At 41.7% G+C, this 114,501-nt stretch overlaps 1 long non-coding RNA gene, 18 other non-coding genes and 4 pseudogenes across 19 annotated transcripts; 10 read left to right on the forward strand and 13 right to left on the reverse strand.

Annotated features, from left to right (window-relative positions):
- Window positions 1-36,416: 36,416 nt before the first annotated feature.
- Window positions 36,417-36,505, reverse strand: trnay-gua (transfer RNA tyrosine (anticodon GUA)). The gene is given in 2 exon segments: window positions 36,417-36,453; window positions 36,469-36,505. It is a non-coding gene; the product is annotated as a tRNA-Tyr (tRNA).
- Window positions 36,506-36,855: 350 nt separating this feature from the next.
- Window positions 36,856-46,212, reverse strand: LOC148671024 (uncharacterized). The gene is made up of 4 exons (XR_015936651.1): window positions 46,146-46,212; window positions 43,509-43,544; window positions 38,808-41,362; window positions 36,856-38,115 (listed from the first exon to the last, which is right to left on the reverse strand). It is a non-coding gene; the product is annotated as an uncharacterized LOC148671024 (long non-coding RNA).
- trnay-gua (transfer RNA tyrosine (anticodon GUA)) lies at window positions 44,975-45,063 on the reverse strand. Its single transcript is given in 2 exon segments — window positions 44,975-45,010; window positions 45,027-45,063. It is a non-coding gene; the product is annotated as a tRNA-Tyr (tRNA).
- Window positions 46,213-47,709: 1,497 nt separating the features above from the next.
- trnat-cgu (transfer RNA threonine (anticodon CGU)) lies at window positions 47,710-47,781 on the reverse strand. Its single transcript has one exon. It is a non-coding gene; the product is annotated as a tRNA-Thr (tRNA).
- Window positions 47,782-50,656: 2,875 nt separating this feature from the next.
- Window positions 50,657-50,728, reverse strand: trnaa-ugc (transfer RNA alanine (anticodon UGC)). The gene has a single exon. It is a non-coding gene; the product is annotated as a tRNA-Ala (tRNA).
- Window positions 50,729-58,765: 8,037 nt separating this feature from the next.
- LOC148671028 (U1 spliceosomal RNA) lies at window positions 58,766-58,936 on the forward strand. The gene has a single exon (XR_015937409.1). It is a non-coding gene; the product is annotated as a U1 spliceosomal RNA (small nuclear RNA).
- A 2,334-nt stretch (window positions 58,937-61,270) lies between these two features.
- On the forward strand, window positions 61,271-61,389 carry LOC148671029 (5S ribosomal RNA; annotated as a pseudogene).
- A 617-nt stretch (window positions 61,390-62,006) lies between these two features.
- On the reverse strand, window positions 62,007-62,171 carry LOC148671030 (U1 spliceosomal RNA). The gene has a single exon (XR_015938300.1). It is a non-coding gene; the product is annotated as a U1 spliceosomal RNA (small nuclear RNA).
- Window positions 62,172-63,679: 1,508 nt separating this feature from the next.
- LOC148671031 (5S ribosomal RNA) lies at window positions 63,680-63,798 on the forward strand (annotated as a pseudogene).
- Window positions 63,799-64,335: 537 nt separating this feature from the next.
- Window positions 64,336-64,454, forward strand: LOC148671032 (5S ribosomal RNA; annotated as a pseudogene).
- A 537-nt stretch (window positions 64,455-64,991) lies between these two features.
- Window positions 64,992-65,110, forward strand: LOC148671033 (5S ribosomal RNA). The gene has a single exon (XR_015937892.1). It is a non-coding gene; the product is annotated as a 5S ribosomal RNA (ribosomal RNA).
- Window positions 65,111-65,647: 537 nt separating this feature from the next.
- On the forward strand, window positions 65,648-65,766 carry LOC148671034 (5S ribosomal RNA). Its single transcript, XR_015937893.1, has one exon. It is a non-coding gene; the product is annotated as a 5S ribosomal RNA (ribosomal RNA).
- A 535-nt stretch (window positions 65,767-66,301) lies between these two features.
- Window positions 66,302-66,420, forward strand: LOC148671035 (5S ribosomal RNA). Its single transcript, XR_015937190.1, has one exon. It is a non-coding gene; the product is annotated as a 5S ribosomal RNA (ribosomal RNA).
- Window positions 66,421-66,957: 537 nt separating this feature from the next.
- Window positions 66,958-67,076, forward strand: LOC148671036 (5S ribosomal RNA; annotated as a pseudogene).
- Window positions 67,077-77,092: 10,016 nt separating this feature from the next.
- On the reverse strand, window positions 77,093-77,165 carry trnaa-cgc (transfer RNA alanine (anticodon CGC)). The gene has a single exon. It is a non-coding gene; the product is annotated as a tRNA-Ala (tRNA).
- Window positions 77,166-80,570: 3,405 nt separating this feature from the next.
- On the reverse strand, window positions 80,571-80,652 carry trnal-uag (transfer RNA leucine (anticodon UAG)). Its single transcript has one exon. It is a non-coding gene; the product is annotated as a tRNA-Leu (tRNA).
- Window positions 80,653-84,140: 3,488 nt separating this feature from the next.
- Window positions 84,141-84,228, reverse strand: trnay-gua (transfer RNA tyrosine (anticodon GUA)). Its single transcript is given in 2 exon segments — window positions 84,141-84,176; window positions 84,192-84,228. It is a non-coding gene; the product is annotated as a tRNA-Tyr (tRNA).
- Window positions 84,229-85,604: 1,376 nt separating this feature from the next.
- Window positions 85,605-85,676, forward strand: trnam-cau (transfer RNA methionine (anticodon CAU)). Its single transcript has one exon. It is a non-coding gene; the product is annotated as a tRNA-Met (tRNA).
- Window positions 85,677-89,244: 3,568 nt separating this feature from the next.
- trnar-ucu (transfer RNA arginine (anticodon UCU)) lies at window positions 89,245-89,337 on the reverse strand. The gene is made up of 2 exons: window positions 89,301-89,337; window positions 89,245-89,280 (listed from the first exon to the last, which is right to left on the reverse strand). It is a non-coding gene; the product is annotated as a tRNA-Arg (tRNA).
- Window positions 89,338-99,437: 10,100 nt separating this feature from the next.
- On the reverse strand, window positions 99,438-99,531 carry trnai-uau (transfer RNA isoleucine (anticodon UAU)). The gene is made up of 2 exons: window positions 99,494-99,531; window positions 99,438-99,473 (listed from the first exon to the last, which is right to left on the reverse strand). It is a non-coding gene; the product is annotated as a tRNA-Ile (tRNA).
- An 8,101-nt stretch (window positions 99,532-107,632) lies between these two features.
- Window positions 107,633-107,705, reverse strand: trnak-uuu (transfer RNA lysine (anticodon UUU)). The gene has a single exon. It is a non-coding gene; the product is annotated as a tRNA-Lys (tRNA).
- Window positions 107,706-108,950: 1,245 nt separating this feature from the next.
- trnaa-ugc (transfer RNA alanine (anticodon UGC)) lies at window positions 108,951-109,022 on the reverse strand. Its single transcript has one exon. It is a non-coding gene; the product is annotated as a tRNA-Ala (tRNA).
- Window positions 109,023-110,674: 1,652 nt separating this feature from the next.
- trnat-cgu (transfer RNA threonine (anticodon CGU)) lies at window positions 110,675-110,746 on the forward strand. Its single transcript has one exon. It is a non-coding gene; the product is annotated as a tRNA-Thr (tRNA).
- Window positions 110,747-114,501: the final 3,755 nt, after the last annotated feature.

The following is a 114,501-nucleotide window of genomic DNA, read 5'->3' on the forward strand; positions in this document are numbered from 1 at the left end:
CGGCATGACTCCACTGATGATGTCATTTTACATGGCCTGAACCAGGAAAGAGTTTGGAAGTCAAGAAGTTATGGTGTTGTTTTAATACTTGCCTACTCATTTAATTTTTCGGTCAAATCTTTTATTTGCGAGTTCTTTCAATTGATGTTAATCCTTGTCCCGATGCACGATTCTGGGCCATGGTGCATCTTGAATAATGTTCTTATAGGCTTCAGTTTGGAAAAGTGCGCTCTTCAGAAGCTACCGAAACCGGTAATTGTTATGTAACACTTAATGCAAAAGCAACGTTCGGGTTTGAAAAAGAATATTACTTGCTATGAATACAAACACTGTTACAGGAGGCGTGATATGGCTATTTTAACTTAGATCATCAATTCATCTTACATTTCTTCTCCATCTATATCAACAGTGTAATCGCTACTGAGCGCTAAAGGCAGGTCCTGGCAATACAATCTTCTTTAGAAAACATTTTAAAAACTATTTCCACTACCATCTGTAAAGTAAAAGATACCGATTGCACACAACTAATAAAATATTTTTTCCAGGGACGTTGTAGCTAGATGCAAATTACAATCGAAAATGCATCAGCTTTAAAATTTTCTTTTGGATCCAGAGGACGATCAGCATGAGCCATCAAAGAGCCTGTAGCTACAAGAAGGTTAAAAGCACACAAGTGATCTGTCTTTGGTCAAAGGAATTGCTGGAGCAGTAGGACGCAGAGCAATATCTAGCAGCTGTAGACGATGTTCGGAGAAGAGATAATTCTGTTTTCATCACAGGGAGTGAGAATGAGCTCAGTCCGGCCTCCAGCAGAATCCATTCTGGTTTGGTTTCTGTCAGACTGTGTGTCTGAGGCTCTTTGGATCGCAACGTGAAAAAAAAAGAACAAAAAACATTTGCTCACATCTTGTGATTTCCAAGAGAGGAAGAGAAGATATCACTTTAAAAAAAATCAGAACTGAAGATTTGGATCCTGGACCTCATACTTGTCAAATGATTAAAATAATAATTATGAAAATATCAGGTTGTGTTTCTGCAACATATCGTGCACAGTACGCCATTTTTTTCTAAAAATACAGTAGATTGTACTTAATAAAAATGTACAATTCACCGCTGGTATAAACAGATGTGTGCTGTGTTTGCCTTTGTAAGCATTTGTTTAAAAAAGTAGTTCACAATACGATGGAAAACACAGAAAGCACAAACTTAATAATATAACGATTATGTTAATCATATAGATGAAGCGTTTAATATATTCAAGTGGGTAGCTACGTCAGCATTCGTATCTGCAAAGGAACAAGTAATACTGTAGGTTTATTCCACGCTGAAAAGAGAAGAGAGAAAACAAACCTGAAGAAGGTTTCACAGCTATGTTTTCTCTCTTCTCTTTTCAGCATGGAATAAACCTATTCCCAGTGGGCAGTGATTCGTCGAATATACGTACATATATATATCGTCGAATATACGTATATTAATGGCGAAATACGGCTATACGTACATATACGTCGCCGCGACGTATAATCAATGTCGAATTGCAACTGTAAAATCGACGACATTAATAAACGCATATATAATGTTGAAAACACAATTAACACAGTGCCTGAGGCTTTTTACTGTATATATCGTGTGTGCCGAAACTAGGAGTATACGGCACTCTGCACAGTGTACGAAGTAAATTATTTTCGCAGTAATTAATTAATTTATTATATTTATTACTATATTTAGTATACACGTGTAAATAAATTAATTACTGCGAAAATAATTTACTTCGTACACTGTGCAGAGTGCCGTATACTCCTAGTTTTAAAACTGACAAAAATGTAAAAAACACGTTTCTCACTTAGAAATTTAAGATGGGGGTGGGGTATTACTAGTAGCGGCACTGAACTCACCATGGTGCAATTCATTTACGTGACGGGCTAGTGGTTTAATGGATAACGCGTCTTATTTCGGTTTACAAGATTATCGATTCGACTTCTTCCGGGGTTGTGTGATTTAAATCAGGCTCCTCAGAAATAGATGTCTGGTATGTAAATGAACTGCACCTGAAAGCAAACGTTGGGTCTGGGTTCCTTTCTTTCCTGCATGAAATAGCAAATCATTACAAAAAAAGACACCAACTAATGTCCAATAGCGTTAGTCATTTAAGTAAACATGAATATACTGTAAGGTCTTGGTACATAGGAGTGGATTTCAACCACAATTAAAAAAGGGCGAATTATAATTACAGGCTTCAGACACGTTTTCATACAAAAGTGACCAAACACTCCCTAACTTTCAGGTTTGCTTGAACCTGTAACAAAAACATGGTCTGAAACTTCCATTCTCTGATGTTACTGTCTCTAAAGTCGGACATGATGTTACGCAGATGGGCAGTTTTCTCTCGTCGTGTTCAAGATTATTCGCTGCATAAGCTCCTTATTGCGTGTTCTGTACTGCTCTGTTATTTTGTTCAGATTACCTAAGTGGTGTACAGATAAAACCCAACCGCGTGGTGTAATTTCCGGGTTCGGCACCAGCAGCACCTGCAAACACATCAGCTGACCTCAACATGACTTGAACTCACAACTTTCTGATCTGAAGTTAGACATGCTACCATTGCGCCACGAGGTCACACATTAATTCCCCCAAAGAGAAAAATCAGCGTCCCTGAAAAATATTTTTTTCATTCTCTTCCGTGAGGAGCGCCGCTCTTCAAAAGAGGGTCTCTTCTTCCCAGACCACAGATTATTCTTTCCGCCCGTCTCTCTCACAGAGAGCAGACACACCGTCTCCACTGATGTGTTTACTACATCTATAGATCTGACCCCCTACAGCCCCTTTATACAGCCCCGATATTCGATATTCCCCGATAAAGAACAAAAAATATTCCTGGATAGGATATTTACCACCAGCCTCGTGAACATCTCATCTTGACCTCTTCCAGGAGGAGCACAATTAACACAGAATCCTCTCTCCATTTAGCAAATAACACAAAACACTGTTTACCTGTCAAGACAGAAAACCAGGCTGCTCCAGGTGAGGCTTAAACTCACAACCTCGGCATGACTCCACTGATGATGTCATTTTACATGGCCTGAACCAGGAAAGAGTTTGGAAGTCAAGAAGTTATGGTGTTGTTTTAATACTTGCCTACTCATTTAATTTTTCGGTCAAATCTTTTATTTGCGAGTTCTTTCAATTGATGTTAATCCTTGTCCCGATGCACGATTCTGGGCCATGGTGCATCTTGAATAATGTTCTTATAGGCTTCAGTTTGGAAAAGTGCGCTCTTCAGAAGCTACCGAAACCGGTAATTGTTATGTAACACTTAATGCAAAAGCAACGTTCGGGTTTGAAAAAGAATATTACTTGCTATGAATACAAACACTGTTACAGGAGGCGTGATATGGCTATTTTAACTTAGATCATCAATTCATCTTACATTTCTTCTCCATCTATATCAACAGTGTAATCGCTACTGAGCGCTAAAGGCAGGTCCTGGCAATACAATCTTCTTTAGAAAACATTTTAAAAACTATTTCCACTACCATCTGTAAAGTAAAAGATACCGATTGCACACAACTAATAAAATATTTTTTCCAGGGACGTTGTAGCTAGATGCAAATTACAATCGAAAATGCATCAGCTTTAAAATTTTCTTTTGGATCCAGAGGACGATCAGCATGAGCCATCAAAGAGCCTGTAGCTACAAGAAGGTTAAAAGCACACAAGTGATCTGTCTTTGGTCAAAGGAATTGCTGGAGCAGTAGGACGCAGAGCAATATCTAGCAGCTGTAGACGATGTTCGGAGAAGAGATAATTCTGTTTTCATCACAGGGAGTGAGAATGAGCTCAGTCCGGCCTCCAGCAGAATCCATTCTGGTTTGGTTTCTGTCAGACTGTGTGTCTGAGGCTCTTTGGATCGCAACGTGAAAAAAAAAGAACAAAAAACATTTGCTCACATCTTGTGATTTCCAAGAGAGGAAGAGAAGATATCACTTTAAAAAAAATCAGAACTGAAGATTTGGATCCTGGACCTCATACTTGTCAAATGATTAAAATAATAATTATGAAAATATCAGGTTGTGTTTCTGCAACATATCGTGCACAGTACGCCATTTTTTTCTAAAAATACAGTAGATTGTACTTAATAAAAATGTACAATTCACCGCTGGTATAAACAGATGTGTGCTGTGTTTGCCTTTGTAAGCATTTGTTTAAAAAAGTAGTTCACAATACGATGGAAAACACAGAAAGCACAAACTTAATAATATAACGATTATGTTAATCATATAGATGAAGCGTTTAATATATTCAAGTGGGTAGCTACGTCAGCATTCGTATCTGCAAAGGAACAAGTAATACTGTAGGTTTATTCCACGCTGAAAAGAGAAGAGAGAAAACAAACCTGAAGAAGGTTTCACAGCTATGTTTTCTCTCTTCTCTTTTCAGCATGGAATAAACCTATTCCCAGTGGGCAGTGATTCGTCGAATATACGTACATATATATATCGTCGAATATACGTATATTAATGGCGAAATACGGCTATACGTACATATACGTCGCCGCGACGTATAATCAATGTCGAATTGCAACTGTAAAATCGACGACATTAATAAACGCATATATAATGTTGAAAACACAATTAACACAGTGCCTGAGGCTTTTTACTGTATATATCGTGTGTGCCGAAACTAGGAGTATACGGCACTCTGCACAGTGTACGAAGTAAATTATTTTCGCAGTAATTAATTAATTTATTATATTTATTACTATATTTAGTATACACGTGTAAATAAATTAATTACTGCGAAAATAATTTACTTCGTACACTGTGCAGAGTGCCGTATACTCCTAGTTTTAAAACTGACAAAAATGTAAAAAACACGTTTCTCACTTAGAAATTTAAGATGGGGGTGGGGTATTACTAGTAGCGGCACTGAACTCACCATGGTGCAATTCATTTACGTGACGGGCTAGTGGTTTAATGGATAACGCGTCTTATTTCGGTTTACAAGATTATCGATTCGACTTCTTCCGGGGTTGTGTGATTTAAATCAGGCTCCTCAGAAATAGATGTCTGGTATGTAAATGAACTGCACCTGAAAGCAAACGTTGGGTCTGGGTTCCTTTCTTTCCTGCATGAAATAGCAAATCATTACAAAAAAAGACACCAACTAATGTCCAATAGCGTTAGTCATTTAAGTAAACATGAATATACTGTAAGGTCTTGGTACATAGGAGTGGATTTCAACCACAATTAAAAAAGGGCGAATTATAATTACAGGCTTCAGACACGTTTTCATACAAAAGTGACCAAACACTCCCTAACTTTCAGGTTTGCTTGAACCTGTAACAAAAACATGGTCTGAAACTTCCATTCTCTGATGTTACTGTCTCTAAAGTCGGACATGATGTTACGCAGATGGGCAGTTTTCTCTCGTCGTGTTCAAGATTATTCGCTGCATAAGCTCCTTATTGCGTGTTCTGTACTGCTCTGTTATTTTGTTCAGATTACCTAAGTGGTGTACAGATAAAACCCAACCGCGTGGTGTAATTTCCGGGTTCGGCACCAGCAGCACCTGCAAACACATCAGCTGACCTCAACATGACTTGAACTCACAACTTTCTGATCTGAAGTTAGACATGCTACCATTGCGCCACGAGGTCACACATTAATTCCCCCAAAGAGAAAAATCAGCGTCCCTGAAAAATATTTTTTTCATTCTCTTCCGTGAGGAGCGCCGCTCTTCAAAAGAGGGTCTCTTCTTCCCAGACCACAGATTATTCTTTCCGCCCGTCTCTCTCACAGAGAGCAGACACACCGTCTCCACTGATGTGTTTACTACATCTATAGATCTGACCCCCTACAGCCCCTTTATACAGCCCCGATATTCGATATTCCCCGATAAAGAACAAAAAATATTCCTGGATAGGATATTTACCACCAGCCTCGTGAACATCTCATCTTGACCTCTTCCAGGAGGAGCACAATTAACACAGAATCCTCTCTCCATTTAGCAAATAACACAAAACACTGTTTACCTGTCAAGACAGAAAACCAGGCTGCTCCAGGTGAGGCTTAAACTCACAACCTCGGCATGACTCCACTGATGATGTCATTTTACATGGCCTGAACCAGGAAAGAGTTTGGAAGTCAAGAAGTTATGGTGTTGTTTTAATACTTGCCTACTCATTTAATTTTTCGGTCAAATCTTTTATTTGCGAGTTCTTTCAATTGATGTTAATCCTTGTCCCGATGCACGATTCTGGGCCATGGTGCATCTTGAATAATGTTCTTATAGGCTTCAGTTTGGAAAAGTGCGCTCTTCAGAAGCTACCGAAACCGGTAATTGTTATGTAACACTTAATGCAAAAGCAACGTTCGGGTTTGAAAAAGAATATTACTTGCTATGAATACAAACACTGTTACAGGAGGCGTGATATGGCTATTTTAACTTAGATCATCAATTCATCTTACATTTCTTCTCCATCTATATCAACAGTGTAATCGCTACTGAGCGCTAAAGGCAGGTCCTGGCAATACAATCTTCTTTAGAAAACATTTTAAAAACTATTTCCACTACCATCTGTAAAGTAAAAGATACCGATTGCACACAACTAATAAAATATTTTTTCCAGGGACGTTGTAGCTAGATGCAAATTACAATCGAAAATGCATCAGCTTTAAAATTTTCTTTTGGATCCAGAGGACGATCAGCATGAGCCATCAAAGAGCCTGTAGCTACAAGAAGGTTAAAAGCACACAAGTGATCTGTCTTTGGTCAAAGGAATTGCTGGAGCAGTAGGACGCAGAGCAATATCTAGCAGCTGTAGACGATGTTCGGAGAAGAGATAATTCTGTTTTCATCACAGGGAGTGAGAATGAGCTCAGTCCGGCCTCCAGCAGAATCCATTCTGGTTTGGTTTCTGTCAGACTGTGTGTCTGAGGCTCTTTGGATCGCAACGTGAAAAAAAAAGAACAAAAAACATTTGCTCACATCTTGTGATTTCCAAGAGAGGAAGAGAAGATATCACTTTAAAAAAAATCAGAACTGAAGATTTGGATCCTGGACCTCATACTTGTCAAATGATTAAAATAATAATTATGAAAATATCAGGTTGTGTTTCTGCAACATATCGTGCACAGTACGCCATTTTTTTCTAAAAATACAGTAGATTGTACTTAATAAAAATGTACAATTCACCGCTGGTATAAACAGATGTGTGCTGTGTTTGCCTTTGTAAGCATTTGTTTAAAAAAGTAGTTCACAATACGATGGAAAACACAGAAAGCACAAACTTAATAATATAACGATTATGTTAATCATATAGATGAAGCGTTTAATATATTCAAGTGGGTAGCTACGTCAGCATTCGTATCTGCAAAGGAACAAGTAATACTGTAGGTTTATTCCACGCTGAAAAGAGAAGAGAGAAAACAAACCTGAAGAAGGTTTCACAGCTATGTTTTCTCTCTTCTCTTTTCAGCATGGAATAAACCTATTCCCAGTGGGCAGTGATTCGTCGAATATACGTACATATATATATCGTCGAATATACGTATATTAATGGCGAAATACGGCTATACGTACATATACGTCGCCGCGACGTATAATCAATGTCGAATTGCAACTGTAAAATCGACGACATTAATAAACGCATATATAATGTTGAAAACACAATTAACACAGTGCCTGAGGCTTTTTACTGTATATATCGTGTGTGCCGAAACTAGGAGTATACGGCACTCTGCACAGTGTACGAAGTAAATTATTTTCGCAGTAATTAATTAATTTATTATATTTATTACTATATTTAGTATACACGTGTAAATAAATTAATTACTGCGAAAATAATTTACTTCGTACACTGTGCAGAGTGCCGTATACTCCTAGTTTTAAAACTGACAAAAATGTAAAAAACACGTTTCTCACTTAGAAATTTAAGATGGGGGTGGGGTATTACTAGTAGCGGCACTGAACTCACCATGGTGCAATTCATTTACGTGACGGGCTAGTGGTTTAATGGATAACGCGTCTTATTTCGGTTTACAAGATTATCGATTCGACTTCTTCCGGGGTTGTGTGATTTAAATCAGGCTCCTCAGAAATAGATGTCTGGTATGTAAATGAACTGCACCTGAAAGCAAACGTTGGGTCTGGGTTCCTTTCTTTCCTGCATGAAATAGCAAATCATTACAAAAAAAGACACCAACTAATGTCCAATAGCGTTAGTCATTTAAGTAAACATGAATATACTGTAAGGTCTTGGTACATAGGAGTGGATTTCAACCACAATTAAAAAAGGGCGAATTATAATTACAGGCTTCAGACACGTTTTCATACAAAAGTGACCAAACACTCCCTAACTTTCAGGTTTGCTTGAACCTGTAACAAAAACATGGTCTGAAACTTCCATTCTCTGATGTTACTGTCTCTAAAGTCGGACATGATGTTACGCAGATGGGCAGTTTTCTCTCGTCGTGTTCAAGATTATTCGCTGCATAAGCTCCTTATTGCGTGTTCTGTACTGCTCTGTTATTTTGTTCAGATTACCTAAGTGGTGTACAGATAAAACCCAACCGCGTGGTGTAATTTCCGGGTTCGGCACCAGCAGCACCTGCAAACACATCAGCTGACCTCAACATGACTTGAACTCACAACTTTCTGATCTGAAGTTAGACATGCTACCATTGCGCCACGAGGTCACACATTAATTCCCCCAAAGAGAAAAATCAGCGTCCCTGAAAAATATTTTTTTCATTCTCTTCCGTGAGGAGCGCCGCTCTTCAAAAGAGGGTCTCTTCTTCCCAGACCACAGATTATTCTTTCCGCCCGTCTCTCTCACAGAGAGCAGACACACCGTCTCCACTGATGTGTTTACTACATCTATAGATCTGACCCCCTACAGCCCCTTTATACAGCCCCGATATTCGATATTCCCCGATAAAGAACAAAAAATATTCCTGGATAGGATATTTACCACCAGCCTCGTGAACATCTCATCTTGACCTCTTCCAGGAGGAGCACAATTAACACAGAATCCTCTCTCCATTTAGCAAATAACACAAAACACTGTTTACCTGTCAAGACAGAAAACCAGGCTGCTCCAGGTGAGGCTTAAACTCACAACCTCGGCATGACTCCACTGATGATGTCATTTTACATGGCCTGAACCAGGAAAGAGTTTGGAAGTCAAGAAGTTATGGTGTTGTTTTAATACTTGCCTACTCATTTAATTTTTCGGTCAAATCTTTTATTTGCGAGTTCTTTCAATTGATGTTAATCCTTGTCCCGATGCACGATTCTGGGCCATGGTGCATCTTGAATAATGTTCTTATAGGCTTCAGTTTGGAAAAGTGCGCTCTTCAGAAGCTACCGAAACCGGTAATTGTTATGTAACACTTAATGCAAAAGCAACGTTCGGGTTTGAAAAAGAATATTACTTGCTATGAATACAAACACTGTTACAGGAGGCGTGATAGGGCTATTTTAACTTAGATCATCAATTCATCTTACATTTCTTCTCCATCTATATCAACAGTGTAATCGCTACTGAGCGCTAAAGGCAGGTCCTGGCAATACAATCTTCTTTAGAAAACATTTTAAAAACTATTTCCACTACCATCTGTAAAGTAAAAGATACCGATTGCACACAACTAATAAAATATTTTTTCCAGGGACGTTGTAGCTAGATGCAAATTACAATCGAAAATGCATCAGCTTTAAAATTTTCTTTTGGATCCAGAGGACGATCAGCATGAGCCATCAAAGAGCCTGTAGCTACAAGAAGGTTAAAAGCACACAAGTGATCTGTCTTTGGTCAAAGGAATTGCTGGAGCAGTAGGACGCAGAGCAATATCTAGCAGCTGTAGACGATGTTCGGAGAAGAGATAATTCTGTTTTCATCACAGGGAGTGAGAATGAGCTCAGTCCGGCCTCCAGCAGAATCCATTCTGGTTTGGTTTCTGTCAGACTGTGTGTCTGAGGCTCTTTGGATCGCAACGTGAAAAAAAAAGAACAAAAAACATTTGCTCACATCTTGTGATTTCCAAGAGAGGAAGAGAAGATATCACTTTAAAAAAAATCAGAACTGAAGATTTGGATCCTGGACCTCATACTTGTCAAATGATTAAAATAATAATTATGAAAATATCAGGTTGTGTTTCTGCAACATATCGTGCACAGTACGCCATTTTTTTCTAAAAATACAGTAGATTGTACTTAATAAAAATGTACAATTCACCGCTGGTATAAACAGATGTGTGCTGTGTTTGCCTTTGTAAGCATTTGTTTAAAAAAGTAGTTCACAATACGATGGAAAACACAGAAAGCACAAACTTAATAATATAACGATTATGTTAATCATATAGATGAAGCGTTTAATATATTCAAGTGGGTAGCTACGTCAGCATTCGTATCTGCAAAGGAACAAGTAATACTGTAGGTTTATTCCACGCTGAAAAGAGAAGAGAGAAAACAAACCTGAAGAAGGTTTCACAGCTATGTTTTCTCTCTTCTCTTTTCAGCATGGAATAAACCTATTCCCAGTGGGCAGTGATTCGTCGAATATACGTACATATATATATCGTCGAATATACGTATATTAATGGCGAAATACGGCTATACGTACATATACGTCGCCGCGACGTATAATCAATGTCGAATTGCAACTGTAAAATCGACGACATTAATAAACGCATATATAATGTTGAAAACACAATTAACACAGTGCCTGAGGCTTTTTACTGTATATATCGTGTGTGCCGAAACTAGGAGTATACGGCACTCTGCACAGTGTACGAAGTAAATTATTTTCGCAGTAATTAATTAATTTATTATATTTATTACTATATTTAGTATACACGTGTAAATAAATTAATTACTGCGAAAATAATTTACTTCGTACACTGTGCAGAGTGCCGTATACTCCTAGTTTTAAAACTGACAAAAATGTAAAAAACACGTTTCTCACTTAGAAATTTAAGATGGGGGTGGGGTATTACTAGTAGCGGCACTGAACTCACCATGGTGCAATTCATTTACGTGACGGGCTAGTGGTTTAATGGATAACGCGTCTTATTTCGGTTTACAAGATTATCGATTCGACTTCTTCCGGGGTTGTGTGATTTAAATCAGGCTCCTCAGAAATAGATGTCTGGTATGTAAATGAACTGCACCTGAAAGCAAACGTTGGGTCTGGGTTCCTTTCTTTCCTGCATGAAATAGCAAATCATTACAAAAAAAGACACCAACTAATGTCCAATAGCGTTAGTCATTTAAGTAAACATGAATATACTGTAAGGTCTTGGTACATAGGAGTGGATTTCAACCACAATTAAAAAAGGGCGAATTATAATTACAGGCTTCAGACACGTTTTCATACAAAAGTGACCAAACACTCCCTAACTTTCAGGTTTGCTTGAACCTGTAACAAAAACATGGTCTGAAACTTCCATTCTCTGATGTTACTGTCTCTAAAGTCGGACATGATGTTACGCAGATGGGCAGTTTTCTCTCGTCGTGTTCAAGATTATTCGCTGCATAAGCTCCTTATTGCGTGTTCTGTACTGCTCTGTTATTTTGTTCAGATTACCTAAGTGGTGTACAGATAAAACCCAACCGCGTGGTGTAATTTCCGGGTTCGGCACCAGCAGCACCTGCAAACACATCAGCTGACCTCAACATGACTTGAACTCACAACTTTCTGATCTGAAGTTAGACATGCTACCATTGCGCCACGAGGTCACACATTAATTCCCCCAAAGAGAAAAATCAGCGTCCCTGAAAAATATTTTTTTCATTCTCTTCCGTGAGGAGCGCCGCTCTTCAAAAGAGGGTCTCTTCTTCCCAGACCACAGATTATTCTTTCCGCCCGTCTCTCTCACAGAGAGCAGACACACCGTCTCCACTGATGTGTTTACTACATCTATAGATCTGACCCCCTACAGCCCCTTTATACAGCCCCGATATTCGATATTCCCCGATAAAGAACAAAAAATATTCCTGGATAGGATATTTACCACCAGCCTCGTGAACATCTCATCTTGACCTCTTCCAGGAGGAGCACAATTAACACAGAATCCTCTCTCCATTTAGCAAATAACACAAAACACTGTTTACCTGTCAAGACAGAAAACCAGGCTGCTCCAGGTGAGGCTTAAACTCACAACCTCGGCATGACTCCACTGATGATGTCATTTTACATGGCCTGAACCAGGAAAGAGTTTGGAAGTCAAGAAGTTATGGTGTTGTTTTAATACTTGCCTACTCATTTAATTTTTCGGTCAAATCTTTTATTTGCGAGTTCTTTCAATTGATGTTAATCCTTGTCCCGATGCACGATTCTGGGCCATGGTGCATCTTGAATAATGTTCTTATAGGCTTCAGTTTGGAAAAGTGCGCTCTTCAGAAGCTACCGAAACCGGTAATTGTTATGTAACACTTAATGCAAAAGCAACGTTCGGGTTTGAAAAAGAATATTACTTGCTATGAATACAAACACTGTTACAGGAGGCGTGATAGGGCTATTTTAACTTAGATCATCAATTCATCTTACATTTCTTCTCCATCTATATCAACAGTGTAATCGCTACTGAGCGCTAAAGGCAGGTCCTGGCAATACAATCTTCTTTAGAAAACATTTTAAAAACTATTTCCACTACCATCTGTAAAGTAAAAGATACCGATTGCACACAACTAATAAAATATTTTTTCCAGGGACGTTGTAGCTAGATGCAAATTACAATCGAAAATGCATCAGCTTTAAAATTTTCTTTTGGATCCAGAGGACGATCAGCATGAGCCATCAAAGAGCCTGTAGCTACAAGAAGGTTAAAAGCACACAAGTGATCTGTCTTTGGTCAAAGGAATTGCTGGAGCAGTAGGACGCAGAGCAATATCTAGCAGCTGTAGACGATGTTCGGAGAAGAGATAATTCTGTTTTCATCACAGGGAGTGAGAATGAGCTCAGTCCGGCCTCCAGCAGAATCCATTCTGGTTTGGTTTCTGTCAGACTGTGTGTCTGAGGCTCTTTGGATCGCAACGTGAAAAAAAAAGAACAAAAAACATTTGCTCACATCTTGTGATTTCCAAGAGAGGAAGAGAAGATATCACTTTAAAAAAAATCAGAACTGAAGATTTGGATCCTGGACCTCATACTTGTCAAATGATTAAATTAATAATTATGAAAATATCAGGTTGTGTTTCTGCAACATATCGTGCACAGTACGCCATTTTTTTCTAAAAATACAGTAGATTGTACTTAATAAAAATGTACAATTCACCGCTGGTATAAACAGATGTGTGCTGTGTTTGCCTTTGTAAGCATTTGTTTAAAAAAGTAGTTCACAATACGATGGAAAACACAGAAAGCACAAACTTAATAATATAACGATACAAAATCAATACCAAATCATAAAGCCAATTAAGTACCTATCCTTTGAAAACAGTGACATTTGTATCTACTTTTGAATTACAAATCAGACAGAGTAGTCCCTTAATTCAAAGATCAGATCTTGGCCTAAACAAGACAATCAGATGTTAGCTGAATTCGGAACAAGAGCCTCTGCTTCATCGTTTATTGAGCTTTTGATCAACGTCTGAGTGAAAAAGATTCGCTATTTTAACTCTTTGATTAAAGTTCACAAAAAGCACCTTCCTTCCAGGTTGAGTCAAAACAGCGACTTAAGGATTCCTTACTGTTCCCACTACAGTTTTCCACTCTACCAACTGAGCTGTCAAACGGATCTAAAGAACTCCACTCTGGCACATACTACCCAAAGTAGTGAAATATTCTGGGTGATTAAATTCCAGTTCGACATCAAGTTTCCAACTTGTTTCCTTAGTCTTGGTTACCTTGAATTTAAGCCACAAACCAGGATTCTACTTTATAAACTTCCGGGGATGTTACAAAATGTTTGATGGGGCATCAATCATTACAGGCGGAAATTCACTCCTTTTTTTTTCTTGAGGCATCATATTAAACATTTCATTTGGATCGAGAAGAGGATCACCATGAGAAACGGAACAAACTGTTTGATTCCGTCTTTATTGGGGAGCTGTATCACAGCTAATGCATGTAAAGCCTTCAGTATGCGATAGTGAGAGTTCAGTTATGCCAGGGAGTGGGAGTGAAGAGAACTGAACTGAAATTTAGTAAATTCATATTTAAATAGAGTGCAAATCATCAAAGTGTTCTGTCACTTAAAACTTATTACAACACTACCAAGAGTGGGGATTGAACCCACGTGGACACTGTGCCCTGTCACAGAAACATACCCTGGTCTCCCGCGCAACAAGCAGGGGTACTCAGCACTATACTAACGAGGAGCGCTTGTCCGGTGCTCTGTTTACGGTCAGCAGTCATTTCCTCTTTTCCAAAGACATTTTCGCCTGCTCTCAGTAATTAATGTCGGTTTGAAGTCTGTTCCTTTTGTCTCCGCTCTTGACGAAGAGCAGCCTTACGTAGGAGACTCCCTTTCTCAAGAAGTTTGCCATCACCCTGCAAGAGAGAAGAGCCATCAACCACCGAGGCAACCACTAAGACACTTAACATTAAACACATGAAATGTGAGATGTTTTCTACTTAGGGATGTTATCGTTTCTACTCTAACTTCTTTGTCAGAAGTGGGATTTGAACAAACATCTCTAGGGGAAACTACAACCTGAACGCAACGCCTTGGACCACCAGCCATCCTGCATGTGGCTCTTAAATGGAACGATATGTTTTATTTATTTCTACTTGATGATAAGGGAAAAAAAAGTTAAATGTAATTAAGGAAATGTCTTTTTTCATGGGGAAAACAAGCCTGAGCAAATGTAAAGTTTAGAGCAGCGCTCAATAAAAACTATCTGAAACAGGTAGCGCTTCTTATGCGGATCAGTATATTCCGATACCAGTGGTTCTGCAGAAGAAATAAGAAAAGCTGAACTCCAAGCCCTGTGTTGCCATTACTGCTACTCTGGCTGAAGCTGCTTTAAGATCTACTCAGCGGGCACAGAATGTTGTATGAGGTCAGACTGGTTTGCAATGTCTAAATAACAGTATGCGAATTTAAGCTTATTTAAATAAGAGTATTTAGAATATAATACATGCTCCAAAAGCGTTAATCCTTCACTGGCTGCTATTTGAAACACCTTCATAAATGACACGTAATAGAGATTTATGCAGCTAGATTTTATGCTTCACCATACATTGCAGTCAGGAAAATAAATCAATTTTCTTTAACACCTCTGGATAAAGTTCTTCTGTGGAGCAGGTTTCAGACCTCTGCATACAGCGCCCTTGATGTCATTTTATTTTTACAGCAGCAACCATCCTGAAAGTTTTTTTAAAATATTTCTTATTTGAACAACAAAAATACATATAATACAAAAAAGAGCACATATGACGTATCAACAACATCGTCAGGGGCACGTGCTATAATCCAATTACACTTTCTGAAAAATCTACTGTCCATGCAAATGTACATGCTAATCTACAGGGTTCTTTTCTGCACTGAGCTGCTCATTTGAAATCCAGAAGGCAACACAGACGCGCTCCTATACCAAGAGTCTTATCTGGACCACCTGGATAAAAAAACAGGAAACCTAAGCACTAATCTATACTGACAGCTTTTGAAAAGGAGCTCTGTAATATGCACAAATACAAAGACAAGGTATAAATACTCCATAGGTTTAAAATTCAGGAATATGAATGGTCAATTGTTTACAATTGGAGTTTTTATGTTTCGTATGATTTAGCGACTTTTTTACAACATGTAAAAAAAACAGCACACCTAAATGACAAAGCCTTAGAGCTACAGAGAAAAACAAATTGCATTTAAAGTAATTTTAAAGGCTCGAGATAACATTGCACTATAAACGCAAATGTTTGTCTTCTTTGTCGCACTTACGTTTTGTTGCTTTAGCAAATTTCATGCAGTTTATTTCTGACACAAGACATAACAAGCTTGTGTATTTATGACAAAAAAGCAGGGAAACAATTTTCATTGACCTTGAAACTAAAATTGTTAAAAAGTAAGTTAAATGCACAAATAGTAAATATATTTTCTCATATAACGGTGTGTTTTTTTGTCTAAGAATCCTTCATGAATGGTTTAACAGACACTTTGCATGATTAAAACAAATATTTACGAATTTTTACGTTTTATACAATAAAGTTTTATTGTGAACATGAGCCCTGTTTATCGATATCACCAATACAGTTCTGGATTTTATTCTGCCTTCCTACGCACATATGAATTTTCTTTCACACAACAGCTCGCATGTGTGGTAGCGTATTTGCGCCAGTGAGAAAAAGAATGATGTTGGCTTTTAAATGATGAACCGTTTGCGTTTATACAAAATGACAAAACGTTGTCGCAGACATTGGGACATACTCTGTTTAAACACCTGTCGTTTTCTCTAATATTGGCTCCTGTGCTTCGGTCCATTTGAGAGAGGAGAAGACACTGAAAAAGTCCTGTGAAAGTCGATTTTGCACCTGCGCTAGTGCTGTAGTGGTATCATACAGACGCCCATCCAAATCCATCACACGCTGGAAGCTCTGGAAGGCAACGTAAAATATTGCTCTGTCCGTTGGTGGATTAGGTATTCACGTTTTTTTTTTTCAATGTAAAATGCAATGTAAAAAGATCAAATTACATTCAAAATCGATTAATGTAAAAACCGATAAAGCTAATGTTTTTATCTAGTTATATATTTCTATATCTAGTTCTTCAAAGGTCTTTTTTTAAAAAAAAATGTTTATCGCGATTGTGAAAGTTAGAGAAGGTGTACCAGCGGTTGCCTTCATATCGCCAGCTTCGGTATCGTCTGTAGCTGCGAGAAAGTTAAAAGCGCACAAGTGATCTGTCTTTCGTCAAAATATTTGCTGGAGCAGCAGGACGCAGAGTACCATCCAGCAGCTGTAGATGGTGCTCGGGGAAGAGCCGATTCTCTTTTCAGCACAGGGAATGAGAATGAGCTCAGTCCGACTCCCAACAGAATCCATTCTGGTTCGGTTACTGTCAGACTGTGCGTCTCAGGCTCTTTGGATCACAACGTGAAAAAAAAAAACAAAAAAATTGCTCACATCGTGTGATTTCCACTAGAGGAAGAGAAGATATCACCTTTAAAAAAATTAGAACTTTTTCTAATTTTTTGGAATATTTGGATCCGAGAGCACTTGGTGGTGGTAGAGGGGAGACCCCATTACCTGTAAAGCGCTTTGAGTGGAGTGTCCAGAAAAGCGCTATATAAGTGTAAGAAATTATTATTATTATTATAAATTATTAAAATATCAGATTGTGTTTCTGTAACATTTCGTGCACAGTACGCCATATTTAACAAGAGAACAACAGTCTCAACGAGGCCTTTACACACAGTCTGGGGTATTTTCCCCCTTTATATTTTTGCCACTTTATATCGAACCTACAGTATTATACTCCCAAAAGTGCACAGTAGATTTTACTTAAAAAAATGCACAATCCAGCGCTGGTATAAACAGATGTGTGCCATGTTTGCCTTTGTCAGCATTTGTTTCAAAAATAAGTTCACGATACGTTAAAAACACAAAAAGCACAAACTTAATAACACAACGATACAAAATCAAAACCAAATCATAAAGCCAATTAAGTACCTATCCTTTGAAAACAGAGAACACCTTTATATCTACAAAAAAACCGTGACATTTGTATCTACATTTGAATTACAAAGCAGACCAAGTAGTCGCTGAATTCAAAGTTCAGATCTTGGCCAAAACAAGAAAATCAGATGTGAGCCGTTTACTGAGCTTTTGATCAACGTCTGAGTGAAAAAGCCACTCTCTGGCACATACTGCCCAATGTAGCGTAATGTTTCGGGTGATCTAAATCCCAGTTCGACATCAAGTTTCCAACTCGTTTCCTTAGTCTTGTTTACCCACGAACCAGGATTCTACTGTATGAACTTCCGGGGATATTACAAAATGTTTGATGGGGCATCAATCATTCCAGGCGGAAATTGACTCTTTTTTTTTTCTCGAGGGATCATATTAAACATTTCATTCATATCGAGAGGAGGATCACCATGAGACACAAAACAAACAGTTTAATTCTGTCTTTTTTAGAAAGTAGCGTTTGTGATACATTAATAATATTTTCGTGGAAATATAGAAGTTGTAAATTTTTAAATTTATATTTGAATCGAAATGTGGTTTGGGTTTAATAGTCATATATTCTACATCTTTTGCCCACTGGGATGTGCCAGTTTTATTTGAACAAAGCTAGATACACATTTTCTAATGCAGCCTTCATTACAAGACAGTTTATTTCTCGAAAGCGTGATATGTAAAAAAGAGAAAAACGAAAATATATGGATGACAATATTTCAAAGATGAAGATATTACTTTTGAGAAATTGTCATTTTATGTATCAAGACGCTTTTCAACCACTGGTTTTAGACCTTTGCTATGCTTCCTGAATCATTTTCAGTGTTATAAACTGGGTGTGGAGGTAGCGATCACTTTGAAGAGCAGTTGACAGGCTGGAGCTGTTCAGACTACTCGTTATTTCTCAAATGCTTCCATCTTTTTTCTTTCACGCTAGGACGCGAGTGTGTACATGTGTTTGGTTTTCATTTCACTGATTCTCATTGAAGATTTGGGAATTAACGACGAAAGAATCAGTTGCCTTGGAAAGCAGAAGCTTTGGTTCACAACGATCTTGAAGACACGCCCATGTAGTGCAGCGTGTGATATTTGTACTATAAAAGACCAAGTGCTCAAAGTGACGTCTGCGTTTACCGTTTAGACTTTTCATCTCGGGCGCACTTTTAGAAAGCAAAGATAGAGCAGTTGTGTTGAATCACGCTACAGCAGCTGTCAGCAGAGTGGCGCAGCGGAAGCGTGCTGGGCCCACAACCCAGAGGTCGATGGATCGAAACCATCCTCTGCTATACACACCGTCAGTTTAATGAAGTGAATTAAAACTGATTTTTTTCTCTCGTGTGTGTGCAAACTTCACACTTACTGTATTCGTTAATCTTTACCAATAGCAGATGCCCAAATGTATCTTTGGTTGTTCTGAGATCCTTGATAGTTTCCTCAAATCCTTCCAATGAACATCCATATCAAAGCACAGTGTACGAAGTTAATTTATTATATTTATTACTATATTTATTATACACGTGTAAATTAATTACTTTTTCGCAGTAATTAATTTATTATATTTATTACTATATGTATTATACACGTGTAAATTAATTACTGCGAAAATAATTTACTTCGTACACTGTGCAGAGTGCCGTATACTCCTAGTTGCGGCACACACGATACATACTGTAAAAAGCCTCAGGCACTGTGTTAGATGTGTTTTCGACGTTATATATGCGTTTATTAATGTCGTCGATTTTACAGTTGCAATTCGACGTTGATTATACGTCGAGGCGACGTATATATACGTATAGCCGTATTTTCGCCGTGAATATACGTATATTCGACGAATCAATGCCCACAGCTTGGCATACAAGGGTTTTGCTGAGGGGGTCTTGCCACCTGCCTGAAAAAAACAGTAAAATGTTTGAGTGCCTATAGAGTTTCTATTTTTATTTTCTTGACAAAAGGTGATACCATTTCCTGGACACCCCGTCCCCCATCAGTGCGCGGTGCCCGGGGAAAAATCTTTAGGGGGGCGTCTGAAATTCTGAGGGGGGGTGATATTTCGGTTGAAACGGAGCTGTATGGTGCAGCTACCCAAATGAAATCTCGCAGCTATGCCATGATAGAAGATTACGACTAGCAATCTGGTATTTGCGATGAAGTTCAGTTTCACATTTTTCGTCACTCTCACGGTTTGTATTGCCTGGAGCGAAAAGTACCATAAGCGTTCATTTTTGCAGCTACATGGACGTTCTGAATCGTTAAGAAAAAAATGTTGTAAAACCAACAGAAAGCACAGACTGCTATAACTAGTCCTAGTTATATAACGATTTTAAGTATAATGATAAACTACTGCAAGGAATCGGTCCACCTGAGCAAACAGGATCGTAATGTTGACACTCAATAACGACACTGATATGTGCAGTTCCTGGACGGATAGCCCTCCTGCCCATCAAACAGACTGAGTGACTGTTCGTGTCATTTAGTGTTGTCTGACCATTGACAAAGTACAACTATTTTTTTAGGGTGCAAATTAAGTTAGGTAAATCTTTTTGCCCAAAACTGAAGGGGCGACATTTCTCCCTCCCCCCGTGATGCCAGGCCTGTCCCCATCCTATTCCATAATGTCATTATATATAATACCATACAACAGTGACCGATCCTTACTAACTGTATGCGTTATAATTGCACATAAGCTCATAGCAGGGGGCACATAGCTGCGATGTATTATCAATGTTAAATTCCAACCATAATATCGACAGCATTAATAAACGCATACGTTGAGAAAATATCGAACCCAGCATATTTTCCGGTTATATACCACAATGCATTGCTAGTATTCGTTGGTCACCATTTTGGACACGTTTTTCAAACGTAGAAGTATATCCGCAAATATCTCAGCAATCCTCTTTTGACGAGTAAGTATGAACAATAATAATACTATCTGAATACATACAGATCTTTCTTAATATTATTTTGATTAAAATAGTACGTGAATAAGCAGAAAATGGCACATAAAAATAGTGTGAATGGGGAAGATGACACAAAATCGTTTTGCCGTTTCTCTATTCTTATTCTATGTTGTACTTTCAAACTTTGGGTACTCTTTGATTAGGACAGACTTTATTGCTCAACTGCTATGATGCAAGCCAAATTTTATACATTTATTTCAGCTTTGAGCTTAGTAAACCGTTCATTTTTTAGATTATACTAAAGAAGATATTAATCATCATTTATTTGGGAAGTAATATTATATAATTTTCTCCTAGCTGCGGTGCTGAAGTCCCACCCTACATCAACGGAAAAAGAAATAAAGGAGCACGCAATGTGTTACGTGAAGAATGTATATGCAAGGCAGGGGGCCAGGAGATCTGGACACTGAAAATAATAGGTTTTTGGTTCTAACTGTTAGGACAATTAGACAGGGTTTGCAAATAGTGGACAAAAATCGTCTTAACTTCCATTGTAATATTTTTTTTTCTTGGAAATATAGAAGTTGTACATTTTAAAATGTATATTTGAATCAAAATGTGGTTTTGAGTTAGTGTGTTAATGTAATTAGTTTTGTGTTTGTCATTACTATACTGTATATTGCCATGTTGCCAGAATTTGTAGCTGAAGTTTAAGACTAGTTGTGTTTTTTATGATTATTGCCCATATGTTGATTGTTGATTGATTGTATACAATGTATAATTTGAAATACATATGTTTCAGGTGTGAATGTGTATTTTCAGAATAAATTTCTAAACCTAATCATTGGCTTGGTTTACTTGTTTCTACACCTATAAAACCTATCTTTGATGTATAATAGACCTCTACCCATATACGTATAATAGACCTCTAATGTTATCCGTATAATAGACCTCTAACCATATACATATAATAGACCTCTAACCATATACGTATAATAGACGTCTAAAGTTATCCGTATAATAGACCTCTAAAGTTATACGTATAATAGACCTCTAACCATATACATATAATAGTCCTCTAAAGTTATCCGGAACTCCAACCATATATGTACAGTATAATAGTCCTCTAAATTTATCCGTATAATAGAACTCCAACCATTTATGTATAATGAACGTCTAAACATAGACGTATAATTGACGTATAACTTTAGACGTATATTAGAATTTCATTCTAGACGAATTGTAGACCACATTTAGACGTCTAAGGTATGCGTTTAATAGACGTATATTATACGTCTTTTGCCCACTGTGTTGGTTCACAACGATCTTGAAGACACGGCCATGTAGAGCACAGTGTGATATTTGTACTATAAAAGACCAAGTGCTCAAAGTGACGTCTGCGTTTACCTTTGAAACTTGCTTCAAAGTAAATCAAGACGTATGTCTGTCTCGCTGTGTGTGCTCTTATCTGTCCATCTCTCTCTCCTCTTCTCTCACTCTGTGCAGTCTGTGCAGAGTATCTGAAGGGGATGCAACACCACTTGGCAAAGAAGAAAAATTCTCAGAGGCAGAATAAAAAATCATTATTCTCTTCTCAGTCAGATTCACAGCTCAGACTCACACTCAGACAGAAGCTCAATGCTGTACTGCTCTCTATCCTCACAATCCAGAACCAGAAGATATTCAGACAATCAGTGCTGCTACATGAACAATATCAGACAGAACAGCCTGGACTCAAGTCACATTTCCCCCTTTTCCCCTTGCTCCCAGCCCTCTTAGAGACATAAAAGAGCTCCTGATTCTCCTCTCTGTGAACTGGGCTCAGGGGTCACTGATCTGGCAGCTGTGGGCTCTGTTCCAGGGCAGAAGCAAGAAACTTCAATAAACCCTTTCCAGGACTTCCAGCCCTTCAGTATTACTTTCTTTAATGTATATCAGCCTCCAAACATGTTTTTTAAGTGTTTTATAACACAAGTGAGTGTGGAATTATTTTTGTATTTATGTAATAAACACCAGTATTGACACTCTGATCAGTATATTGATTATTAGTAGCCAAAGGCCGATGGTCGTGACTAAAATAGTGACCAGTTGACCAGTCTGTAGCTCTGAGCAGTGGGACTCAGATCACACAGAAGAAGATCTGTCTGTGTGTGATTCCACACCAGCCCTGGGATTCAGCTGCTCTCACAAGTGTCTCACAGACAGTCTTATAAATGTACAATTAGGTGAAGTCTAGTTACAATTATAAAGTTAAGTGAAATTATCAGACTACCTATAGAAGTGAGAGCTTGGTGGAAATAAAACCAGTATACACCTCCAGGATCAGGAGTCTGATCCTCCTGGCTCTTTTACTCTGAAGATTCGTGTAAAACCCTTAAAAGCGCTTATTTCAGGGACTCGTGCTCGTTCTCTACTGCTCCACACGGGTAATCTTTGTAACGCATTAATCTGTGAAGTAAACTATTTTTTTTCTGTTTAATGATTTTCATTCCTCGGTTTGTCGCTCTCCTTCTCCAACTGTTATAAATCGCCTCTCTTCACAGCCCGGTTTAGTTTTTTGGAGATGTTATATTTGTATGAAAACCAGGAGTCTCCTCCAGCAGAGATGCACTACTTTTTAAAACTTTTTTTATTAAACGTATAGAATTTACAAATTTAACTACAACCAGAAGATTAAGAAACATGTACAAGAGAAAAAAACACAACAGAAAAAAAACATATAACCACCAGAGGTAATGAAGTAAATTATGTGATCAAATTGTATTTTTACATATATCATGTTTTCCTTGCTTTATTATTTCTCAGTTATTTATAGAATTTAAATAGTGTTTCAACATGCATGCGTTTCCTGTATAAAATAAAAATCAGCACTCACTTTTTTACAAAACAAAAAAAAAACGCTTTTCTTTTTGCAACATTTCGAGTACCTCTGGCATTCATGAAAAAGACACACAAAAGCAGCAGAGACGCGCTCTGCTCTGTCAGAATAAGCGCTGTGATGTCACAGACACCAGCCAGAGCACCGGGATCAGAGAGAGAAAGAGCGTGGGAGGCGCACGGAGCGCACGGAGAAGAACCGTAGAAAAATCGATTAACTTCACCGATTGGTGAGTACTGATTCTTTTCTTGACCCTGTTTAAGTATCTAGAGAACAGTTAATAAAGACTGTATCGACCAATTACCATAGTGCGTTTAGGGTTAATAATGTTCAATCCGAAATTAAACAATGATTATTCATATTATTATTTAGGTAACTGTATCCTAGAGCTAGAAAATGATATTTCAAGTTCATAAATGTATGTAACAGTTTAAATGCATTTTTCCAGTGTTTATAAATCATAAGAATGGTAACCACGGCGACAGGCGCCTCGTCACTGCACGCGTCTAAGTGTCTCGCATTTGTCACAGAGAGCGGTGTGACGTCACGAGCAACGAGCAGCAACTAATACTAATATCAGTGTCTTCATGTTAATATTACTGAGATTACAACTGGTAGTTTTAATGCTAGTGTTCATGTGAGTATTAATGACAGTGGCACTACTGATTGTTTTAGTTTTAATGTTCATATTCATGTTAATATTAATTATAATTATAGTGTTACTGTTGTAGTATTAGTAGTATTTATATTTGTGTTATAGTGTATCTGTAGGTAAGTGAGTTTGTAGTATCTGTGCGTGTGTGGGTGCGTGTCTGGAAGTGTGTGGTGTCTGTGTGTGTGGGCTGTGTGTCTGTGAGTGTGTAGGTATGTGTCTGTGAGCTTGTTGTGTCTGTTAGTGTGTGAGCGTGTGGGGTCTCTGAGTGTTTGGTGTCTATAAGTGTGTGTCTATGAGTATGCATAGTGTCTATTTGTTTCTGTGAATGCATGCCTGAGAATGTGTGTGTATGGTTTGTGTCCGTGAGTGTGTGGTGTTTGTCAGTGTGTAGTTTTATATTTGTAAGTGTATGTGTGGGCATGTCTGTCAGTGTGTGTAGTGTCTATGTGAGTATTAATGATGATAGCATTACTGATAGTTTTAGTTTTAATGCTAGTATTTATGTAATATTAGTGATACTTATAGTGTTAGTGTCAGAGTATTAACACTCATCATCATCATGTTAGTTTTCATGAGAGTATTACTGTTATTATAAGTATTATTAGTCTAGTAGTAGTTTTTGTCAGTGTTAGTAACAATGATAGTGTAAGTTTTGGTGATTGTGTTACTGTTGTAATATTAGCAGTATCTGCATTAGTGTTAGTTATAGTGTGTCTGTACCTAAGAGTGTATGTAGGTGTCTTTGTGCGTATATAGTGTCTATTTGTGTATCTGTGAGTCTGTGAGTGTATATATGTGAGTGTGTGAGTGTCTTATTGTGTGTATAAATGTGTGATGTGTCTGTGAGTGTAAATGTGTGTGAGAGTGTAGGTGTACAGTATATCTGTTAGTGTGTGTGAATGTGTGTGTAGGTGGGCTTGGGTTCCACTGATGTGTCTGACAGAAGTGACCCATCAACAGGTGTTGAGTTCCAGAGCCGCTTGCAAATAAAAACACTTTCTAGAGTCCAGGCCAACTTCCAGAGAGCTGTGAGTTTTCTGTTTTTATCAGTATTAGTAATAATGACAGAAGTAATTCCCACGCAAATGATTATTAACCAAGACAGACATCAGAAAATATCGCCTTTGCAATGATGTCACTCCTCTTCTTCATGAATTTTCTTTAATGACAGGACATTTCTCTGTCTGAGTGCCTGCTGCAAATAGTGTGACTAGCCATTTCTCTCCAATATTTTCTAGTTCAGTTATTTATCGCATATGAAATATTATTCTCATTAAGAATATTTTACCTGCAAAGTCACAGTGAAACTACTACAGCGAATGAACGTTTTTTGGGTGGAAAACGTTCAAAAGACTTAATGCTCCAGGGAAGGCTTGAACACACAACCTCATTATAACTCCACTGTGCACAGCTACATGCATACCACACACTGACCAACTGTGCTACTGGACTTCTGTAAGGCAGGCTTCTACACCGATTGTAAAACTGGCACAAACGTAGGGCGAAACACGGGGTTTTCGCTGTGGATACATCTCCACATGGGTGAAAGGGACAGTAAAATAGTAAGGTAAATAAAAGATACTGAAATATACAGTATGTGCTCACTGTAATGTAGGAAGAGGTGGTCAGACAAGCAAAACAGCTTTGTGGATAAGGTGAAGTGACATTGTTTTGTGTCAATTAGCCCACGAATTGTGCTTCATGTGCCTTAAGCTGTGCAATTTGTATGGTTGTTGAATGAGATTGGTTTCTTCACAAGCCCGGTCAATTGCCAGAGGAGAGCTTGCCGACACACTCCTTCATGAAGACTCTCTTTAAGATGATTACACCTTTCATTGTCAAGTCGCCTCCTTTGCATACAGTAGTAGCACCAACACTAAGAGAAAGGATGAGAAATGGCATTTATCAAATGATTGCAGTGTTTGTTTGAATGAGGATCCTTGTGTGCTGAACTGGCCTCTGGAGAAGTGTAGTGCAGTAAAGGAGAAGATTTGTGTCACTCAAGGCTGTAACGGAACAGAACAATACAATTACAATACTTTTATGAGAGTAAATAATACTGGTGCATCACAGTTCTTATAATGGTGAAAACAGGAGCAACTTCTCTACAGTTTTGACTGAAGTATTTAAACGGCAAGAAATAATATCACTATGCAATTAATTAATGCAATTGAGCTCCTCTAAATGTTCTAGTCTGATGAAACAATGTATAGAATTAGGTGACAATATCAGAATTCATTCAAATACACAAGATTAATTTTCAGCAGCAAAAATACGCTCGAAAATATTTTACAAGAAAGAAACCTTACATTCACCTAAATCAACATTCACCCTCTACGTTAGCAGAGAACAGTAGGACAGTTAGTTAGTGTCACTGGACACTCTGTCACAGAGGCTGATCTCTTCAGACTTCAATGAGTCTTCCAACTTGTCATAGCTGTTGAAGAAGCACCTGTTGAATCTCAACCGAAATTTCCTGAGAAATCGTTCAGCGAGCGATTCCTCCCTCTGGACTCTGCACTGAGCTGAAAGCTGCGCGAATTCCTCACTGTATGTCCTTTACTGTTACATGCGCTCTTGTGTAGATTATCTACTTGGAGAAATGTGACAAGAACACATCAAACTTTTTCCATATGTGAAGGAAAATGCTAAAGAGCCTGAAAACTTTGAACATTTAGGTTTGCGTGCTTTATATACTGTATATTCTTTACTATACTTTACTTTCCATATTTAGGGTGGAGCAGTGGCTCTGTGGCTAAGGATCTGCGCCTGTGGTTGTAAGGTTGCTCGTTCAAATCCCTCTGCCAGCAGAGGAATCCTACTCCACTGGGCTCCTGAGCAAGGCCCTTAACCCCAACTGCTCCAGGGCACCATACAATGGCAGATCCTGTGCTCTGACCCCAGGCTCTCTCCTTATCTGTGTGTCTCATGGAGAGCAAGCTGGGGTATGCAAAAAGATCATTCCTAATGCAATAAATTGTAAAGGGTTAATAAAGTGATGTTATTATTATTATTCCTTACAGCAGAGCAAACAAATTGTTACAAAAAACACCAGCTAATGTCCACCAGCGGAATTAACATTAATATACTGTAAAGTGCTGTTACTTGGGAGTGTTAATCTACAGATAAATTAAACAAATGGCATTTATAGCTCTAAAGAGGTTGACATAGATGTCTGTAACAGATCTTTTCAGTTCATTGCTGTTCCTCTGACTTGGTGAGCCTGTGGAATTTTAAAAGCGTTTTGCTTGCCTCTCATGTGGTCTGTGTACCAGTCCATTAAGAGCCGCACTATCACTGTGTCGTGTGTGGTCCTACAGAACTACACAGCTATCTACTGGAGTCGTCTTCTGTCCGTTGCAGTTGAGAACAGATTTAATACGGAGCTGCGCAGAAATTTCTGCGGCAAATATCGCTGCAGAACTAGCCCGTGCACAACAACGAAGAGAAAAAGAAATCAATTGTTCAAACAATTACAACACTCGTCCTCTTACAGTGGTCTCATGTTATTTTTCTTGCCATAAGAACAGTGGGATTGTTCAACTGTATTGTTCCCCAAATGGTTGAATAATAATAATAATGATAATAATAGTGGTGGTAGCTGATCGTTCTTGTCTGTGGCCGAGTGACCTGTGTGAATACAGTATGTTGATTTATTCTCCTCAAGGCATCACTTTAGCAATTCAAAGAGTGTGGGTTTTAACCCATTCAGTGCTTATTTCAACTAACGCCATGTTCCTTTTTCTAGGTCTTCAAATAGTTTACAATGTAGAGGTATCTTTAGTAATAAGAAAAAAGCTGCACCTCGGAGATCCATCTCACAAAAGCAGACTTCTTAAAGTGCACTTGAGCTGTAGAACCTGAAGGAGTTCTCTCTCCTGGATATTAAACATGCAGATAATGAAATCAGTGATTTATGATTTCTGCAACCTTCCAGTAAATACATCTAAGACATGTAACAAACCCATTGCGCAGCTCCAGTGGCACAGTTGGTCAGTGCCTTGTACTTCTATAACAGTACATAGTGAAGTCATGCTGAGGTTGTGAGTTCAAGCTTGTGGCAGTTTTGCCTGTGATTTCAGCTGCAGAAACTTTCTGTTGGATTTAGGTTGGTTCTTCTGTTACTTTTTCCGCTCGGTGGAGCTTTATTAATGCAGGCACACCTGCTTCCTCGGCATTTTATTTTATCGCTGCTCACAAACCAACATACTGCAGACACCTCTGATACTGTCACTGCTTGTGGGCCACATGTTCCTGCTGTCAGCCTGCTATACCATGCTCATGCGCATCTAGAAACATTACTGCTCTAGTACAGGAGCGAAAGACTAAACGAAATTGCACACACTTTGAAAAAATCACGTTTGACAAACCATAGGATGACAAGAATGGGATTCTTTGGTTGTTTGAGTACATACTGTAAATCAAAGACACTGCGTTCAGCATATTCACATCAGGCACTCGGACAGAGATAAACCCAGAGAAAGTCTTCTCACATTTTAATCTGTAACTGCAGGATTCAACAAATTGTTAATTATCTCAACTTCACTTACAATTTTTAAACAATTTACAAAGCCCACAGTGGATGACATTTGGTTCCGGCACACATCAGTTGCTTGGAATATCATTGTAATATTTAATTTGCTTTCCTGTCACACCAATTTATTAATAATGAAGTTAAGCAATACACGTTTGTTTAAAACATGTCATTTATTATTGATACAGTTTCATTCTGTCTTTATTAGGAGCTGTATCACAGCTAATGCATGTAAAGCCTTAAGTATGTGATACTGAGAGTTCAGTTATCCCAGGGAGTGAAGAGAACTGAAATTTAGTAAATACATATTTTAATAGAGTGTAAATCTTCAAAGTGTTCTGTCACTTCAAAAGCAAATTACAGGAGCAGGGATTAAACCCTCATAGACATTTGCTTATTGAGCTTAAGTCCAACACCTTAACCACTCAGCCATCCCGAAAAACAGTTTTAGCCCTGTGTTACACAGTTCATTGAATATATTTGTTCATTGACTATATTAATTTAATATATTTGTTATATTTTTGAATGGAATGGGACTGTACACTGGTGGTTCCCAGGGGAAACAGGGTTATTGAGCCATTGGGTATTCTGAGAATAAATTGGGTGGGTGAATGTAACCGTGTGGTAAAGTAAAACAGTCTTCTTAGATGAAGCGCTACAGATGCAGCCCCTGAAAGTGTATAAGACTTACATTTATAGTACTGCTGACACAAATGGAGCCTCTACATCAGACCGAAATAGCGATGTGTTCGCTTAGTTGTGCGTAGGATCTCCTCATGAATCTGTCTCATTCATCAGTGGAAATAGAAGCCATCACTGTAAACTCGGACGTGATGTTCCACAGATGTACAGTGTGCCTTTCCTCTTGTTGTATTCAAGAGTACTCACTGTGTGAGCTCCTCACTGCGTTTCCTTTTCTTTTCCTGTGATTATCTACGTGGAGTGTGGTGACAAAATAGTCTTGAACATTTTCGGTTTGTGAAAGGAAACACTAAAGAAAATACAAGTGATTAACTTTTAAAATATCGACAGTACAGCTAGAAGAGTGGAAGATAAAATACGATTTATAATTAAATTCACAATACACTTAAGGAAAACACAAATGCCCGAACAGGGTCTTGAACCCTGAACCCTCAGATTAAAAACCTGATGCTCTACCGACTGAGCTATCCGGGCTCTAGACAGTGAATGACACTGTCGTGATCCTCGCAAGTCACATGTCTCTTCTTGTGCCGAAGCGCAGTCATACAGTACCTGACCCGTCTGGAATGTCTACTGACAGACTTTAGCCAGACGCGACGGCACCACTCCCAGTAGAATGAGTGAGAAATACAGCATGACATGGGGCGGTAAGGGGCTCCCACAATTCATCTTTCCTCACATTACCGATTTTTTCAATAGCATTTTGACCTTTTTTCACATTCAGATTTTTTCGCATTTAATAAGATCTTTTAATCAACAACATTAAGAACGAAAACAAATGGAACATTTTTTGGAACAACAATTAAAAAAACTTTCAATGCCTTGGTTCTATAAGTGTGCACACTTTTTTGTTAAAAATTAAAAAAACATTTTGTTAAAATTCAATAAATAGTCTATCAGCAGCAGGAAATTATTCTGAAAGTAATTTTTTTTTATATCATAAACTGTAAGACACGAAGAGAGTTTACAGATCGTATCCTTCGCTTTGTCTTTTAAATTAAGCGTTCGGGGTTCAAACCTGTGTTCGGACTGTTGTGTTTCTTGAATTTCTTGTAATCATCAAATGTCGTTGTTTTTTTCTCGGTTGTACAATGGAATTCGTGCAGCTTTCAGCTCAGTGCGGAGTGCAGAAGGAGGACTCGCTTACTGAATGATCTCTCAAGAAATCCCGGGTGAGATTCAAAAGGTGTTTTCTTCAACAGCCACGACACGTCTGAAGACCTCTGGATTTCCTGAATATGACATAAAATTAGTTCAAATCATTTGGTAGTTAACAGAACTAAATGCTTTAGAGGTACATTTAAAACAGCAGAGCAACACCGTAGCACTTCGAGTTTGCCAGAGTTTAATTGTGTGAACTTGGCTCTCTATGAACATGAGCAACGAGTTCACATTCAACAGAAGATTGCAATGCGAGCACAGAAATATAAAGCACCTGGAGATGCCGGGATCTCATACATGCAAAGCATGCGCTCTACCACTGAGGTATATCCCCAACAGACTTATTAACGGAACTGAGATGTGCTGATGGTCTCTGAACACAATCCACCACTAACGAAGGATGCCTGCAGTTTCCCACTTTTGTGTTTCCTCTACTACAGAGTAAATTCATTGGAATAAAGAAATAATGAAAGAAAAATAACCGCATTGAAGCTTCCAGAGATTGGTTAAAATGAATCCGTTATTTTTATATCCAGTCACACGGGCGACGATGATTGATTTATCGACGGGGAGTGCTTTTTTACCTCCTCACTCGACTACCTTGATTAAACTACGCATAGAACAACAGCAGTACTGATGATTCTCATGGACCGACTTGTTTTGTACAACTTGAGTGATAAAGTCCTGTCTGCAAATATTGTAGAAGAACGAAAAAGGGCAAAACAACACTCCAACCACAGGAATGGTAACAGGAAGGATCATGTTATTTAATATGTCCTTTTGAGATGCCTTGTCAACGCACACAGGCGTTAGAGCTGGACAAATAATTGATAGTGGTGTTTGTAAACAATCATGGAACATTATTTCTAAACCAGGAAGAAAGGAGCAGACTTAAACTTTAAGAGACAGAAACGACACCTTATCACAGCTACATTAATTAAAATGACATCACAACAAAAGAGCGAAGCCTTGAGTGAATCAAATTAGTTTTAATTGGACGTCTGTCTCTTCATAACTTTGTAGGTGAGAGGGAGGATTGCGGAAATGTGCCGGTGTTTCTCAGAAGTGCGTTGGTGGTATAGGTGCCTTCTAAATAATTGAACCGGGTTTGAATCCCGGTAAGTGCATTCCCAAATCCTTTCAAGAAAATCTGTGATCCGGTAACGTATCTTTTGAAACTAGCATTCAAGGTAGGATACGTGTTCTTAAACACCAAAACACTCTATAAGGAAAAGGCAGATCTCTGTACACAAGACGGCAGTGCGATCTTAGAATTCCTGTGTTGTTGACGGATTCAGACTCCTTCTCAGAGGTCTTTGCTCGCCAAATAACTTTGCAGCTGAGGAAGAGCACCCCGGAAAATACCAAACACAACCAGCGAGCGTGTTGGTTGCTCTTGCTCTTAATGCAAGGAGCTGTTTTTTTTAACTATTATTAGCCAAAAACAGCAGCACAGGTAGGTCACATTTGTGATTGTGTCACTTCTCTGCTTCAGCAAGGTCAATAAAAGACTCTGAAAGTAGTAAAGCAAAACTGAACTCAAAATCATATTAGGAATTCTGAGCGATATATCCATACAGGTAATCCAATAAGAATGTTGAAATATTTGAATATCATCTCTCTACATATTTCGCTGTTTTTTACCCGGAGTAAAACTATTGGATTGAAGGAATGCTAACCGCTGGGTTAAATGTATAGTTGTTACTTGGAGAAATCTGTAAACTCGTGATCTTATATGTTTTAAAAGACAGCACAGGAAAAAACTACAGTGCTGATTATTTTCCGGAGACGGAGCACAGATGACCTATCCGAGCTGATTGATAAAGCCCACCCAGTGGATACTCTAGCAGAACGTCAAAGAACATTCACCTCTGTATCTAAAGAAACCACAGGAACAACATCAGGAAGCACAATCAATTCCCCTTTTAAATCTTTCCTGTAAGGTATGCTATGTGAATTCATGAATTTAATCCTTTGATCTCTTTTGATCACGAACAAAGTATTTCTGATGGAGCGCTATGTTCAAAGATTTAATAAGCTTTACCCCTGCCAACGATTCGGCGTGAAGAATTAAAAGTTTCACAGACAAAAGCAGCTCACCACCACAGCCAATATTACCGTAAATGTACTTGCCGGTACACTATCATGTGCACTGCCTCAAAAGTGATCTCGGCAGATGTTGTTCCCTATAAAGCTGAACGTGCCAAAGAGAATTTCTGTTGAGAAAACAAAATATTTTTTCTGCCTTGATGTTAAGCTGACAGCCTGTCTTTTAGAAAGTCTATCTCTAAACACCTCCCGCAGCCTAACAAAAAGCGCTTTTACTGATCGTATTGCAGGTCTTAAAACATTAACATTTGGCAGCGGTGGGATTCGAACCCACGCCCCCAGAGAGACTGGAGCCTAAAATCCAGCGCCTTAGACCGCTCGGCCACACTACCTTCCTCCATATTCATCTTCCTCACATTGCTGGCTTGGAAAATGGCGGGGGCTTCAGCTCTTGTCGTCGGATCTAATGATATCATGACATGTGGAAGTGACTGCACCTTCATCTTCCGAGATGCTTTCAATAGCACAAACGCTACTTTCACCGGCACAAATATAGCAATAACGAAGGAGGTGGGATTCATCCCTTGTGCTGTTTGTAGGGGTGCAACTCTACGGTGATCTGCTGACTTGAAGAGCAAAAATCAAAATCCTCTGCTATTACTGTTGCTTTTTTCATAGTTTCTTCAAATCCTTCATTTGAACGTCGATTTTGAAGGATATTGATGATAATACCACATAACTTGTGGTTTTCTTGTGATCGCCAATTTTATTCAAATACCAGCCTTTTTTACAGTTCCTTGCGTGTTTCACAGGGTATAATAGCCCCCCTCGCATCCTCAACTAACATATTTTAAAATTACAATAGATTATACAGCATGCATGTTTATATTTATATTAAAATTAAAGTAAATATACAAGAATATATTCAGTGCTAACCCAATAATTCTTGTCAGGTTCTCCAACAAATCTGCGTTGTTATTTTAACATGTTTCAGCTGAGGGTGCAACAGGAGTATAAATGAATTTTCCCGCCAGCCATTCAAAGACCAAATTCCATGAGTGAACATTATTTTCTCAGAAGTTGCCGGCATTGGACTTTGCCGGTGATATTGAATTATGTCCACAACTGTTGTAGTAGTTCCTTCTTGAAGTTCGACACGTGCAAAGCACTCGTAATATCATAGGTGTTAAAGTTCACTGAGTCTATTCGAGTCATGGTGTGTATCCCTGCCTATCACTGGAAGACGGGTAGCTTTTTTACACTCAGATTCCAATCTTCAATGCTTTGTGTGAGAGCTTACATAACTTTCAGTTTCTCACATTTTCTGACGACTGTTCCAAAGGAGCACCCTGTCAATTCCGAATACTTTTCAAAAATCTGCTGCATGTTTGATTATTGTCATTTCATTTAGAAAAAGTTCAATATTGATCATAACTAAAGAAAATAATGATCACGAACAAAAAAGGGATAAAGATGCGAGTCGATCTTGAATCACAGCTGGGTGACACGGGCTTCTGTTCTGATATGGTTGTACGAGAAACAGGAGGAATCGCCAATCTCCTATAGAACATGAGTTGAATCAGGAGTCATTTTGTACACTCATGCATATGTCAATGCCTGACCTACATCGTAAAACTAACATTAAGTTGTCAGAGAAATTCATTTATATACAAACAAGAGACAGACCAAGTAATAATTCTACATTAGTTCAGGTGGGTAAACCTGAACTAACTAATAAACCTATTAATAATTCTACATTAACGTGTCCTGCACTGATCAGACTAATTGACATGGTCTAATTCAGAGCCTGTGCAGTTCATGCTAATTACAACAAGGACAGTTCTGAACCCTCATCACCGAACTGAGCACAAGTTCAGCTGTTCTCCAGTTTTGTTACGCATGGTTTTTCATTGCAATTGAGTTCAGAGCTGGAGCTGATCTCCAGACAGTACAGTGTTTTGGGTAAGTTGTTGAAATTCGCATGAGGCTGCAGACAACTTACCCAAAGTGTTTTCTATAGCTTTCAGGTGCAGTTCATTTATATAAAAGAATGTAAGTGGTATAAACGCAACAAGCCAGACGGCAGGCCAACCTATAATCTTCTGACGCGAGGCCCGACGCGTTATTCATTACGCCACTGACCCTGCTATTGAAGTGCTAAAAAAAACACGTTTTCTACATTTTTGTCTGTTTAAAAATCACTCTCTAAAAAAGACAAAGGGTTTGTGTGTCGTGCTAAAATTCCGCTTCATTTCGAATGCAAATAAAAACCGTTTTGTTCCAAGAAATCTTAAATTTGTCACATCCTTCATACTATACTTCTCTCTTGTATTAGTAAAGCATTTTGATTAAAACTGAATAATATATGAAAGGTTTCATCTATACACTTACACATAATAAGTATGCGAATAAATTCTCAGAAGAAGCCGCATCTCAGGTATTAGAGAGATTTAAAATTGGATCGGAGGATTTAGAGCCCAGACTGCAAACCAACAGCTGACACAGGTCTTTTATAGAACCGTTTTGATTTCCTCTACTTTGTCCCCGTGACGTCATTGTCCTGATGCAGCCGAGCCCGACACACGTCTAGTTTTTTGTCGCTGGGCGCACACCCTGCGGTCCATGCGGATCCTGATACCCCAGTACAATGACGGGGACACTAAACTGTAAACAGGTGCCGTCCTTCGGCTGAGACGTAAAACCGAGGTCCTGACTCTCTGTGATCATTCAGGAGAATGGTGGCGGTGGAGGGGAGTCCCCGTTACCTGTGAAGCGCATTGAGTGGCGTATCCAGAACAGCGCTATATAAGTGTATGCAATCATCATGATGATGATGATTATTATTATAATGTAAAATGCAATAAAAAAGTCAAACTTTGATTCAAAATAGATAAATGTAAAAACTGATAAAGCTAATGCTTTTCTCAGGGCTATATCTACTTTTTTTTTAAAAAGCGAAGTCTGTTACGATTGTGAGAGTTAGAGAAAGTGTACCACCGGGTGCCTTCATATCGTGAGCGTCAGTCTCGCCCGTAGCTGCGAGAAGGTTAAAAGCGCCCAAGTGATCTGTAGACGATGTTCGGGGAAGAAATAATTCTGTTTTCAGCACAGGGAGTGAGAATGAGCTCAGCCCGGCTCCCAGCAGAATCCATTCTGGTTTGGTTACTGTTAGACTGTGCGTCTGAGCCTCTTTGGATCGCAACGTAAAAAAAAACAATTACTCACATCGTGTGACTTCCACGACAGAAAGGAAAGATATCGCTTTAAAAAATCAGAACTGAAGATTTGGATCCTTGGCCTCAATTTGATCAAATTGTTAAAATAATAATTATCAAAATATCGGATTGTGTTTCTGCAACATTTCGTGCATAGTACGCCATTTTTATCTAAAACAGTCACAACGAGGGCTTTACATGCAATCTGGGGTATTTTCCCCTTTTAGATTTTTGCCACTTTATATCAAACCTGTTATACTCCCAGAAGTGCACAGTAGCTTGTACTTAATAAAAATGTACAATTCACCACTGCTATAAACAGATGTGTGCCGTGTTTGCCTTTGTAAGCATTTGTTTAAAAAATAAGTTCACAATACGATAAAAACACAGAAAGCACAAACTTTATAATACAACGATACCAAATCAATACCAAATCATTATACCAATTAAGTAACTATCCTTTGAAAACAGAGAACACCTTTATATCTACAAAAAACTTGACATTTGTATGTATTTTTGAATTACAAAGCAGACAGTGTAGTCCCTTAATTCAAAGATCAGATCTTGGCCAAAACAAGACAATCAGACGTGGGCTGAATTCGGAACAGGAGCCTTTGCTTCGTCATTTATTGAGCTTTTGATCAATGTCTGAATGAAACAGATTAGCTTTTTTTAACTCTTTGATTAAATTACACAAAAAGCACCTTCCTTCGAGCCGGAATCAAACCAGCGACCTAAGGATTCCCTGCTGATTCCACTACAGTCCTCCGCTCCACCAACTGAGCTATCGAAGAGATGCCACGGTATTGCTCTCTGGCACATACTGCCCAATGAAGTAAAATGTGAAATGGGTGATTTAAATCCCACTCCGACATCAAGTTTCCAACTCGTTTCCTTAGTCTTGTTTACCTTGAATTTAAGCTGTGGCAGTCCAATCTCTCCTACCTATTCTCCTGTGTGGGACACCTCCAGCAATCTCTTCTCCTGCAAACCGCCTGTGAGCTGTCTCCCCGCTGCCTCCCTGCGCTGCTCCGCTCCCCTCTGCCTGCCTGACCTCCAGTGCACCCTGGGACTGAGGGTACCTGCTCGTTTCATCCTCCATCTCCAGGCAGTTCTTCACCATGTTCCCTTCGCTCCCGCACCTGAAGCACTTCATCGATTCCGAAGTAGCGAATACCACATAATCACAGTTGTCAATTCAAAATTTAAGCGCCACATTGATCACTTCCAGGGTTTTTTTCCACCAAGATCACGTACACTTGTCTTCAGAAAGACATGATTTGCTTTAGCTGTGGTGCCCTGCAGCCCAGAGGGACCCTCCTCATCAGAGAGACCACCTATCTGTACCGGGACAGCTTCCTCTCCAGCAGCTCGTTCCATATAAACAGAGGCACGTTGGAGAGGGCAGCACCAGGGAGAAGGTACCGTTCAAGACAACCCCCTTCTCCACCGGGGTGTTTGCCAGATCAGTTGACTGTAGGAAAACAACTATCCCTCCACTCATGCAGGAAGCGGACTTGATCTTGCAGCCCACGACCTCCCCAACTGTACATATGCACCTCTCCAGTGGACAGAACTCCACGGGGGAAATTTTAACACCATGGCGCCACGCAAGCTTCTCAAATGAGAAGTCTGGAGGATCAGAGCCCCCAGAGCTGCCTATGGAATGAAAATAAACCAATTTTTTACCAAACCCTTCTTTTTCTCCCCCCCAAAAAATGACAAAGAAAACACAAACCAGTGAACAAACACTGCCACACGATTCAAACACTCCAAGGCTCCACCCACCCACTCACTCAGTCTCATGAGAAAACACAGTGAGACAGTGAATACACGCACTGACTGACTGGACACTACAGTACATTAACACTGCACTGAGTGAGAGAGGTTAATAATGGCTTTCTCCCCACTGCAACTTCTGTGCCTCCACTTGGGAGATATTTTGTCTTCTCCCACTGAATGATACCTCTTCCTCCAAATGACTTCTTTGTCTTACCTGCCCAACTTTATGATCAGATAGTAGAGAGACACACACTCCCAGTCCCAGTATGAACTACCCTCACATTACCATCACTGGCTGGAGTCATCCCTGTTCTTACTGGGAGCTAATCATTAACATCACTGCTGCAGTATGCTGCTCCATACTGGTACTGAATAGGTTTTCAGACCTACAGCACCCCTTATCAACCCAGCACAACCCCGGAGCCAGGACCCTGTGTGACTTTCCATAGACTGTCCCCTGTTCATGGTGTATCAGATACACTGCAGTGTTTGAGCTGCTCCTCTCTCTGCCTGGTGTTGTCTCAGGGGTCAGATTGTTCATGGGATGCCCTTGACACAGATGTCTCAGCTGCACGCACATTCTTGTAAGAACCCCCCCCCCAGCTGTCCTTCACCTTGAGCCCTGGAAAAGGAAAGAGTGGGAGAGAGTCCTGTTCATTAATCTCTCTCTCTGCAGTGTCTGTCCTCACACAACATTCAGGCAAGCAGGGTCACTGATATTACTCCCAGGTCAGCGCCTGCTGTCCACTGTTAGCCAGCTGACTGTTCTGTGGTAGTGAGAATGAGTGCCCGGTTTCTGGTACTCAATCTCTGTACTCATTCCAGCTGACAAACATTTCTGGAACCTGCAGTACTTCCATTCTCTCCTTTGTCTTCCTGTGACATCGTAGTCCTGAATTATATCACATACATATCTCTGATTAATCCGTCAATACATTATGACCAGTATGACCACATGTTCTAAAGATACCAGTCCAGTCTGGAGAGTCGCAGACTGCTCTGTCAGTGCCAGTGTGAGTCTCATTATAATATCCAATAGCTAATCCAGCTCACAGCAGATTGCTGGATCAGGTAGCTGCTGAACAGATAGGTAAGAGAAGCAAGTTTAGCCCATCTAGCCTGTCTATCCTCTCCTCTCACTCAGCGAACAGTTTCTGAGGGAGAACAGGTTTCAAAGCTCTAGGTAACCTCCTGTTCAAACAGGAGTACAACATAGCCAGGTTCAGAGATGAGCAGGCAGTCAGACACAGCAGTACGAGGCCAGCATCTTATTCATGAGACCACTAGAAGTTGAGACTGAGGTGCTGAGCTTACCACACTGGAGCTGGTCTGCTCTCTGTTTCTTGTGCTTTTTATCTTCTGCACAGGGCAAACATAGTGGCAGGCCTTTGGGACTTGAGAGGTGGGTTCTCCCCTGTGTTTCACTCCTCTGAAGTTCAAGCTTTCAGTACTTGACAAGTCTGGTATCAGAAATGGAAGAGTAAAAAAAAGTAGTAAAGTCCAAAAACGCAATGCAAAAATTCTTAATCAAATAAACAAGCAATAAGTCCAAAACACGGTAGAGGGCAGTAGAATAAGGCAAACAAATCCAAAAACAAGAGGCGAGAGTGAAAAACCACGAAACAGGTAAATGTCAGTAATAATCCAAAAAAGAAAGGAGTTGGAGAAGTATGCGCACTACAGGAGCTCAGGGAGACTACCACAGTGAGTGAGGAACAGGGGGAAGAGGAGAACTGAAATAGTGAAGGCAGGGAAAAGTGATAGGCTAATCACTTACGGCGTGAGCATTTGTGAAAGAGTGTGCACCTGGATATGTGAGAATGAGTGGAATGCGAGCATGTGGGAATAAGGGTGCATGTGGAATGCGTTATATTTGAACACTTTGCATCTAACTTTCTCCAGCTCCACCCTGTAGCAACAACCCTGATTACTGTTCATGAGCTCCTGGCCCCTCTTGTTTCCAGTGGAACCTGTGTGGAGCAGCAGCAGAACCAGAAGATGGGGTTTGTGTTTCTTTATATTGTCTGCTATTGTAAAACAAGTTACCACTTCAGGATAAAGAATCTCCCTCTTTGTCCCTTATTCCCAGGGCTGAACCTGTTTCTCAGTTGGGTGCTCAAAAGCTCATCAACAGCCTTCTAGATCAGCAGTACTGTACTGGGTACAACAGGCCCTGCTGTGAGAGTGGGGGATATGTTCTTGTAGAGCTCTAATCCTCCTGAACTGCATCTCTCCTCTCCCAGTTACTCATGCAGTTATGTCAGTCTATAAACTCCAGCGGTACCCTATTGCTCTTGTTCAAATTATTTTAAAATGCAGTGGGTGATGTTTTCATGATACATGACAAAGGGGTTCTTTTCCTTCAGCTCATGTAGCCTCCAAGGCAACCCCATGTACACAAACCCATATAGAGTTTGCATCAGTGAGGTCAGTAATGAGCTCAGTCAGACCCAATCCACTGCTTTCACCCCCAACACCCCTTAACCTGGGCTTTAACCACTACCTGTTGCTCCTCACATTGAGTCTTTCACCACCACAATATAAATGAAATGAAAGAACAGTTTTTTGTACCATGTTCTAGTTTTGTGGGCCAAATTGTAATCCTTTATAAGAGCATCCAAAAAATCCACCCCCATGTGCTGATTGTAGTCCTTGCCATTCCTATTCCCAACACCATCCTGAACCTGCCAAGACCCATCGAGTTTTTTCACCTTGTGATGGACTGTCTCCACTGTATGCCTTGTGGATGGTACTACACATGGTCACCCATGTGTGTCCATCCACTTGGTGAACAGTAGTTCTCCAGCCCTTATCCAGCGCAAGGAGCCCCTTTCAGCCTTTTTAGGATGTTTTGTTTTGTGCAGGGGAAACCCACATGGTTCTCTCATATCATGCCACAGGCACCAAATTTCATTTTGAAGAGGTCCCGGAAAAGGGCAGAGCTGGTGTAGAAATTGTCAATGTAAACATTATAACCTGTACCCAGGTATGAAACTTTCAAGAGGTTCAGAACTAATTCATAGCTCAGCCCTTTTCCGGTGGCAAAGGGTGATTTTCCTGTATAGATTGAGAAATCACAGGTGTAACCTGTGGAGGCATCAGCAAACACGCACAGCTTGAAGCCCCACTTAGTGGGCTTCCCCTTCATGTACTGCCTAAAGCCTATTCTTGTCTTTGAGGCCACCATCCTTTCATCGACAGACAGATTATATCAGGGCTGATAAAATTATTTACATGCTGTAAGGATGGAGTCTAACAGGCGTCTAAGGCAGCAAAGGGGGTCATATTCTGAGGTCCCGCTTTTTAGATCACTTTCCCTGTCCTCCTTAGGATCCGGAAGGTGAAGTGTCCAGGATATTGCCTCAAATTTTGATTTGGTCATAATCGACCAGCAGAAAGGAACATCATAGGGCTCCCTAGGACTCCAATAGGGTCTCATATTATGAGATGTGAGGAGCCCCATAAAAATAAAAATTCCTATAATTATACAGGTCCACTATGGACACTGACTGTCACTCTGACTTTGAACCCTTTTGGTTGTCTGCATTTTTGTTCATGTTATTGCACAGTATGCACATAACTTCCATGCTAAAAAAACAGCTGGAACAAATCTAACGGAGAGTATGTTTTGGAAGTGTCCAGCTGGACACCTGGTGTCCATGCTGGACTGAACCTAAACTTTTCCAATGTCACATCCTGCTCTGCTTCAATCTTCCACCTGTCCTCTGGCTCTTCCGTTGGTGGAGGGGCTTCTTCTCTTCCTGCCCTGAACAGGTCTTGTGGTCTGGAGTGGAGTGGGAATCTTCCACCCTCTCTTTGGCCGAGGAATCTCAGCACTTGAGGGGGTGGAGGGTTCTTTGATATCCTCACTGAAAAACAAAAGGAAGTTAGAAAAAAGTACTGAAACTAGGAATGAGTTTCATGGTTTTATTACTGACCAACAGCCTTTGTTGCTAGGTGACAAAGTTAGGGCAAGAGGATAGCACTCCACATGTGTAATGATTGAGCTGCAGACCAGTGCTTTGGAGAATGAGCAAGCTTTGCCTAGCTATAATTGCAGAAGGGTGTTAATTCACACTTTAGTGCCAGGTGACCAAGGACCCCCTCTGATCTTCTAAAAAAAACTAATAAATATGAATAGAAATATAAAAACACAGACAATAGTGTTTTAAAATCATGTCCAAGGACTTTATGAAGACTGTAAGACGCAAAAAGCAGCAGTTTCAGAGGTTTGTAAACAGCCAACAAGGAAACATAACAGCTTTGTACTCAAAACTATGTAGCGGCGAGGCTTAATAATAAGGCAGAATTAAGTGTTTCTGAGCTTCCCAAATGAGGCCCCATTTCTCTGTTCATCTCTGTGGTGCAGCCACAGCGAAACCATTCATGCAAGATGTTTTCTTTTGATAAGGACAGCTCCCAAAGGGGGATGCACTTAGCTAAGCCTGGCTATCATGATCAATGGTCATCCATTGGCGCCTATCTGTCTAGGGAGTGCCAGTTGGACATCTGGACTGCATTACTAAGTGTCAGGAGTAAGTGACTCATATCTCACCTTGATCAACCAATCAGGGACTGGTAGGGCCGAGTAACCCACGTGGGACTCTGATGCCCATGGAACTTTCAGCCAATCAATGAGCTGAAGTTCCTCCAGGTAAAAACAGGCAACACAGAGAGCCTGAGAGATTCAGGGAGAGTCAGTAAGATTCAGTAAGATTCTGGAGAGGATTCTGTGGACTGTTCTAAAGGGAATTCAAAGGAGAATTCCAGGGCAGGACGGCCCAGGAGCAGAAGGCTCCCAAGGGCAGGACATTCTCGCAGCGCGCCTCCTGACCATCCTGAGACTCAGCCCGGACAACCACGGAACGGCCAGTGTGTCCGAGTGCCAGAACTTTCCTTTGTTCTAAGAGTCTAGAGTGGAGGTTGCCAGAGAGTAACCTGCAGCAGGCCTCGTGAACAGGTCGGAACTGTGGAAAGCTGAATCACTATTCAGAACTAGCTCTTCATCAGGAACGAACCGGTCCTCTTCCTGACTTGCTGGGACCCACAGTCATCTTTTCTCCTGTGCAAAAACTTTGCTAGTTAAAGCCAACAATGAGCATCAGCAGCGCACCGTCGCAAGCCGCACAGCACAGCCTGGCACGGAGCCAGAGAGCGCGGATTGGACAGCAACAGCCTGCAACTGTTTCTTTGTGCCCGCAGGAGATCTGAATCCCCAAAGATTGGATGAGTATTCAACTTCAATGCATTACAGCTCGAGAATTCAATTGTTATCCAAACCAGTTGATATCAATTTAATTCCTAAGAGTTATGTACTTGTTTGAGTATCTAATGTAGACGTTGTAACCAAGTTCATTTACGAAACGGTCTTAATGAATGATATACTGAACGTATGTCCTCTTGATGTGTAACTCTTTGTAACTGATTGAATATATACCTTTTGTATTCTGATAACCCTCTCAATAAGATCTGTTAGGTTTACATGCATATTCTATGTATTAATAAATGTATCCTCGTGTATTAGTACCTGTGTGTGCGCGTTGTTTGAGTTATGTCGCATGGTTGGATTCTAAAGCCATCAAAAGAATCAACTTTGTGATTTACTGCTACAATTAATAATTGTCTCAGTAAATGCCCAAACCCTACAGAACTGGTGCCTTCAGAGAGCCACTATGATTACATATTTGGCGTCCCTGAACCGGTTTTCCCTACAACTATAATAGCCAAACGTTTGTTTTGTCTGCATTGTCCATGAGACTCAGAAGGATTACCTTTCAATATTTGCAGTAAAACAAAAACATGCAAAGACTTTCTTTGCAGAAAACAATATTTGCAAATCTAATATTTCTTTGTTTCTAATAAGACTCAAAAAGACCACTCATATTCACAACATATAACCAATAAGCATTTCTCATTCCCATATATACAGATAACGTTCGATCTAATGGTGTTATTGAAGTTTATAACTAATAATAGCAATGGTCTGGATTGTATAAACAAAACAAAAATACTCACAATCCAGCAGTGGGTCCAGTCCTTCATCAAAGGCGTCTTCAGAAAAAGAAGATGCACATCTTAGTCTTCCCATGAATTGCCCGAATATATTTCTTCAAGTACCTGAGCAGCCGTCTTTTGGCTTTTTCGGCACTCTGCTTGCCATTTAATTTTTGGGGATAAACCCTTCTGTTTACGCAAAAGGGCGATTAGGTGCGCTCTGAGGAAGTGCATCTGGGAAGATGCGCTCCTTTTGGTTTGGTTTCAGATCGCCCCAATTTATTGAGCAGCTTTATAGACCCACTCTAAATTTCTAGTGGTCAAACATTCACTGATTGACAACCTTTTCCACAAATCAAAACAGCAAATAGGCACAGAAAAACTGTTGCGTTATTTGGAAGAAGCCACAAGATTTTTAAAGGAAGCTCCAATGAAAAAGGTATGCGGATCCTATGCAGACGATGGAGCAGGTAGATATCTGAAATAGGCGTATAATCCGAAACGTCAGGCGAGATCGTGGTCAAAAGGCGAAAGGTAGTTCGTAAACCAGGAGATACGGAGATAGACGTACAATCCAAAACAGAAAGCGAGGTGTAAGGTCGAGGGGCAAAAGGGTAATCAAATCAAATCAAATCAAAGTGTATTTATCAAATGCACAACAATATGGTGTTCAGCAGTAGTTGCTGTCAATGAAATGTATTTTTCTGCGAGCTCAAAAAAATTACAAGAATCACAAAAATCACAAAAATTCACAAGAACACAAAAATCACAAAATTGAGGTTACATTTTTGAAATGGAATAAAACTCAATATGAGTAGAGCTGTTATGTGTCCAATATATACAGTTATGCTGAATATAGTGAGAATTGTGTGTCCATGTAGCCATTACAGGTGATTTGCATAGGAGCTACAGGTTGGCTATTTAGCAGTCTTATTGCCTGGAGGTAGAAGCTGTTCCGTAGTCTGTTGGACTTGGACCGAATGCTTTGGTACAGTTAACCGGACGGTAGGAGGGAAAACAGTTTGTGACTGGGATGACTGGGGTCCTTGAGAATGGACCTGGCCTTCTTCAGACATCTAGCTGAGCAGATCTCCTGGATGCTTGGTAGCTCACAGCTGGTGAGAAGCTGCGCTGACTTCACCACCCTCTGCAATACCTTGCGATCCCGGGCGGAGTACTTCCCATACCAGGCAGTGATGCAACCAGTCAGGATGCTCAAATTATCAAATTATTAAAATAAAAGTTATTAAAATATCAGATTGTGTTTCTGCAACATTTAGTGCACAATACGTCATTTTAATCTAATAATAAAACAACAGCCACAACAAGAGCTTTACACGCTGTCTGGGGTATTTTCCAATCAGACATGAGGTGAATTCAGAACAGGAGCCTCTGCTTCGTCATTTATTGAGCTTTTGGTCAACGTCTGAATGAAACAGATTCACTATTTTAACTCTTTGATTAAACAAAGTACACAAAAGGCGCCTTCCTTTGAGCTGGAATTGAACCAGCAACCTAAGGATTCCCTGCTATTACCCACTACAGTCCTCCACTCGACCAACTGAGCTATCAAAGGGATGTTGGTAATTGCTCTTTGGCCCATACTGCCCAATGTAGTGAAATGTTCCAGGTGATTTAAATCCCAGATTGACATCGTTTCCAACTCGTTTCCTTTTTATTTACTTGAATTTAAGCTGTGAACCAGGATTCTCTGTATAAACTTGCAGGGATATTAAAAAATGTTTGATGGGGTATCAATTATTCGGAAATGGACTCCTTTTTTTTCTTGGGGGATCATATTAAAGATTTCATTTGGATCTACAAGAGGATCACCATGAGGAACAAAACTAAGTTTCATTCTGTGTTTATTAGAAGCATTATCACAGCTAATGCATGTAAAGCCTTTAGTATGCAACAGTGAGAGTTCAGTTATGCCGGAGAACTGAAATTTAGTAAATCCATATTTAAACAGATTGCAAATCTTCAAAGTGTTTTGTCACTGCAAATATTATTACAGGGGTTTACCAGCTGCCAGACGTGCTTGTTTTGGGATTATTTCCAATAAGTATCCCATTAGTAGTTGTGTGTCCTTACTGGTATCTTTTAAACATTTGATTATATACAAACGGGACAGAGACAAAGTAATAATCCCATTTTAAGGTGTCTTGCATTTTAATTTACTGAACAGATAAATTGAAAGGCTCTGATTCAGAGCCCCTGCAGTTCGTGCTAATTAGAACCACAACAATGCTCCTGAGTCCTGGGCATTACACTGAGCACACGTTCAGCTGGGCTCTGACTTTGTTAAGCACGACTTCTTGTTGCAGTTGAGCTCAGAGCTAGATATGATCTCCATATTCTACCGCAATAACTAGTCTGAAACTTAGTAAATAGTACACAGTTTTTAACTGAAGTCAGGTTGTTAAAAAATTAAACCAGCACCCTGTCACCGAAACTTACCCCGGTCTTCCGCGCGACAAGCAGGGGTACTCAACACTGTACTAACAAGGAGGGGTTGTCCGCAGTTGAGCGCGAGCTCTGATTACTGTCAGCAGACATTTCTTCATTTCCAATGACGTTTTCTTCTGCTCTCAGCTTTTTACCGGTCATAAATGCTCAAGAAGTAATTCATTTGAATTTGAAGTCTGTCTCTGTTACCTTCGGTCCTGATAAAGAAAAGCCGTGCGTGGGAGACTCCGTCTCTGAAGAAGTTTGCCGTCACCCTGCAAGAAAAGAGAGCCATCATTCACCGAAAAAAACACTAAGACAATTAACATTAAACACGTGAAATGCGAGATGTTGTGGAAATGTTTTCTACTTAGAGATTCTGTCGTTTCTACTCTAACGAGAGAGGCTCTTTTTCGGAAGTAGGATTTGAACAAACGTCTCCAGGGGAAACTGGGACCTCAATGCAACGCCTTAGACCACCAGGCATCCTGTCTGTAGCTCTTATATTGCATTATATGTTTTATTTATTTCTACTTGTTGATAGGAAAAAAAGTGAAATCGTGTAATTTGGGAAATGTATTTTTTTCATGGGGAAAACTAGCCTGAGCAAATGTAAAGTTAAGAGCAGCGCTCAATAAAAACCATCAGAAGCCGAAAGCGCTTCTTATGCGGATCAGTATATTCCGATGCCGGTGGTTCTGCAGAAGAAATAAGAAAAGCCGAACTGAAAGCACTGTGTTGCCATTACGGGTACTTTGGCTGCAGCTGCTTTAAGATCTACTCAGCTGGCACAGAAAGTTGTATGAGGTCAGACAGGTTTGCGCTGTCTAAATAACAGTGTGCGAATTTAAACTTATTTAAACAAGACTATTTACAATGTAATACATGCTCCAAAAGCGTTAATACTGCACTGGCTGCTATTTGAAACACCTTTAGAAATGACGCGTAATAGAGATTGATGCAGCTGGGTTTTATGCTTCACAATACATTGCAATCAGGAAAATAAACCAATTAGAAATATGCCTTTGAGTTTGAGTTTGGCTCTTCTTATTTCTTCTGCAGAACAACTGGTATGGGAATGTATTGATCCGCATAAGTAGCGCTTTCGGTTTCTGATCGTTTTTATTGAGTGCTGCTCTGAACTTTACATTTGCTTGTGCTAGTTTTCCACATGAAAAAAAAGAAATTTCCCTAATTACATGATTTCACTTTTTTTCTTATCAACGAGTAAAAAGAAATAAAACATATAATTCAATATAAACGCCAGAGGCAAGTTGGCTGGAGGTCTAAGGTGTTGCGTTCAGGTCGCAGTTTCCCCTGGGGATTTTGTTCCAATCCCACTTCTGATAAAGAGGTTTTCTCGTTTTTCTCTTTGAATAGACAATCAAGTTCTAAACAAATTTCATATTGTAACGCTACGGGGGCTCAGGCAGGCGCCCTTGCCGCATCTGGTCGGCCCCTGCACCGTCTGGGGCTCGAACCCGGGACTTCCGCGTCTCTCTGCAGCGACCTAGACCCGTGAGCTAAAGAGATATCTCTCTACAACCCAGTAGCTGTAGTCCTGCTATCACAGGGAAGGGCGGTGACGTCACCTGCTCTGGTACGCCGGCTCTTACACAGTGCCTGTCGGCCGTAAGCGTTACAATATATTAGATTTCCGCAATACGTTTTGGCTTTAACAGGAAACTGTGCACTTCCACAGAAAGAGTAACAAGAGGAGACGTTTCCATGTTACTTGTAGACTTAGATAAAGGAACGTGGCGGTGAATGAAAAAGGCACAGACGGGATTCGGACCCGCGATCTTCGGTTTACGAGACCGACGCCTTACCACTTGGCCACCGTGCCGTCGCTGGGAGTGGGGTCAGCTTACTTTATGTTGAATCAACCCTAGTAATTTTACTGTTGTAATAGAGGAACAAGAGGCGCAGTCGGTAGAGCTTGCGACCCTTAAGTTCAAAATCGTCGATTCATGGGTTGTTTGTGTCCTTTCTGATCCCTCTAATCTTTTAGTAGGACAGTGCAAGCAGGACGTGATAGGGTACAGTGACTCCCAATGTCATATGAGCTTTGTGTAATTTAGCTTTCTTAACGCTATGGGGCTCGATTCAGATATCGCTGTGAAAGCAAGGGACGAGCAAAGGTTTTTTCTAAATTGAGGGTGATCTGCTCCCGAGTAATTATAAACACCTGAGCGTTTACTGTTTACTGTTGTGTTACTGTGATAAAGGAAGACCGCACTTTATCAAAATACTGCTGCTTCCTAATTTTACATAATGGTATTTAGACCGGGGAGAGTGACTGCATTCCAAGAGGCTAAAAGTTGATTTCACAAAGCCCCCATTTAATAAAATACATTAGAAACCGCAAGGAAAACAGTATGTTTTAATAAGTCTTCTCCTGGTTTTATATTATTATAGTCTTTCACATTTGAATGCATACCTTACCGAAAATCTTACCTAGATTACAGGCAACACAAACAGTTCTTAATGCACAAAGTCTATTTATAGTTGACTTTCTGCTAATCACATCTAATAGTTCATGAATCTTCCTGCCCATCATGTGTCTGCTAAGCAGTTTCTCCATTTTCCTCCTCCTGTCATTGTCAGCAAGCACATCAAGATGGGAAAATGTAACAGGGAAAAAGAGTAGCTGGTAGGAGTGGGATTTGAACCAAAACCTCGATCTAGAGACAAGAATACCCATGAGAGCTAGAAAAACACAAGTCTTTGATCATGGTGCTTTGGTGGTGGTGGAGGGGAGTCCCCATTACCTGTAAAGCGCTTTGAATGGTGCTTTAGAACACTCAACCATCCTGACAAGTGATGGATGAATGGAGGTGTATTGAATACACCAGTAGTTCACCAACCTGAGTTGCTTTGCTGGAGAAGTGCCATGTTACATGTTGTAAACGTCAAACGTACAAACGTGTTGTACTTTCCAACCTTTGAGTAATATTTTCCAGAGCTAGGGCGCAGTTGTCTTCACAATCTGGATTATCTCAAAAGCAATGATGTCTGTGTAAAACAGATTTTATTTTCGGGAACCGACGTTGTATTGCATATTTCTAATTGATTTGTTTTCATTATTGTAATGTATAGTGGAGCATAAAAAAACATCTGCAAAAATCTCTATTACGCGTCTTTGGCATTTCAAATAGTAGCGAGAGCGAGGATCAAACCCCCCTCTTGGCGATAGTTGCCTCACGCTCTGAACAACCAAGTCCTGCTTATTCCCGCTGTGGGTCGTGGATGGTGTGTTTTGGTATTTACTCGAAATTACGGAGGATACATGGGACTGCATTTACCTGATAACATACCATGATCTCTAGTACCTAATGAGCTTTGATAATTCAGCTTGCTTATCGCTTTGGGCTCAATTCAAAAGTTGCAGTGAAAGCAGGAGCTGAGCAGGATTCTGTTTAAATGGAGCCAGATCTGTTCACAAGCGGGGAAACACTCCAGCGTTTACTAATTGAAGACCACAATCCGCTAAAACACCCCTGTTTCTTAGACTAAAAGAAGCTAAAAGCATTTTTGAACATGGGTTATATTGTAAATACTGTTATTAAAAAGCTTATTCGCATACTGTCGGTTATTTAGACGGTGCAAAACAGGCTGCCCTTATAAAACTTTCTGTGCCCGTTTTGACAAAGGAGAAAGTATTTTCTGATGGAGCGCTATGCGAAAAGATTTAATTAGCTTTACCCCTGCCAATGATTCAGCATGAAGAAGTAAAAGTTTCAAAGGGAAAAGCAGCTCGCTAACACAGCCAATATTAAATGTACTTGCCGGCACACTATCACGTGCATTGGCTCAGAAAGTGATCTCGGCAATGTTCCCAAAGTAAAGCTGAAAGTGCCAAAGAGCATTTCTGTTGAGAAAACTGCCTTGATGTTAAGCTTAGAAAGCCTGTCTTTTAGATGTTCTATCTCTAAACACCTTGTGCAGCCTCCCAACAGACTAACAAATATTTTTTTTGAGAAATGGGCACACACCCGGAAGACAATAACGTTTATCTACATTCGAGTATGTGAATAACAATTTAACAGAAAAAAGTTTGTAAATGAGATTTTGCAAAAATTCAATAAATCGTCTATAAACAGTAAGAAATTATTAAGAAAGTAAGATATTATTTTATTTTATAAACTTTAAGACAATGAAGAGAGTTTACAGGTCATCCTTCGCTTTTGCTCTTTCAACTTAAGCGTTCAGGATCCAAGCCCATGTGCGGATGGTTGTATTTCTTAAAGTAACTTGTAATCATCAAAAGTTGTTGTGTAGTCCTTCAGTTCTTTCTCGAGTTGTACCATGGATATTTTATACGATCAATACTTTTCATGATCATTTGCATTTTCCGTTTCAAACGGAAAAAGTTCAAAGTGTCCTTATAACTGTGCTCCACATCTACACGAGAGCGCTTGTAAGAGTACAGGACATGCAATGAGGAGTTTGTGCAGCTTTCAGCTTAGTGCGGAGTCCAGAGGAAGGACTCACTCGCTGAATGATCTCTCAAGAAATTCAAAGGGTGTTTTCTGCAAAAGCCATGACAAGTGTGAAGAACAGAACGCAATGTTTTGGAGTTACATTTAAAACAGGAGAGAACACTGTAGCACTTCGAGTGTGTCTAAATTTAATTGTGTAAACCTAGCTCTCTATAAACACAGACAAGGAGTTCTCACACAACAGAAGATTGCGATGTGAGCACAGTAATATGAAACACTTGGAGATGCCAGGGATTGAACACAGGACCTCATACATGCAAAGCATGCACTCTACCATTGAGCTACATCCCCAACAGAACAGCTTGTGGAACTGACTTAGAGATGTGCAGATGCTCACTGACCACAATCCACCACTCACGAAGAATGTCTGCAGTTTCCCACTTTCGCGTTTCCTCTAATACAGAGTAAATTCATGGGAATGAAGAAATAAGGAAGGAAAAATAGTCACATCTAAGCTTCCAGAGACCGGTTAAAAATGAATCAGTTATTTTTATATCCAGTCACATGGACGACGGCCCAGTGGGCAAAAGACGTATAATATACGTCTATTAAACGCATACCTTAGACGTCTAAATGTGGTCCGCAATTCGTCTTTAATGAAATTCTAATATATGTCTATTGTTATACGTCTATGATAAGGTGTTCATTATACATAAATGGTTGGAGTTCTATTATACGGATAAATTTAGAGCACTATTATACATATATGATTGGAGTTCAGGATAACTTTAGAGGACTATTATACGTATATGGTTAGAAGTCTATTATACGGATAATTTTAGAGGTCTATTATACGTATATGGTTAGAAGTCTATTATACGGATAATTTTAGAGGACTATTATACATATATGGGTAGAGGCCTATTATACATTACAATACAGATTTTAAAATGTACAACTTCTATATTTCCAAGAAAAAAAATATTACAATGAAAGTTAAGACGATTTTTGTCCACCATTTGCAAACCCTGTCTAATTGTCCTAACAGTTAGAACCAGAAACCTATTATTTTCAGTGTCCAGATCTCCTGGCCCCCTGCCTTGCATATGCATTCTTCAAGTAACACATTGTGTGTTCCTTTATTTCTTTAAAGGTAGGGTGGGACTTCAGCACCGCAGCTAGGAGAAAATTATATAATATTACTACCCAAATAAATGATGATTAATATCTTCTTTAGTATAATCTCAAAAATGAACCATTAAGGTTAACTAAGCTCAAAGCTATAATAAACGTATAAAATTTGGCTTGCATCATAGCAGTTGAGCAATAAAGTCTGTCCTAATTAAAGAGTACCCAAAGTTTGAAAGTACAACATAGAATAAGAATAATTAGAGAAACGGCAAAACGATTTTGTGTCATCTTCCCCTTCACACTATTTTTATGTGCCATTTTTTGCTTATTAACGTACTATTTTAATCAAAATAATATTAAGTAAGATCTGTATGTATTCAGATAGTATTATTATTATTATTTATACTTACTCGTCAAAAGAGGATTGCTGAGATATTTGCGGATTTCTTCTACGATTGAAAAACGTGTCCAAAATGGTGACCAACGAATACTAGCAATGCATTGTGGTATATAACCGGAAAATATACCACAACGTATGCGTTTATTAATGTTGTCGATATTATGGTTGAAATTTAACATTGATAATACATCGCAGCTATGTGCCCCCTACTATGAGCTGATGTGCAATTTTAACGCATGCAGTTAGTAAGGAAACGGTCACTGTTGTAAGGTATTATATATAATGACATTATGGAATAGGATGGGGACAGGCCTGGTGTCACGGGGGGAGGGAGGAGTGTCGCCCCTTCAGTTTTGGGCAAAAGGATTTACTTAACTTGTAATAAAAAAATAGTTGTACTTTGTCAATGGCCAAACATTAATTTATTTACACGTGTAAAATAAATATAGTACATATAGTAATAAATATAGAAAATACAGTAATACATATAGTAAATTAATTAATTACTACATAAATGATTTACTTCGTACACTGTGCAGATGGCTGTATACTCCTAGTTGCAGCACCCACGATATATATAGTAAAAAGCCTCAGGCACTGTGTTAGATGTGTTTTCGACGTTATATATGCGTTTATTAATGTTGTCGATTTTACGGTTGCAATTAGATGTTGATAATACGTCGCAGCGACGTATACACAGATGCAGCCATTCAAAATGGGTGGGGTATTTCGTGGTATACCCCGGTGGGCGTGTCACATTAAAACGCAGTATCATGCAGTATCACGCAGTGTATCGCGTCATTTGAGGTCATGCTGGAACCTCTCATGTACAGCATTTGAGCTTGGACAAAAGTTGGACAAAAGTACACAACCTACCTTTATCAGAAATATTTATGCATCAAAGCCTTTACCGAAGATATTACTAATAGTATTAATAATGAATGACTTTGGACAAGCTGTAAACTCAAAGTATTATACTGGTCCACATTCTTTCTAACCGTCATTTTAAACGAAAATACTTTTAGTTTTTTCTTTGACAAACACCACAGCATTTCGTGGATAATTTCTTAAGCACATTTGTACAAGCACTTGGAATCTGTCCAAGCCCTACTTTGTCAGGCATTTTCTTTTACTGCAACGGACATAAAAACTCCCTTGCTTTTAACAGAGCGTTTCATAATTTCTAACTACGAAAATTATTTAAACTGCAACACTTATCATTCAACCAGGGCTCAAAATATCACAAGGATCCTCAAGAGCACATCAAAGACTGTATTAAAAGATACTTGTATCAGATACATGAGAATCCAGGCTTTTTTTCTCAACACTTTCTTTTCCGTATACCAGATATTATGGAACTACTTCAGAAGGCTGTCAGCCAGTCAGATTCCAGGAATCAGTACTTTAAAGAAAATTCGATTTCTCCCTAAACATTTTAAGCATCGAAGTCTTTAACTAACATGTGAAATAGTGGCAGTTTTAAGCTTTTCTGCTAATATAATATGGAATTGCGTATCTAAAGAAATTAATAACGATATGATTATATTTGTGTACTGCGACAGGGCTGTGTAGGGCTGTTTCGCCTCACAATCAGACAAATGCAACATAAATTGGGCTGTGTAGTCTTCTAAGTATCTTAATAAACTTTCAGCATAGCTTTCTCCCCGTTTAGATTTATTTTTCTTGGGATCTTGGGATCAAACGTGGAAAGATTAGATTGTAATCGTTTTTATTTTTTAAGTACATTTTAGAAAAGTGTAATCTATACTAAAAAGCTGTACACCACCTGCTATAAAGATACATATTGTAATACTTTCGGTCTCAGATAGGACGGACACAAGAACTCAGACTTGCAGAGTTAAAGCAAGTTAAAGCCTTGATTTTATATATCACCTTTAAAAGTGGCATCACCAAGCAATACAGATTACAAAGTAAATACCCAACACTGATTGCACCCATCTGTCATGTTAATAAAGACCTTTAAATTGAATTTAGTTTTATTACTTGTTTTTCAGGAAGTTAAAAAAAAACACTTGAATTACTTATCCAGTCTCTCGAACTAAAATTATTTTTCAATCAATGCAACTAACATCGGGCAACGTGTTTTTTTTAATCCAACATTGACAGCCACATGTTAAATCTTGTCAGTCAGCTCTTTTTTCTCTATCTGAATTGTGGCGATTCAAACAACCTGGGAAAACAAGTGGTCTCAAAGTCACCGAGCTCACAGAGCTTCAACAACAGATGACAATTTCCTTAGTCCTTCCTTAGTCTTCCTGAAATTGTCAGATTATGAGTGAACAAAAGCATTTTATTAAAAACACGTTTGTGTTTGTTTGGGAGCTATATTATGTATTTTTCATATGTAAGAAATAATGATGTGTTCCTGCTTACACATTGCACGACTTTAAAAGCTAGAAAAACAGGTTTCGATTCACATTATCTGGCGAGCCTTGTTTTGTCAAAGGAAAATTCTATTCTACTCTGAGAATGTAGGGGGAGGAAGAATGTCCCTTGTCTTTTTACTTACTCCAATACACCAATGCATTAGCATGTTAAAGCGATTTCATTGAGGAGCCTAGCTTTCTTAACTAGTAAGTACTGTACTTACTGGGTTTTGAAGGGGGGGAGGTGTCTTTTGCTGGAAATCTCGCCCCCTTCTACTTTGAAAATACCTGTGAAACAGGTGTAATTCGTCACAGCCAGCACTCCCGCAGAGAGGGGGGTTGTACTTGCAGTGCATCGGTATAGATGGGAAAGCCAGAGCCGAGTCAAGTCTAGCCATGTGTGAGTCTAGTCTCACAGAGCTTCAACAGCAGATGACAACTTGTGAGTTTGATTAAGAATGAATAAAAACATTTCATTAATAACGCGTTTACGTTTGTCTGGGTGCTGAAAAAGTAAAAAACAATTACTTTTTGACAATGAAGAACTGTGTGTTTGTCTCTCTCTCTGCTGGCGTTTGTAATCGTTTTTATTTTTAAATACATTTTAGCAAAGTAATGTACCATAAAAGTATTGTGAGACATATTTGGGTTAACATGTTCAGTGTTCAGTGTGTGGTAATTTGTTTGGTGCAAGTGAAGTTTTATTTAAAATCTGACCCAGGGAAAAGTGTGGTGTGGACGGCTGAGGAGAGAATGCAGGCTCGCGCTGTGTCCGTTATTCTTTTTGTCTTTTTGAGCCAGTGAAAGCTCTGTTGTCCTTCACATGAATGCCTGAATCATTGTACCGAACCCAGGATTTTACAGTATTTTTTTCTTTAAAATACCAATAACAGCAACATACAGTTTACATAATATGTTGATGTTCCAAAATTAATATAGTTTATGACCTTTATGACCTTTGTTATGCTCTTCGTTAATGTCTAAGCCGGAACACATCATTATATCTCATTTTGTATTTCTTTAAAAAAAAAATCGTTTGCCCAGCCTAACAGTAATGTTGTTATTGTTTTTATCCTGTAAAGCGCTTTGAGGAGCCACCTTTAAAGGCGCCATATACAATAAAGTTCATTATTATTACTATTGTTAATTTGCTGGACAGAGAGGTGAACATTATTACGCAGAAGACAAAGATAGCGATTTACGTTGCATTGTGCATTGTGCTGCTATAATACAGTTTTAAATAATTAAAAGTCTAAACACTATCAGCTTTATTTATGGGTTTTAAATAAAGGCGATTTAAACGCGATTTAAATCAATATAAATGTTTATATTGCAATGCATAGGTGACTATTCATTGTTATTAAAATGACTTAAATTCGATCATGTTGTGATATTTAGAAATATAAATTTGTTTGGTGCGAGTGAAGTTTTATTTAATCTCTGACCCAGGGAAATGTTTTATTTTTTCAAAGAAATGTGATATATAGTATATTCGACGAATCACTGCCCACTGGGTGTGCGGACCTTTTCTTATTTACCTTGTGCAATCGTGTTTCATAAAATGTAATTGTATTATAGCATGAACCCCTGGCGATTTTCTTGATACGTTATATGTGCTCTTGTTTGTATTGTATGTATTTTTGTTGTACAAATAAAAAGTAAAAAGCACAATTTTCCGGATGCAGCTGCTGTAAAAAAAATGAGATCAAGGGTGCTGTACGCAGAGGTCTGAAGCCTGCTCCACAGAAAAACTTTATGTTAAAGAAGTCGAGATCTCACCATGAGAGGGGAAGCATCTCAGAAAAAGCAGGTGCAGTCGGTTCCACAGTCATAACGCCACGAAGTTGGACGAAAAGAGCAAGAGCCACCCGGCTTCCTCCAGGCAAGTAATGAGACAAAGAGACAAGGCACAGCGGGTAGTGTGGCTGAGCAGTCTAAGGTGCTGGCTTAAGGCTCCAGGTTCTTTGGGCGCATGGGTTCAACATTTGTCTTTCATCTTTCGCAAGCTGTATAGATTTCTTTAAAAACAAGTTGTTGCAGAAAGGAAACGAACACTTGCATTCACGTAAATTAAAAGGCATGGGATTTGCCTATAACGATAAACTCTGTACAGTAAGACATGAAGAAAGGCACCGCTGGGAATCGGACCCAGGATCTCCTGTTTACTAGACAGGTGCTTTAGCCAGCTAAGCCAATTAAGCTAAATCTGTTCCACAGATGTGCAGTGTGCCTTTCCTCTTGTCGTATTCAAGAGTACTGACTGCGTGAGCTCCTCACTGTGTGTCCTGTACTCTACTGTGAATTCATTTAGATCATCTACGTGGAGTACAGTGACAAGATCGCCTGGAATATTTTCACTGAGTAAGTCATTGAAGAAAACAGAAGATGTCAGAGTGGCCTCATCAACAATCCACTCAGGCAGCGCTCCTCTGTAAAGTGCCGTTCGTTCACATCGATTGGCTTTTTTTTTGCCTTCATTCGTGCAAGTAGTACAGGCAGACGCCCCTATTCTGCCGTGACCCAGATTCGAACCGAGGTTGTTGTGACCACAACGCAAAGTACTGACCACTATACGATCATGGCAAGTTACCAAAACACACGCTGGGGGTGGAAAAGGCTGTGCTCTCTCGTGTGACAGGAGTCACCTGCTCCTGCTTTCCAAAAGATCAGCACCATGTACGAAAGAGCCGCATTAAAACCACTCAAACATGTGCAAAATGTGCGAGAAGAGGGGGCTCTTGTTTCCACCTGAAGACTTCTCGCATGTGAGACGAACTGATCATTGCTGCAGCTCAGAAACCTGCAGGAGGTGGGAGGGGTACTCTCGTAGACAGTGCTGACCTTCGGCAAGAGGATTTATACTCTCCAAGATGATATTTGCACTTTCTGGAGAGGAGATTTTCTCCACTTCAGTAGCCCGATTTTGTCGATTGCGTGGAGAGGGCTGTAGAATGTGGCACCGCCTTTCCTGCTCTGTCCATGAAAAGCGTGCTGGTCTCTGGAGAATGAGCAAGGTCCATCAGCGCACTCCAATAAAGGCACTGGAAGCTGCTGAATCGCATTGGCGAAGCTCAACACTGGGCCACTGGGCACAGCTTCCCACCGTTTCCGTAGTGTTGTGGTTATCACGTTTGCCTCACACGCGACAGGTCCCTGGTTCAAAACCAAGCAGAAACAAACTGGCTCCTTTTGTCGCCATGCATACTGTTTGGGGATTCGCCTAGCGCTGTGATTGAACAGACCCACTCACCTCTTAGTGTGCACAGTGCATGTCGCAGCGCTTCCTGCTTTCACTTCAATGCGCGTCCTGATGTACCCCGGTCTCCCGCGTGACAGGTGGGGATAATCACCACTATACTAACGAGGAAGACATCGCTCTCTCCGACCCCCGGCATCATATCCCGACCCACCATGCTGGAAGCCGACGCGTGCTGTGATTCCTTTATGGAGCAGAAATGAAAACCGAGGAGCCGAGAGATCATTTCAGCATTTCGCATGTGAATGGAAAACACAAACGACCAACTTGGAATGACTTGCTTTTGACGCTTTTCAAAGCATTCTTTGTGCATCAAACAGACCCACTCACCTCTTAATGTGGAGGGATCTGCACAGTGCATGTTTCCTGCTTTCACTTCAATGCGCGTCCTGATATTGATTTTTTTTCGTGTGCTGTGCGGAGGCTCTGAAAGCGAGAGCAATGAAAAGGTGCACGGCGCTGTGAAAGAAACGGAGGTAAAGACGTCTCTATACATGGATGACGTCACCCTCCTCCTCTCTGACAATGCCTCAATTAGCAGAGCACTGCAGTGTTGTGATCAGTTCTCTTTGGCTTCCTCTGCAAAAATTAACAAATCTAAGAGTGAGATTTTTTATCAGAACTGGAGGGAGCCAAAAGAAGGACATGATCTCAGGCTGCAAGAGAAGAGAATTAAGGTCCTGGGGGTGTATTTTGGAGAAGAGATAGGAACAGTAAATTGGCAGAACAAATTGCCAATCTTAAACAAAAAACTGATGCAATGGAAGGACCGAGACCTCACCATGACAGGGAAGGTGCTGGTCATCAAAGCCGAGCTCTTGCCTGTCTTGAATTTTCTGGCTTCTACCTTCCCAATCCAACACCGTGTTGCGGCGGCGCTGAGGAGATTGATGTTTCAATTTCTATGGGGTGGGAAGCAGGAAAGACTCAGAAGGGAAATAATGTACAGGCCGCTACCCTCAGGGGGGAAGTCTGTCCCAGATATTGCTACGAAGCTACGAAGCAGAAAATCTGTGGGAAATAGAGAGCATAGGTCAATATCTCAAGAAACTGTGAAAAACATTATCATGTTTAAGTAAAGAATGTGATTTGAACCAGAAAAAAAGAAATTGTTGCTATTTAACTGGTACCGTGTCAAAATGTAATGAGATGTGATCATATATACTGTTTTAAGTATGTATATTAATGTGAAGCTTTCTAATTTGTGATGTCCTGTATTTTTTTTGTGAAAAGAAAATAAAGTTCATAAAAATCGAAATCGGTTCACCCAGGGCGAGGCTCGGCCATTGCACTCCGGCTGTGCTGACCCCTGCGAATTCCCCAAATGTGGGAATCTCGACTGCATAATTTCTGGTAGTGGGGGACTGCGTTCGCGCTCTCCCCTGATGTGCTTGGTCCAATATCGGATACGGAAGAGTTACGACACCATGAGCTGCGATACGATCCCAGTTCGAAGGGAGTCGATTCCACTGCTGGTTCTCGGTTTCTTTTAGTTAGAGGTCCGGAGAAGCATTTCAAGCTCGTTGCACTACTCCTTCCGGACATTCATTCCCTTTTCAAAGTCAGTCGTTTTGCTGTAGTCTGCATTATTTAGGCTGATTATCGAGGTTAGCCTTTATTTGGTCATGGGGGCCTCGGTACTGTATGCTAATTCTCAAGACAGTTTCACCCGTTTTCTGATTGCTAGGTTCTGTACCAGTGCAGACATGTCAAACAGTGAATGGCTGTACCTCTATTGTATCCCTGCTCAATTAATAAAATCAGCAATAAATGAATATATGTATAGTTATACGAAAAACAAGTGGTTTATCGACTCATCTTCATTTGCAGATTTAGAGGCAGATTCGATATTCGTTTTACAAATGGGTTTTTTTTTATATGGGTCACACTCATGCCATAGCAACAAAACATCTCTAGAAATGAGGCTATAGATCACCTTTCCATCCTCCAGGTTTTCTTCCCAAAGCCTAAGGCACCAACGGTGACCCCTGCTGGCCGAGAGAGCAAAAGCTTGCAGCACCTGGTATTCCCAAGCAGTCTCCCATGCAAGCACTAACCAGGCCTGACCCTACTTAGCTTCAGAGATCAGACGCGTTCAGGGTGGTGTGGCCGCAGGCGAAAGTAATAGCACCTGACTCGCTACTTGAAGCTGTGTGTGGCTGGGGTTCCGTGCCCCCCGAGCTTGACTGAAGTATCGTTCGTGTGCAACTCTTTGGAAAGGAGCTGCTTTCCAAATTGCATTGCGTACCTGGATGTTGGCGAATGTGCTCCCTTGTGTTGGCTTGTCCCGCACTGGAGGAGAACAAACAAACTGCTCGGAGGAGCACAAGGCAAGTCTTCACAAGACAAAAACCTCCAGTGCACACATGTCAAACAGTGAATGGCTGTACCTCTATTGTATCCGTGCTCAATTTGGGTGGGCAAAACGAGAAAACGAGAGTGCCGTTTCCTACACATCTGCAGTCACCAATGCACATTCGCAGCATTTCCCGGGACGCAATTTGGCCTCATTTGCATAACAGCAGACCGGCAGATCGCTACGCAAGCTCGCGTCGTGCGCCTGCCACACACCGAACAAACACCGGAGCCTTTTCAGCAATTTCCAAAAAACGGGCCTGCTCGCCTGCCCACAAGGCTCCATCTCTTACCCGCTCTCCAGAGCCTGCTGTCTTCTGTGCTGTTCTCTCGGCACCGCTGCAGCGCACACAACTCCTGTAGCGCGGGGAGAAAGTTTCCACTCTCCGCCGCAGGGAAGGCTCGCTCCGTGCGCACACGTCCTTTCAATGCCAGTTCAACAAGTGCTCCGCATTAGCAGCGTCGGGGCTCCGGCGTGTCGCACCTCACCTCGCACAGCCCCCTCCTTGAATGTCTCGCGCTGGGCATGCCCCGCTCTTCTCCACCTCATCTTATCGCGTGTGACCACCGACAATGGCCACAATGCCGGGGAATGGCACCTGTAAAGTGTTAATTGGGGCACAGGAACAGCCCGTCTCGTCTCGGGGGCCGGCTTCAAAGACAATACAGCAAACACAGCGGGGCGGGGGAAGTAGACGACACGGCACATGCAGGTACATTCAGCTCCGGTGGGAACGAGTCATTTGTCGGTCTTTTAGTGTTCCCCTTTACCAATCAGTCGGGGTCTCCTCCTAATCCCCGTCTCATATGTAACAATCAATGACGAGGCCCCCCTGTCCCGCGATATTGTATTTGTCTCCTGGCCGCTAGCTGGCGCCGTGAGATTTAGTACTCGCGCAAGAGACCGGGGGCAGAGCGCCCCCCACAAAGTGTGCGCTCCAGGTTCCCTCTCGGGGCTCTGCAACACAGCGGAAAGGCAGCGAGAAGGAGCCTCTTGCTCTGACGCCGCAAGGCCACAGGAGGGCGGAGGCACCGCGCGCCCGGCCGACGTGTTGGACCGGTGCGCTTTATGTGCTGAAATAAACACGCGACAGCCCAGAAATGTTTTCAGAGTGCTGTGCACTGGAGGTTTTTGTCTTGTGAAGACTTGCCTTGTGCTCCTCCGTGCAGTTTGTTTGTTCTCCTCCAGTGCAGGACAAGCCAACACAAGGGAACACATTCGCCAACATCCAGGTACGCAATGCAATTTGGAAAGAGGCTCCTTTCCAAAGAGTTGCACACGAACGATCCTTCAGTCCAACTCGGGGGGCACAGAGCCCCAGCCACACACAGTTTCAAGTAGCGAGTTAGGCGCCATGGCTTGCGCTTGCGGCCACACCACCCTGAATGTGCCCAATCTCGTCTGATCTTGCAAGCTAAGCAGGGTTGGGCCTGGTTAATACTTGGATGGGAGACTTCCTGGGAATACCAGGCGCTGCAAGCTTTTGCTCTCTCGGCCAGCAGGGGTCGCCGTTGGTGCCGTAGGCTTTGGGAGGAAAACCTGGAGGATGGAAAGGTGATCTATAGCCTCATCTCTAGAGATGTTTTGTTGCTATGGCATGTGTGTGACCCATATAAAAAAAAAAAAAACGTTTGTAAAACGAATATCGAAGCTGCCTCTAAATCTGCAAATGAAGATGAGTCGATAAACCACTTGTTTATCGTATAACTATACATATATTCATTTATTACTGATTTCATTCATTGAGCACGGATACAATAGAGGTACAGCCATTCACTGTTTGACATGTCTGCACTGGTACAGAACCTAGCAATCAGAAAACGGGTGAAACTGTCTTGAGAATTAGCATACAGTACCGAGGCCCCCATGACCAAATAAAGGCTAACCTCGATAATCAGCCTAAATAATGCAGACTACAGCAAAACGACTGACTTTGAAAAGGGAATGAATGTCCGGAAGGAGTAGTGTAACCAGCTTGAAATGTTTCTCCGGACCTCTAACTAAAAGAAACCGGGAACCAGCAGTGGCTTTCGAACTGGGATCCTAACGCAGCACGTGGTGTCGTAACTCTTCCGTATCCGATATTGGACCAAGCACATCAGGGGAGAGCGCGAACGCAGTCCCCCACTACCAGAAATAATGCGGTCGAGATTCCCACATTTGGGGAATTCGCAGGGGTCAGCACAGCCGGAGTGCAATGGCCGAGCCTCGCCCTGGGTGAACCGATTTTTTAAGAACTTTATTTTCTTTTCACAAAAAAATACAGGACATCACAAATTAGAAAGCTTTACATTAATATACATACTTAAAACAGTATATATGATCACATCTCATTACATTTTGACACGGTACCAGTTACATAGCAACAATTTCTTTTTTTCTGGTGTAAATCACATTCTTTACTTAAACATGATAATGTTTTTCACAGTTTCTTGAGATATTGACCTATGCTCTCTATTTCCCACAGATGATTTTCTGCTTCCTCCCTCCCTTCTCTCCACAGATCTCTGAGGTAATAGTTCTCTCGGGTGATGAACAGGGCCAGGCTACCTGCTGCCTTGACTGGGACCTCATTGCCTTTGAACAGCCCCATGTTCCTCACTCTCCACAGGGCGTCTTTCCCACTGTTCACCACGGCCCAGATCCTGTCAAACACGTCAGGAGGAAGTTTGACAGGAGAGTTGCCGTTGTAGCGGCAATGCTTGTTAATAAGACAGAATTAGGCGGTGGTATTCTGTCCTAAATGAGGCCCCATCTCACCTTCCATCTCTGTGGTGCAGCCACAGAGAAAGTATTCATGCAGGCTGATTTAAGATGTTTTCTTTTGATAAGGGACAGCTCCCAGATGGGGATGCACTTAGCTAAACCTGGCTATCATGATCAATGGTCATCCATTGGCGCCTATCTGTCTAGGGAGTGCCAAATGGACATCTGGACTGCATTCCTAAGTGTCAAGAGTAAGTGACTCATATCTCACCTTGATCAACCAATCAGGGACTGGCAGGGCGTGGTAATACCACATGGGTCTCCAATGCCTGCCAAACTCTCAACCAATCAGCACACATCTGTGTCTTGGTCAAAAAGTGAGCGCAAGCTCAGATCGGTGCTCTCCTTGGCCATTGTCGCACATCCTCAGAGACAATCATGTGACAACTGCTGTTGTCTGCAAAGGGACTTGGACTTTGTTATAAGCGCAAGGCCGAGGATCCCGTACGTACTCAGAATTCAGAAAGCTTTTAAGCGCAGGAGGCGCCCTATCCCCGCTCGCTCGCTCACTCCCCTGTTCACACGTGCAGTGCGGCTTGTCCGTCTGTTTATTTGTCAGCTTTGGCGAGACACGGGTGCTTGTGTATTAGCGTGAGCATTTTTTATTCTGATCAGGAACAGTTTAACAAGTCCGCAAAGGATCGAGGAAAGGTTTATCGCCAGCTGAAAAGAGACACAGCGCTTCGGCTGCGGAGACTTGTTCGGCTGGCGTTCGGAGAGTCGCGTTTTTCAGAATTGTATTGAGATCGTTTTCCACAGAGCTCAGATGTCAAAGCACAGCAGCAGCTCTCCACAGCGATCCTCTATAGCGCCCTTTCTCCCGCTGCTCCATCCTCATTGGAAGGAAGCAAGAGTGAAAGGCTGAAGTGAAATAGAGCGGGGACGAAGGCAGTGAAGAGAGAGAACGTGGGAAGAAGAGAAAAACGCAAGGAAAAAAAAGCAGCGTCGTAAAAGAGGTGACGGAGCTGTCCTCTCAATAAGAAGGGTGCCAGTGAGCCTTGCTCTCGCTTACGGCCACACACCCTTGAGCACGCCTGATCTCGTCTGATCTCGGAAGCTAAACAGGGATGGGCCTGGTTAGTACTTGGATGGGAGACCGCCTGGGAATACCAGGTGCTGTAAGCTTTTAAGCGCAGGAGGCGTCCTATCCCCACTCGCTCGCTCATTCCCCTGTTCACACGTGCAGTGCGGCTTGTCCGTCTGTTTATTTGTCAGCTTTGGCGAGACACGGGTGCTTGTGAATTAGCGTGAGCGTTTTATATTCTGATCAGGAACAGTTTTACAAGTCCGCAAAGGATCGAGGAAAGGTTTATCGCCAGCTGAAAAGAGACACAGCGCTTCGGCTGTGGAGACTTGTTCGGCTGGCGTTCGGAGAGTCGCGTTTTTCAGAATTGTATTGAGATCGTTTTCCACAGAGCTCAGATGTCAAAGCACAGCAGCAGCTCTCCACAGCGATCCTCTATAGCGCCCTTTCTCCCGCAGCTCCGTCCTCATTGGAAGGAAGCAAGAGTGAAAGGCTGCAGTGAAATAGAGCGGGGACGAAGGCAGTGAAGAGAGAGAACGTGGGAAGAAGAGAAAAACGCAAGGGAAAAAAAGCAGCGTCGTAAAAGAGGTGACGGAGCTGTCCTCTCACTAAGAAGGGTGCCAGCGAGCCTTGCTCTTGCTTACGGCCACACCCCCTTGAGCACGCCTGATCTCGTCTGATCGTGGAAGCTAAACAGGGATGGGCCTGGTTAGTACTTGGATGGGAGACCGCCTGGGAATACCAGGTGCTGTAAGCCTTTAAGCGCAGGAGGCGCCCTATCCCCACTCGCTCGCTCATTCCCCTGTTCACACGTGCAGTGCGGCTTGTCCGTCTGTCTATTTGTCAGCTTTGGCGAGACACGCGTGCTTGTGTATTAGCGTGAGCGTTTTTTATTCTGATCAGGAACAGTTTTACAAGTCCGCAAAGGATCGAGGAAAGGTTTATCGCCAGCTGAAAAGAGACACAGCGCTTCGGCTGTGGAGACTTGTTCGGCTGGCGTTCGGAGAGTCGCGTTTTTCAGAATTGTATTGAGATCGTTTTCCACAGAGCTCAGATGTCAAAGTACAGCAGCAGCTCTCCACAGCGATCCTCTATAGCGCCCTTTCTCCCGCAGCTCCGTCCTCATTGGAAGGAAGCAAGAGTGAAAGGCTGAAGTGAAATAGAGCGGGGACGAAGGCAGTGAAGAGAGAGAACGTGGGAAGAAGAGAAAAACGCAAGGGAAAAAAAGCAGCGTCGTAAAAGAGGTGACGGAGCTGTCCTCTCAATAAGAAGGGTGCCAGCGAGCCTTGCTCTCGCTTACGGCCACACCCCCTTGAGCACGCCTGATCTCGTCTGATCTCGGAAGCTAAACAGGGATGGGCCTGGTTAGTACTTGGATGGGAGACCGCCTGGGAATACCAGGTGCTGTAAGCTTTTAAGCGCAGGAGGCGCCCTATCCCCGCTCGCTCGCTCATTCCCCTGTTCACACGTGCAGTGCGGCTTGTCCGTCTGTTTAATTGTCAGCTTTGGCGAGACACGGGTGCTTGTGTATTAGCGTGAGCGTTTTTTATTCTGATCAGGAACAGTTTTACAAGTCCGCAAAGGATCGAGGAAAGGTTTATCGCCAGCTGAAAAGAGACACAGCGCTTCGGCTGTGGAGACTTGTTCGGCTGACGTTCGGGGAGTCGCGTTTTTCAGAATAGTATTGAGATCGTTTTCCACAGAGCTCAGATGTCAAAGCACAGCAGCAGCTCTCCACAGCGATCCTCTATAGCGCCCTTTCTCCCGCAGCTCCGTCCTCATTGGAAGGAAGCAAGAGTGAAAGGCTGAAGTGAAATAGAGCGGGGACGAAGGCAGTGAAGAGAGAGAACGTGGGAAGAAGAGAAAAACGCAAGGGAAAAAAAGCAGCGTCGTAAAAGAGGTGACGGAGCTGTCCTCTCAATAAGAAGGGTGCCAGCGAGCCTTGCTCTCGCTTACGGCCACACCCCCTTGAGCACGCCTGATCTCGTCTGATCTCGGAAGCTAAACAGGGATGGGCCTGGTTAGTACTTGGATGGGAGACCGCCTGGGAATACCAGGTGCTGTAAGCTTTTAAGCGCAGGAGGCGCCCTATCCCCGCTCGCTCGCTCATTCCCCTGTTCACACGTGCAGTGCGGCTTGTCCGTCTGTTTATTTGTCAGCTTTGGCGATACACGGGTGCTTGTGTATTAGCGTGAGCGTTTTTTATTCTGATCAGGAACAGTTTTACAAGTCCGCAAAGGATCGAGGAAAGGTTTATCGCCAGCTGAAAAGAGACACAGCGCTTCGGCTGTGGAGACTTGTTCGGCTGGCGTTCGGAGAGTCGCGTTTTTCAGAATTGTATTGAGATCGTTTTCCACAGAGCTCAGATGTCAAAGCACAGCAGCAGCTCTCCACAGCGATCCTCTATAGCGCCCTTTCTCCCGCAGCTCCGTCCTCATTGGAAGGAAGGAAGAGTGAAAGGCTGAAGTGAAATAGAGCGGGGACGAAGGCAGTGAAGAGAGAGAACGTGGGAAGAAGAGAAAAACGCAAGGGAAAACAAGCAGCGTCGTAAGAGGTGACGGAGCTGTCCTCTCAATAAGAAGGGTGCCAGCGAGCCTTGCTCTCGCTTATGGCCACACCCCCTTGAGCACACCTGATCTCGTCTGATCTCGGAAGCTAAACAGGGATGGGCCTGGTTAGTACTTGGATGGGAGACCGCCTGGGAATACCAGGTGCTGTAAGCTTTTAAGCGCAGGAGACGCCCTATCCCCGCTCGCTCGCTCATTCCCCTGTTCACACGTGCAGTGCGGCTTGTCCGTCTGTTTATTTGTCAGCTTTGGCGAGACACGGGTGCTTGTGAATTAGCGTGAGCGTTTTATATTCTGATCAGGAACAGTTTTACAAGTCCGCAAAGGATCGAGGAAAGGTTTATCGCCAGCTGAAAAGAGACACAGCGCTTCGGCTGTGGAGACTTGTTCGGCTGGCGTTCGGAGAGTCGCGTTTTTCAGAATTGTATTGAGATCGTTTTCCACAGAGCTCAGATGTCAAAGCACAGCAGCAGCTCTCCACAGCGATCCTCTATAGCGCCCTTTCTCCCGCAGCTCCGTCCTCATTGGAAGGAAGCAAGAGTGAAAGGCTGCAGTGAAATAGAGCGGGGACGAAGGCAGTGAAGAGAGAGAACGTGGGAAGAAGAGAAAAACGCAAGGGAAAAAAAGCAGCGTCGTAAAAGAGGTGACGGAGCTGTCCTCTCAATAAGAAGGGTGCCAGCGAGCCTTGCTCTTGCTTACGGCCACACCCCCTTGAGCACGCCTGATCTCGTCTGATCGTGGAAGCTAAACAGGGATGGGCCTGGTTAGTACTTGGATGGGAGACCGCCTGGGAATACCAGGTGCTGTAAGCCTTTAAGCGCAGGAGGCGCCCTATCCCCGCTCGCTCGCTCATTCCCCTGTTCACACGTGCAGTGCGGCTTGTCCGTCTGTCTATTTGTCAGCTTTGGCGAGACACGCGTGCTTGTGTATTAGCGTGAGCGTTTTTTATTCTGATCAGGAACAGTTTTACAAGTCCGCAAAGGATCGAGGAAAGGTTTATCGCCAGCTGAAAAGAGATACAGCGCTTCGGCTGTGGAGACTTTATTAATAAGGCCCCTCAGTAGTTGAGATCTCTGTTATACCCATCTAGAAACATGCAATCAGCATGTTATTGCTGAAGCAATAGTCACAACATTATTCCACACCTGGGTGAGATGCGGGTTATGATGACAGTCATGCTTTCTACACCTTATACTGAGCTCAGAAATGGACCAAGCGGACATCTCACGAGCAGATCCCTCCGCGTATAAGAAAGGCAACTTGTCTCAGCAAAAATACCACGGATTCACATCCAAAATATGATAAAAAGGCAAAAACCCCACACTTGGAATGCAAACGTACCCTAAAAAGGAAACACGGTTTTAAAACCAACTTGATTTTCCCCTGGAGAAACCTTTTTATGGACACACATCGCATCTATTACACATGTAGAACTAAATATAAAGATAAAACTTAATATAAGAAGTCATGACATATCACACATGACGAAGTCTGGTCCAGAATAAACAGTTTACACTGACCCACCTTTATTTACCCTGGTCACTCACTTCTATTAACTGTTTAACTGGGTAACAAATTAATATTTGTTTCAATTTGGGATCTACACCTGGGAGCCCTGAAATGTTGGCCAGAGGGGAGAAGCTGATATTCAGACGTGAGAATATATTAAAAAAAAGGATCTGATGTTGTTTTTCACCTGTCTAATCAAAGCTTGTTCAAAAATTATCTGATTATAGGACACACGAGTTTATAATCATACTCATTCCACTTTTTAACCCCGTATATATGCACAATATGAAACGTATATACACTAAATCTCACGTGTGACTCCCATAATATACATTTCTTTACGAAAATTAGGAACACTTACTACAATTATCAACCCCCCATGACGAGGCAATATTTCATACCTTTGTTTCTTTGTGGGTTCAAAGTTCTGTCCTGTCGTTTCACACGTAATGTTTTGGTAGTTATCTCAATTTTCCTTTGCAATTATCTCCAAGATCATCATCAACTTTTTGTAAAACGCTATGCACAACTGATATTTAAAGAAAGTCCTGTACCAAAACGTCTTCGTAGGGAAAGACAACTTTTTTTTCCTTACGTTAGTCGCTACACGGTTACTCAAAAAATCCATTCACCGCCTTTAAAAAAAAGTTTCGTTTTTTATTGTGGTTCACTGACATTTCTGTCACAATTCTGAGGGACCCCAAATAAAATTCACTTGCCGGTATAAAGACGCCGGCGAGGATAAGACAGGTATCGAGCCACCTGCGTATCTAGCGGACGTTTAAAATAAAAAAAAATGGCGTGTAATGTTGCGAAGGGCTACTGTTTTTTTTATAGATTGTCGATTGTAAGGGACGTGGGCCGCGACAGAAATACTGGACGGGGTGGGAAAAGCTTGATTGATGGTTTGTTGTACCGCAACGGTCACAATTGACTCACCAGCAAAGATGGCGCCGAGGCCACATCGACTCCCTCCCGCCCTGCCTCGCACCGAAGCTCGAGCTGCGGAGCGCGACGCCAAACCGCCGGTCCACGGGCGCGGGCGCCGGACATAGACGTCATAAACCCTTCCGAGGCGCAGGAATTATAGATCACGGTAGTTTCTTCTGGACCCGGGTTAGGGACAGTGTGCCCTCCGTGAGAGTCTTCTGAGGAAGCCAGTGTCTCATGGGTGTCCAGGCTTGGTACCATCTGTCCATCACAGGACACACAGACACACACACTCACTCACACACCCTGGACAGGACACCAGTCCATCACAGGACATACACACACCCTAGATAGGACACCAGTCCATCACAGGACACACACATACTCACACACCCTGGACAGGACACCAGTCCCTCACAGGACACACACACACAACCTGGATAGGACACCAGTCCCTCACAGGACACTCAGACACACACACTCACACAACCTGGACAGGAACCAGTCCATCACATGACAAACACACACTCACTCACACACCCTGGACAGGACAGCACTCCATCACAGGACACACACACACCAGGGCCAGTTTTCCCAGAAGCCAATTAGCCCAAAAGCCTGTCTTTGGACCCGAAGGACACAGGGAGAACATGCAGACTCCACACAGACAGTCTCCCCCCCCTCCGGGTCCAGACCCGAGCCCGGAGCCCTTCCGCGCTGAACCCCTCCGTACAGACGTCCGCACACAGCTCCGTTGTTCCCGATTCCCGAGGTGATCTGTTAAAAGAAGCCGGTGTGTTGCCTCCAGGTGACATTTCCTACTGGAGTCAGGACAGGAGGCTCTTCTGTACACAGAAGGGGGTGGGGGTGGGGAACAAGCCGCCCAGCCCTGTGGTTGAAGCCGATACCCCGGCTTCTCTCCAGACACAGCTGGGTGAGCTCCTCCAGTCAGTACAGGGGGCTCTACTGTACACAGAGGGTGGCGGGGGTGTGGAACAACTCCTTTGTTCGGGGCCTTGGGGCATTCTTGTTGTGAAAGGCGCTATATAAAAAAAACTGAATTGAAATTGAATCTTACAGGTTTGGGTTTTTCAGAGATCTTGTCAGAGATCTTGTCTGACGTGCCCGTTTCAAAAACGTAACGACACTCCTCACGTCCGAGCGCCGCCGGTCTGTGACGTAAGGTATCCTTACACAACCATGACGGTTTCATCATGGACAGCACGAAAGCCCGAAAAGTGGTTGACGTTTTAATTTGGCAACGCCACGATGGATCCCAGTTTTTTTTTTTTATTTTGGAGGCCAAAAAGGACAAAAAAGGAAACGTCCGGAGTGGATCGATGGTCATCTCTGCGGTTGTTCTGATGTTCTGAAAAAACAAAACAAAAAAAAAAACATCTCGCTTGCCCGGTCGTGTAGTGTTTCCACACCCCACGCAAATCAACTTCTCTTCGCCCCCGGGGGCTCGTCGCCCGCCGCACCCCTCTCACGTGATAGGGGCTTCCCCCGGCTGTGACGTACTTACCCTACCCCCTTCCGCCAACGTCATACCGAAGGTCGCGCTTCGGGCCGCAGCGATGTTGACGGACTGTCTTGTAGCGTGAGAAGGGTTTAAATTTCGACTTAAGGAGTTGGCCATCGTTATATTTCGCGAGGTATCATACGGGGGGAAAAAGAACATTTATATTTATCAACCTACTAGTAATACTGGGTGGATGTCACGTTCCCCAAAGTTCAGTGCCTCTCTCTAATAAAGTAGAAACGTGACATTGAACTCCGTTCGAAACGGGAGAAATCACCAGGACACGATACAACTGACGTCCGGAAAAGAAAAAAAGAACTCCTATTCCCATTTGTAATGACCCCGTAGTGTTTTTCCCGGTGTGCGCTCATCTTTCGGAGACCCGTTTCTCTCTGGTGTTTTGCTGTTGGAATAAATGCCGAGGTGACCCTTCTGTGTGGAGTCTGCGTGTTCTCTCCAGCGGGTCGTTTCCTACACCGCAGGGGCTGATCGAACCGGGGTCTCCCAATCGTCACAGAAGTGTGTGTCGTTTTGGGTGGTGGTGGGGGGGTGCATCGGGGATACTGCGCCCCGAGGGGATAACCTCTCACCTTACTCCGGACGAAGGGAGAAGACCTGTACCTTCACGAGTCCGGGTTGTGAAAACTTCTTCTGGCAGTTCAAAACGTTTCGAAGAGACTACAGCGCTACCCTGTTTTCCATTTCTATCGTGTATTATTATACAGTCATAAGTATCTGTACTGATCACAGATCCCCCTCTCACTACCAGGACTGAAGCCCAGTGCAGCACGAATAATAATAATAATAATTAATCCGTCTGGACTCTCCACTCAGAGCTCTTCCCAGGTCAGGGGGATCCCCTCCAGCCCCCCCAGTGTGCAGCCCCCACGTGGATGATGCTCCAGTCCGCTCAGCACACAGCAGCTCTCAGTGGGGAGGAGAGCAGAGGGATGGAGCCAGTTCAGAGAGGGGGGGTGATAAGGAGGCCATGATGGGTCAAGACCAGGGGGGGAATCAGGCCAGGACACTGGGGTAACACCCCTACTCCTCTCCAGAAACACCCTGGGATTGTTAATGAGCACAGAGAGTCAGGACCTCGGTTTGACGTCTTATCCGAAGGACGGCGCCTGTTTACAGTCCAGTGTCCCCCGTCACTATACTGGGGCATCAGGACCCACACAGACCGCAGGGTGAAAGCGCCCCCTGCTGGCCCCACTCACACCTCTCCCAGCAGCAACCTCAGTTTTTCCCAGGAGTCTCCCCTCCAGGTACTGACCAGGCTTCTACCTGCTGGGCTCCAGTGGGGAGGGGGCTGCTAGCTGGGAGCTGCAGGGTGAGATGGCTGCTGGGCAAATGATGGCTAAAGAGCTTCCTAGGACACCCTGGAGTTCGTGGTCAACTTCCTTCTCTTCAGACGGAGGTGGCTTGAAATCTGTCTCGTTTCAAGGAGTATTGGACACGATGCCCCCCCTGCTTTAGCCCCGCTAACTGGTGGCACGCCGACAACGAGGGCTCTCGGCCTCAATCCATCAACCACAAACTCTCCGGGATGAAAGAGAAAGACAGACTCTGTTTGTTCGTTTCGGGGGGGGAGGGAAAAAACCAAAAGCTTTTTTTAAAAAACATTTTAATGATGCTTAACAAAAGAACAAAAATTACAATACAGATTAATGTCAAGGGACACCCCCCCCCCCCCCATCTTACGATCATCACAGGACCTTAAAATAATACTTAATAATACAAGGTCGTGCAGACGATCTGAGGACTCAGGTGGAGATAATGTGAAAGTTTTCCACAGTCCAGTCTGGGGTCCCTCAGCTTCAGTCCAGACTGGGGTCTGGGGTCCCTCAGCTTCAGTCCAGACTGGGGTCCCTCAGCTTCAGTCCAGACTGGGATCTGGGGTCCCTCAGCTCTGGTCCAGTCCAGTCTGGGGTCCCTCAGCTCCGGTCCAGTCCAGTCTGGGGCCCCTCAGCTCTGGTCCAGTCCAGTATGGGGCCCCTCAGCTCCAGTGCAATCCAGTCCAGTCTGGTGTCCCTCAGCTCCAGTGCAGCCCAGTCTGGGGTCCCTCAGCTTCGGTCCAGCACAGTCTGGGGTCCCTCAGCTTCGGTCCAGCACAGTCTGGGGTCCCTCAGCTTCGGTCCAGCACAGACTGGGGTCCCTCAGCTTCAGTCCAGACTGGTGTCCCTCAGCTTCTGCCCAGCACAGACTGGGGTCTCTCAGCTTCGGTCCAGACTGGGGTCCCTCAGCTTCAGTCCAGCACAGTCTGGAGTCCCTCAGCTTCGGTCCAGCACAGACTGGGGTCCCTCAGCTTTGGCCCAGCACAGACTGGGGTCCCTCAGCTTCGGTCCAGCACAGACTGGGGTCCCTCAGCTCCAGTCCAGTCGTCTGGTGTCTCTCAGCTCCGGTCCAGTGCAGTCTGGGGTCCCTCAGCTTCGGTCCAGCACAGTCTGGGGTCCCTTGGCTCCAGTCCAGTCCAGTCTGGTGTCCCTCAGCTCCAGTCCAGTCCAGTCCAGTCCAGTCCTTGGTGGGGAAGGCGACTCCGATCTTAGCTGGCACAGAACCAGGAAAGGAACCTGGAAAGAATATTGTTATTGCAGGTGTGAGGGACACAGACACGGACATCACCATGAGATCAAACAGCAAGAGGAGACTCCTCCTTGAATCACAGACACGACCGGGCGGCGTCCCCCTGTCTGCTCACCTGCACCTCCTCTTCTTCTTCTTGTCCTTCCCGGCAGCCTGCTCCTCCTCTCACTCGCTCTTCCTCTCCTGACACACGGTGTCCGCCGCCTCCATCGGCTCGTCCTTATCATCTGTCTCCACCGACATGCAGCTCAGGGACTTTAAAAAGACGCACCAGCACTTCTGAAGCAGAGACAGGAGAGTCACGTTAAGAGTCGGACTGGACACTCCAGGACATGAACACTGGACTGAGAGAGAGAGGGGTTCATACACACACACTGACTGGACACTCCAGTACATGAACACTGCACTGAGAGAGAGAGGGGTTCATACACACACACTGACTGGACACTGGACAGGAGTAAAGAGAGGATCAGAGCATTACCCACCTTCTTTTTCTTCTGTCTCACAGGAGGTGGTGATTGGACCTCCTCCAGCTGGAGTCCGAGGAGGGAGAGAGGGGGCAGGAGAGGGACAGCACAGGGAGAGAAAGAGAGAGACAGGTGAGTCAAGTGTCCCAAGAGTACAGAGACTCTGCTGAGATCACACTCGCAGTGAGTGATCCTGGGTGTAGCCCACTAATACTGACCCACTGTACACCATAGGACAGAGAAGAGGAGGAGGAGAGAGACACACTGCCTGGACACCACAGGACAGAGAGGAGGAGGAGAGAGACACACTGACTGGACACCACAGCACAGAGAGGAGGAGGAGAGAGACACTGACAGACAGGGCTGACAAGACAGACAAGATGGCGAAACTCCACCACAGACAGGACAGGAGGCAGGGTGGGACCAGCACTGACCTTCTTCCTCTCTCCTGCCGGAGGAGCTGTCTCCACCTCCTCTTCCTCCTGCAAGTCAAGAGACAGGCTGAGAGAGAGACGGGCTGGTGGGACATCGGCGAACAGAGCTGAAGGCAGAGAGCCGGGGAGACAGGCCCAGCTGGGACAACGCAGGACAGACAGAGAGACAGACAGAAAGGAAGGAGAGAGAGACACAAAGATGAAGGCACAGAAAGACAGCAGGCAAAGAGAAAGATTGAGATTGAGGGACAAACAAACCGAGAGAGAGAGCGGAAGGAGAGAGAGAGAGGAAGGAGAGAGAAGGACAGACAGACTGACAGACGGGGCTGAAAGAGAGAGAGACAGAGAGGCAGGGACAGACAGACAGCAGGACGAGAGAGAGACAGAGATCGAGGGACAATAATTTGGTTTCGAAATTTATTCTGAAAATATACAATCATTCACTCCTGAAAAATATCAAGTTCAAATTATACATTATGTACAATATTGTAATCAACATATGGCTAATCATCAAAAATAAAAAAAAAACTGTACTGGGGGACACAGCTGGCTGTGCTGTTCTGGACAGAACACACTGAGGTCCAGTTTCCACCTCCTGCAGGATCAAACAGCACCTCCACTGGCTCTCCAGTGAACAGAGGGACAGACAGAGAGGCTTCAGGCTGCAGGGTGACATTGTCTCTGTGAGCTGAAAGACAATCAGGACAGAGGATGATATAAGAACACACTCTGTCAAGAATATAGAGCCCTCTAGTGATCCTACTGTAGACCTGCTCACCACCCACAGTGACGATCACAGTGCTGATACTGCTTCCATTAAGGTCCCTCACTGTGTAGTTGCCCTGATCAGCTGGAGTGAGGGAGCGGAGTGTCAGAGAGCTGTTCTGCACTGACACTCACTGTTCGTACCTGGGGCCAGGGAGCCCTGCGTTGCTCAGTAAGACTATACGATTCTGGACAGATCGTGCAGGATCAAACAGCACCTCCACTGGACCAGCAGTGTGGAGGGGGGAGACAGAGAGGCACCAGGCTGCAGGCTGTGGACTTCTGAGTGAGCTGAAAAGGGACAGGTAGAAACATGTTGAATATTTAGTTTTACAACAATACCTTGAGTTTGGACTGCGATCAGCTTCATTTTGTATTTCAGCTGTGAAAATGCAATTTCAAAAATGCACGCCACAGTCATGTTAGGTTCAAGTTACTGTTGCATCACAACTCAATACATTTGCAATTCACTTCTGAGATAATTGTTCCTGGTGTTTGTGTTGTGTATGCCTTGCAATGGAGGGGTGAGAAATAATGGACTTATTACATTATAATGAATAATAATTGCTTACACTTATATAGTGCTTTTCTGGACACTCCACTCAAAGCGCTTTGCAGGACATGGGGACTCCCCTCCACCACCACCAATGTGCAGCATCCACCTGGATGATGGGACGGCAGCCATAGTGCACCAGAACGCTCCCCACACACCAGCTATGAGTGGGGAGGAGAGCAGAGTAATGAAGCCAATTCATAAATGGGGTTTATTAGGAGGCCATGATTGGTAAGGGTCAATGGGAAATTTGGCCAGGACACTGGGGTAAAACCCCTACTCTTTTCGAGAAACACCCCGGGATTTTTAATGACCACAGAGAGTCAGGACCTCGGTTTTACGTCTCATCTGAAGGACGGCACCTGTTTACAGTTTTTCCAGTGTCCCCGTCACTATACTGGGGCATTAGGACCCACATGGACCACAGGGTGAGAGTTCCCCCTGCTGGCCCCACTAACACCTCTTCCAGCAGCAACCTTAGTTATTATTGTGAAGAATGAAAGAATATTAGGAACATGAAAAGGTTGAATGTTTTAAATGTGTTTTTTTACTGAAACATCCGCTACAGAGATGCGCACACACGTCATTACAAACGCACACCTGCACAGAGACGTCCTCAAGCGCCTTGTTCACAATTATGGGCTCCAATAGGAACAAAAAACGCCAGCCTGACAACTCAAGCATTCAAACCAAGAACCCAACACGTACTTACGTTGGCAGCCTGTGCAGAAAAGCAGAAAGAACCACAAGCCTTCTCTATTGGGAGGAAAAACACACACTCCCTCTCTCACACTCCTGATTTCCTTAAATAGCTCATTCTTCATCTCTGGCTCCTACATACAGTATAGCAGCGCTCAGTCTGCTTTGAATAAGCCATAAATCTAAGATTTGTTTTATCTGTTCCTCTTGTCTAGGCCTAGAGCTGCTTTTCATAAAAGAGCTGTTTGCATAAATAGCTAGGGTTACAGCTGAAGACACCAGCTTCATCCCCCAGTGTGTTATACGTCGGGAGCAAGAGAAGAGGGCCAGGCCATGCCTTTTCATAGATTTTTCTTCTGAAAAGTCAGTTTCTCAGAGGCAGATTTAGCCCCTCATGCAGTGTAGAGAGATAGACACGCCCGCGCGCACAGTTAGAGCTGCACCCTCACACAGACTCAGACCCGCACAGACACGTCCTCTTGTTTAAACAAATACACAAACCTGACGGCGCTCACAATGATCCAGACACACACACACACACACACACACACACGACATCAGTAGTCACTCTCGCACACTGGACCCCAGCTCAGTCCTCACCTCCAGCTCCTGCAAACCGCTTCGAACAAACTGCATTAAGAAAATTAGGTTGCGTTCCGGTAGCAGGCCATCCTGGGCACCAGTGTGAGTTACACACTCATTTGTAAAAGCCCTTCCGCATCGTCGGGCATGCTTCACAGTTCTGGACCTGGGGTGTGGGTGCTGTCTGTGTGGAGTTTGCATGTTCTCTCCCTTGTCTGTGGGGGTTTCCTCCAGGTGCTCCAGTTTCCCACAGTCCAGGGACAGGCTGCTACTTTCACTGGGCAGTGCACCGTCACCGTGGCAGCATGGCGGGTCGGATCTGATTTCAGTCTTTATTTCCTTTTTTAGAGATCCTGTAACCAGGACCTGTTCACTGCCATGACGGACACAAGGAACAATAAAGCCGAAGTCTTGTTTCCCACAAGAAACAACAAAACCGAAGTATTGTTCGATGTGCCGGTACAAACTTTTAGGTTATATAGTCCTTCCTTGCTGCTTCAGACGTCATTCGGTGTTATGGTAAGGGGGGGGGGGGTCGTGGTATTTGGCCAGTTAAGAGACCCTGGCCAAATGGTCAGTTTAAGATTATGCCCCCTCGCATCTGGAATCCTTATCAGTTAACCCCCTTTCCTGCCATAAACCCCTGTTGCTTAGAAGTCTAATTTTCAGGCAGAACTGACTTAAGTTAACCCTATTTACATCTTGTCTCTTACTTCAGCCCTCTTCCATTTGCTAGTTAAAAGTTGTACAACCCATTTGTATGCGACAAAAGAAGCCAGTCTGTTTCCGCCCGGTTTCGAACCGAGGGCCTTTCGCATGCGAGGCGAACATGATAACCACTACACTACGGAAACAGTGGTAAGATGTGCCCAGCGGCCCAGTGCTGAGCTTCGCCAATGCGTTTCAGCTGCTTCCAGTGCCTTTATTGGAGTGCGTGATGGACCGTGCTCTCTCTCCAGAGACCAGCACGCCTGTCATGGACGGAGCAGGAAAGGCGGTGCCACATTCTACAGCCCTCTCCACGCAATCGGGCTACTGAAGTGGAGAAAATCGCCTCTCCAGAAAGTGCAAATATCATAGAGGTAGAGGTAGGGAGAGAGGAGGAGTACAAATTCAAGCAGAGGCCTGAGTGGAGCACTGTCGTATGGCCCTGACATCAATCCCTCAACTCTCTGCATAAAGCAGTGTCTTATGGCCATAACATCCCACCCCCACCACTCTCAATGGAAAGCACTGTCGTATAACCATGACATCCCACCCCCACCACTCTCTGCATAAAGAAGTGTCGTATGGCCCTGACGCCCACCCCTCCACTCTCTGCGTTAAGCTGTGTTGTCAGGCCCTGACATCCCACCTCCGCCACTCTCTGCGTAAAGCAGTATCTTCAGGCCCTGACATCCCACCCCCGCCACTCTCTGTATAAAGCAGTGTCATATGGCCCTGACATCCCACCCCCACCACTCTCTGTGTAAAGAAGTGTCGTATGGCCCCAACACCACCCCTCCACTCTCTGCGTTAAGCTGTGTTTTCAGGCCCTGACATCCCACCTCCTCCATTCTCTGCGGAAAGCACTGTCATATAGCCCTGACACCCCACCCCTCCACTCTTTGAATAAAGCAGTGTCGTCAAGCCCTGACATCCCACCCCCGCCATTCTCTACGTAAAGAAGTGTCATATGGCCCTGACACCCACCCATCCACTCTCTGCGTTAAGCTGTGTTGTCAGGCCCTGACATCCCACCTCCGCCACTCTCTGTGTAAAGCACTGTCGTATGGCCCTGACATCACACCCCCACCACTCTCTGCGTGAAGCACAGTCATATAGCCCTGACGACCACCCCTCCATTCTTTGCATAAAGCAGTGACATCAAGCCCTGACATCCCACCTCCGCCACTCTCTACGTTAACCCCTGTTAACTCGCTTGCTGAATGATCTCTCAAGAAATCCCTGGTGAGATTAAACAGGTGTTTTCTTCAACAGCCACTAAAAGTCTGATGACCTTCTCTGGATTTCCTGAATATGATGTAAAATTAGTTCAAATCATTTGGTAGTTAACAGAACAAAATGCTTTGGAGGTACATTTAAAACAGCAGAGCAACACTGTAGCACTTCGTGTGTGACTGAGTTTAATTGTGTAAACCTGTCTCTCTATGAACACGAGCAAAGAGTTCTCACTCAACAGAAGATTGCGATGTGAGCACAATAATGTAAGACATCTGGTGATGCCAGGGATTGAACTCGGAACTTCATACATGAAAACCATTGAACTACATCCCCTATGGCACAGATGGTGGAACTGACTTAAAGATGTGCATATGTTCACTGACCACAATCCACCCTTCATGAATAATTGAAATGAATAATTTATTTTTATATCCAGTCACATGGGCGACGGTGGTTGATTCTTCAATGGGGGAGAGCGTTTTTCTACCTCCTTACTCGACTGTCTTTCAATTATGTTTTCCTTGACATCTTTTTGCATCTTTTAAGTGCTTGCGATTAAATTACGCATAGAAAAACAGCAGTACAGTTGATGTTCATGGACCGATGCACACAACTCCAGTGATAAAGCCCTGTCTGTAAATATTGTAGAAGAACGTTAAAGGGCGAAACAACGCTCCAACCACGGGAATGGTAACAAGAAGGATCGTGTTCTTATTTAATATGTGCTTTTGAATTGCCTTGTCAATACACACAGGCTTTAGAGATGGACAAATAATTTACAGTGGTGTTTGTAAACAAAGATGGAACATGTTTTTTTCTATACCAGGAAGAAAGGAGCAGACTCTTAAACTTTAAGAGACAGAAACAATACCTCATCACAGCTAACACTAATTAAAACAACATCACAACAGAAGAGTGAAGCCTTGGGTGAATCAAATTAGTTTTCATTGGTCGTCTGTGTCTTCATAACTTTGTAGGTGAGAGAGAGGATTGCGAAAATGTGCGGGTGCTTCTTAGAAGTGTGTTGGTAGTACAGGTGACTTCCAAATAATTGAGCCGGGTTTTAATCCCGGCCAGTGCATCCCCAAACCTTTTCAAGATAATCATTTATCCGGTAGCACATCTCCTGAAACTAACATTCGAGGTAGGAAGCGTGCTCTTAAACACCAAAACACTCAAAAAGGAAGAAGCAGATCTCTGTACACAAGACAGTAGTGCGATATTAGAATTTCTGAGTTCTTGATGGATTCAGGCTCCTTCTCAGAGGTCCTTGCTCGCCAAATAACTTTACATCTGAGGAAGAGCACCACGGAAAAAAAACCCAACTCAACAAGCGAGCGTGTTGGTTGCTCTTGCTCTTAATGCAAGGAGCTGTTTTTTTTTCCTTGCAATAATCATTATTAACCAAAAACAGCAGCACAGGTAAGTCGCATTTGTGATTATGTCACTTCTCTGCTTCAGCAAGGTCAATAAAAGACTCTGAAAGTAGTAAAGCAAAACTGAACTCAAAATCATATTAGGAATTCTGAGCGATATCTCCATACAGGTAATCCAATAAGAACGTTGAAATATTTGAATATAATCTCTCTATATATTTCGCTGCTTTTTACCCGGAGTAAAACTATTGGATTGAAGGAATGCTAACCGCTGGGTTAAAATGTATAGTTGTTATTTGGAGAAATCTGTAAACTCGTGATCTTATATGTTTTAAAAGACAGCACAGGGAAAAACGACAGTGCTGATTATTTTCCAGAGACAGAGCACTGATGACCTCTCCGAGCTGATTGATAAAGCCCACCCAGTGGATACTCTAGCAGAACGTCAAAGAACATTCACCTTTGTATCCAAAGAAACGACAGGAACAACATCAGGAAGCACAATCAATTCCCCTTTTAAATCTTTCCTGTAAGGTATGCTATGTGAATCCATGAAGTTAATCCTCTGATCTCTTTTGATCACGAACAAAGTATTTCTGATGGAGCGCTATGTTCAAAGATTTAATAAGCTTTACCCCTGCCAACGATTCGGCGTGAAGAATTAAAAGTTTCACAGACAAAAGCAGCTCACCACCACAGCCAATATTAAATGTACTTGCCGGTACACTATCATGTGCACTGCCTCAAAAGTGATCTCGGCAGACGTTGTTCCCTACATAAAGCTGAACGTGCCAAAGAGAATTTCTGTTGAGAAAACAAAATATTTTTTCTGCCTTGATGTTAAGCCTGTCTTTTAGAAAGTCTATCTCTAAACACCTCCCGCAGCCTAACAAAAAGCGCTTTTACTGATTGTATTGCAGGTCTTAAAACATTAATATTTGGCAGCAGTGGGATTCAAACCCACGCCCCCAGAGAGACTGGAGCCTAAATCCAGTACCTTAGACCACTCAGCCACACTACCTTCCTCCATACCCATCTTCACATTGCTGGCTTGGACTAGGGGGGGCTTCAGCTCTTGTCGTCAGATCTAATGATATCATGACATGTGGAAGTGACTGCACCTTCATCTTCCGAGATGCTTTCAATAACACAAACGCTACTTTCACTGGCACAAACACAGCAATAATGAAGGTAGTGGGATTCATCCTTTGTGCTGTTTGTAGGGGTGCAACTCTACGGTGATCTGCTGACTTGAAGAGCAAAAATCAAAATCCTCTGCTATTACTGTTGCTTTTTTCATAGTTTCTTCAAATCCTTCATTTGAACGTAGATTTTGAAGGATATTGATGATAATACCACATAAATTGTGGTTTTCTTGTGATCGCCAATTTTATTCAAATAACAGCCTTTTTTACAGTTCCTTGCGTGTTTCACAAGGTATAATTCGCATCCTCAGCTAACATATTTTAAAATTACAATAGCTTATACAGCATGCATGTTTACATTTATATTAAAATTAAAGTAAATATACAAGAATACATACAGTGCTAACCCAATAATTCTTGTCAGGTTCTGCAACAAATCTGCGTTGTTATTTTAACATGTTTCAGCTGAGGGTGCAACAGGAGTATAAATGAATTTTCCCGCCAGCCATTCAAAGACCAAATTCCATGAGCGAACATTATTTTCTCAGATGTTGCCGGCATTGGACTTTGCCGGTGGTATTGAATTATGTCCACAACTGTTGTAGTAGTTCCTTCTTGAAATTCGACACGTGCAAAGCACTCGTAATATCATAGGTGTTAAAGTTCGCTGAGTCTATTCGAGTCATGGTGTGTATCCCTGCCTATCATTGGGAGACGGGTAACTTTTTTACACTCAGATTCCAATCTTCAATGCTTTGTGTGAGAGCTTACATAACTTTCATTTTCTCACAATTTCTGACGATTGTTCCAAAGGGGCACCCTGTCAATTCCGAATACTTTTCAAAAATCTGCCTGCATGTTTGATTATTGTCATTTCATTTAGAAAAAGTTCAATATTGATCATAACTAAAGAAAATAATGATCACGAACAAAAAAGGGATAAAGATGCAAGTCGATCTTGAATCAGAGCTGGGTGAAACGGGCTTCTGTTCTGATATGGTTGTATGAGAAACAGGAGGAATCGCCAATCTCCTATAGAACATGAGTTGAATCAGGAGTGAGACATTTAGTATACTCGTGCATATGTCAACGCCTGACCTACATCGTAAAACTAACATTAAGTTGTCAGAGACATTCATTTATATACAAACAAGAGACAGACCAAGTAATAATTCTACATTAGTTCAGGTGGGTAAACCTGAACTAACTAATAAACCTTTTAATAATTCTACATTAACGTGTCCTACATTGATCAGACTAATTGACATGGTCTGATTCAGAGCCTGTGCAGTTCGTGCTAATTACAACAAGGACAGTTCTGATCCCTCATCACCGAACTGAACACAAGTTCAGCTGTTCTCCAGTTTTGTTACGCATGGTTTTTCATTGCAATTGAGTTCAGAGCTGGAGCTGATCTCCAGACAGTACAGTGTTTTGGGTAAGTTGTCGAAATTCGCATGAGGCTGCAGACAACTTACCCAAAGTGTTTTCTATAGCTTTCAGGTGGAGTTCATTTATATAAAACAACGTAAGTGGTATAAACGCAACAAGCCAGACGGCAGTCCAACTTATAATTTTCTGACGCGAGGCCTGACGCGTTATTCATTATGCCACTGACCCTGCTATTGTAGTGCTAAAAAACACGTTTTCTACATTTATGTCTGTTCACTCTAAAAACTCTAAAAAGGACAAAGGGTTTGTGTGTCCCGCTAAAATTCCGCTTCATTTCGAATGCAAATAAAAACCGTTTTGTTCCAAGAAATCATAGATTTGTCACATCCTTCATACTATATTTCTCTCTTGTATTAGTAAAGCATTTTGATTTAAACTGAACAATATATGAAAGGTTTCATCTATACACTTACACATAATAAGTATACGAATAAATACTCGGTAGAAGCCGCAGCTCAGGTATTAGAGAGATTTAAAATCGGATAGGAGGATTTAGAGTCCAGACTGCAAACCAACAGCTTACACAGGTCTTTTATAGAACCCTTTTGATTTCCTCTACTTTGTCCCTGTGATGTCATTGTCCTGCTCGCAGCCGAGCCCGACACACGTCTGGTTTCTGTCGCTTGACGCACACCCTGCGGTCCATGCGGGTCCTAATATCCCAGTACAATGAAGGGGACACTAAACTGTAAACAGGTGCCGTCCTTCGGCTGAGACGTAAAACCGAGGTCCTGACTCTCTGTGATCATTCAGGAGAATGGTGGTGGTGGAGGGGAGTCCCCATTACCTGTAAAGCGCATTGAGTGGAGTATCCAGAACAGCGCTATATAAGTGTGCGTAATAATAATAATGATTATTATTATTATTATAATTGTAATGTAAAATGCAATAAAAAATAAAAAAATATCAAACTTTGATTCAAAATAGATTAATGTAAAAACTGATAAAGCTAATGCTTTTTTCAGGGCTATAGCTGTAGCTGCGAGAAGGTTAAAAGCGCACAAGTGATCTGTCTTTCGTCAAAGTAATTGCCGGAGCAGTAAGACGCAGAGCACCATCCAGCAGCTGTAGACGATGTTCGGGGAAGAGCTAATTCTGTTTTTAGCACAGGGAGTGAGAATGAGCTCAGTCCGGCTCCGAGCAGAATCCATCCTGGTTTGGTTACAGTGCGCCTGAGGATCTTTGGATCGCAACGTAAAAAAAAACAATTGCTCACATCGTGTGACTTCCACGACAGGAAGGAAAGATATCACTTAAAAAAATCAGAACTGAAGATTTGGATCCTGGGTCTCAATTTGATCAAATTATTAAAATAATAATTATTAAAATATCAAATTGTGTTTCTGCAACATTTCGTGCACAGTACGCCATTTTTATCTAAAAATAAAACAATAGTCACAACGAGAGCTTATACGCAGTCTGGGGTATATTCCCCTTTTATATTTTTGCCACTTTATATCGAACCTGTTATACTCCCAGAAGTGCACAGTAGCTTGTACAAATGTACAATTCACCACTGGTATAAACAGATGTGTGCCGTGTTTGCCTTTGTAAGCATTTGTTTAAAAAATAAGTTCACAATACGATAAAAACACAGAAAGCACAAACTTCATAATACAACGATATAAAACCAATACCAAATCATTATGCCAATTAAGTACCTATCCTTTGAAAACAGAGAACACCTTTATATCTACAAAAAACTTGACATTTGTATGTATTTTTGAATTACAAAGCAGACAGAGTAGTCCCTTAATTCAAAGATCGGATCTTGGCCAAAACAAGACAATCAGACGTGGGCTGAATTCGGAACAGGAACCTCTACTTCGTCGTTTATTGAACTTTTGATAAATGTCTGAATGAAACAGATTCGCTTTTTTAACTCTTTGATTAAAGTACACAAAAAGCACCTTCCTTCGAGCCGGAATCGAACCAGCGACCTAAGGATTCCCTACTGACTCCACTACAGTCCTCCGCTCTACCAACTGAGCTATCGAAGGGATGTCAAGCAATGCTCCCTAGCACATACTGCCCAATGTAGTGAAATGTTCCGGGTGATTTAAATCCCACTTCGACATCAAGTTTCCAACTCGTTTCCTTAGTCTTGTTTACCTTGAATTTAAGCCACGAACCAGGATTCTACTGTATAAACTTCCAGGGATATTACAAAATGTTTGATGGGGCATCAATCATTCCAGGCGGAAATTGACTCCTTTTTTTTCTCGAGGGATCATATTAAACATTTCATTAGTATCGAGAGGAGGATCACCATGAGACACAAAACAAATAGTTTCTTTCTGTCTTTATTAGAAAGTAGCGTTTGTGCAACATTAATAATATTTTCGTGGAAATAAAGAAGTTTCGAAATGTGGTTTTGAGTTAAATATTACCGTGTTCATGTAATTAGTTTGTGTTTGTCAGTACTATATATATATATTGCCATGTTACTAGAATTTGTAACTGAAGTTTACTAGTTGTGTTTTTTATGATGGTTAGACATTTGTTGATTACAATATTGTATATAATGTATAATTTGAACTACATATTTTTCAGGTGTGAATAGTTGTATATTTTAAGAATAAATTTCTAAAATAAATCATTGGCTTTATTTACTAGTTTCTACACCTATAAAAATCTTTCTTTGATGTATAATAGACCTTTAACTATATATGTATAGTAGTCTTCTAAATTTATCCGTATAATAGAACTACAACCATTTATGTATAATAAACATATAATCAATTTCATTCTAGACCAGTTACGGAGCACAGTTACACGTCTGGTATGCGTTCAATAGTCGTATATTCTACATCTTTTGCCCACTGGGATGTGCCGATTTTAACTTGGCAAACCAAGATACACATTTTCTAATGAAACCTTAATTAAAAGACAGTTTGTTTCTCGAAAGCGTGTTATGTAAAAAAAGAGAAAAACGAAAATATATGGATGGTAATCTTTCAAAGCTGAAGATTTTACTTTTGAAAAATTGACATTTTATGTACTGTATGCAGATGCATTCGCTGGTTTTAGAACTTTGCTGTACTTCCTGAATCATTTTCAGTATTATAAAGTGGGTGTAGATTTTTCTTTCAGGTTAGGACGCGAGTGTGTACATGTGTTTGATTTTCGTTTCACTGATTCTCATTGAAGATTTGGGAATTAACGACGAAAGAATCAGTTGCCTCGGAAAGCAGAAGGTTTGGTTCTCAACGATATTGAAGACACGCCCATGTAGAGCAGCGGGTGATGATTTGTGCTATAAAAGACCAAGTGCTCAAAGTGACGTCTGCGTTTACCGTTTAGACTTTTCATCTCGGGCGCACTTTTAGAAAGCAAAGATAGAGCAGTTGTGTTGAATCACATTATAACAGCTGTCAGCAGAGTGGCGCAGCGGAAGCGTGCTGGGCCCATAACCCAGAGGTCGATGGATCGAAACCATCCTCTGCTATGTACACTTTATGCACGATTGATAAGCATACCATCAGTTTAATGAAGTGCATTAAAACTGTTTTTTTCTCTCGTGTGTATGAAAGCTTCACACTTAAGGTACTCTTTCATCTTTACCAATAGCAGATGCCCAAATGTATCTTTGGTTGTTCTGCGATCCTTCATAGTTTCCTGAATTCCTTCAAATGAACATCCATATCAAAGCAATTATGTATATATATATTACAATTAAGGTACATATTAAAAATATCAACGCACATTTGTATAATGCTCATTTAATAATGATTGTCAAGGATTGTCAAGTTCTCCAAGAAATCTGTGTTCTAATTTTAAAATATTTTTGCTAAGGATACAACGGGTGTATAAATGAATTCTCCCAACAGCCAGTTAAAGAAAAATTCCACACGTGAAGATGGTTTTCTTGGACATTGACTTAGGTACTTAATTGTTTACTTGTTGTAGTTGCACACGAGTAAAACACGAAGATTTCCTGCCACATTCAAGAGGGTTTGCGAAGAAATCCCTTCAATTTTTAGCGGAGATTTTGTTTACATCATCACAATCTGAAGCACGTCCCTGAGTACGTTTGACCCACCAGCCCTTTGTTTAACAGCTGCACAGGGACACATTCCCGTTGCTTTTCACAACTCACATGTTTGTAGTTAAAGAAAATAAAATACTGTCATTTTCCTGCCAGCTGGCAGTATTTCTTCTGCACTGACCAAGAGTAACCAAGAAGTTCATTTCATCTTTCGCAGGCTGTAATCTACAGAAAAGGAAGTGAATACTTGTATTAAGCTAAATCAAGCCGACGGAGTTGCACTGCTGTTGTTTTTCTCCACTTTTCGTTAAAAGGAGAAAAAATCACTGGCATTTTTTGGAAGCATTTCTTCTGTCCTGAGAAGCAAGATTTGTATTTTATCTTTCAGAAGTTGTATGAATTTCTTGAAGTTCAGAAACAACTTGTTCCAGAAAAGAAATTAACACTTGCTTCAAAGTAAATCAAGACGTCGGTGTCTCTTGCTGTGTGTGCTCTTATCTGTCCATCTCTCTATCCTCTTCTCTCTGGCAGTCTGTGTAGAGTATCTGAAGGGGATGTAACACCACTTGGAAAAGAAAAAAATTCTCAGGAAAATTCTCAGGCAGAATAAAAAATCATTATTCTCTTCTCAGTCAGATTCACAGCTCAGACTCACACTCAGACAGGATCTCAACTCCGTAATGCTCTCTATCCTCACAATCCAGAACCAGAAGATATTCAGACAATCAGTGCTGCTACATGAACAATATCAGACAGAACAGCCTGGACTCATGTCACATTTCCCCCTTTTATCTTTCCTCCCTGCCCTCTTAGAGACATAGAAGAGCTCCTGGTTCTCCTCTCTGTGAACTGGGCTCAGGGGTCACTGATCTGGCAGTTGTGGGCTCTGTTCCAGGTCGAAAGCAAGAAGGATCTATTAACGCTTTCCAGGACTTCCAAACCCTTCAGTATTACTTTCTTTACTGTATGTCAGCCTCCCAAAATGTTTATAAATGTTTTATGAGTGTGGAATTATCTTATTATTTATATACAGTATTTATGTAATAAACACCAGTAGTGACACTATGATCGGTATATTGATTATTTGTAGCCTATGGTCCGATGGTCGTGTCTACAATAGTGACCATTTGACCAGTCTGTAGCTCTGAGCAGTGGGACTCAGATCACACAGAAGACCCGCCTGTGTGTGATTCCATACCAGCCCTGGGATTCAGCTACTCTCACAAATGTCTCACAGACCGTCTTATAAATTTACAATTAGATTAAGTCATGTAACAGTTTTACAGATAATTTAAATAATCAGACAGCAGTTTTGGCAGTGGATACATCTCCACATGGGAGAAAGGAACTGAAATATATGTGCTCACTGTAAAGTAGGAAGAGGTGGTCAGACAAGCAAAACAACTTTGCAGATAATGTGAAGTGACATTGTTTTGTGTCAATCAGCTCACAGATTTCGCTTCATGTGCCTTAAGCTGTGCAATTTGTATGGTTGTTGAATGAGATTGATTTCTTCACAAGCCCAGTCAATTGCCAGTGGAGAGCTTGCCGACACACACCTTCATGAAGACTCTCTTCATTGTCAAGTCGCCTCCTTTGCATACAATAGTAGCACCGACACTAAGAGAAAGGATGAGAAATAGCGTTTATCAAGCGATTGCAGTGTTTGTTTGACTGAGGATCCTTGTATGCTGAACTGGCCTCTGGAGAAATGTAGTGCAGTAAAACAGAAGGTTTGTGTCACTCAAGATTGTTACAGAACAGAACAATACAATTACAATACTTTTATGAGAGTAAATATTACTGGTGCATCACAGTTCTTATAATGGTGAAAACAGGAGCACCTTCTCTACATTTTTGACTGAAGTATTTAAATGGAAAGAAATACTATCACTATGCAATTCATAAATGCAATTGACCTCCTCTAAATGTTCTAGTTTGATGAAACAATGTATGGAATTAGGTGACAATATCGGAATTCATTCAAATGCTCAGGATTAATTTTCAGCAACAAAAAAAGTGCTCGGAAATATTTTACAAGAATGAAACCTTACATTCACCTAAATAAACATTCACCATCTACATTAGCAGAGAACAGTAGGACAGAAGGTTAGTGTCACTGGACACTGCATCAGAGAGGCCGATCTCTTCTCCCTCATTATGCAGGCTTACCCACTCATGATGAACTGTCCTCCAGCGATACTCAGCTGCCATCATCGACTCAGACATGATGTTCATGTACATATTATACCTTAATATGGCACTGCGTTACAATAATTTGATCAAAACAACTGGTGAAAAAAAAGATAAAGACTTTGTCCAAAAAAGAAGCATTTATACCTTTCCTCTCCTACCAGCCATTACAAGTCACCTAGTTTTTAATTTAGAGCTAGATTAAAGCTCTAGTCTCTTTGGGGGTGTGAGTTGGAATCCCACTGCTGCCAAATATCTCCAACTATCTCAGTGTTAAGAAGCAAAAAACACACATTTGCTGCAGAAGTAACAGGAGAATTTGTGCCATTCAGCCTCATAGCGTGATGTCATTTTCTCAGGCTCATTTTTAGATGCTTGTGATCGAATCTATGATTCTTATGAGTGTGCCCTCCATAAAGGTAGCACAGATATAACGTGCCAAGTTTTCAGAGAATCACATTAAATACAGGTCAGAAGAAGGCGACAAAGTGTCCGCTAGGCAGTTCAGCTATTTCAACGGTGTTCTCTGTTGTTTAGGTCCAGAATGACACCCGTTACAACCAGGAAACACACAGTGTCAGGCATCAAAAAGACCCAGACAGGTACTGTGGTGTCAAGCCATGGAGAGCCTTATAGGTGAGCATGAGGATTTTGAAGTTGACAGGAAGCCAGTGCAAGGAGTCCAGGACAGGAGTAATGTGATCACAGTCCAGTGCTAATTTCTTTCTTGTGGCTGCTGGTTCATTTTCAACTGTGGACTCTTAAGAAGTCCTTTATTTGACTTGATCAACACTAATCCCTAGAGGATTTTGAAAGGTTGAATCAAAATGATACATGACTCTGGTGGGACTCGAACCCACAACCTTTGAATGACTTCATTCTATCAAAGCCTAGAAGTCCAATGCGCTCTCCATGGCGCCACAGAGCCAACCAATACATCACTATATAAAACAGCTACAGAAAGCTGTAACTCATGCTTCTCCCGTTGTCTTTAAATTAAGCTCCATAAATATTGACAATGAGTGGCCTGTTGTCTACGAATAGATACCGCTGGGATTCACACCCAGGGTCTCCTGGTTTTTAGTGAGGCGTCTTAACCAGCTAAGCCATGGTGCCAAACCTGCTAAATGTTATCCACAACTTCAAACACCTGTGAGAAACGGGCAACTGCAGTGTTACGCCTGCTGGGTCAACAGATAATCCTTTTCGAAGTTTAAGGAGAGGATTTCTTTGTCAATTCAATTAAACATTTTAGAAATGCTGAACGATTGATGTGTTTCACGCGCAGAAATATTTTATCGTTACGTACTTTTTCTGTGCAGTAAGTTCTCCTTCAACTCCGCCCACCAACAGAGGTCGTTTTTAATACAGGAGTAAAGGCACACTGCACATCAGCAAAACATCCCGTACAGGTTTAGGGAGAGCGACATCAGTGATTGGAAGGTTGGAAGTTTCGGGTCACTTTTTTATTATAGATTCAAGCAGCCCTGAATACCTTTTCAAGAAACATTTCAGAATCCCAGTCACGTCCAGTATGATTGCTACACAGGACTACAGTATACAATCAGAATACTGTTTGTGCATTATATAAAACACACCGCCCAAAGCATTTCTAAAACAGGAATTACATGTTTCTGAATGGCCCTCCTTTATAAATAAAATAAAAGGTCTGAAGCCTGCTCCAAAGAAGCACTTTATTCAGAGCTGACAAAGATGTGATAGGAAACATCTCGGAAAATGAAGATGCAGTCATTTCCACGCGTCGCACAACAAGAGCTGAACCCACCCGACGTTCTCAAGAGAGTAAGGTGTAAGGAGTGTGGCTGGGTGGTCTAAGTGCTGGGTTTGTGCTCCATTTTCTTCGCTGGGTTAGGTTTGAATCTTGCCACTGCTAAGTGTTGGTGGGTTAAGACCTTCCTTCTATTGCGACGTCAATGGGTAAAAGCTTTGCTTGGCAGTCTGTCGAGAGACTGAACTAGGTGTTTCAAGATAGTCTTTGTCAGCTTAACATCAAGGCATAAAGAAGCCTCATTTTGTGTTCCCAACAGCAATGCTCTTTGGTCCCTTCAGCATTATGCAGGGAACAACATCTGCCGTGATCACTTTTGAGTCAGTGTGAATCGTAGTGTGCCGCAATTGTTTTTAAAATTGGTTCTGTAGTGTAAGAAAAACCGGCCGTTCAGGGACGCCAAATATGTAACTGTAGTGGCTCTCTGAAGGCACCAGTTCTGTAGGGTTTGGGCATTTACTGAGACAATTATTTATTGTAGCAGTAATTCACAAAGTTGATTCTTTTGATGGCTTTAGAGTCCAACCATGCGACATAACTCAAACAACGCACACACAGGTGCTAATACACGAGGATACATTTATTAATACATAGAATATGCATGTAAACCTAACAGATCTTATCGAGAGGGTTATCAGAATACAAAAGATATATATTCAATCAGTTACAAAGTGTTACACATATCAAGAGGACATACGTTCAGTATATCATTCATTAAGACCGTTTCGTAAAGTGAACTTGGTTACAACTTCTACATTAGATACTCAAAACAAGTACATAACTCTTAGGAATTAAATTGATATCAACTGGTTTGGATAACAATGGAATTCTCGAGCTGTAATGCAGTGAAGTTGAATACTCATCCAATTTCTGGGGATTCAGATCTCCTGCGGGCACAAACAAACAGTTGCAGGCTGTTGCTGTCCAATCCGCGCTCTCTGGCTCGGTGCCAGGATGTGCTGTGCGGCTTGTGACGGTGCACTGCTGATGCTCACTGTTGGCTTTAACTAGCAAAGTTTGTGCACAGGAGAAAAGATGACTGTGGGTCCCAGAAAGTCAGGAAGAGGACCGGTTCGTTCCTGATGAAGAGCTAGTTCTGAATAGTGATTCAGCTGTCCACAGTTCCGACCTGTTCACGAGGCCTGCTGCTGGTTACTCTCTGGCAACCTCCACTCTAGACTCTTAGAACAAAGGAAAGTTCTGGCACTCGGACACACTGGCCGTTCCGTGGTTGTCCGAGCTGAGTCTCAGGATGGTCAGGAGGCACGCTGCGAGAATGTCCTGCCCTTGGGAGCCTTCTGCTCCTGGGCCGTCCTGCCCTGGAATTCTCCTTTGAATTCCCTTTAGAACAGTCCACAGAATCCTCTCCAGAATCTTACTGAATCTCCCTGAATCTTACTGAATCTCTCAGGCTCTCTGTGTTGCCTGTTTTTACCTGGAGGAACTTCAGCTCGTTGATTGGCTGAAAGTTCCATGGGCATCAGAGTCCCACGTGGGTTACTCGGCCCTACCAGCCCCTGATTGGTTGATCAAGGTGAAATATGAGTCACTTACTCCTGACACTTAGGAATGCAGTCCAGATGTCCAACTGGCACTCCCTAGACAGATAGGCACCAATGGATGACCATTGATCATGATAGCCAGGCTTAGCTAAGTGCATCCCCTTTGGGAGCTGTCCTTATCAGGAACCTTAAATCAGCCTGCATGAATAGTTTCTCTGTGGCTGCACCACAGAGATGAACAGAGAAATGGGGCCTCATTTGGGAAGGCTCAGAACACTTAATTCTTTCTTATTAATAAGCCTCGCCGCTACAGTAGGCATGGTGCATTTGTCTGTGAAACTTGAATGCTGTGCTTTTTCACGCAGAATCATCGGCAGGAGCAAAGCTTATTCAATCTTTGCGCACAGCGCTCCATCAGAAATACTTTGTCCAAGTTTTGAAGAGATTGTGGGATTCTCTGCACACGCTCACATCGCGTACCTCAGACAACACCACCATTCGATGGGAAATTGATTCTACTTCTTGCAGTTGTTCCTGTGGTTGTGATAGTTACAAAGTTGCACTTTCCTCCACCTTCTGCTATAGTATTCATTGGGTGAGCTTCATCAATTGGCTCAGAAAGGTCAACTGTGCTTCGGAAAAAATCAGCAGCAGTGTCTTTATTTTGTCGGTGAGTATGGCTGTCTTTTAAAGCACATGAAAAACACGAGTTTGTGGATTTCTCCAAATAGCAACGAATTCAGTTGTGCAGAGCTTTACTGCTTTCAGAGGGTCTTTTACCGACGCTGCTGTAGTAGAGAAGTGACATAATCACAAACGCAACCATTTGTGCTGGCTGTTTAACTAAGTATTAAGCTTTTTTAACTATCACATGATTTTAACTAATTTAACATCATCTCCAGAAGAGCACCTCGCACTGCTCACTGAGCTGATGTATGTGCCCATTTCTCAAAAAATTAAATATCATCTGAACTGATTTTTTTCTACTTTAAATGCTTTCCTACTCTTTTAATATTTCAGTTAAATCTTTTATTTTGAAGTACTTTCCATTGATATTAATCCTAGTCCCGATGAATGATTCTGGGACATGGTGCGTCTTGAATAATGTTCTTATAGGTTTCAGTTTGGAAAAGTGCGCTCTCCAGAAGCTACCGAAACCTCTAATGGTCACACAAAGCTTAATGCAATAGCAACGTTTGGGGTTGAAAAAGAATATAACTTGCTATGAATACGAACACTGTTCCAGGAGGCGTGTAAGGACTATTTTGGCTCAGATCACCAATTAACCTTACATTTCTGATCCATTAATATCGCTATTGAATGCTAAAGGTAGGTCCTGGCAATACTTCTTGAGATCTTCTTTAGAAAAATTTAAAAAAATATATTTCCAGTTCTAAACAAAAAGTAAAAAATACTGATTACGTGCAACTGATAAAATCTCTCTTCCAGGGACGTTGTAGCTACATGCAAATTACAATGGAAAACTTTATCAGCTTTAAAAGTTTCTTTTGCATTTATAAGACGATCAGCATGACACTCAAAACATACCTGTATTCAGTAAGCGGTGAGTCTGCTGGCTGAGCAAGTTGCCTCCTCTACACACAATAGCAGCCCTGACGCTAAGATAAATGAAAAGAAATTGCTTTTATTGGGCACTTTTCATATCCGATGAGCTTGACATCTCCCAAGGGCGATGGAGTTTTTTTGCGACACTGCTTTTCCCTTTTTTCTTCTTTCTGTACTCTGATGGAAAAAAAAAGAGAAATCATGTAAGGGAAAAATGTATTTTTTTCATGGAGAAAACGTGCACCAGGAATGTTTTGTTTTGAAGAAGTGATTTAACATGATACATGACCTAATTTACTAGAGTAAATGCTCACACTGCAAGGTCTGCTTTACTACAAGAGAGAAGTAGAGTGAAAGATGTCATAATTGCACTGCGTTGTTGAAGAAAACATCTTTTTCTTTGAATTCTAAATCAATCAGAATTTCAAAGTGACACACAAACCCTTTGTCTGTATTAAAGAGATGATATTTTAAAACTGATAAAAATGTAGAAAACACGTTTCTCACTTAGAAATTTAGGATGGGATTATTACTATTACTAGTAATTACTAGTTGCAGTGCTGAACTCACCATGGTGCAATTCAGTTACATGATTGGCCAGTGGTTTCATGGATAACGCGTCTGATTTTGCATCATGAGATTGGAGGTTCGACTTCTACCGGGTTCGTGTGTTTTTAAATCAGGCTACTCAGAAATAGATGTCCATTATGTGAATGAACCGCACCTGAAAGCAAACGTTGGTCGGGTTTCCTTCTTTCCAGCATGAAATAGCAAATCGTTACAAAAAGCACCAGCTAATGTCCAATAGCATTAGTCATTTTAATTAACATGAATATACTGTAAGGTCTTGGTACATGGGATTGGATTTCATCCACAATTTAAAAAAGGGCAAATTATATTTATAGGCTTCAGACACATTTTAATACAAAAGTGACCTAAAACTCTGTAACTTTCAGGTTAGTTTGAACCTGTAATGAAAAAGGGGCCTGAAACTTCCATTCTGTGATGTAACTGTCTCTAAAGTCGGACGTGATGTTTCACGGATGTGCAGTGTGCCTTTTCTCTTGTCATGTTCAAAATGACTTGCTGTGTAATTTCCTGAATGCGTGTCCTGTACTGCTCTGTTATTTCATTTAGATTATCTATGTGGTGTACAGATAAAACCAAACGGCATGGTCTAATTCCTGGGTTCGGCACCAGCTGAACCTGAACATACATCATCCGATCTCAACATGATTTGAACACACAACCTTTTGATGTGGTATCAGATGCACTACCATCACACCACTCCCCATAAGTGCTTTTAATTCCCCCAAGGAGAAAAAGATTTTTTTTCATTCTCTCCTGTGAGAAGCACCGCTCTTCCAACGAGGGTCTCTTCTTCCCAGACCACAGATTATTTTTCCTGTCTGGCTCTCACACAGAGGGCAAACACACTGTCTCCACTAATGTGTTTACTACATCTATAGATCTGACCCCCTTACAGCCCTGATATTCCTGGACAGGATCCCATATTGAGCAGTATTTCTCGCGTTCTGAACTTACAGTGTGTACACAATGTACTTTATACACAAAGTAAGTGTTTTCGTAACTCTTGGACGTTTTGTCAAAATGTTACTGGCATGCCAAAATCGCCCCCTCAACTGAACAGTCCCACCCCCCTCAGTTTTGGATAAATTGTCAATGGTCAGATAACTACACTAACCCCGAATTCACAGTTACTACATCAGACTGTTTAATGTGCAGGAGGGCTATCTGTCCAGGAACAGCACGTTACATAGTGTCTATGTTTTGGGGTGTCAACATTATTATGACCTTATTTGCTCAGGTGGACCAATGCCTTGCAGTAGTTTACCCTTATACTTACAATCGTTATATAACTAGGACTGTAGTTATAGAAGTTTCTACTTTCTGTTGGTTTTACAATGATTTTTTAATGATTCAGAACCTCGTTACCGTTGATGTTGTTGCAAAAATGAACACATATGGTTGATGCTCCAGGCAAAAATAATCACGTGAGTTCTGATGAACGTGGAACTGTTCTTCATCACTAAATACCAGATTGCTTGTCATTATCTTCTAACATGAAATACTAATCAGTGGCATGCTTGCGAGAATTCACTTGGATGGTTGCAATGGCTCCATTTAAACCGAAATATCACTACCCCCCTCAGGATTTCAGACCTCCCCCCTACAGATCATTCCCCTGGCGCCAGTCCTGGGTATAATGATGAACATAGCTGCCTTGCAAGCAGTGAATCTGGGTGTGATTCCCACCTGACCCATCAACAAACCTTTTCCAATGAATCTTTGATCAATTTAAAAAAGTCTTGAAGCTGGTAGGCTAGGGAAGAAGCACTGTTTGAGTACACTGAGGAAAATGTGCTACTGTGCTGTGCTGCTCCAGTAGCGCAATTGGTCAGGTTGTGGTGCTTTTATAGTGGAGTTATACCGAGGTTGTGAGCTCAATCATCACGTGGAGTATGTTCCGTTTTCAGCTGCAGAAACGTGCTGTTGAATTTATGTCGGTTCTTGTGTTACTTTTTCCTCTCGATGGAGCTGTATTAATGCAGGCACACCTGCTTCCATGTCAAGTTATTTTATCGTTGCTTACAAACCAACACACTGCAGACACCTCTGATATTGTCACTGCTTGTGGGCCACGTGTTCCTGCTGTCAGCCTACCATGATCATACACCTATAGAAATATTACTGCTGTAGGACAGGAGCGAAGAAACAAAACGAAAGCACACCAAGTTTAAAAAGGTCAAAATGTGTCAAAGCCCTTCCTCGAGGAGAATGGGGTTCAAACCTACTTGTGCAGAGTATCATGTACTAAGAGGAGATTGCCTTAACCACTAGGCCACCTCCATACACACTTCAGCCCCCTCCGGACATGAGTTGCCTCTTTCCCCATACTCAAGGGTAATTTTCCTCTTCCACCTACAATTTCAACATTTACCTTGTGAGATGTCAAACCACAGAGCCTGTGCTGCGCTTCAGTGTTAGCTGTAGTGGACACCCCATTGAACATAAAAAGCATATTGAACTCCTTGGACATAAGCCATTTCTCGTCACTTGCTCAGCGAGCAGGCTCAGCGCACACTGAATGCAGGTGTCTCAGAGCAATTGAGATGTGTCCAAGTGGCTGTAAAAGGGATATCTGATGCCAGTGCCATGGCTTAGTTCTCCGACTGCAGGCATAGCGGCGCGCCGGTTGGAGTATTCTCGGTCGCATTTAATGGCAACGTCATGGCAACGTCAGCTCAAACCACCAAATGGAGACAGGCGTGCTGACAAGCTGAACCTGCTGATGCAGAATTAACACTAGGATGTGAGAATGCTGTGGCTTAGTTGGTTAGAGTGCCTGCCTAGTAAACAGGAGATCTTGGGGTTGAGTCTCAGTGGTGCCTGTCTTGCCACACAGTTTATCATTATGGAAAGCAACATCCTTCTACATTAAATTTAATGGAAGTGTTCATTTAATTTTTGGAACAACTTGTTTTTAAAAAAATCCATACAAATTGCGAAAGATAAAATACTCATCTGTTTTGTCAGTGCAGAGGAATTACTGCCAGCTGGCAAGGAAACAAAAACGATTTTTTTGTCTTTAGCCAAAAACCTGTGAATGTAGAAAAAAGGTGATGTGTGCGTTAGTTTTTATGGCGCAGTCAGTCCGCATATCCATCAGTTAAACATAACGTTGGTAAATAAAAAGTCCCCAGAGACGCATTTCAAATTAATCGGACCTCAACACCGTCTCCCCTAAATGTGATGGGGTTTCTTTGGATGTCCTTAAGCATCCTGTTAGTTGCAGAGATTTCAAACTTTTGGCTAAAGTCAAACTACAAGAAGTTAATAGTTGAGCGCCTAAGTCAATATCACTGGGAATGTGACTATGTAAACTTAAATAGTATTCAAAGTATTGCAATTTTGTTGTAGTTTAAAAAGATATTTTAGCTGGGGATCCTCAAATGATGAGGGTAGAAAAGAGAACTATTCGACACCATCAGGAGTGCTTAACGTGTGATAAAAGTGTTTTTTAATCACAAAGTGAAAATAGTGAATTTGTCTTTCACTTAGATGTTCATCAAAAGCTCATTAAACAATGAAGGAGAGGCTCGTGTTCCAAATTCACTTCGTGTCTCATTATCTTGCTTAGATTTTTAAAATGTACACTGTTGACTATACACTCTTCCTAACACGATTAAAGAGCCAAGTTTAGTTCAGAGGTAAAGCATCTCATGCATCGTATGAAGCTCTGTTTTCTATCACCAGCGTCTCCACTCTGATTTCTTTTTAAGCGCGATATCTTTTCTGTGATTTCTTTCGTTTGAATGCCCTCATGTGTGAATCTCAGCACAACACATAAACTCGTTTGTCTGTTTTAAAGAGATGCAATTTTTAAAACAGACAAAATGAAAGACTTATTAACTAAATACACATAGAAAACGTACACCTAATTGAGAAAATTTGGACTGGGGCGATGTATTATTGTAGCGGCGCAAGCTCACAGTGGTGCACTTGAGGAATGCGGTACAAGGGCCAGTGGCGCATTGGATAACGCATCTGATTACGGATCAGGAGACTGTAGGATCGTAATGCTCTTAAACCCAGTACCATAACCGTAGTGTGTTCAGTCCTACACAACCTTTCTATCGACTGAATAAGCCTCCTGTTCCATCTCCATCTTCTTCCCACACATTCCGGCTATTTCAGCACCGTTATTGTTGGACCACAGTCACAGATACGTAAGGGACACTATTCTGAAGAACCGTCTTAAATAAATAACGTTGCAAAAGGTAACAATAATGTTTTCTTAACGTAACTTTACATTTGGGCGTACAATACAATTTTCTGTACCCTCAAATAAAACAAAATCTTACTGCTTTCTCCTGAGAAACACAAGTGTAGTGTTAAATCACAATAAATAATACAACAAATATACTAAACTAACACCCAGATGTGACAACACACAGCTATGACAGAACACATTGAAGACTTAAAAGCCCTTTAAATTTTTATTTCCTTAATTTCCATTCTCTTCCCTCCCCAGGATAACTGAAAACTAACTATAATAAAGACTGTATATGCATTACTTGTAATACAGCTACTAATAAAAATATACATGGAACATATACATAATTATTAATAAATAACACTTTTATTAGTAAATACGTGTAATGATAACATTCATTGTGAATATTTGTGGTGTCTGGAAAGCAGTTTTAGTTAAATATAATAATAATTTTCAAGCAAGTGGTGCATAAGCTTGTTACTTAATGAGTACATTATTTCCATTACATTCAAGACAGTTCTAATGTGATCGATTGTTCTGCTTAGTCCGCTACTGAGTAGCTTAAAACCTATGAAGAGGTGGTTTAAGCTAGACTCCTAATGCAGTAACATCTAACGGGCAGCAGCTGTTATTTTAGGTTTGTTGCAATTGAGAACAGGTTTAGTACAGAGCTGCTGACAAATTTCAGTGGAGTTTATTGTATAAGGGTTTATTGCAATTGACCCATTGTAGCTACCAATCAGCAGCAAGGAAAAACAAACTTCACTTGTGCCTTTTAAAAAAAGGGAAACAGAGTAGTAGTTTATGTGGTAATTTCAGGTACAATGTAAGAACTAAAGTTATCTACTCCCATAGTAATGCGTGGGGTCCTATAAATAGAAAAAAACAATTTTAACCCGAAAACACAACAAACACAAAACAAGAAGTCTTCCAGGAACCTAGGTAAATCCCTGTAGTAGTCTAACAACTACAAAAAAAAACAAACAAATGCAACAACTTCAAAAGAAAAAGAACATTAAAAACAAATCTGGGGAACAACAAAAACACAGAGTCTAATTCGAGAGCTTTTTCAAGTCTTCAGTGCTCCTCTCGTCTCAGTAGACCTCTCTCATATATTTGTGTACAGGTCAGCTGGAGGTACACAGCTGATGGTAATTTAAGTAGGGAGCTGCGTCAGAATGCATGGGCTTCAAAGGAAAAAGTCAAGGTTTATTCCATGCTGAAAAGAGAAGGAAACACAATGTTTCAGCTGTGGAGCCTTATTTGATTGTGACTCGAAGTAAACCTTTACTTCTTCGTTTGATGTTAATTTATCTCCATCAGATACCTAATAATATCTAAACTTGACAGTTGCTTTCAGTAGCTAAAGACGCTGCTCCAGGTGAGGCTCGAACTCACAACCTCGGCATAACTTCGCTGTGCACTGCTGTATAAGTACCGCGCGCTGACCGATTGCGCCACTGGAGCTGTGCAAAGTGTGCTCCTCATACAGACTGACGCTGCAGAAACACAGGGTGAAAACGGTTTCGGTTGTGGATCCATCTATACATGGGGAACACTGAAATAGCAAGGAGAATACAAGAAAAGAAACTGAAAGAATTGTGCTAACAGCAAAGGGGGACGGAGGGAGGTGGTCGGACAAGTAAATCAGCCTGGTAGATTGTTTGTAGCGACATTTTTGAGTCAATCGGCACACTGATTTCTCTTCATGTGCCTTGAACTGTGCAGTTTGTATTTTCGTTGTAGATAGGTTTCTTCAGAAGTCCAGTAAATTGACAATAATGGAGAACTAGCTGACGCACCCCGTCGTGAAGACCCTCTGTAAGGTGATTACACGTTTCATTTTCAAGTCGCCTCCTTTACACTCAATTGCTTCCTCGACACTGAGAGAACATGAGAAATGGCTTCAATTTCAATGTGAAGCGCAGTTCAGGCTCGATGGCTTCACATCTCCAATCAATCAAATAAAATTGCAGTGAAGCGATCTAAATAAGACTCTGGAGTACTGGGAAAGATGATTATTTTGAGCGTGCCTCCCAGGGTCTGCTACGAGGCTGAAGTTGGCTTCTTATTCGCCAGCTTCTTATGCGTGTTTTTCGTTCCACCTTAAATGCTGCTGCTGTGATGTTATGTCGCCTTTCGCCTGTAGATGGCTCTCTTCGATCAGTACTAATCCGGCTGGAAAACTGTAGACATCTTCACTGAAAGGGAATATCCAAATAGCGACTGTCCAAACTATATTTTTGTATGGAATATATTTCAGAAAATCGCAAACCAATTTTAAAAACTCACCATAACACGGACTTACACTGGGAAAAAGTGATTGCACTTTCTGCTTATTTCTACGGCCTCCCCCCCGATTATGAAAATGTCTCACAGTTCTGACACTGATGTGTGAAAGACAATGTAACAGACTATCAAAATCCTGAAGTACAAACAATTTTAATGCACCAGTTTTTTAAATATGACCCTCTGATCTTGGCATGTCAGAATACATCGGGAAAAAGTATGGCACGAATTGCAATGTCACGCATTGTTGAGAATATCACTGACCTTGCCGATATTTGCAGGGGATACGAATGTTTTGCACATGTTGAACTCCTTAGTCAATATCACTGGGAATGTCCAATAATGACGTACATCAGTAGCCTCAAAGAAACTTAGACTCACACATGGAGTTTTATCTTTGTATGGAGATTGGGAGAATTAATTTATACTCTCGTTGCTCATTAGCTAAATTATTTTAAAAATATGACACAGATTTGTTTGAGAAACTTGTAATTGCCTTAAAGAGAGTCTTCTTGAAGATGTGCACCAGCTAGCTCTCCACTGTCAATTGACAGGACTTGAGAAGAAACTGTTCTCATACAACCAACATACAAATTACACATCTTAAGGAACATGAAGAGAAATCCGTGTACTAAATAACATAAAACTGTCGCTGCAAATTATCACCAAGCTGTTTTATGTATCTGACCACCTCTTTCCTACTTTGCAGCGAGCACAATTCTTTCTGTTTCTTCATTGCTATTTTACTGTCTCTTTCCCCCATGCGGAGATGGATCCACAGCCGAAACTTTAGGTCGGTTCCTGTTACTCTGTCCGATTGAAAGAGCTGTATGAAAGGCACTCCCATCTCTGCAGGAAAGTTATTGCTGCTCTCAACACAATATACTGCAGCCAAATGTGATAGCGATACTGTCACTGCCTGTGGGCCACGTGTTCCTGCTGTCAGCCTATTATGTCATGTTCATCCACACCCAGAAACATTACTGCTGTAGCACAAGAGTTATAGGTGCAGTTGATAGAGCATGAATCTCTTAATCTCAGAACTGTGGGTTCAGTCCCCACATTGGGTCCCTCTGTGTCAGTTTGATCCCCCAAATCCTCCTAGCATGACCTGATGGTGTAACAGTGATACCCAGTACCCAGCGTAATTCAGCTTTCTTTCCACTTGATTCAGATTTTGATCTGAAATCATCGGCCGAACAAAAGTTTGTCTAAATCGAGGGAGATCTGCTCTCAATCAAGTATTAAACACTTCAGCATTTACTGTTTGAATACCGCACTTTGTCAAAACACTGCCGCTTCTTAAGCTAATAAGTAACGGTTTTTGAGCATGCATTGTATTGTTAATGCTTATATTAAAAAAGCATAAATTCACATCATGGAATTTTGACGGGACAAAGTAGTCCAGCCCCTTTACAACATTACATACCCACTGATTAAAGCTTAAAACTACAGTAGCAGGAGTAATAATAATGGCAAGAACATGTTTGGAGTTCAGCATTTCATTTATTCTGCGGAAACATCGTATCGGAATGAACTGCCCGAGATAAAAGAGTAATTGCAGCTTCAGATCATATTTTCCAGAGCATTGCATTGTTCTGTTCATGATGACTATACGCTTTAAATTTGTAATTTACTGCAAGCGTTGCTTTTCCAGATTTTTCTGAAATTCCTCGCATTTGACTTGACTTGAACTTTATTGCCATATGTAACCGGTGCTGGTACAATGGAATTCTTACTTACAGAAAGTCTCTCAATTGTAAAACAAGTGTAAAAAAAACAAAACAAAGTGCAAACAGTGCATCAAGACAATGTACAAACAAACAATAGACAATGTGCAAGTAAACATGCAGACAGTTTGAATATAAACAATACAGACGTGTAAACAATGACTGGAGACGTACAATAAATAAATTAAAATGAGGTAGATGGTGATGGTGTAGGTGTGGTCCGAGGGGGATGGCTAAATGTGTTCGCCAGTCTCACTGCTTGTGGATAAAAGCTATTGAAGAATCTAGTGGTAAGTGTCCGTATGCTCTTATATCTCTTGCCTGAGGGCAGTGGGGTGAAGAGCTCATGCCCGGGGTGGTGACTGTCCTCTGTGATGGCCAGAATTCTACCACGGCAGCGGTCCTCATAGAGCTGTTTAATCTTGGTGAGACCGCAGCCGATGATCTTCTGGGCCATATTTACCATTCTCTGCAGTGCCTTTCTTTCTCGCGAAGAGGTGTTGCCATACCACACGGTGATCCCGTTGGTGAGGACGCTCTCGATAGTGCAGCGGTAGAAGTTCACCAACACATGTATTGGCATCCCCCATCGCTTGAGGCACCTCAAGAAATAAAGGAGCTGCTGAGCCTTCTTCATGACAGAGTCAGTGTTCACAGTCCAGGTTAGATCTTTAGAGATGTGAATTCCCAAAAACCTAAAGCTGGTGACTGTTTCCACTTCCGTTCCATCAATACTGAGTGGGCTGTGAGTGTGTGGCCTGTGTCTCCGAAAGTCCACTATTAGCTCTTTCGTTTTCTTTATGTTCAAGTCCAGGTTATTGCTATGACACCACCGAAGCAGCTGTACAACTTCATCCCTGTAAGTGGACTCGTCATCATCACTGATCAGTCCTATTATAGTGGTGTCATCGGCAAACTTAATGATGTGGTTGTTGCTGTGTCTTGCTGTGCAGTCGTGAGTAAATAGGGAGTACAACCTTGGACTCAGACAGCAGCCTTGTGGGGTTCCAGTGCTCAGGGTGAGTGGTGTTGATGTTTTATTGCCTATCCGCACCACCTGTGGTCTCTCGATAAGAAAGTCCAGCAGCCAGTTGCAGACAGAGTTGCACAGACCTAATCCCCTGAGCTTTGTCACCAGTTGACTGGGTATGATGGAATTGAATGCTGCACTGTAGTCCAAAAACAGCATTCTCACATACGAGTTCTTAGTGTCCAGGTGTTCCAAGGCTGTATGCAGAGCCAGGGAGACAGCATCATCCACTGATCTGTTGCTCTGGTAGGCGAACTGCAGGGGGTCCAGGGACTCTGTGATGGAGGAGTTGATGTGTGACAACACCAGCTTCTCCAGGCATTTTATCACCACAGATGTTAATGCTACTGGGCGGTAATTATTCAGGCATGCCACTTTTGTCTTTTTGGGGGTTGGAACAATAGTGTTTTTTTTAAAGCAGAGCCAGCACTAAAATATTTCATTCCCGTCGCTGAATACATCGTGGAAACGGTATTTGCAACGGAATGCTGTCACACATGAAACCTTTTTGTTTTTCGGTTCTGAAGTTTGAAAATGAAAATAAAACGGGGGTCACCTCATAGGCTTGAAAGAAGTCCAAGCAGCATAAAAACCCACGAATTCTCACAAATTGTGTTGCATTGTGCTGCACCTTTCTTCTGCTGCTTTTTTAAATCAGCCTTAAACATTTGAATGCATACCTTACTGCTGCTAATCACATTCACGTGTTTACGAAGCTTTTTTCTGTCCGTTATGTTTTTGCTAAGCAGTTTCTCCATTTTCCTCGTACTGTGATTGTGAGCGAGCACAACAACACTGAAACAGTGTAAAGACAGATAAAAAAGTCAGGGTAAAACGCCTGACTGTCGGGAGTGGGATTTGAACCCGTGCCTCTATTTGGAGAGCGAAACACAAAGCTTAAAAGACATGAAGCTGTGAATTTGCTGTTTTAAACCGCTTGGCTATCCTGAAAAATGTGTGCTGATTGTACCAGTCGCATCCGATTTTCCGTAACTTTAGAACGATTGATATGACTGGACGAACACAATTTATGGCGTTTAGCATGACATGGAAAACGGTAGCGGAGCATTCGGGTCCGGACTACCAGACTCAGAAACAGTTTTTACCCCCGCACTATCAAACTATTAAACTCCCAGCCTCTCTCACTCTCTCCTCACCTCTCACCTACGATCTGAAACTCACAGTGCCTTCTTTCTTACCAAAAACCCAAACACACATTGAAAATCTACCTCTACCATACATGTCAAAAGCTCACTCCCCATCATTTCTATCCCTTTATTTCATTCTTTTGATGCATGTTTTTGCACATAACCTGTTACCTTTTTGTTGTTTTGCACACTGCCTGTTGTTGTTTTTTGCACATCGGCTGTTGTCTCTTTCTTTTGTTATACAATTGTATTGTTGTTGTGTTTTTTTCTTTGTACTACTTATGTCCGAGAGCTAGCTAAATACCATTTCGTTATTCCATATACCTGCGTATGAGTATAATGACAATAAACTTGAACTTTTAACTTGAATTTGAACTTGAACTTGACATAGTCTTGCAGGCAGTATATTATTTTATCGTTTACTCGTATAAAAAAACATGGTCTTCTCGTTCCTAAGTCAGATTTTTAGTGCTTTCGAACGTTACTTCCAACCTGGACTGACAGCTCACGCGATCTGTTTGTGATCAGACCATGGAGTCTGGGGCTGTACCAAGCGCACGTTCCTTCCCAATGCTGAGGCGATCATTCAGAAGATGGGTGTGAAGAGAGATAAGCTTTGTCGACTAAAAAACAAGGCAGGATATGCACGAATACTAATCACTGGCGACAGTTATGCTCTCTTACTATTGAGATCCCTACATTGCAAGTTTTTTTAAGACTTTGAAACTAAAGGGAAGCGGTGACAAATGAAACAGGCACAGGTGGGGCTTGAACCCACGCTCTTCAGTTTACAAGGCCAACGCCTTACCACTTGGCCAACGCGCCTTTGATTAAGCATGGGAATAAGGTTGTTCAAATTATTTTTTTCTGAATCTGGTTTACATCACCTGGATGCAGCAACAACAATAAAAGGTATACTTGTCCTTAAACTCGGACGTGATGTTCTGCAGACATGTGCACAATGTCCTGTTTTCTTGCAGTGTAGACATTTTGCTGTTCACGCTCCGCATTCATCTGCTTTGTGCGTTGTTAGTCCGCACCTGTAACATGTAATGTCAGCCGTCCCCTGTTCTTCTATTTCTCTAGCATGACTGTGTCCTGCTGCTCGGCTTTTGTTTGTAAAGTTTGAGCGAGCGCCCCGTTCAGTGTCACTCTGTCACTGTGGTCAGAAAGCATTCTTGATTCTGCTTGAGCTGCTTCATGAATTCTAGCGACTGTAAGAGCTCTTTTTAAAGTCAGCCCTTCCTCCTGCAGCAATTTATAGTCTCTTATGTGTACATTTTTCCACAAGTTGATCTCTTAACATGTCAGTTTCCAATACTCCAAAGTCACAAGATTTAGCCAATTCTCTTAGTGCAGTCACAAAAGCATCAACAGATTCGTCCTGAGACTAAGTTCTCTGCCTAAATTTATGCCGTTCCAAAACCACATTTCTCCGCGGTGTAAAGTAAGCGTCTAAGGCAGCTACAGTCTGTTCATATGTACCTTTTTCTCCAGGGAGATTGGCGAAAATCCGCTGTACGGGAGCCCCGATACAGTGCAGTAATGTAGCACGTCTCACGGCATCCTGAGCTTCTGTAGATCCACCGGCTATTTAAAAAAAATCTGTACGACTCCATCCATATCTTGTATTCCGTATACAAATCCGGAGCTACGAGGTTCAGTAGAAGCGGTGAAAAAAGCCGGGCATAAGCAAAGCTTCTCGGCGCGGCTGCCATATCTTCCAATGGGCAAGCTAAACGAACAGTCAGAAAATTCAAAAGTTCGTTTCTACCAGCAAGAGAACTAAAATCTGCAGTGTTCTGCTCGCTTTGAGTCCGTCAAGCACTCATCTCTCGTCGCCATAAATGTTGTGTATCTTAATAAAGAGACGTTTTAATATTATTTTAACTATTTTGTTAACTACACAGATCATGCCCTTACACCTTATATTCCTGCTTTCTACTCTCGTTCTGTTGTCTCGCGATGTCTACTCACTAAACTACATTTAGCATGACTTCTTGTTGCAGTTGAGCTCAAAGCTGGAGATGATCTCCATGTTCTACCGCACTAACTAGTCCGAAACGTAGTACACAGTACACACTTTTTAAGTGAAGTCAGGTTGTTAAAAAATTAAACCAGCGCCCTGTCACAGAAACGTACCCCAGTCTCCCGCGCAACAAGCGGAGGTACTCAGCACTATACTGTACTAACGAGGAGCGCTTGTCTGCAGCTGAGCGTCAGCTCTGTTTACTGTCGGCAGTCATTTCCTCATTTCCAAAGACTTTTTCACCTGCTCTCAACTTTTAAAGACGGTCATAAACGCTCAAGAAGTAATTAATGTCAGGTGGAAGTCTGTTTCTGTTGTCTCAGCTCTTGATAAAGACAAGCCGTGCGTGGGAGACTCCCTCCCTGAAGACGTTTGCCGTCACCCTGCGAGGGAGAAGAGCCATCAATCACCAAAGCAACCACTGAGACAGTTAACATTAAACACGTGAAATGCGAGATGTTGTGATTTTTTCCCCCGCTTAAGGCTTCTATCGATCCTACTCTAACGAGAAAGACCTCTTTATTAGAAGTGAGATTTTAACAAACGTCTCCAGGGGTAACTGCGACCTGAACGCAACGGCATCTTGCCTGTGGTACTTATAATGAAGTATATATTTTATTTCTTTCTACTCGTTGATAAGAAAAAAAGTGAAATCATGTAATTAGGGATATGTCTTTTTTTCATGGGGAAAACTAGCCCGAGCAAATGTAAAGTTTAGAGCAGCGCTCAATAAAAATGATCAGAACCCGAAAGCGCTTCTTATGCGGATCAGTATATTCCGATACCACTGGTTCTGCAGAAGAAATAAGAAAAGCCGAACTCAAAGCAGAAACGTGTTGCCATTACGGGTACTCTGTCTGCAGCTGCTTTAAGATCTACTCACACCACGATGCCATTAAGGCTACCTAGTTAAAAAAACATCGTCACCTTTTTGAACGTGATTATTAGACACCCGTTAAATCTCAACCGAGGTTTCTTGAGAGATCGTTCAGCGAGCGAGTAATAAAAAACTACTTCGCTTCCAACCTCTGCTGTCACTGTAAACTCGGACGTGATGTTCTGCAGATGTGCAGTGTGCCTTTCCTCTTGTCGTATTCAAGAGTACTCACTGTGTTAGCCTCTCACTGCGTGTCCTGTACTCTACTGTGATTTAATTTAGATAATGACGTGGAGTAGAGTGACAAGATCTACTTGAACATTTTCGGTTTGTGAAATGAAACACTAAAAACACTACTGTAAATACAAGTAATGGACATTTAAAATAACCACAGTACAGATAGAAGAGTGAAAGATAAAAGACTATTTAGAATGACATTCACAATAGACTTAAGAACAGCACATCCGCCCGAACAGGGACTTGAACCCTGGGCCCTCAGATTAAAAGTCTGATGCTCTACCGACTGAGCTATCCGGGCTCTGAAAGAAAGTCAACACTGTCGGGATCCTCGCAAGTCACGTGTACCATTCCCAGTAGAATGAGTGAGAAATACAGCATGACATGGGTAGTTAAGGGGCTCCCACAGTCCATCTTTCCTCACATTACTGATTTTTTTCAATAGCATTTTGACCTTTTTTCACATTCAGATTTTTTTCACATTTAATAAAATCTTTTAATCAACAACATTAAAAAGAAAACAAATGGAACATTTTTTGGAACAATAATTAAAAAAAAACTTTCAATGCCTTGGTTGTATACGTGTGCACACCCTTTATAAAGGGAGTTGCAACAGTGCTGAAATTTAAAGAGCATTTCTGTAGAGAAAACAGCCTTGATGTTAAGCTTAGGGAGCCTGTCTTTTAGAAATTCTATTTCTTAACACCTTGCACAGCCTCCCGCCAGACTAACAAATATTTTTTTGGAGAAATTGACTCACACACCGGAAGACACTAACGTTTATTTACGTTAGAGCATGTGAATAACAGTTTAACCGAAAAAGGTTGTAATTGTGATTTTGTTAAAATTCAATAAATCGTCTATCAACAGTTAGAATTCATTTAGAAATTGTTTTATTTCATAAACTATAAGACAATTAAGAGAGTTTATAGGTCATATCCGTCGCTTATGTTCTTTTAACTCTAGCGTTCAGGATCCAAACCCAGGTGCGGACGATTGTGTTTCTTGAATCTCTTGTAATCATCAAAAGTCGATGTGTAGTCCTTCAGTACTTTCTCGAGTTGTGCCATGGATATTTTATACGATCAATACTTGTCATGCTCTTTTGCATTTTCCTTAACAAACGGAAAAAGTTCAAGGTGTGTTTACGGCTGTGCTTCACATCTACACGAGAGCAGTACAGGACACGGAGTGAGGAGTTCGTGAAGCTTTCAGTTTAGTGCTGAGTTCAGAAGGAGGATTCGCTCGCTGAATGATCAATCAAGAAATCCCGGGTGAGATTCAACAGGTGTTTTCTGCAACAGCCACGACAAGTGTGAAGCAATCTCTGGATTTCCTGACTTTGAACTAAATTATTAGTTCAAATAATTTAGGATTTAACAGAACTAAAAGAGGTACATTTAAAATAGCAGCGCAACCCTGCAGCACGCCGAGTTTAATTGTGTAAACTGCATTTAATTGTGTAAACCTGGCTCTCTCTGAACACGAGCAAAGAGTTCTCACTCAACAGAAGATTGCGATGCGAGTACTCTAATATAAAAGCACCTGGAGATACCAGGGATTGAACCCGATACCTCATACATGCAAAGCATGCGCTCTACCACTGAGCTACATCCCCGATTATAAAGTTTATGGAACAGACTTAGAGATGTGCAAATGCTCACTGATCACACCACTCACGAAGAATGCCTGCAGTTTCCCACTTTCGCGTTTCTTCTACTACAGAGTAAATTCATAGGAATGAAGAAATAAGGAAGGAAAAATAATCGCATCGAAGCTTCAAGAGACTGGGCACAAATTAATCTGTTATTTTTGTATCCAGTTACATGGGCGACGGTGGTTGATTCCCAGACGGGGGAGTGCTTTTTTTCTACCTCCTTACTCGACTGTCTTTCAATTCTATTTTATTTGAAAGCTTTTTGCATCTTTTAAGTGCTCTTGATTAAACTATCCATAGAAAAACAGCAGTGCTGATGATTTAACGCAAAAGGGTGAAACAACGCCCCAACCACAGGAATGGTAACAGGAAGGATCGTGTTCTTATTTAATATGTCCTTTTGAGATGTCTTGTCAATGCTCACAGGTGGTAGAGCTGAATAATTTACTTTTAGTGGTGTTTTTAAACAAAGATGGAACACGTTCTTTCTATACCAGGAGAAAAGGAGCAGACTTTACCTTTAAGTGGCAAAAATGACACCTTATCAAAGCTAATATTAATTAAAATGATATCACAACAAAGGATTTGAGCCTTGAGCTTTCATTGGACGTCTGTGTCTCCATAACTTTGTAGGTGAGAGAGAGGATTGTGATAATTTGTAGGTGCTTCTCGGAAGTGCGTTGGTGGTACAGGCGCCTTCCAAATAATTGAGTCAGGTTTGAATCCCAGCCAGTGCAAACCCAAATCTTTTCAAGATAATCTGTGGTCCGCTAACACATCTTTTGAAACACTACAACAGGTAACACCCCGTGTGAAACATCGTGAGCATCTGTTAAACCTCTCTACCTACCCGTTCCTCACAGAGACATGACGAGGGTCTAAAGGGACATTTTGAGCCGTAGAAACATTTTATCATTCTGTACTTTCCTGTGCGGTCAGGCCAGTTCCACTTTAACTGCGCCCGACAACGGAGGTCGTTTTGAAAACAACGAGAGTAAAGGGACACTGCACGTCTGCAGAACATCACGTCCGAGTTTAAGGACAGCAAGAGATTGGAAGCTAGGGAGATTCGGGTCTGTGTTTTTATTATAGGTTCAAGAAAATCTGAATACCTTTTCAAGAAGTAATTCAGAATCCCAGTCAAATCCAGTACAAATGCCGCATAGATCTGCATTGTACAATTAGTATACTGTTTGTCCATTGAATCAAACATGCCTTATGAAGCATTTCTAAAACAGGAGAGATCGTTAGGGAATGCGTCTTCCTGTAAAAATAAAATGACTTCAAGGGCACTATAAGCAGAGGTGCTCTACAGGAAAAACTATAGCCAGAGATGCCAAAGAGGTCGAGATTTCACCACATAAGAGAAAGCATCTCAGAAAATGAAGTTGCGGTCGTTTCCACGCGTTATAAAACCACTAGGTCAAACAACAAGAGCTGAAGAGCCGCTGTTGAGAGTAACACGGCCAAGCGCTCTAAGGAGCTGGCTTAAACCTCCAGTCTCTTCAGGAGCATCTGTTGGAGTCGCACTGCTACAGCGCATCTCCTTGTTAAGTATCCCTTAAAATCCCAAAAAATAATTTGAACAACATTATTCTCCTGTTTATTTTTGAGGCGCGGTGGCCAAGTGGTAAGGCGTCGGTCTCGTAAACCGAAGATAGTGGGTTCACTCCCCACCCGTACCTGTTTCGTTTGTCTCCGCTTACCTTCAGTTTCAAAGTCTTCAAAAAAAATGTAGGAGTCTCAATAGTAAGAGAGCATAACTGTCGCCAGTGATTAGTATTCGTGCATATCCTGCCTTGTTTTTTAGTCGACAAAGCTTGTCTCTCTTCACACCCATCTTCCAAATGATCGCCTCAGCATTGGGAAGGAACCTACGCTTGGTACAGTCCCCGACTCCATGGTCTGATCACAAACAGATCGGGTGAGCTGTCAGTCCAGGTTGGAAGTAACGTTCGAAAGCACTAAAAATCTGACTTAGGAACGAGAAGACCATGTTTTTTTTTATACGAGTAAACGATAAAATAATATACTGCCTGCAAGACTATGTCAAGTTCAAGTTCAAATTCAAGTTAAAAGTTCAAGTTCAAGTTTATAGTCATTATACTCATACGCAGGTATATGGAATAACGAAATGGTATTTAGCTAGCTCTCGGACATAAGTAGTACAAAGAAAAAAACACAACAACAATACAATTGTATAACAAAAGAAAGAGACAACAGCCGATGTGAATAAAACAACAACAGGCAGTTTGCAAAACAATAAAAAGGTAACAGGTTATGTGCAAAAATATACATCAAAAGAATGAAATAAAGGGATAGAAATGATGGGGAGTGAGCTTTTGACATGTATGGTAGAGGTAGATTTTCAATGTGTGTTTGGGTTTTTGGTAAGAAAGAAGGCACTGTGAGGTTCAGATCCTAGGTGAGAGGTGAGGAGAGAGTGAGAGAGGCTGGGAGTTTAATAGTTTGATAGTGCGGGGGTAAAAACTGTTTCTGAGTCTGGTAGTCCGGACCCGAATGCTCCGGTACCGTTTTCCATGTCATGCTAAACGCCACAAATTGTGTTCGTCCATTTGTATCAATTGTCCTAAAGTTACGGAAAATCGCATACGACTGGTGCAATCAGCACACATTTTTTCAGGATAGTCAAGCAGTTTTAAACAGCAAATTCCCAGTTTCGTGTCTTTTAAGCTTTGTGTTTCGCTCTCCAAATAGAGGCAGGGGTTCAAATCCCACTCCCGACAATTAGGCGTTTTACCCTGTCTTTTTTACCTGCCTTTACACTGTTTCAGTCTTCTTGTGTTCGCTTGACAACCACAGTACGAGGAAAACGGAGAAACTGCTTCGCAAGAACATAACGGACAGAAAAAAGCTTTGTAAACACGTGAATGTGATTAGTAGCAGTAAGGTACCTGTATGTATTCAAATGTTTAAGCAGCAGAAGAAAGGTGCAGCACAATGCAATTTGTGAGAATACGCGGGTTTTTATGCTGCTTGGACTTCTTTCAAGCCTATGAAGTGACCCCCGTTTTATTTTCATTTTCAAACTTCAGAACCGAATAACAAAGAGGTTTCATGTGTGACAGCATTCCGTTGCAAATACCGTTTCCACGATGTATTCAGCGACGGGAATGAAATATTTTAGTGCTGGCTCAAATGCGAAGAATTTCAGAAAAACCTGGAAAAGCAACGCTTGCAGTAAATGACAAATTTAAAGCGTGTAGTCAGCATGAACAGAACAACGCAATGCTCTGTAAAAACGATCTGAAGCCGCAATTACTCTTTTATCTCGGGCAGTTCATTCCGGTACGATGTTTCTGCAGAATAAATGAAATGCCGAACTCCAAACATGTTGTTGCCATTATTGTTACTCCTGCTTCTGTAGTTTTAAGCTTTAATCAGTGGTATGTAATGTTGTAAAGGGGCTGGACTACTTTGTTCAGTCCAAATTCCATTATGTGAATTTATGCTTTTTTAATATAAGCATTAACAACACAATGCGTGCTCAAAAACCCTTACTTATTAACTTAAGAAGCGGCAGTGTTTTGACATAGTGTGGTATTCGAATAGTAAATGCTGAAGTGTTTAATACTTGCTTGTGAGCCTTAGATAAATTGCCTGCTTCAATTTCAGCAAGCGGAGTTCTGCTCAGCTGCCTGTAGTACACATTGCTGATTCCTTTTGTGAGGGCACGGGCAATGTTTCAACGATAAGGCTGGCGTGCCTGTCGAAATTTTGTTTCCCTTTCACTGTGTTGTATTTGCCCTACTCCTACAACATCAATTGTGATGTCATCATTGCCCATTGGTTTGTGTCTTGTTGTCATTATGTATTTTACATTACAGGAACTGTAATGTAAAAGGTACTGAAGGTAGGAACTGAAAGTACAGACTGCTTTAATCATTAGAATTCTCTTTCCTGATGTATTGGTATTTGAAGGCTATTGACAGCAAGGATTTATCTTCCTGAACTTGCTATATAAGATATGGGTCCATGGTTATCTTAGTTTAGATGTACCTTTAAGAAGTGATAATTTTCTCCATTGTTCAGCCTTTAGACATACTTTGAAAGTTTTAGGCACAGACATAATCTTTCTTAATCCCCTTTTATCCTGAGGTGACGTCCCAGACGAGCTTGCCCCCTGGGAATATTCACTGTGTTCTTCAGGCTTTTTTCTGATTCTACACAGATTTTGTCTCCCTCTTACATGTCACCACTGTCTGTGCTGCCTGTGCATCGTCTGTATCTTCTAATGAACTTCTGAGCTCTGTGTCGCCTTCCAAACTAAATCCCTCACATTGACTTGAAATATTGACTATAGATTGTGTACTGTCATCTGGTTTGGAATCCCTACCAATACTCACCCCCTTCTGCGCCCTAAGCACTTGGGTTCTTACTTTTTATCTATCTTCATGCCAAATCACTGATAACCATTTCCTGTTGCTGGAGCAATCCTCTCCAAGGACTCTGTTTGACAGTGTTGACCACATATTGTCATGCCACCTAATTTCTTTTTTCTATCTTAGAAAACTTCAGAAATTATTTGATCACATTCCCTACTCCTCCAACCCTTGACCACACTTCTGGCCTCCTACACCTCTGTCCTTCTTTAACATGTGGCATTGCCAACAATCTGAAAAATAGGAAACACAGCTGAATGAAGTGGAAACATAAGTGAAATTCAACTCCCACTGGATGTTAATAGTGTAGGAGTGCGACAGATGTACAAGTCCATTAAATGTTTTTATTTCTGTGCTTAATTTTACGGGCCCTATATTTTGATATAGCATCAATCACAAAACAGCATTCTGTCACTGTCACAACCACCGGGGATCAACTCACAAAAGAACTAACCAGTACCAGCAGCGGGTTAATAATAACATGTGTTAATCCATCAGCACACGCTCTGCAGCACTTTTTTAACCATCCAAACCCGCTTCCCGCTGCTCGGTATTGAGTCTTCTCTTTGAGAGCTCTACCTCGCATTTACTCTGAATCTCGCTTACTGGTTACTGAACTCCCTTTTGCCTCTCGACCTTGGACCTCACCTGACGTTCTGGATTGTTTGACTGTCTCAATAACTACTGGCTCCTGCATCTGCACAGGATCTGCATACCTTTTCACTGAGGATTCCTGATAGTCACCACGTAAACAAAACTAGAAAAGAACTATGTGTTTCTTAAACTTACCCCCAAATTTAAAAAAAGTCAACATATCTGGGTTGTGTGTGCAAGATTTTTAAAAACTGCAAAGTTTGTGTGGGTATGATTGTAAAAAATCAAATCATAACTGAAGAAGGCTCCATGGTCAAAACATTGTGTTTTCTTTCTTCTTTTTTCAGCATGGAATAAACCTATTACGTGTTCCTTGGAGATTACCATTTGCCAATAAGATATGATCACTGTATTGACCATATACAATTTCTTGCATTAGGAAT

The sequence above is a fragment of the Lepisosteus platostomus genome, chromosome 5, assembly GCF_059453375.1.
Source record: "Lepisosteus platostomus isolate fLepPlt1 chromosome 5, fLepPlt1.hap1, whole genome shotgun sequence".
NCBI classification, from domain to species: Eukaryota; Metazoa; Chordata; class Actinopteri; order Semionotiformes; family Lepisosteidae; genus Lepisosteus; species Lepisosteus platostomus.